We start from the raw sequence: 121,896 nt of genomic DNA, 5'->3' as shown, positions 1-121,896 counted from the left end.
TATTTAAGGGACAACTACTAGTTGTTAAGTCCTGTGTTCCTGATAAGGGAGGGAACATGAGGGTCAGGCCTGTGTTTCAGATTCCAACTCTTGTTAGGGAAGAAGAGGGGAAAAAAAGATAAGAGGAAGAAAAAGACAAGGCTCTTCAAATACAAAGGCGAATGGATTAGGAGCCTTACCGGAGATAATGTGCTCAGGGTTATGCTTTAGAGGAAGAACACAAAATCACCACGTCAAACAGAATTTCAGGGCAGAGGGAGGTGGAAGGACTTAAATACAGCAGACTAGCTAAGAAACTGGGGGTTGATTAATTATGAAAAAGAACATCTTTAAAATGATGGCTTAAAGGAGTAATAGAGGAAAAGAAAAAAGTTGGCTGCTATAAATGAGCTATCTTCTAAAATAGCTGCACTCGAAAAGAATATCCAAAACACAACAGAATTAAATCCACCACAGAACCACTAACTACAGCCAATGTAGCTTTCCAGAAAAGAATTGGAGTTTTCAAGAATATGGACATCATCCACGCTGATTTTCTTCTCACACAGTAGGACAGAGGCCAGAGGCCCAGGCTCAGCACCTGTGAAGTCACAACGAGTCCCTGGAGCACGGAGACGGTGAGGGCTGGCGGCTGAGGCCATTCCAGCTCTTCACCAGGGCACAGCAAAAGCCGCCCCCTGGCATGAAAAGAAAGGCTTCACCCACTTGAAATGCAGAAATATTTATTTTGGTTTCCTTCATTGTTTTTGGAAATTGTTTTGGTTTATAAAACATAGAAAGAGCCAACACTTAAAGCAAACACTCAAAACCCCATGTGACAAAATTATTGACTTTTTGTGCAATTAAGAACCAACATATGAAGTTCGGCTACCAGATAGTGTTATGACAGTGACAATTCCTTAGTGCAAACCCAGTTGTGCTTGTAGAATACAGGTACTCTCACACATCCAAAAACAACTGCTTTCAATGTAGAAATGACAACTTAATTCAGTCATGTGTGGCAAAGATTTGTAGTAAAGTGAAATGCTGCTAATTTCCCAAATTAACTTAAAAAAAAAAAAAATCCCTCGAGTTTATCCCAGATAATGAGTTCTCCAGATTTCTATCCTGTACCCTAGAATTTTGGCTTATCAAATACATTTCACAGAAATCCGGCAGCTTTATGGTAGGAGAGCTTATGTTTATTACTGTCCATTGCCGTTAAGTATCCAAGTATATCTACTCTCTCACTGTTTTTCAAAGACATGCCTTGCCTGAGAGTTTGTTCTGGGGGGAAAAGCCAGTTAATCACAACAGGATCTTTTGGTATGAAAACCACATTAAAAATCCATTGGCCGTTACCAACAGGGACGGGTGGCACAGCGAAGAGAAAGTGGAACACAACTTAGGCATCACCATTGAGCATGGTGGATCCAGGCAATTATTTCCCTCTTGAAATGCTTGTCTTCACTGTAGAGTCTAAGGCAGATTTTTAAACAACCCCCTAGGTAGGAATGGAGGGAGGGAATCTGGTCTGAGGAGGGTCCGAGGGCACTCTTGGTGTGAGCCAGGACGCATTCGCGTGGAGAACAGCCATTGGCCTGAGACTCCTCTGAGCCAGGTCTTTCTTCCTTCGCGTCACAGGGCGCCTTATGCGCCACAGCGAAGAACATGCGCTTCAGAACCCTTGACTGAAAGCACTGTGAGTGCGTGTGAGAAGGGGCAGGGGAGGTGGCAGGGATTAATAAAAAAACCTCTGGTCCTCTGGTGATATTCTCCAGCTGGGGCAGCTGTTCTTGCTTTTAGGGGACATTTTCCCTCCAGTGCATTGTACTCTTGAGAGCAGCAGACAACTGCAGACTTTGCAGCAAGTAGCAGACACATCAGAAATAGCTAAGTCCTAACCCTTTGGTTAGAAGGACAGGGAGACACAAGTTTCAACACCAGCCTTTTAAACTGAAGAAGTCTCAAATAACTTAGCACATTTATAGTTTCCCCTTGACAAATTTTAAGGCTCATTTTGGAAGTTGTCTATCACCAGGTACATGGTCTGCAGTGCGAGGTGACTGTAAGGCAGTGTTCCGTTTCCCTCTAATTCCTACGACAACAACCCCGAATGGACAAGTCAGACATGGGCGTTTCCTTCCCTACACTCGCTGTCGTCAAAGTTACCAACTTGAAGGCCATCAGCAGAAGACTGTGGAGGTGGGTGGTTTCTCCCGAGCTTTTGTTTTTTTTTCACATTAGACTTTGATGGTGGAATAGAGTTCATCTATCTGCGACCTGAAGTAATTCCGAAGCTCTGGCCTTCTGGCCTTCATTGTTGGCGTCAGGAGGCCATTTTCGATAGAAAATAATTCAGGGTGCAGGGCGATGCCTTTGACCTGCAAACACACAGGTGTTAAAAAAGGGAAAGAACAACCTGCGTCCAAATGGCACTGAGCTCCAGGGAAGACCCTTCAGGGGATCCTCCCTGTCCCCAACCCGGGTCTAGCTGCAGACGCTCAGTAGAGCTGGGGGCCTACTCTCAGGCTAGAATTCAGGATTGTACCCCGACCTCCAGGAAAAGGGAACTCAGGTCGTTGGTTTAAAAAAATCCCTTCCTGGGCCTCCCCAGTGGCGCAGCGGTTGAGTGCTGGGTTGCGAAGCTGCCCGTGGCCTCTGCGGCGCCAGTTCGATCCCCAGTTGCTCCCGGCCACCGGAGGAGGGTCCCACATGGCGCGCAGACCTCTCCTGCCGCCCACTGCTCCCCTCAGCAGTGTCCTTCGGTCCTTCTGCCTGCTCTGCCTCCCGCTCTGGCTCTGGTGAATTCTCTCACCCTCCCGCACTTCTGACTGTACCCAGTGCATGTATAAACAAAACAAAACAAACAAACAAACAAACAAATAAATAAATAAAAACATGCCTCTATAAAAAAAAAAAATTAAAAAAAAATAAATAAATAAAAAATCCCTTCTTCACGTATCTCATCATCTGGAAAACCCATTCATAAAAAAAATCTTCAAGTCTTTTATAGGAATTCACGTACTTTGATGAATCTTACCTGTTCAAATGATTTTAGGCCAGCTTCTTTTCCAAGTTTCACTAAGTCTTCTAAGATAGCTTTTACGACATCCTAATAAGGCAAGAAAAATGAGCTGTTTCCACTGTCGGAGGCAGCTGCAGGTACACCTAATGCACCTGATGTGAAGATACGGGACAGGCTGCAGATCTCCCCGCCTTACCTTGTTTCTGCACAGTTCTTCAAAGGCCCCATTAAATCCTTTCTTTTGTGCCCAAGTACGTAATGTCTCAACCTCTGGCACCACAATGGCTATAAGAAACGCCTTTAACACAGACAAGTGAGTTACGATATGGTTTGATCCAGATGCACTAAAATAGCGATTATGATTCTATACCATAGACCCCTGGGAGAATCTCATGAGAGTTTTAGACTCTCTTCAGAAAATGTTACCAGCTTTCAAAGGTGCCTGAGTTCAGGTTGAGAACTGGCTATAAAACAAACAGTATCCAGTATTTTGCAATAAATGTCTTTAGAGAACCACTGGAAGTCAACAAAATATAAACAAAACCCTGATTTTTATTTACTTTATGTATACTTTTATCTTATAAAACAGGGTTAAATAACCATATAAGGTGATAAGTATCAGATAAGTGCCTTAAAAAAAGAAAATTTACAGATTCATTAAAAAAAATCTCTAATACCTCATTCTACAAGTTAGTAACCATAAAACTGAATTCATTTTTCACATTTATTTATCAAGAGGAAAAAAAGTAAATAAAATTAAAGTGATGGCAAGATTCTAGATCAAGGAAAAACAGATGTACTCTTATGAAATAAAAAATAACCTTCTAAAATTATAATATTTGTCAATAACTTCTAGAAAACCAGACTCCTTCTCTGCATTGCTACCATCTGTCCCATATTTTGACAAATAGATGTTTCATTGCAGTTTTGACTTTGGTCTTCAACTTAAAGTACATTTGGCTCACAACCACCATTTGCTCAGAATGATTTAGGAGGCATAGCATATAAGTTGGATTTAATATGTTTGAAAACGTCAAACTCTTATAATCCAGACAGCAGTACTTCCCCTTATATTTAAATTAGCATATTTTACCCACTGCCCACTATTTTTATCCAATTTCCCTTTGTACCAGACTACTCAAGGTAAAATAAAAATATGGAAATTAAAGAAAAAAAACTTTCTGGCAAGAAGTGCCAAGGAGCAGAACCTAACAATGCTCCACTAATATCCCCGGTCACATCTGCAACTCACACAGCACGTACCTGCAAGCTGTCTCCATGGACAAACACCTGAGCAACAGGTTCACTTCGCTGGTAGATATTTTCAATCTTTTCAGGTGCTATGTATTCTCCTTGTGCCAGTTTAAATATGTGCTTTTTCCTGTCGATAATCTTCAAAGTGCCATTCTGTTGATCAGAGGGGTGGGGCTGTGGATTGGCCCATGGCTGTGCCACCCAGTACACTCACACAGATCCAGGGCAATTTCTCTGCACCATCATTTAAGCCTTGTACATGTCACAGGGGTTGGTTATTATATCCCACTTGACAGAGAGGGAAACAAAGACTTGGAGAGATTAAGTGACTTGTTGGAGTAGAGCGTGGGAAGAGACTCGAGAGCCATGGGAGTTCACTTTACTCTTTATCAATCAGCCAGCAGCACTGGGCTTGCTGCCTTCAGCTTAGCAAGCTTCAGGGAGTTTCCTATCTGAATGTCCTACAGACATTACTGTCTCCAAAGGATTCGAGTTCCTTGACAGCAGACACAGACTGATCCTCCCTCAGAGCTCTGCACAGAGCAAGGGCTCAGTGAATGTTCGCTACAGAAGGGCAGACTTCTAGCCTCCTAGACGTCTAGCTTGTTGAGAGGAGGGTGCTTTGGTCCTTTGCTCAGGATTGGCTGCCCACAAATGCCCCCCCCCCCACACACACACACACATAATAACTGAGGGATGCTGGCATTCCTGGATCAGACCAGCCAGATGCCAATAGTAACTAAAATCCCCACCCAGTTTTCTACCCATCCCCACACCCTGGGTCCCTCTTTAATTTTCAAAAGTCAGATGCTGGGAAGTTCCCAAGGCTCTTTCATTTCATGTCAGTTCACTTCCATTTTCAAGAGGCACAGATGGACATCCCGAGACTCTGAGATGTGTTTATCAGAATCAGAACTGAGAATCCCTCTTGAACCTGTTGGGGGGAGGGGGGTTTTATTATGAAATAGCTTGGGTATTCTGAAATCTGAATTAATTTGGAGAAGCACTTTTCAAATCAATAAAAATTTCACACTATCAAGCATCTTCAATCCACAAGAAACTGAAAATACACAACAATAAAAACCACCCGAGAAATTTTAGTGCTTGCAATGAAACACGGTAACGACTTAGGAAAAGTAGTGGTTGTTACCACAGCAGGCCAAGTGGTCAGACCTACTGGCAGGACAGCTGGGGCTTTTGGCATAAGCTTCTCACTCCTAAGACGACTCTGGAATTTCTCTACAGTCCAGGCTTCTGTGACTAAATTTAAAGAAGCTGGTTTTATCCATGGAACACTTACCTTATTCTTAATGAGATTATAAACCAAAGAAACAGATGTATTCACAAATTCGTGCCCATCCAATGTCTGGCCACTTTCCACACTGCCCCCACCCTTGCTGAACCTAAGGCCTCTCCATCAAGGCCTGCATCAAGATGAAAAAGCCAGTCTCCCAGCAATTCAAATAGGAAGAGCAACCAGAATTGATGTCAAGCATCAGAACACACCAGATTTACTGTAGTTTAAGTGACAATCAGCAACAAGTATGTGAGGAGTGTAAATCTGATCCCTGCAGAAAATGGAAGTGCCTGCATCTGCTACTCCACAAGGAGAAAGGGAAAGAGAGAAGTGAGGGTACCACCCCACAGGGCAGCAAACATCTTATTTTCTTCCCTGCAGTGGAGCAAGGGGTTTTTGCACAGAGGAGGTGACCACTCACTGGTAACCATTTTCCTATGTCCCCGGTGTGTAGCCAGCCATCTTTATCCAGAGCTTCTGCTGTCTTTGCTGGGTCCTTCAAGTAGCCTTGAAATACATTTGGCCCTTTCACACACACCTGAAGGAAGAAAGATGATCTCTTAACAGCACTACAGGGCTCTGCCAAAGAAAACATGCATATCCCAACCTTTTGCTAGAAGCCCCGGTTTCCATGATCCACAGGGCGCTGGTGGGGCTCAGTGGGATCCAGAAGGCACCTCCAATGCCCCACTTCCCATTATTAATGACCTCAGCTGCAGTTGAGTTGTACGACTAGTGCCTGCCCTGGGTTCTGGCCCCAGGCTGCAGAAAGCCCCAAAGGGACTGAAATCACTTTGAAGTCATTAGGCTTTCTTCCACTAGCCAGTAGCTCACTAATAGGCATCCAGGGCAATTAGCAGGCAGGAGTTGTGTCCCAGCACTGAGGCCACTGGAGCCTCTGCATGCTCTTGGGCCCCAGTCCCTGGAATGTCTGGCAGAAGCAGCCGGCATTTGCGCCCTCCTCTACATGACCCTGATTGCTAAACAGAAATGCACCTTCACAGAGAGCACAGCTGGGCTCTAGGATCACCAACAAAATCAAACTCAATGGCTTCCCATGGCGGGGCTGGAGAATAGCACTGAGCTAGCGGAAAGGCAGTGAGGGTGGACACTCATGGGGCTTTACTCACCTCCCCCTCCCCCTTGGCCGCCATGTAATTCATTTCTTCCACATCAACAAGTTTTATAAAATTGCAAGGCATAGGGCTGCCAACGTGACCTGTGAGTAAATAAAAGATGGAACATTTTTAAGGGGGTTACGAATATTCCTAGGCCAAATTATTTTTATTATAACATGCAAGCCTGTTCATCATAAGAACAGCCGGTGCCAACCTCTGGCTTCCATAATGATAGCCCATCTCCCCTGGTAAATTAATTTAGGGAGTTTATTCCTAGAATAGAGACAAACATATTCAACCATCTTTTAGGGATCTCCCCTAATTTGATGAGCCAAATGATTTTTCAGAGTATAAGTAATTTGGCGGCTGATCTTAAGGAACCAGGAAACAAGCCTTCTGGAGCTCTTACCAGGCTCCAAGAATCAACAGCCCCTGTCCAGGACTTGCCACCCTCCCTGCCACCCCAAGATTTTTAAATGTCCCTGTTCTCTATAAGAAGACAAAACTTCTATGACTTTTGTAAACTTTAATTATGCTCTCACACACCATCTGATTCTGATCAGTATTTAAGTTTATTAAGCTAGTACAGTGCTTCTTTCCAGTTAATCCTCCTGCCGAAGGGTGTGGTGTGAGGATTAGGTTCTTTTTCAAAAACAAAAATAACAGCAATTAGTTATGTCTTAAGAGCAATGCACATAATTCTTCCCATGTGTTCACAGCTTTAGCTTAACGAGATCACTATTCCAAATTCTCTAGATGGTGAGGATCCAAGGGCGAAAGATTAAACAAACACCATGAGGAAGGTTCATAGCCTGCTGGGGCCAATCCCAGCAGAGTGAGCTACTAGCTAGTGCCCCCATTTACAACACAGCAGGTGAGGCGGGGAGGTTTATTTAGCATAGTGTGGACGATCCCACTGGTGCAGGAGTGAGGAAAGCACAGAACTCCGCAGAGAGACGGGGCAGAACCCTGGCGACAAGCACAGTGCTGAGTAAACCCTTATACATTATTTACGTGCTATTTAACCAACAATTGATCGTTTCCTCCACAAGGCAACAGCTCGTCTCACAGGGACGTAGCGGGGATGAGATACGTTATCCACGTCTTAAGCACCTAATGTAGAATCTCATCCGTGACAGTCAATTATTTGTTTGTCCTCCCCCTTTTTTCTTTTGGGGAAAAAGGACTTGGGTTCATTTCTCTCTGTCGTCACACAGTGCGAGTTTAACCACAATTTGCCAGCAGAAAATCAGACCCCAGTGGATTACTGGAGAACTCTGTTGGGCCAAACATTCTGAGCCTGGTTTAAAGGGCATCCACTCTCAGATGTCACCTTCAGGATCTGGGTAAATCTCTGTGGCCACCCAGATCTACAGTCAGATCCTCAAAATTACATCCCTCTGCCAGAGGAGACGTGCTCCACGTGGCTCTTGGATTTACAGGGTCAGCGGCCTCCAGGCCTGATCACTGGAGACCCAACACTTGTTTCCATTGGTCAATGAACCAACCAACGATTAACCCAATTCCACTTCAAACCTGAAGACCGCGATGAGGAGTGAACACACGGCGTGTCGTACCTGCTGTCCAGTCTCCGGGCAAGGTCAGGGAGCAGCCCGCAGTGCACTCCGTCTGTCCATAGCCTTCATAAAACTGGGTCACCAAGAGAACAAACAACAACAAAGGGAGAAAGTCACACGTGCGCTGGAGCAGTTACGTTCCTCTGGCTCCTGCACCGTGGCTGGCTGTGAAACCTCTTTTCCAGCTTAATTCTACAACAAGCATCCTCACAGCACCCAAACACCTCCGCCCTCCTACTGAACACCAGCATGGTGTGTGTTCATTTTCTACTTCACTTCCTGGAGACAAGCAAGGGAGAACCCCGACGGGGCAGGATGGGCCTGGCTATAGGATGCACCCAGGCGGGGCTCTCGCTCTCAGCCCGCGTCCTCGATGTCCCCCTTGAAAACAGGTTCTCTCTCTCTCTGCCTGGTGTGCAGGTTGGCTTATCCCTGTGATCCATTCCCATACCCCCATGCCTCACCTGGAAGGCATGTTTTGTGTTAGAGCAGTGGTCACAAACACCTATTCTCCTGCTGAAGGGTAAAAGACATATAGACATGTCATTTTATATGAAACCCATTAAGCTGTATCTTTTATATGAAATATAAGCATACACACACACACACACACACACACACACACTTATACTTATTTCTCAAGTGATTTAGAAAACAGAGAATCCTGCAAGCAAAAATAAAATGCATACAAAGAGAATAAAAATGACTTTTGGAAAAAAGATTCCTGGGCATGACAAGGTCCAGAGAAGAGCCACAGCGAAGCCACCTCACCTGACAGCCAAGGGCAGTTCTCAGGAAGGTGAGCACGGTGGCGGACACGGGAGCAGCTCCTGTGATCATCAACCTGACTTTTCCTCCCATGCTCGACTGAGAGACAGAAGAGGAGAGACAGTGGGGTCAGACAACTGCAGGAGGTAGGCACCTCACAGATATCTGTGCCCGGAGCCACCAGCTAACCCTCAGCAGATGGCAAAGAACTCACTGACTCTGACTCAGGAAAGACTCCTGCCAGCGTGTTTCCACCTGAAACTACTCCACTCACTTTTTTTTTTAAATTTTCTAAAATTAGGGTAACATTGGTTTACAACACTGCATATGATCCGGAAATGCAGGTTCCTCCCTCTTCAGATGTATGCTACCATACCCACCCACCATCTGCTTTCAACAGGGAGGGAGATGCAAGCCAACACCCAGAACTCATCATATTTTAAGGAATTCGAACAAGATTTGCAACCACCACACTTCTGGCATTTTTTTGGACAAATTATCATTTATGCTTTACCACTCATGCCTAAAAACTTACTTCAAGAGTGACAACCTTGGGTCTCCCTGGTGGTGCAAGGGGTTAAGTCACAGAACTATGAAGCTATCCACAGCCATTGCAGCATGAGTTCGATCCCCCTCCAGGAAGGTGACCCACATGGCGCAGCAGGCCTCTCTTATCTCTCCCGCTGCTCCCCTCAGCAGTGTATTTCAGTCAATCTATTCTGTTCTGTTCCCCACTCTGTCTCTGGTGAATTCTTTCACCACCCTGTACCTTTGGGCCACACCCCAGTTCTTGTATGCATAAATAAATCTTTTTTAAAAAAAAAAAGAGTGACAAACTTGATCTAGAAAAGTGTAACAAAATGGAGAACCAGAAAGGCTGTAATACCCTGATTCCTCCCCAACCCCCTAAATAGTTAGCTATTGTTCAGATTTATCTTGAATACTAATAGTTTTGTCCTTGACTTCTAGAAGTGTGTCAGCATTAGTAAAAATGTACATTCTCTCCCTCACCTTCACATCTTTCTTATAAAAAAAAAAAAAAGCTTTCATAGGAACTCAAAGCCCATATTAGTTTACATGAGAAATAATAGTATGAGTCTATGGTTACCTGTATTTTGTGAAAGATGAGTTTATCCCATAGGCTGTTGTTTCTAATGATGCCACTGCGTAGCTCTGCTTCCTTTCTCTTGGAGGCAAAGTCCAAAAGCCATCGCTTCAGTTTGGTGTTTGCTTGTGAGAAAATCTAAAAAGTCAATAAATAAGAAGGCTTCAGACCCAGCAGGATGGCTAAAAGTCAGGTAATATAACAACTGGTAAAGGTGGCAGCCTCATATACTGCTGGGTGGGGGAAGTGGGGGGCGCGTAAAATGGTACAGATGGTTTAGAAAACAGGCCGGAAGCTCCTCCAGCAGCTAAAAGCAGTTACCACCTGACCCAACAATCCACTGCTGAGCGGGACCCAAGAGAAATGGACACACATGCTCACACAGAAACCTGTATGAGGATGTTCATAGTTGTCCCCAAAGTGGAAACAACTCAAATGTCCATCAATGGATAAATAAACAAATAAAACGGGTGACATCTATAGAGTGTAACTTTTTTTTTTGGAAGTTCAGATACATACTAGGACATGAATGTATCTTGAAAACACACTAAGTGAAAGAAATCAGTCACACAAGAACACATGCTGCATGATCCCATGTACGTGAAAGTCCAGAATCAGAAGATTTATAGATTCAGAAAGTAGGTTAGTTTTTGCTGAGTGGTGGATGGGGTGTGGCAGAGAGGGAGCGGAGAATGAGCGCTAAAGGGCAGATAAAGGGTTTCTTTTTGAGGTGATAAAGTGTCCCAAAATGAACTGTGGTGATGAGTGTAAAACTGTGAATCTACTAAGAACTTTGAATTGTATCATTTAAATGGGTGAAATGCCTAGTATGTGAACAAACCTGTTTTTAAAGTTTTTTTAAAGCGTCATTAAAAAAATAAAAAGACTCTCACAGATGACAGATGCCCTGCCTTAAAATAAGGAGCATTACAAGTGCCCAAACACATTTGGAGACCCCTCACACCCACCCCATCTGACCCTAGCTGTGGGGCACCATGGCGAGCAGGCATTCTCTACGTGGCTTAGTCGCTTCTAAGTGTGTAAGCAATATTTTATATGTGCAAGGAGCTTTACAATTAGTGAAACCATTTCAGAGTTACTCTTTTCATGTGATGCAATTTGCAACTTTAGGAGACAGAAAACAGGAGGAGGGGGCGATTGTCCACATAGAGATGAGAAAACAGAGGTTCAAAGAGGTTGTTGTAAAATAAAAATGAAATAAGCTTCCATTTTATACCCGTATTATACCTTATGGTTTACAAAGTGTGATCGTGTGTGTTTCATAATCTTCACCAACAGCTCTGTGAGGTGAACTTATCCTAACTTTACAGGTGAGTGAAGGGCAGTTCTGCAAGACTGAACTTGTACCCACGGTGCACAGAAGGCACGTGGCTGAGCCTTGTTCAAACCCACGTCTCGGACTCAAAGCTCAGTGGCCTTCGGGCCTGGAACTTACTCGGTCAAACATCCGGTTGAGCAGTCTCGGGACCACAGGAAAGACAGTGGGTTGAAGCACCTTGAGGTCATCCATTAGCAGCCTGATATCTCCTTGGAAAAATCCTATTTTAGCTCCATGACACAGCATTACACACTAGGGAGGGAAGTAACCAACATTTTTATCATCACAGCAGGGGTCACACAATATCCAAACACACACATGAGGCTTTAGGTTTAGCATTTCAGCCAGTTTCTAAAAACATTAAATTTCCTAAATATGGGTCATTTTTTTGAAAAACACTTTTGCATTCTTTGGTCATCATGCAACTTGGGAATGAGGATTTTTTTCTTGATCACCGGAAGATAAAGGGCTTAGAAATAAACTTGGGAATATTGTTTTTAATGATAATCTCAGAGGTTCTGCTATTTTAGTGTCAAGATAAATAACCATTGAATGAATGACATAGTATTATATAAACCAAATGTTTTTCGCCTATCAGAAACTTTAGATCTAATTTACACTGAAAACAAAAACTGAGCTACTTCCCTACAATCCTAGCTTATTTAAGTTTAATTTTTCCTTTATTTGAATCTAACTAAAGATTTCTGAAAACCCACTGAACAGGATGCAGTGGAGATACTGGGGGTCTAATACCAGAGCGGCCTGCCATCCAGCTATAATCTACAACATCGATTTTCCTGTCAAGTGCAAACTGCACTGGCAAACCACAGACAAGTGACAGTCTGCCTATTTTAAATTTTAAAGAGGAGAGATTCAAAGCACGATGAAAACAGAAGTATAGATGGTCCCAGGCTTGAAGGTATCCACTGCTCATTGTTTAAAAACAAAAACTTAGAAGGTTTTTGTTCAATGGCTTGCTTCCCAGGCACAATTTACAAACCACCATTTGGTACATGAGATCACTTTATAAACTCAAGAGATCTCCTGAGGTGTGCAAAAAGCACAGGTAATGGATAGAAAATGGAATCTAATGAGTCTTAATTCTTTAGGATAAGGAATCCCATAGGGCAGCAGCCAATCACAGGGAAGGCTCCCTATTAGTCACCTGTCCTTCTCACACCCAGCACAGTGCCTGTTACACAGCTGGTGTGCAGCAAACACCTGTTAACTGGCTGAATCGAGCCTGCTTTTTATCCTGTAAGTATACAGTCCCAACTTGCCCAAGAACGAAAAAAGAAAGTGCTCAGTCAGTTTTTAAATTAGTCACACAGTAATATACTGATCAGCTAAAGATCATTCTGCTCTTCTGAGAGCTCTTAGAATACCGGTGAAAAGATTAGTCTTGAGCCAACGAGTGCCTCAGGAGCAAGCACAAAGGAAAATACAAACTTCCCAGGGATAGCCAACTGTCGAGGTGTGAAGCTGTACACTGAAATTTAAGGAGTGTTGTAAATGACTGCTACCTCCATTAAAAAAGAAGAGAAACTTCTTAGAGCAGAAGTCTTATTAGGTTTTGTAGGATGGTAGTCATAAAAATTCTCCTTTTACATTTAATCTTTCTGGAATCATGTCCACATTAGTGGCCTTCAAAAATGTGGGCTTATAATTTTGAAGTTATTAAAATTCAAGTATCCAGACCCAGGAAAAAAACCCAAATAACTATATTCTTTTAAGTAATTAGTACCATTACTCTTTTAAGTAATTAATACCATTAGGAACAAGCAAAGAATCTTCCATGGGGATGACAGTCCGTGTGTGAAACGTACCTGCATGAGCTGCTCAAACATGTGTGCCAGTGGCAAAAATGAAATGTGTGTGTCACTGGCATTCAGGGCAAGTACTTTCTGTAAAACACAACAACTTAGCAGAACACAAACAAACAAGCAAGAAAAACAAAACTCAATGCCTACCTCTACAACTCTCTCAAACATATGGGCCAGAGGCAAGAAAGATATCAAAGTATCATCTGGGGAAGGACTGACTGCGTTCTGTAAGCAAAGACACCAGCAGAGCAGAAAGGCATTAAGATTTCCAGTCACTTTGCATTTTATCTGAGAGCACATAATACCTCAACATGAAGGTCAAACAGCTTTTGCTTATCATCTGCAATTATGTCTCACCAAAGAATGAAAGGCAATCCAGAAATATTGAAATATTTTAATACTTTAATTTTTGAAATAGAGGTCATTTCTAATGACAGAGTAACTCCATTGCAGGACTTCAGTCAAAATAAGGAAATTTTTCTCAAATTAGGATATTAAGGGATTATGTGCTCTAATAACTTTGTATTTCAAAGCTGTAGTACCCACTACCCAGCAAGCTCAGTTCCACCTTAAGGTAAGACATACAAATTTTTTTCCAACATAAGATAGCACATTATGTTGTAGCAATATAGGAGCCATTCCAACACAAGATAGCATATTATATTGTAAAAGGAAAAGAGGAAAAAAGGTAGATTTCCAAGTTTCTTTTATCTATAGCATAAATGCATCTTGTGTGTTTTAGTTTGATCAATATTTTTATCTTAAACCCCAACTTTACCTCAGTGGGTGAATAATTTAGCTCCATTTATTTAAAGTTAGCTCTGACCCAGCACAGGGGATTTGCACTCCTATAAAATGCTGATCACGATAGCTCTGCACCTAGTGTGAGTCTGACAGCTGGTTTCCATTTCATGGTTCAGAATGGGCTTCACTTAGGTCCAGGCACAGTGGGGGGCGGGTTTGCATGAAATGTTCACATTACTCACGTAAAGAATTTTTGCCTGTACCCCCTTCTGAAGCAAGTCCTTCCCCTCTCCATTATATCCCAATAATGTGATAATAGGTAAAAGCTCCAGTCCTGAGCAAACACAACAGCCCCAGAGCATGTCATCCTGGTGCAGCAGGCCATCGTCTTGGCAAATGTGACCTGCATTTACCAACTAGCATTTCTTAGTATATTTTTATGAGAAATCAAACTCAGTGATATCTACACTTTCAATTTTCTGATTCAGCCAAAAAAAAGGTCCATCAGCATGACAGATATTTTACATAGCTGAGAATGTCCCTGATTGGTAATTTAAAACACAGTTTTGTAACCATTAGCAAATCATTCTTAAGGTCTCATGAGCCACTAATGCATTTTCAGTTTTTATTAAAGGTCGATAAGGAAATTAAAATTTCACTTTAGTAGGTACTGAATGTTGAACACTGTTTAGAAAGCATACACCGAAAAAAGGTTTTTGGGACTAAGAAAGTAGGAATGTAAGTGAAAGGGAAATTAACCTTCTGTACCCACCAAAGATCCCCATTCCCCAAAACCATTAAGCACAGACTCCTGCCACAAAAATTAGGGCTCCAGAATATTCCCAAGAAACTGCAAAAGCAAATTATGGAAAATGTGGAAACAGTCTGAGGGAAAGACATTTTATTATTTAATAAGTACCTCTTTTCAAAAGCAGTTATTGAATATGATTGCTTAAGATTATAGGAAAGCAACTGAAGTTCAAAGTTTTAATCCTGCTTATAAAATGGAACTCAAACTGACCACCATGAAGAATAATAATAATTCAAAAGCCTTCAACAGCATTCAATATTTTGTTGTCAACTTAAAGAAATGATTCTAGGCTGAAACAGTAGACTAAGGCATTTCTTCTCTGTTCTCTCCTGGAAACATTTATAGGATAGTATCTAAATAAAGTTACCTGCAATAAAAGTTGCAATAAACTCAATTTACCCTGAAGGTCATAAACAGTAGTTGGAGACTAGGTCCACAATGTAAACTGCTTGAGAGAAGGTGATGTTAGCCCATTTTAAAGTTCAGATCTTATCCATATTTCAGATTGTGTTCCAATTACAGCACACACACACACACCCCCAGCAGGGCAGTGCTGCCTTTACTACTTTCATGCCTGAGGCCTAATGCCAACACAGGTATCTAAATAAAGATGACAATGTCCCAAAAGTTTACCTCTGTCACTTTCACAAAAGCTGAACAATCACTTATTACATTTCGATGAGTGATCAGTGCTCCTTTGGGGTTACCTGAAGAACACACAGGAACCAGGATAAGGTTAGAGGCCAGCTGCTCCTTGAGCAATGTTATTTTGTTCAAAGTGGTTTTGTTATAACACTGATGAGAAGAATCTTGGTCGACATGCATGAAACAACATTTTTGGAGGACCTGACTTTGGTGCATATTGTTTATGCTTAAAGTCAGAGCTTCCAAGAACCTAACGACAACATTAAATGAGGACTTACTTTACAGAAACTGAATCCAAGAATGAGAGACATTAAGGAAGCCCAGAAACCCTATAATTAGGGCCTCAAATACCTCTACAGTAAGGTACACCCATGCAAGTCAAATGTTGAGTAACATTAAGTTCCTGAGCAAACTGCAATTCTTTAAATGAAACTCATAATCTTAAACAATCTTCATTAATATGGGCAAGTTTCAGAGGGTGAGTGGAGCAAGAAGAGAAAAAAACAGGACGTTGATTTCTCAAAGCCACTGATATAGTTTATACATGGAAGATGGGTGATGTCACCTTCAATAAATGTTTGAGAAGCATGTGGTGCTCTCGAATTCTAAGATGGTCTTGTAGAGCAACAAGAGCACATGCCTTGAACTGCTTCCCTCTCTTCCACTTTCAGGCTGTCTTTAGTTTAAATCAGTCACCCAGAAAGAGAGCAGAGAGGACACACTTCCAGATACCACTTAGAAGCAATTACTTTTCAAAACATACCTGTAGTTCCACTTGTGAAACAAATTACTGCAAGATCCTCAGGTGCTGGAGGCTATAGCAATTAAAAAAAAAAAAAAAGGTGGGTGTTATAAATTAGAAAACTATGAGCCATAAGAGATCACCCAAGATTTCTACTAGTCTCCAAAATTACTTGATAGTAGAGACTGCATGGAGGGTTACGGTGAGGTCTGACATGGTGTCCTTACCTTAGGAGTCCGTCTGTTGACTCTTCCCAGGTCCTTAATTAAAAAAGAAAAGAAAAGTTTAAATGCAAACATTTTCTAAATGTAAAGAATAAGGTCATATTAAGTCATTCAAAGGTAACTTTACTGCAGGATTCACTGTCAGCTGGTTCAAAGGCAACTTAAACTTCAAATTAAACAAACTACGGCATTCTGAGTTATCCTGAATCAAGAAATTTATCCATTATTCTAAGAAGTCAGTTTCCAGTTGTCTTCTTTCTTATGTACACCTTTATAAATGGTATAGCAACTGCCCCTTGAGATCATATGGTGTTTGTCTCCTTCTGACTTATTTCATTTAGAATAATGCCCTTAAGGTCTATCCATGTTGCCACAACTGGCAAAATTTCATTATTCTTTATGGCTGAGTAATATTCTGTGTGTGTGTGTGTGTGTGTGTGTGTGTGCGCGCATACGCATTTCTTAACCTAGTCATCCATCAGTGGACACTTGGGCTGTTTCCCTTCCCTGACTATTGTAAATAATACGGCAAAGAACGTGGAGGTGCAGGTATCTTTTTAAGGTAATGTTTTCATTTTTGCTGGATCACATGGTAGTTCTATTTATTAACTTTAACATTTTTTTTTAATTTTTTAACTTTTTGAGGAGTCTCTGATCTGTTTTTCTTAGTGGCCACATTTACATTTAATTTGGGAGTAACGGGAATTTCATTCCCACCAAGAGCATACAAGGTCTCCCTTTTCTCCACATTCTCTCCAATACTAGTTATTTTATTTATTTATTTTTTGATACCAGCAATTCTAATCAGTGGGAGGTGGTATCTCACTGTGGTTTTGATTTGCATTTCTCTGATTAGTGATGCTCAACTTCTTTGTGTACCTGTGGCCTGTAGCCTTTGAAATAGGGTGTTTTTTTTTTTTTCTTGTATTTCTTGTCCCCATTTCTTTTCCTTTAACAAAGCCTCGTTCGTAATCATAACCAAAGAACTGTGGGTGCTCTTTACGCTTCCCAGACTCAGACACAGATCTGCTGTCAGGTCTCCCAATTCTGCATAACTGATGTCTTCAATTTGAGGAGAAAAATTAATCTCTGCCAGATTTAAATGCTAACTACATTTTGGAGAGCTCAACTACTTGTACTCCCCACATGGAGCAGGACTGGGGATTTTGGAACCTCCTACTGGCTACAACAGAAAAATCTAAGCCACTTTTTGAATGAATGTGAAGGTAAAGAATGACAGACTCATTTCTGCAAATATATTTAGAGCTTTGCTGCAGACTCTTGGCAGGTATAAAGCAGTCAATTGTACAAGTCTTTCAACAGATTTGCATTTTTGAAAATTTTCATAATGCTGGGAAAAATGCAAAAATTCCAGATACCAATGTTTCTACTTTCAAGCCTATAAAAATGTACAGTAATATAAACATGATCACATGATCAACTGGGAAGCTAATTTATTTCATTTATTTATTTATTTATTTATTTATTTTGTGAAGATTTATTTATTCATTCATACAAGCACTGGGCACAGTCAGAAGCGCGGGAGGGTGAGAGAATTCACCAGAGCCAAAGCAGGGAGCAGAACAGGCAGAAGGACCAATGTACACTGCTGAGGGGAGCAGCGGGCGGCAGGAGAGGTCTGCGCGCCATGTGGGACCCTCCTCCGGTGGCCGGGGAGCAGCCGGGGATCGAACCGATGCTGCAGAGGCTGCGGGCAGCTTCGCAACCCAGCGCTCAACCGCTGCGCCACCAGGGAGGCCCTGGGAAACTAATTTAGGTTCATTTCTTAAAAGTTTTATCTTCTGCTTATAAATTTTTTTAAAACCAAGTACGAATCATATTAAACAGGCAAGTTAAATATGAATTCACAATGCCATTCATACATAAAGACTTTAGTAAAAGCTTTAACACTCTTCAGTCATTTACTCATCCAAATAATTTTTAAATTATACTTGACCCTTGAACAATGTGGAGGTTAGGGGTACTAAACCTCTTCTCTCCACCTCAGCCAAAAAAAATCACACTTAAGTTTCGCCTTCCCCCAAACTTAACTACTAATAGCCTGCTGTTGATGGGAAGCCTTACCAATAATGTAAACAGTTGATCAACAAATATTTTGTGCATCATATATTCCTTAGTTATTTCATTCTTACAATAAAGCTAGAGAAAAGAAAATTGTCGAGGAGAAAATACATTTACAGCGCCGGCGAGGGTCCCACAATAAAAAAAAAAAAAAAAGAGATTAAAATTAAAAAAAAAGCTAGCTAAAAATGCAATTTAAGATTGGAGCACACTAATGAGCTCTTAAGGAATCCTATCCTATGCTCCATATACATGTGTGTGTACATGGGGGCACAGGCATGTGAACATGAGAGTGTGTACACAAGGCAGGTTTAACTATTAAAACAAAAGGTGTTTTTCCTCTGCCACCAAGTTTCCCAGGAAGAGTTTTATAGATCCTTACTTGGAGCCTCAAATTCTTTGTAGAAGGAGAACTATAAATAAATTTTAAAACTCTATTTATAATAGTTCCAGGAAAATATTTCTAACATTTTCAGAATGAGAATGACTTACGCTGCTCAGCCTATGACTTCTATGATGTGCACGTGATGGGCTCCTCCTCCTGCTAACTTCTGTTTACTGAGACTTTAGTCTGTGTCCAACTGGGACAGATCAGCTTCGTATGTGATCTGCTATCAAACCGCTGATGTGAGTAGGGACCACACTCATAGTTATCTTTATAGTTGCGGTTGATACAAATCTCAAGACATTTAATATGAAAATTAGCCAAATCAAACATCGATGCTAGAAATTCACTAGGATGCTATAGAAGTCATCTGGGAAAAGAACAATGAGGCAGATTTCTATATCTGGTTCCATTTTGGAAAAAAAGGAAGGAAGAGCTATTCACGTCTAAAGAGAACACACAGCTGGAATCACATGAATCTGAACATCACGTTCCTGGCCCTTGATGTCATGGCTTCTTGGTGCTCTAGAATAAACAGGTGAGCCTTGTAACTCCCTTTTTGAGAGCAGTTTCTGCAAGATGTGATAGTTAACACTGGGGCATGTGCATAGAATTTATTGTTCAGGTAGTGAGACAGGAATTTTTGCTCTATATCTTTCATGGGTCATTGACCTGGCCGGCCAGAGTTTGGAAGGTTGGTGGCTCAGGATACCACATCTGAGCTGAAGTGACCTAGGGAAAACCCTCCAGAGAAGTGACAGGGCAGAAGAACTCACCTCCATTGACTTGAAGCTGACGATTTCTACCCCACACTTCTTGCCTCGTTCAAACAAATCACTGCCGAAGGAGTCCATGATAACTATGATTTTAAGGCCTGGTGTTAACTTATTTTCTACCCCTTCTAGTAAGAGTATGGCCTTCCCTGGCTTATCGACAAAAACGAGAGAGAGTTCAGCTGCAAATGAGGAGAGACAATGAGAAATAAGTGTTGGGATATTAAACACTTGACCTTATCTGCCAGCAGGCTGTTTTAAGCACTACAATCCTTGAATAAAAGGTATACGCTTAAATATAAAATCCCAAACAAGTCAAATTTAAGCAAATGTAAATTTAGTCACCAAATCTAACTAAAAACGAGGCCAATATCCACCCAAACATCACAGACGTACCTTTGTTAACTACGTAGGTGATTGCTTCGGATCCAAGGGTATCATAGAGAGGAACGACCACCATTGAAAAGGCAAAACATCCCTGTTCAATGATCACCCACTAAACAAACAGGAGAGGTGGGGAGAGAAAACAGGATGTCATCATGGAATCACTCCAAGAAGACCAATAGTCCAGCCAGATTCAGAGTGGAAAGCTGGGATATAGGGAGATTAATATTTGTGTATCAACTACTATGTGCAGGCACTATGAGGGCTTTACAATGAGAACAAAACACTAGTCCTCTTCTTCAATGGAAGTACAATTGGCTGAAGAATTAATGCAAATATATGAAAAGATAATTACAAGATAAATACAAGGTAGTGACTGACTTGGGGACTGTATACAGAGTCCAAGTAGTGGCCAGCGGGGAGGTAAGTGAGCTAGCCCTTTTCAAGAGCAGCATGATTTGGAAGGACAGAGAGAAGGCTAGGTGGCTCCAACAGCGGGACTGCATGAGCAAGAGCAGGGAGGAGGCTGTGAGCAAGCTAGTGGACAGAAGTTCCAGCAGGGTGTGGGGAATGACATGGCGAGAGAGGAGCTAGAGTGAGCCTGTGGCCACCGAAGAGCCTGGTTCTGTGTCCCAGGCACAGGCGTAGCAGGTGGGGGGTGGGAAGAAGCTCCATCTGGCAGCAGTGTGCAGACAGATTTGGGAAGAGAGGAGGAGGAACAAGCTTGTAGGAAATTGTGCTGGCACAACCCCCCTGAAAAGTGATGGAGAGGCGTGATGTGGTAACGGATCATCTTGCCTCATCAGCCACATAGCAACTGATCTGCCTAAAAGGCAAATGTGGCAAGATCACTCTTCCACTCACCATCCTCCTTGGCACCCATTACCTCCAGCTGCAGTTTTCAGATCCTCTGCAGGAGTCTAACACATGGCACAGATAAAGGCGGAGCTGCCGTGGGACGGGAGCACAGCCCACTCACATCTCCGACTAGGAAGTACTTTTTCTCCCTTTGTCCCCCCCTTGGAGCCAATTTCAAGCTACTAACATGGGATTCAGATCGTAGACCCTTAGCAGGGTATAGGTGGCACAAATGGTTGTTTTTTCCCTGCACCACTCTAACCTCTACCATATTGAAATGGTTCATTCCCTAACAGATGTGCTGCTTGACACAAATAGGGTGGTTGTTCTTGACATTCCCTAGGCTATCCCAGACTCATTTCCTTCAAGAGTCCACTCAGGTGCCACATCCAAGAAGTCCTCCTTGATTGAGCTCCCATAATCCTTTTGCCCTGTGTTTACACTAATTATGTGACAGAGAAAGATTATAAGTCTGCCTTCCCTCATGAGGCACCTCATGAAGAGGACTCAAGTCTCTGCTGTGATTTTGCATCTCACAGTCTAGCACATAGTAGGTGCTCAATAAATACTTGTACTAACTCAAAAATATCCAAAGGAGCCTACCCCTTGAAGTGAGGAATATATGTCCTAGCTATAGATTCATTATGAAATTCCTTTAAAACAATAATGTTGGATGTGTTTCATCTGAGTGGATTTCACTTATATTATTTGATTATGTTAATGATAAGACACATGGTGAACATCTGGTCTTAAGCAGAAATATGTGTGAACTTCAATCAGCTCTTAATCTGAGGACTCTCAGAACTGTGCGCAGTCAGTGCTCAGTTAGTACCTCAGGTCTGTTTTGAGCAAAGATGCCGATGAACTGATCTGGGGCAGTCTTGAAGCCCTTCTGGATTAGCGCGGATCCTATACATTGGGACAATTCTTCCACCTGAGATGGGGAGGAAAAATCAGAAACAGCGTCAGGCCCCACCCAAGAAGCAGGCTTGCTGTGACAGCTGAGGCGGGCGATTCAGCCAGCAGGCAGCGCTGCACAGAGGTGAACGAGAATGAGTTGTTCACCCCTCTTAGACATTCTGGTGAAATACAGGGTTTTTGCACCAGAACTCACAATTAAGAGACGAGATCACAGGGTTCTGTCTGCAGGGCAAATGAGTCCCTCCAACTGCTGGGGGTACAGATGATTACATGTCAGGGGTTCCTTATATATTTCTACTTTACACTTCAGTTTTATAAAATTATGACAGTAATACAGGAACAGAGAGTTTTAAAAAATATTTTTAAAGAGCAGCAAAGCAGTCCAAACTTGTCATTTGGTATAAACAGAGAAAGTTTTGGAGAGAGTTTTAATAAAATAAGAAGCACTTATCGTTAGGATCTACAATTCCAATCATGAAGATATATTCTTAGGAAATAATTCAGTCTTAAAAGGAGGTTTTAAAAAACTTTATGTAGGCAGGGTATTTCGATAAATCCACCTTTTCTGTTCTCAAAAAAACAGGGAAAAAACTTTATGTAAAAAAAAGATTTATATTTCAAAATTATCTGAAGTCACAAAAAGGGGGGAAAACATCAGTGGCTGGTCGGTTAAGTAAATGATGGAAAATCTGAGAAAGTGCTACATAGCTAATAAATATACAATTATGAGAACCATCAAATTTAGCAGATATCTGCCACAAGGTTAAATAAAACAAACACAAAAATAAGTACAAAAACACACTATTACTGCAACTAAGGAAAAATACATAGGTTCATAAAAATTAGGCAGGACTTACACTGCCCCCACCCCACGCTCTCTCCATTCCTATCCCCTAATTATAGCTAAAAAGAAATTTTTTTATCTTAAAATGTGGAATACTTTGCTTTACTCTCAGTTGATGAACTCGCAAGAGCACCTTTAATTCACACCCAAGCCCAAAGGAAAGAGAACCACACCTACTGCTGCCTCAGAACCCTGTTGGCTCCGGCTCCTAGCACCATACCTTGGCTAGCCTATGGGGGTCAGAGCTGACACTGGTGAGGTGACAGCAAGGAGAGCATTAGCATGCTCGCCACTTGCGTACCCCACAGAAGGTTTCACAGCTTGCTCGCGCTCTCTCTCTCTCTCTCTCTCTCTCTCTCTCTCTCTCTCTCTCTCTCTCTCAAGGGAGGAGAACCTGTAAACAGTCTGCCAGGGTTTGCAGAGCTTCCTTTATACCTCTAGAAAGAGGAGCCGCACCTTTCTACAAAGCCACTCAAAGGGATTCCTAGCTCCCAAAAGGTCAGACTCACGGGCTAATGAATATTAAGATTTAAATGTACAAATCCAGAGTTGGCTTAAGTCCAGCTGTGTATGTCCCCCAGCCTCTGACTGAAATGTAGAGCTCACAGATCAATCACTTGAGTGGTTTTTAATCTGCTTTGAAAAATCCACTCAGGAATGGATGTCTTCTGTCTTCCAGCCAAAGGAGACACCTATTACAGGAATATGTGCTGATGTGTTACTGTAACAGCATGTGGCAGGAATGCATGAGAGCTAATCCAGACAGCACTTGGGGCCTAATCACCATCCTGCCAGGTTCTATGCCCAAGACACATGAAGTGCTTTTACACCACTTGTAACAATAAGGGGTCTTGGAAACTACTGTTTGGAAGGGAAACTAGCAGGCTCTGAGAAGGCAAAGTAAAAACAACGAAATCCCTCTGGTCACCTGCGTGACAGCTCATTGCTCCTACAAGCAAGGTATGAAAAGCTGTTGTGCATCTTTGTTCTTTCTCCAGATATACAGCCAAGCAAGGCCTTTTGCATTTTGTTGATCTGCAGGTGAGGGGAGAGAAGGACACATGTGTTCCTTATTCCTGAGGGTGACACTGTGCTTGCTAACGACAGGCCCCTTCACATGCACAGCCCTGAACACACCAACTACTAAAGGCGCCTTTCCTACAAAACATGGAAGAAGGAAGTTCGTTTGTAGTCATGAATGCACGGGTTACCTGGCCCGAGAGCAGCGAGCTATTTCCTGGACAGCTGCACTGGAAACAAAAGGCGGCAAAGCTCACACTTCCAGCTGTTCCTGCAAGTCCTCAGGGTGCTAGTTGGACCGAGGAGAAGCAGGGCCATCTACAATGTTTGCTTTTTCCTTCTTCCTCAGGTGTAGTCCCCATAGAATTTCCTTTACCAATTCACCTCGCACCATCACCACAGTCTCCTATGCTCCTCCCTCCCTCCTCCCGATCCCTCTCCCTTCCCCTCCCCTGCAGGATGTCTCTGGTTTATTGCAACACTATTTATAATAGGTAAAACCTGGAAACAACCCAAAGGCCCCAAAATAGATGGCTGGACCAGGAAGATGTGGCATATATATGCAACAGAATACTATTCAGCCATCAAAAAGATAAATGAATGCCACTCGCAGCAACATGGATGGAGCTAGAAGGAACTACGCTCAGTGAAATAAGTCAGAAGGAAAAAGAAAAATATCAGATGGTTTCACTTACAGGAGGGCCATCTAGACTTACGTGATGATAACACTGAAAAAGAAAAGCAACGTCTCTCTGCTCTGCTACCTGCCATTCACAAACTGCTCTCTAAACAAGTGGAGCCATGGATCAGCTGAGCTGGCACTACAGGGTGAGAGAGTGAAAAATACCCCTTCTCCCAGCTTCCTTTGCATTTATAAGTGACACAGGTATCTTCCAGGACTTCTGTGCTGCCCTGACGTTAAATGTCACACCAGTCCCAAGTTGGCCAGGATCTGTGTGATACCAGAGGGCACGGCCTCACCTCTGGTCCTGGTTCTGCTGCTAACCAGCTGTGACCCTGGGCAAGTCCCATCCCTTCCTGGGGCATGTTTTCCTCATCTATAAAATGAGAGGGTTACTCTGTATTGGGGTCTCTACATTTTTCTAGTACCCCTCGAGGCAGAGGGGTCTAGAAGGGTCTTCTGTTTCACACACATTTCTAGAATTTTTTCTTAAAAATTATACTGCTCAAAAAAGATTTTTTTAGGTAAGCATAATATGATAGCAACTATATGACACTGTGGAAAAGGCACAACTACAGAGACAATAAAACGATCAGTGGATGCCAGGGTTGGGAGGGGCGGGAGGAGGTGGGAGGGTAAGGTGGAGCACGTGGGACTGTCAGATACTGCAATGGAGAATAAGTAACACGGCATGTGCCAAAAGACACAGGACTGCACAACATGTTGTGAACCCTAATGTAAACCATGGACTTTAGTTAATCATAAGGTATCAATATTCATCCAAAAATTATACTCTACTCCACAATGTGTCCACATTCTAAAATAAAGTGCTTTGTGCCATCAGTTAAATTGTTTAACTTATTTTCCCCAAATCTGTATGTGAATCATCTCCATTTGGATGCAGCATGTTAATCCTAGAATTCTGAACTGGTCCAACATACACACTCTGTAGAAACCTTCCCACTGTAATACTCAATGGCTCCACACATGAAAACTTGTCTTGCACCACCTGCCTGCCTGAGTAGTGCCCAAGAGCAGAAAACCCACCTGCTTGTATGAAAGCCATTCGTAGGGTTTGTCTGGTTTCCGAGAGCCTAAACAAGGGCCGTTATCTAAAAAAGAAAAAAGAAAAAAGGAGGACTTAAACATGCATAAACATTCCTAGATTCTAATTTGTATCCCAATTCAATCCACAACGTGACAGGCAGGTTCTTGCTGGTTCTCAAATTAAAACACAATGGGTTCAGATAGGAAATGGTTCTCTGGGGGTTTTGATCTGAATCTTTATTTGCCTGTTTATTTCTGTTTTGCTTTTTTCAGTGAGGCAGCAGAAGAGGGTAAGGAGTACGGAAAAGACAAACACAATTCAGAGTTTATTGGGGATTCCTCTTCAACACACAAGGAGCCAGCGGCTGCGGACTTCAGCATTTCCAAAGAAATGGAGCACCTTCTAACTCAAAATAAGAAAAGGAAACTAGAAATTGTAAGTGCCCAAATTCTGATGACCCAAGGTATCAAGAATCCCCCAGAATTCTAATTTCACAGGTGAGTTCTTGATTGCAGAGAAACAAACACCAAGAAAAGTAGTAAGATGAGGGGAGGACAGAGGGCATTTATGAAAGCTAAATTCAAGAAACAGCAGGACGCCAGTTTAGGTCCCCAAAAAGCAGAAAGGCAGAAAACCCATTATTAATTATCTACACTAAAGATTAGCACAATAATAAATATAATGCCCAATCATTTATACTTAGAATTATACAAGTTTCTTGGTACAGATGAATCCCAAGCTGACCTTATGCTCAATCAGTATCTCTGAGCACCTATCGGGGCTGGGCTGGTGCAGGAGGGAAAAGCTATGATCAGCTCAAAAAGAAAAAATGAAAAAGCTGCCACAGTTGACCCCCTATACAAGAATGTGTCCAAACCATGAACTCCCTTGGCAGCTGTGTGACAGGCCTGCACAGCAGCTTCTGAGGACAACAGACCTTGGGTGTTTCATCAGCTCCCACCTGACTGGGGCATCTGCATTTCTGTTTTGAGACCCTAATACATCTGGGCTGACCATTCTTGATCTGAGTGTTAGAGGAGGTGTTCAGATTAGGTTTGGGAACCTGGAAGAAGTGGAGGGAAGGGAAAAAATGGCCGTATCTGGGCCCCCCAACTTCACAGAGTCACTCTCCAGACACAGGAAGTGTGATGGGTGTGTAGATTCAAGAGTCAGTCATGGGCGGAGGGGTGCACAAGCCGGACAAAGACCCTCCTTCCCACTGATTCTTGATGCCCTCTAAAGCAGTTCTGACAAAAACAGAAGGAAGCACCAGGAGGGTTGATTCTGACCCTCTTCATTCTCAGGGACTGAAGTAAAAGGATGGAACATGACAAATTCCTTTAAATGGAAAAAAATACATTAGCCATATGAAGTCACGCCATATATTTTATTCTTTAAGAACAGGAATTGGCAAAGTACAGCCAGGGGCCAAGTCAGCCCTGTCATCTGTTGTCATAAATGCAGTTTTATTGGAACACAGCCACATGGGCTCATTTACATATTATCTGAGACCACAGCCAAACAGTTGCAACAGAGACCATATGGCCCAAAAGTCTAAAATATTTACTATCTGGCCCTTTACAGAAAAGTACAGCCTCCAGCTCTCTAACGGTGGAAGTTAACTCCCAGGCTCACTGGGGAACTTAAAAAATTACATTATACCACGGCCCTGCTAACAAAAATTTTGGATACAATTGGACAGGCAAGGAGACTGGGCTTTAGTAATTTTTAAAAGCTCCCCAGGTGACACTAAAGGGCAGCTAGGAATGAGAACCATGTAAAAGATGGAACAATCTTTATAAATGACCGTTTTGTTTTTTAATAATAGGTTTGAAAACTGGCTGACTTTTCCCACTTCCAATAAACTCCTATTATACCTTTCCTGGATGCTGGTGTTTGCTCTCCTATAAAAGCCTAATCTAATGGCATACCAGAACTGGTAAATCTTAGGATAAGAAGCTCCTCCAGAAAGAAAGAAAAGAAAAAAGTGGCCAGCAAAGCAACTCCTGCCGGTCAATACATGCCAAGAAGACAGAATTCATTTTTCTTCACCTCTGAAACACTCAAATAAGAACTTCCTTTCGCAAGCAGAGTGATTCCTCCCAAAACTTACATGACTTAGCTCATCATCAGGAGAGAGTAAGAATTATAATGTGAGTCACCATTCTCCTAGATGAACCTCATCTTCTGCCAGCAACATAAAAAAATGTACATACATTTATACATATGCATGCTTGTGGCAGTGGTAAAGAAGATATCTATCCACATACACACATACGTTATATATAAATACAATATTTTCATGTGGCCATATGTTTAGTTCTACCTTATGGATATTTACCTTCACAGACCAACCCTGTCCCTGACACTGATTCTGAAGAAATTCATAAATTAAAACTTATATTAGTGAATTTGCTTTCCCTTTAAAGTAAGGCTTAATGACTCTATTACAGGAATATGGCGGCACACACACTGAGGTGAGCAATCTGATTGGCCCATCTCAAGTAAAAGCCAATGAGCACTTCCTGAGCACTCAGTAATGCAACATGTGGCTGGGACGGAGAGAGCACACAGCCCCTGCCCGTAAGGAGATTACAGTCTAGTGAGCCTGGGCACAAAGCTAGTCCAAAAGATTTAAATAAGACACCTACTGTGTCAGGGCAGAGAAGAGGGAGGACTGCCAGGTGCCCTGCTCCATGGGCCAGGCTAGTGAGGGGGAATGCCAGATAAATGCCTCTGTTCCCTGTGGGGCTCTGAGAGAATAGGTCCAAGGGGCTCAGGAAGGGGGCAGTGCCCCATACAGAGGTAGGGGATGAAAATGATGGGCCAGAAAGACTGGAAAAGGTGAAATGCAATGAGCTTTGTAAGATCAGTCATACCATACCAAGCACCTGGATGGGAAGGGGAGAAAAGAAGAGGATTTGAGCCTCCCTGGTGGCGTAGGCAGTTGAGCACAGCGCTGTGAAGCTGTCCGCACCCTCTGCAATGCCAATTCGATCCCCGCTGGCCATGGAGCAACCCACGTGGCGTGGCAGACCTCTCCTGTGGCGCCCACTGCTCCCCTCAGCAGTGTATTTCATCGGTCTGCTGTTCTGTTCCCCGCTTTGTCTCTGGTGAATCCTCTCACCCTCCCACACATCTGGCCTGTACCCCAGTTCTTGTATAAATAAAATAAAATTTAAAAAAAAGAAAAGAGGATTTATGATCAGGAAAAAAGTGCATGAAGATGTGGGGATATGAGTGCTGAGGGAGCTGTGGCTTGGCAAGAAGAGCAGTGGGGGGCCTCCCCGGTGGCACAGTGGTTGAGCGCTGGGTTGCGAAGCTGCCCGCAGCCTCTACAGTGCCGGTTCAATCCCCAGCCACCGGGCGAGGGTCCCACATGTCTCGCAGACCTCTCCTGCCGCCCGCTGCTCCCCTCAGCAGTGTATTTCATTATTCTGCCTGCTCTGCTCCCCGCTCTGGCTCTGGTGAATTCTCTCACCCTCCCGCGCTTCTGACTGTACCCAGTGCTTGTATAAATAAATAAATAAATAAAAAGACAATCATTCAGATATGGTCAAAAAAAAAAAAAAGAAGAAGAAGAAGAAGAGCAGTGGGACCTGAGGGGAGCTGGGTGGAGGCCTGGACAGGAGAGGCGGAAAAGAAGGCGGGTCTCACAAGCCACTGTTAGTAATTAAAGATAACCCCAAAAGCGCACATTGCCAAAGTGTCTCTGATGGCACACCGTCTCCTGGGAGTGTCAGTGCTGATTTCTCAAAATATGAGTGTCATGGTCAAGTGAGTTTGAAAAACGTTGGGCTCAATTAAAAGGTCCCTCAAATGCAGGAAATGACAGGCTCCAAAACGGCTCATGTAAATGCGACTCCATAAAACACAGGACATACTGGAGATTTGTTTGACCCCAGAAGCCCTTAGCCACATAACCATGAAGAGAGGCCAGTGGGCTTTGGACTCACTTGAGAGAAGTTACGGGAAGAGACAGGAGACTTGAACAATACTAAGTAGGTAAAAGATTGGAGCAAATAGGCCTTCCTAAAGACTGCTCTTTCTGAGTAAAAGTCATTAAGTATTAATCACACTAATTCAGTGAAATGCTTACTTGACACCAGTATACCCCTCTGGAAACCTTCATACAATGTTCGGACATCATCGTAGTAATACTCAAAGGTCTCGTCACTGGTGAGAATTGCTGACCTCCGCGCACCTCCACTACCCTGTGGAAAAAAGAGAGACGGACACATTAGACGAAAGTAATAAAACACAAGGCCTGTGGGGGCCCTGGGGAGCAGCTGCTCTGTGAGTGTTTGTTGAAGGAATTGCTGTACAGGGGTGGCTGGTGTGCAATTATGCATCACTCACTTGGGAACAAGGGCAGCTTCAGAGAAACAAGGCTACGACCAAAGGCAGCTGGAGGATCCCTGGGGAAAGGGAACACTTGAGGAGAAAAGAAATGAGGTTCACAGACCTATAAGCACAGGTCCTGCCAGACAGGCCAGATTGAGCAGGAGGGACAGGGCCCTGTCCTGTCCGCCACATACAGCCGCCACATACACATGGCGGCTCTCACATGGTGGCAGAGCAGCACAGGGGGAGCGTCTTGTGTCCACTCCTGTGCAAACAGCATGCCATTTGGTTTGACTTCCATGCTATTCTCTCTATTCTTTTTGAAATTATCTCCACTGCTTTATCTCTTTGCCAATTGCAGTGGAATCGAGCTGTTACGTCAGCTTCCCATACAGCATCTAATCCTTACAATTATTGGCTACAAAATGTGTGGATGTCATAGACACACCCTCACAAGTGCAGTTTGCAGCACTTAGAGGGATGTGGAATCACAAGGCACCCAGCAGCCTTCACCTGGGGCTCAGGGAGCACAGCTGCTATGTGAAGGTGCTTTCCTGTCAGGAAGATGACTCAGTGCCCAGCTTCCCGGGGCCACAGACGTCTCCTTAGAGGTTCTTGTCTCAACCTGTGAGCTTCCAGGGCTGCAGAGATACTGCAAGGGGTCCAGGGGATTCTTCACATTTGCAAAGGAAAGTGTTCCCCTTTCTTGGGGGAAATTAAACAATGATACAAGGGCTTTTGGTGCCACAAGAAAGGCCTGTCCACAGGTGGGAGACAGCATTTGTGGCTTGAAGTTTTGAGGGAGAAAACAGGAAAGCTTCTGTGGAGAAGGGGCGAAGGGCTGGGTCTGAGAGAGTGGAGGACAGCGTGGGCGGCAAAGCTGCTGGGGGAATGTGTTCCAGCGGATTCCTTTGGTAAGATGGGACTGCCAGGTAAGTTTCGATGGAGTCTTTTTCTTGTGTTTCAATGCTTAATTAGGATTCCTCGCTCCACCTGCCACAGGCTCTTTCCTTCCTCCCCCTACATTATCATTGCTTAGTTTAAAATGTTCAATAGTGCAGAAGTATTGTCAGGGAGTCGCAGGGGGACTGACAAGCCTTATGAACACTTTGGTGAGTTTCTAGACTTTCCCCCCCCCATGCTTACATATCTTTATACATGCTTTCAATAGCTACAATATGCTGGGGATATGTGTTTAACTCTTGATCTAAAACTGCTGATTGTTTCCTGGAGTATGCGTCACTCAGTCATCTATTCTAGTCACCACACAGTCTTCTCTGTCCTGGCAGAAGCTTTCTAATACCTGAAGTCATGATTCTAAACATAACTACCAGCTACAACAGCCTACAACTTTATAAGGCAGTTTTTTTGTGTACATTTAATGATGGGAAACCTTGTCACTTTAGACTCATGCATTGTTATTACTTGAAGTGCTGAGTCTTCTCTCTTTTCAGTAACATGGGGGAAGCCCGGGGTGTAGTTCCAAAGTAATTTTTGGAGAAACAAGAAATTTCCTGTAAAGTAAGGATGTGTAGACTCTAACTCAGGCACTCTGTAACATGTTCTAACTCTAACACCAGTCCTTCTCGGCCTATAATTTTACTCTAACAAATATTCAAAATGAAAATGCAAAAGCAGTTTTGTGGCTTTATAGTAAGCATCAGATTTCAAGCCAAGAAGTCACCAAAAAGACCCAGGTTCATCATGGCTCAGGGAAGAAGAGAAAGGCAAGGAGATAGAAGGAGTGAAAAAGCTGCGAAAGTAAGAGGTGTGTCTGGTGAAGAGGAGGCTCTGCTGCAGTTGCTGCCTGCAGTGGCCGGACCCACTTGCCTGTCAGCACGTCACAGGTGCAGGCAGCCTAGGGCATCCTTGCAACAGTCAGGTAGGGATAATGGTGCCTCTCCATCTCTCTTTGTACTCATTCACTCTTGGTAATACTCAGGCTACCCCTGCAAAGGTGATACCCCCTCCCCAGTTTCCACTGCTGTCAATGGGGCAGGTGTAAATCCAGTGAATCCCCTGTGGAGCTTGTTCTGAAGGGGCCTGAATGTTATCTTTCCATGACCCAAGGGACTCAGGGAGCACTCACTAAGCAGAAAAACCCAAAGGAAGTCACAGTAGACAGACAGGAAGTAGGCCTGGAATCTCAGAAGCAGGGTTCACCCTAGAACTAAGGGCTGAAAAAGGACTGTCTGGAGAGTAGCTGGCCCAAATAAGGAAAGCAAATTAGCCAGTACCATGCCAGACATGCTGAGTTGGAAACTCTGTGGACAGGGGCGGTCGGGGTGGGAGCAGCCAGCCATCTCGGTTTCTGCAAGCCCTTCAGGGATGCTAGTGCACAGGGAAGTGGCAAAGACTGGGATAAGTCTTTAGAAAGAAGTCTATGAGTGTGAGCCCCACACAGAATAGGATGGAGTGGGGATGGTGCTCCAGAGAAATCAACTACAGTAAGTCCTAGAATAACATCATTTTAGCCAATATCATTTATTATAATGTTGATAAATTAAAAAATCACCTCTCCGAGGGGGTGTATGGACACCCCATATCCTGTCCAGGGTTGGTTCCCCCTTTATACCCTGAGCTGCTGAGAACCCTGAACTGCATATGTGTGTTGGAAAATGAATGAATGGCTGAACACCAATGATTGCTAATATTTAATGTATGTGGGTCTTCATTTAGAAGGCTGGTGATTTGTGACCATGGGGACTTAACTCTTGTATTTATCAATTAGCCTGTGGTAACACTGGTTTTGTTTGATGTCATTTCACTTAAAACTGCAGTTTCCAAGAACCTAGTGATGACATTAAGTGAGGACATCCTGTGTGTGGGCCTGGATTAGGGCCTCGGCAAGTGGGAATGAGGAGACTGGCGATGACAGAAGCACTGCAGTGCTAATGAATGGAATTAGGCAACTCACGGGGTATAGAAGAAAAGAAGGGGCTGAGTCAGAGGGCTGACCAGACAGAGCTTCCGTTTTATCAAAAAGAGAAGAAAGAGGAGACTCGAGAAAGACATTAAGCCTCTCACTGGCTATGTGGTGACCATGTCCCTCCAAGAAAGGACGTCATCTTTCTCAATTTCTGTTGTGAGAATCACCACTCTAGAGTATAATGTTATAACAAGTTTTGGCAAGGTAATTCTTGGGTCAGATTAATTTTTGGTGCTATACAATCTTCAGGACTTTGAGAAGCATGGAGGTAAAACAACCAAGTGAAAGATGTTAATTATATCCCAAAGAAAGCCATCATCTTGACAAAGTGACCCGAGGACAAGATGTTTATTATTATTATAATTAGCAATTAGAATAATTAGCAAAAATTTGAAGATGAAATAGTGAATGAGTTCTATGCCAAAAAGGCACACTAATTTAAGGCATAGGTAAAACTGGGTAAAAGGTCACATTGCACTTATTTGGAAGTCACACTCCATAAATTTAAGGAATGAAGTTATGGGGGCAGGGCACTAAGCAACAAAATTTGTTCTTGGAAATCTGTTGCTTCATGAAATGATCACAAGTTCCCCTAAAGAACCATCATTTCTGATGTGCATACATGATATCATTATTCTGTCAATACTGGGTGTTAGCAACCTCAGATATCCCTCTGAAGCCTGGTAAGGATTTCGTGCTGAAGCCTGCTAAGGATTTCATGTAACCACTGGAGCTCAAGATGTCTACAGGTGATACAAAATCGAGCCATTTCACAAGGAGAGGATTTAGTAAGTGGGTTAGTCAAGTATATGTGGCTAATTCTAGCAACACCAATTTCAATGAAAAAGTACATAAATTTGGCCTGCTGACATAACCTACGATTGGGGGCGGAGGTGGGAGCTTCTGCTGTGCTCAAGAAACAGGTAGTGTGAAGCTGGCACCTCCCCATCACTGTGCAAGAAATCAGTCATTAAGGTTATGAGTCAGGAAGGGCGATGGGCATTTTTATCTCTTTGGTTAGAGACTTCTTTAATGTGGTTAGTTTTCTTGGTCTAAAAAAAATAAAGGATTGTGAGTCAAACACATTACAGTCAAATCAGTGGTCACAAATATATTCTGCAACATCTATAGAAGCCAAGGTTTCTCTTGAAGTCATTCTCCCTATGAGGGCTGAATTAGGAAATAAAAGTTCAAGCTCCCTTTGGGGGCAGTGAGGGCAGGACAAGGGTCAACATGTGCCTCATCAGTGATTCCCAAGACTAGACCTCTTGGCCGTATTTGCCAAAAAGGAACATGTGAAGGTGAGGAACAGTTTGTGCCACCCCTGTATTAACTTACATGCAAAAGCAAATGACGTCTTTGAGGATTTCTCTAGGGGATACAGAGGTCAAAGCTTTATCAATGGTGGATCATTCGGCCCAATGTATAAAATGGGTATCTCTGACCATAACAGTCAAACACCCACTGTGTTACTATCGCTTATTGCCTCCAAGGAGAAGAATGGGGGAGTGGAGGGGCGGCAGGAAGAGGGAGGGAGACAAGAGTGAAAGGAAGGAGAAGCAAGTAACTTCTAAAAAGACTGTTGCTGGATTTTGATGTTAAATCCATCTGTAGGGACGAAAACAGCACATGAAACCACAGTCCTGGGGGTTAAACATGACGTGACTTTTTGTTTATTCTAGTACCTTCCATGTAAAATATACTTCTTTGAGCATTTACATATTACATGCATCTTATCCTGCCCAGACCACCTGTAGGGTAAAGAAAATATCAGGCTTTTCTGCCCTTCCGCCATCAGGATAGATGATGGATCCTTGTCCTGAATGCATGCCTGATGGCGGGCACCTGGAGTAGGGTGTGGGCATAGGTAGATGGGATTCAGCTGAGCTAAGACTGTGCTTTTAAGGGCGGCGTCACGGGGGGGACGCCAGCAGCCCCAGCCAGCAGCAGCAGAACCTGAAGGAGAAGCCGAAGCAGAAGCAGAGAACGCCAGAGAGCCCAGATAGAGTGAAGACTTGCTGGGGGCTGGGAGGCCTGCCAGCCTCCCAGCCCCCCAGCCAGCACCCCTGCCTGCCATATGCCTGGTGAACCCCAAATAAAAAACCTGCAAAACTACTGAGGACTCTGACTCCTCCTTTACCCGGTCTGCATGGGATCAGAAAACCTGCCTTGTGCCCAGTCCTGCCCCTACAATTGGCGTAGTCGGCAGGATCCATGCAGACAGGTATTGGAGCCCTCCGAAGACCTGGAGGGACTAAGGAGTAAAAGACTGCCTGTGACGACGCTGGAGGCACCATGGCGGTATAGAAGATGGATACGTCCACGAGCTACAGGATGAGACCTGGCGTGAAGGAGACGCCCGAAAGGACCAGCCAACGACACCAGAAAGGACCTGCCAACGACACCGGAAAGGACCAGCCAATGACCCCTGAGGCAGCAGGCCGTTGCTGAAGCAGGGAGAGGCCAATGGACTTGAACTGATGGACTTGGACTGATAGACTGATGAACTGATAAACTTGGACTGACAATCCCGCCAGAAGGCGGAGGACCTTGGCAGGTTATGTTTTTTTTTTTTTTTTTTTTTGAGAATCTGGGGGTGGCCAGTGGGCCTTGATGGCCAAAAGCAGCCTGTTATGCCCAGCAGCCAGGTGGAGGAGAAAAGCCAACTAAGGCAGCAAAAGCTGGTACTGATGCTAAGTTGAGAAGCCCTAAGTGGCTGTTAAGCAGCCTGGGTATGCTGAAGCCCTGTGAGTCTCGTAAAATCACCTGTGGGTGATGCCCTGCTCATTCTTGAGTGAGGGTGAGGAGCTGAGGAACCCGTCCTTGGGGGATGGGTGGGGAACGTGGCTTGGGGTGGAGCCCAAGCCGAATGCAGAGTTTGTATCCCCGACCCATGTGCTTGTGCAGTGGGTTGGCTTGAGTGCAGGGGTCTGCGAGTCGCATGGGTGGCCATGAAGGCCGAGTGTTGGAGCGACTGCAGACAGAAACCCTGAGGATTGGCGATTACCCCCAACAGAATAAAATTGCCAATCCCAGAGCGAGTGCATCCTGGGGGTGGATGCTGTGTGTGCCTTGTAGCCGAGACTACAGCCAGAGAAGGCCAGGAAGCCTGACGGCTCCTGGTGTGTTATAGTAGATGCTGTGAGTGATTCCCCTCCCTCGTATGAGCAGTGCCTTCGGCAGCAGATTTGGTGGCTTATCTGCTGGTACCAATAATTGTCTTTTGCACTAGGTTGGTGCCCTGCCTGGACTTATTTGTGTTCTGTTGTATTTTGTTATATTGTATTTTGTTATATTTGATGTATTTGCTTTTGTGGGCCATGGCTGCATTGTTTGTTTGTTTAGAAAATTGTATATGTATGTATAGACTGTATGGCAGAAAACCCTGAGGGGGTGGACTGTAGGGTAAAGAAAATATCAGGCTTTTCTGCCCTTCCGCCATCAGGATAGATGATGGATCCTTGTCCTGAATGCATGCCTGATGGCGGGCACCTGGAGTAGGGTGTGGGCATAGGTAGATGGGATTCAGCTGAGCTAAGACTGTGCTTTTAAGGGCGGCGTCACGGGGGGGACGCCAGCAGCCCCAGCCAGCAGCAGCAGAACCTGAAGGAGAAGCCGAAGCAGAAGCAGAGAACGCCAGAGAGCCCAGATAGAGTGAAGACTTGCTGGGGGCTGGGAGGCCTGCCAGCCTCCCAGCCCCCCAGCCAGCACCCCTGCCTGCCATATGCCTGGTGAACCCCAAATAAAAAACCTGCAAAACTACTGAGGACTCTGACTCCTCCTTTACCCGGTCTGCATGGGATCAGAAAACCTGCCTTGTGCCCAGTCCTGCCCCTACACCACCTCATTTGCTTTTTTTAATAAACAGGCACAGAACTACTTCCCCATCCAGTGACCTCATGAGAGCCCCCTAAGGTCATCCATTCTCCTCTCAGCTACACTAGACCTTGGAGATGTCAAACGAGGACCTTTGAAAGTCAGCCAATAGGTGACCTTCCCAATTACAGTTGCTGAATGATAATGAACAGACCCTCCCATTAAGTTGAACTATAAATGTCACAGGGTGACTGTGAATGTGGGTTCACTGCTCATGCTCACAGTTTAACTAGCTGTCACTAGTTAACTTCCCAAAATCCTCTACACCCGAGTGAGCAAAGGAAGGGCAGAACCGTCAGAGTAAAAATGAGCGCTGGTTTTGTCAGCTGAGGTGAGTATTTGTGAGCACCTGCTGGCGGGTGAGAACACAGGTGGAGGGGGAGATTTGCACTTCTCGATCCCACATCTAACCAGTGGGGCTGAGCTTCAACCCCAGTTCAGAGGGACATCTGGGTATGTTTAGAGATTTGCTTTGGGGTCCATCAGCAGGTTCAGACTTGCCCCCACACTGGTCTTCCTCATCTTTAGGGCGACAGGGCCAGAGCAGGTGCCAGCTGGGTTTTTTGGTTCTTCAGCACTTTCCTCTCCCCTTGTTCATTCTCCAGAGTTCAACTTCCTGAACTGCCCACTACCCCCAAGGGGAGGATTTGCTGAAGGGCTGGGAGGAGGCCAACACATTTTCATCTCACCACTGGAAACCAGCAGCCAACCACAGACAGGGAAACAGCATCCTCCCACCTCAGTGAAAGAGAGGAAAGTTGAGTCACCACACCCAAATGCCCACAAACACACAGATCCAGCAAACCCGACTGCTACAGCATCTCTACACTTAGGAAATGTCAGGCATCTGCTTCACTTTGGACTAGTCTGAAGGGACCCAGTCTCTGCACCCTACCCTTTCGGGCATGAGTGTGGAGTGGGGCTTTATGTCGCTAGAGGAGAAAGGCCTCTGGGGGTCATTTTTCATTCGGTACAGGTTGACCCTGTTTGAGGGAGGCTATTTTTAAACTTAAATAAATAGTCCAGCACATATTTCTGTCATCTTTATGTACACATGTTCCCTGCCTAATGAAGCCTGTGAAAAGTGGCATCATTTCTACAAAATCAAACTGTGTATTCAGACCTGCTTTACTGCTTTCCTAAAGGGCAAACATGGGTGTTTACTTCCTGATTAAAGTGAAATTGAAAATAAAATGTTTTTTCTTTTTTAAAAAAATAGATTTTATTTATTTATTGTTGTATATAACTGGGGTGTGGACTAGAGGTGTGGGGGAGAGGGGGGGAGAGGATTCACCAGAGAAAGAGTGGGGAGCAGAACAGGATGATTTACTGAAATACACTGCTGAGGGGAGCAGTGGGTGAGACAGGAGAGGTCTGCTGGGCCATATGTGGGTTAGCTCCCTAGCCGGGGATCGAACTCAGGCTGTACTGGTGATAGCACTGAGACTTAACCCCTAGGCCACCAGGGAGGCCCTCTAAAATGTTTTTTTTTTTTTTTCCCCCTAAAGCAATCACTTTTCATTCTTGGAATTTCTCAAGGCAGTCACTTAATACTTCTGTGACTTGGTCATGGCACGAAGGTCAGAAACTCTGCTTTCGGTCCCAGGGAGAGCCAGCCCTCACCTGGCAAAGCATCTTACTCAGGGGTCACTGCTCCTGTCACCTGCGCTGACACTGCTACCACCTCATTCAAGTCACTAGTCACTTCAAGTCAGCAGACATGTGTAACCACAGAGAGAACTCAAGTAAGTTTAATATGATGTGAGTTTAGCAACAAAAATTAAGTTCACAAGGGTTTTCAAGGCTTGTTACCAGGAAGCCCTTTAAGTTTTAGGAAAGGTGCTGAAGCTACCTAAAGGAATGAAGATGCTCATTTTCACACACTGCTAGAATAACATTTCTAAACAAAAGCATCCTCTCCGTCTGCTCCTCCCACCCCGACCTCCCCAACTGCTAGGACTGCTTACTGAAAATGCCCTCAAATGCCATCACACTTTTCAGGAAAGCAAGTGACATGGCAGCAAAGTTGCTAGGGGCAGGGTTGCCAACCTTTGTCCACATCTTTATTTGACCATACACACAATTATTCTGCAATCAGAAACAAGAGTGGCCAGGCAGTGGGGAACAGTGGTCAAGGACCCACAAGTACACATGGTAAGTAAATGAAAGATAACGCCTAAAAACAGCCAAAATTCACACAAGGATTACAGACAGCAATGAGGTCCGAGTATCCAAGCAGGAGATTCTTCCATAGTCTCACATGGACTGTTCTGATGTTTCCCAGGGTTATATTCATATGTATGTTTATTGCTGTGTTTATAAATGCTGGCAGAAACAACCAGACTCCTAATATTTCTCCCCTCCCCTTAGTGTTCACCGGCTACCGCACCTGTTCAAATGCCCACTCTTACAGGTGGTCCTGCCATTCTCCCTACTGACCCAGCAGGCCCAAGTCGGTGCTGTGACCTGCTCTTCTTGGACAACTCCCACAGCTCTGCGCTAGCAGCTTCCTCGTCTTACCTTTCCTTTTTCCTCCTCCTATTCCATCACTACCTCCAAATACATTTGCTCACATGTCCATTCCAAAAAAGCTTGCTCCTGGGTTTAGAGGCCATAGCCACTAACTCTCCCAGTTTATCTAGAAGATACAATCTTTCCTTGTTATTCATGTCTGTGTTTATCACCCCTGCCAAAGAACCTGGCTTATATTACTACTTTCAACAACTGTAATGAAGATAGCATAGCAGAGTTCTAGATCTTCCATTCATCGTATGATATAACTTCACCTCTTTGGACTCAGTTTTCTTGTGTATAAAATGTGAAGGTTAAAAGAGAAGACCTTCCAGGGAGAAGAAAATGAACTTTTATGGAACACTCACTATGGCCAACCAGACACCCCGCATGCATATATCTACACAGTCCTCTTAACAACACAGAGGGAGGCCATACTGTCTCTTCTGTTTTCCAGGTCAGGAAGCTGAACGTCAGGAAAGTCTGCTGAACTTGCCCAAAGCTGCCTGGTCTAAGCAGAGAAGTCAGCCCAGCCTCTGGCATGTCTCTTGGCCTCTGTGGTCCCTCTCGGTGCCAGCATGCTCTACTTTTTCCCTTCACTGCACCTACCAAGGTCTGGGCCCCGCCCAAATCCAAAGGGTCTCAAGTCACACCAGTGAAGGTCACCTTCTCCAGGGGGACATGGGATCTTAACCTCAGAGGAAAGAAAAGGCAAGCTAAAATCAGACACCCTGCTACTCATTCATTGAAAGACATCACACACACACACACACACACACACACACACACACACTCACATGCGCCCCATCCACTTCTCAAAGTTATGGGGCAACAGCAGAAAGACCTGTTTCAGGCTGGGAGCAGGAACTGCAGACAAGGGAACATAGCTCTCTAAATAGGGTCTTGCTCAAACCAGGCTTTTTAAATGTAAGAAAGACCTTTCGGCTTCTATCCCCAACTTCAGCATCCCTGTCCCACCCCATCGCTTATGCCTTGATGGCCTTTTCAGCCATAGGTCTTTACCTTCCTGATTTTAGAAGCTGTAACTTATAAAGAACCTTGATGCTTCGGTTTTTGTTTTTGTTTTTGTTTTAAAGAGAGTAGCTGGGAAGTTGCTGTGTGGGTAGTGATGTAGCCGAACCCCAAGTGCAGACTACTCTCATTTTAACATCCACGTACAGCTGTGGGATGAAGGGGGTGAGCGTGTATATAAAATGGGAGGGAATATGGTGGGGGATGGACAAAGAGCGCTTGCTTGTTTTCAAAGTAGGGAAAAAGCAACATCATTTTATTCTGGTGACCAGACCCTACAACAGTGCAAGATATACAGGGTCTTGATTAAATCTTAATGAATTAAGTTCCTCTTTCTATACAAGCTCACATGATGATGCTAGCTGTATAAAAGCATCTATAAGTACTAAGCATCATAACTACAAAGTTAATCTTAAATTCAATAGTTTAGGTTCTTTTTTAGAATTGCAAAGCAAATTAAGTGTCTATTCCTCAGACTGACAAATTCTCAAAATCAGAGCTCTATCTATTTTGACAAGCAAAGAGAAAAATCAGCAAACTCATTCACCAGGCAGTGAAATTACAAATTTTAGTTTTCCTTTTGCTTATCTGTAATTTTAAATTGTTCTACAAAGAAATTTTATGATTTTTTTAATAAGGTTCAATGACTTTATGCTAAATTGGAACTTCAAAATCTCACTGTAAGTACGTCTACAATTTCTTATACAATGAGAATCAGGCTTTTTAAATGTACAGTCACTGCTAAGATATAAATATCTTAAATCTGCGCTTGCCAAGTCCCCTGTTCAGAGCAATGGAAACTGCTAACATGAGCTATCAGGCCCTCTGGCAGAAGAGAAGCAAAGCCCAACACCTCAAATGTATAAAAAATTAAACTACTCATTATTGGTATGTGATTAGCTGAGGGAAAATACTGTCATTACCTTCTAATATAAAGCCAACTTTCCTTAGCAGTAGTTCTATTTTCACATTTTGACATGAATTTGACTGACGTATCTTTTTATATTTTAAGAGTTTCACGTTAGTGGACCCAAGCACTACGACCCTCTACACAGCATGCAGAGACGGGCCCACTCTCCTCCCTGCGACCATCAGTCTGAGAAGGGAAAGGCCTTTAACCTCTGCATCTAAAAGCAGTAAATAAAGTGATTCTCTCACCACATTCTTCTTTTATATATGTTGAAATGCTGAAAATTAATTCTTGCTTTGTAGGGGCAAACAGAAGCTACAAAGCCTAGAGTAGGTGATGAGATCAAATACCAGGAGAATTGGGCTTCTTCATATTTCAACCTTGAAAAGGTTTTTCAGAGACCCTGACAAGAGATTCAGAAGGAAAAGGAGGCAGGGGCACTGAAAAGGCATCTCTTGAAAGGGGTCTTTGAATTTCCCAAGATGAAGCCCTACTTAGGGAATATACGCTGTGGCTTAATTTTCATGACAGCATGACCTTTAGTAAGCCCAAGTGATAGACAACAGTGGCGTGCAACAGCTTAGCCTCAGGTGCCTCTTGAATGTCGCTATTTCTTCGTGTCCTATGCTGAGATCTGCAGCCAAGTTCCTAGTCTAGCTTTATCCTATTTGAACTCCCAGAGTCCCCTTCAACAGCTAGGGGATGTCTTCTAATATCAGATGTACCACAAGTAGAAATCTTCTTTCTGTAACATTTGCTTGACACCCTCCTTTCTTCTGGAATATGAGCCCTGTGAGAGTAGAAACCAGTGCCTGTCCTTATTCCTTTGTGGAATCCTCTGGGCCTACTGCAGAGCCTAGCACAGGGCAAAAGCCCCATGTGGTTTCTGGAATAAGCCTGGGGTCCAGTAGATAGATAGCCAACCAACACCACTTCATTTGCATCTCTACTCTCTATTTTGGCCTCCACTTCCATTTATCACCATCCGACAACTGCTGTTGTTGACACTATTGTGTTCTGGGCCAATATCTCATTCAATGAGGTTTAACTCGTCAGGGGAAATGCAGGGAAAGCCCTTCCACTTACCGGCACTTCCACTGACTGCATAGAGAGGTCGCATGGTGGCTTCAAGGCTTTGGGCCTCGTGGCGTACCAGAAAGTGGTGAGTGCTGCAAACGCGCCGAATCCCATGAGTGTGTTGGTGGGGAGAGTGCGGACGTACTGTCGGAAGTCAATCAGCTCTGGCATTCGAAAATACCGAAACAATTCGTGGGCTTGCATTGTCCCCTGTTGTTGGTTCCTCAGGCTGAACTCTGTCAGAAGAGAACAATATGCTCATTTCATGAAGACAGGACTCTTCCAGAATTCCCAAAGGCCAACCCTCTGACTCAACAGCTGGCTGACCAATGAAGGCATTGAAAAATTTCACGACAGTGGAGTAGTCCAGGCTTTTTGCTGGCTATCCGGTTCTACTTGTCCAAAAACACTTTAAGAATTCATTTTACTTTTATCTCTCTGTCATCATGTATCAAGTTCTCATTAACCACATTAAAAAGATTTTACACACAGAGAATTTTCACCATAAAATGCCCAAATACATTTGGGACATTTGGGACCTCAGCTTCCTGAAGGGTCCCCAGCCTGCTGTCAGCAACCGGGACACCTCAGTCATGAGTGTCTGAAGAGACTGCCCCCAGGGTCATGCCCTCTGCACAGGACATTGGAAGAGGGACTGCCCAGACAGGGAGGGGGCCAGCCCAAACCATGGGCCAGATTGGAAGGCAGATGGCCATCACCTGGCTTGACTATGGTCATTGACTGTAAAGAGCCCATTATGGGAGAAGAAGAACTCCTCTTCTGCAGTGGGGTGAGATGGACTCCCCTATTTACTATCTCTATGGATGAGCCTCAGGTGACCCTAAAGTGGCAGACAAAGAGGTCACCTTCTTGGTGGTTTTGGGGGCGCTTACTCTACCTGGATCCAATTCTCTGGACCAACCTACCAGTTGATGATCCTCCTCACTGATATTGACGGCCAACCTAAGCCAGACACTTTACAGCACTGCCGCCCTGTTCACTACAAGCCCACATGTTTACACACTCATTTTTGGTCTTGCCTTCCTGTCCCTTTCCTCTGTTGGACTACAATGTCCCCTCAAGATGAAAGTCCAAAAGGAAGTACAACCTCTTAAACAAAATTCCTTCAGTAGGTTCTTTTTAAGACCCTGCATTTTTAATATTTTTGTTTAGTTTCATCTCATTTATAGACCATCAAACCACATTCTCCAGTCATGCAGTATCAGTTACAGAGTGCTGAGACCCAGAGGCACATGCGGCTACAGAAATCACGGAACTGGACTGTTGAGCAGCTCATTTTAGACAGCTGGCACCACCCGTGGTCTCTTGGAGCAACATGTAACAGCTAAAATTGACCCTGGCCTAAAAGTCCAAGGGTGACCATCTCATTCCCTTATGTGCCTGGTTCCCCAAGTTTCCAAGCTGACAATAATTTAGGTAGGACCTAAAATTTAAGTAGGACCTACACCCCAAAATTCAGCTCAAAGTAGCTATAGAAGCCAGACCTTTATCCCACATACAAAGATTTGCCATTGTCCTCTTGAGAGAGGGAGAAATACCAGGATATTATTACTGTGATCAAAGACTAAGCCCCCAGGCCTTGCCCAGCAAGCAAGTTTGGAGGGCTTGACGAGATAGGGGAATTGATAAGGTTGCCATGGGAACTGGGACATAAGGCTGATCACCTTGACCAGGACCTGCAGAGCCCCAGGAATGCAGAAGCAGAGTCAGGCACAGTCTATATCAAAGGTGAATGCCCAAGACAAGACATCTTAGCATATAACTGGCACAAAGTGGCACCCCAAGAAAGTATAAAAGAGAGCCTCAAGCCCTTATTTAGGTGCAGATGACATCTCGGTCTCATCCCCTGCTCCCTTGCAGGGTAGTAATTAAATCTGCCTTTTCTTTCCTCCAAAAAAATATAAATGAAAAATAAAAGGCCCAAGTAAGTTCTCGTTCACCTAATCAAATACACCAAACTTTTACTGTCACAGTTAATGGAGAGAAGAGTGAAGAGGCACGGACAAACTCAAGGCACTAAAGGCCTGTTTCCACTTCCTCAGAACAAGTTCCCTGACTGGTCAAAGCGACCAATCTAGATGTTGGGGCATCTCTTGCCTTCCCCATCCTCTTTGTACCATAAAAGCAGAGATATTAATATAGGGAAACCTAATGTTGGCTATTCTGACAAAATAATTTCTTTTATGTTCCTTAAGATACTACTGCTAAAAAACAAAGAATAAATTGGTGTACATCAGTTTTAAACCAATCATCAAATACTGAGATCAGTATTTCAGTTCAGTAGATCAAAGTTTAGAACAGTATAAAGGACTCCAGATTCCAGGCCAAAACCTGCCTCACCAGCTTATTGGCTGTATAATTTCAGATAAATTACTTCACTTTGCAATGCCTTAGTTTCCTTATCTACAAATAGATATTTTTTAAAGTACTTCACAGGTCTTTCATAAGACTAAATTATTCACATCAAGCTTAGAATTCATGAGGCAATAGACAGTGCTCAATAAATGCCAGCTATTATTACCTCTCCCAGTACTCTTATTGGTCCTATGCGCAGAACAGAAAGGTACAAAGGCAATAAAAAACAGCAATTGACCACAAGAAATTTACACATAAAATTAAGAAGCCAAAATATGCAGAGGAAAATTAGATGCCAACCTATAATAAAATCTCAAATTGAAAGTTACAATTTATATACCTGACCATATAAAAAAATAAGTATGCGGTACACATAATAACTAAGAATAATCCTAATTAGAAAATTATTGAATAATTGCCTTATAGTATGTTTGGCAGTAAAGAAAAGGAAATCACACTAAATGATCTGAAAGACCTTTACTCAAAAACTCTTGGCCATGCAACAAGTGCTTACATTTAACTACAAGTTCGGATGGTATTTGTGAGCTACTAGCTACATGGTCTTTCTAATCCCTGGGTCACAAAAGTGGAAATATTTTTCTTTCTCCCGATATAGAAATACCTTTTAAGTTTAAAAATACAGTGTCTAGTTTTTTTTAAAGTAGCAGAATATCAAGTGTTTTCACTCGCCATCAAACCTACAGGAGCCAATATAATGTATTTGTTCTGCTCATTTCATGCAATCTTGCACTCTATCAGCTCTGTGTTGGACGACACCACATACCACATAACACTAACACACACATACACACACACACACACACAGAGGAAATTTTGAGGTTTAACATGACAACAAAGAAGAAACAGATAAGTTCTTCAGGTCATAATTATGGAGCGAAAGCACCATACTTAAAACCACTCACCACTGGGGACACCAACAGCTGACTGCTAGGTGACACACCACTGCAGAAACAGAAAAGGCAGAGAGGCCGGGGGTGGGGCAGGGGCTGGGGAGAGCTCAGCCGGTGCTCACCCAGCTGGCCAGCCAGCCAAGGTCTCTAAGGGCATTAGTCACATGCCGAGTCCTGTGCTGCTGCCCACTGGGCTAAAGGTAACTAGCAGACAAAATCCATACTGGACTTCCCAGGAGAATGGAGGGTGGAGGATGGGCCAATGAGGAGCTGGGAGGAGAGTCACCCCACTACTCCACCCATGGGCAGAGACAGGCATCAGTTAGTGTCACTGCCAGTGCCAGAAATGAAAACACACACTGTTTTATTTTTGTTTGCTTTGCCAATAAAGAGACAATGGGCACAGTTTGAAATGAACGATCAGATGTGGGGTGGTCTGTCGAGCCAACATCAGACACACCAAGGAAGAAACAGATGGATGAGAGTCACTCGCAGCAGATGAACTCACAGGAATCAAGCTCCTCAGGCCAATTATCATATGTGAGGGCCCAGTGCATGTGAGGTGTTAGCTGGAAGCTGCTGAAATCCTGGTCCAGGCGCTCAGTGAGCTAATCCATAAAATGAAACAGGCACTATCTGCAAGGCAGGGTAAGGGCTACCCAAGACCCAGTGATCAGAGAAGGCCTCTCTGAGGAAAGGATGCTTTACACCAAGATTCTAAGGACAGGCCAACAAATCGAGTCCAACAGGCCCTGCGCGGGTCAGATTTCATGAGTAGGCCTACAACCCTACAAATGCAAAGCAAGCTGGGAATGCGATGTGCAGGCCTGCCTTCCCCACAAGTCGCTGTCTTCTAGCTGTCTTTGTTACTCCCACAGCACTCCGTGTCTGAACGGGAGCTGCCCACCCCTTTTACACATGCCCAACCCCTTCTCTCCCAACAGCCTCTGAAATAATTTCCATAAAACCTAGATTGTGGGAACGTTCAAAGGGTTAGTCAACAGAATCACAACTCTGTGTGAGAAGAGCATATAATTCCTCTATAAACAATGACAGTCATAAACAGGCAATTCATTTTTTCGATTTTAAGCATCAACAGCAGTCAAGCCACAGACAGGATTATGCTAAGAAAGAAAAAAAGCCTATTTCTAGGGGGAAAAAAAGTCTAGGAAAGAAATTCTTTTTTAAAACTTCAGAAAATGACAGATTTGGTAGTCTGAGCATTTTTATTAGATATTAATCTGTAATGCTAAGGGTTTAAGTCCTGCCAAATGCTTATCTTTAGTGGGTGATAATGACAAGTTGCAGCAGTTTAATCCTTGCCTCTTAGCCGGTAGCCAGGTAACAAGATGCAGAACAGCTTCACTGGATGAACTGGTTAATGCCACACACAGGAAAACTACATTCTGAGCAATAGATAATACAGACAAAACCTATTTTCTTAACTGCTATTAGAAAAAGGTATTTGGAGTATTTAGGAATAGAAGCAGGCCTACCTTCAAAGAAAATTAGCCACAATAAAAATAGCCTTTAAATGCTGTGGGTGAATGTGAACACCATGATTTACGACAACCCAGTGGTCTCTGACAAGTACCAAGACTCATATAATTTGCCTACAAATGGTTAAAATGTAGGCAGATTTTACTCTTGTACCAATGGCATTCTAGTTGGAATGTATTTTTAAAAATCTTTGAAAAGCAAAATTTCACATCATCTTATCAGAAAGCTCGTAGCCCAGGTATATAATCATGCTGCTATTTGCTAAGAATGTGATTCAATCAGCTTAAATGCTTAAGCAGTCAGTATTTCTGAGTCAGGAACACAGAAGACTATTGGCAGCTAAATTCTCCTTCCTGTACAGCTACTTCTGCACACACTGACATCCTCCACGTACCTTCAAAAGTAGGTTTGCTCAGTTGGGTCTTTTGAGTTTCTATAGCGCCAGAGTCTAAAACCACAGACAATGATCAGGGAAATCTGGTGCAAGCACAGTGGTAAGAATCAGAGCAGAGGGCACCTTTAAATAGACCTGGGTAGAAACAGCTGACCAGGGCAGGGTAACAGAAGTTCCCTGCAACTGGACTGCATGATTGTCAATAACCAGAAATCCTGGTACCTGTTCCCAAACTTTGAGAAGAACAACTTGCAACACAATTAGCATGAGCTGATGTTTTGGAAAGGCTTTTGCATCCTATGTCTTATCTGAACACAAAACACTGATGAAGAAACCGAGGCTGGAGATGTACAAGGTTTGCAAAGTGTCTTCCAAAGAGACCAAGCTGACTGTAAATGCATGTGTATTCCTCACACAAGCAATTGTTCGTTAATCTGGTGGGCAGCTAGTCCTCTCCATTAACAATGGCCAACATACTCTTTATACATGGGGCTCACAGTCCCCTTCAGCCCAATCCAGGGTAGGAACTGTGAGAGCAGGTGGGTTCTAGAGGTCCTTCCAGCATAACACCACTCTATGACATTATTTGATAGCTTGGTATCTGAAATCCATTTCAACTCTCCACGTTCTTATTCACATTTATCCCGTTACCCTGGCCTGTGGGTTCAAGGTCCACTGTATACAAAGGTTCACCTCTTACCATTTTGTCTGCACCAGGAAAAAAGTGTTTCAGAGCCAGAGGTGACTGACAAGGGCATCATTCAAAAGGACGCATGCGCGCACACACACGGACACAGTTCTTGCAATTCTGCAAACTTATACTTACATTAGCATTTTATGTTATCAGTTATTTCTAGATGACCAAATGAGTGATCTGGATAGTTTTCGCCTTCTAAAGTTCTTCAAGTTTTCGTCCAGCTGAATAATACCAGTTTGATGGAATAACTTACTAGGAATGCAGCCCTCAAACAAACCCACATAAATAACACCCTTGCCCCAGCAGCAGCAAATGAAGAAATCCTGACATCCTTCCTTAAAGCAGCAAGCCAAGCTGGCAAGATGCTGCCATTCCTTGCTCCACCTCCTGCCCTTGTACAATGGGCTATTTACAGAGGGCTGAAAGCTCCCCCTTTGTCCTGCACTGGCTGGGCACGGCTCAGGCCTTGGGGAAGAACAACGAGCAGCAGCCGGACCATTTGCAGTGCTTTCAGCCTGCCACTCCAAAACCGTTGGATGCGTGCTCCTTCACCCTGGCTGGCAAATTACCGAAAGCTAGATTTGCTTAAGCCATCCTGTCTTGAACCAAAAGAACAGTCAGCTCTCCCTAGAGACAGAATGTACAGAAGCTCCAAAGAGATGCAGAGGGGACCATGTAGAATGGAGAGTAGAGGTCACTGTCCAAAGCCTGTCCCACAGAGGAATTCCTGGCTGTGGTGGCTGTGCTTAGACCAGCTCCTCATTCTGAGCCTCAGGAGGAGAGAGATCTTCTGGGTAACTCTGGGATCCTACACACCTGGCAAGGAATTAATTATTTCTATTTGGTGTCTTGAAGCTTTTCTTCCCAACTAATTAAGTTTCTTTGCTTGAAAGTAAAATTCAGCTAGTTGACCTCTGTCATGGGCCAAGACTGGGATTGGCAGAGGTAGTTTCACAAGGTACCTTTGCTACCTGATGATGTTCAAAATAGAGTGACTGAAAGAGCACCCCACAAGATGATAAGACACTAGTATGAAGACTAAAAGAGAGTTTTTGGGGCCTCCCCTGGTGACACAGGTGGTTGAGCACGGTGCTGTGAAGCTGTCCACAGCGTCTGTGGCACCGGTTCGAACCCGGCCGGCCAGCGAGGGTCCCACATTGTGCAGCAGACCACTCCTGTCGTGCCTGCTGCTCCCCTCAGCAGTGTGTTTCAGTCAGTCTGCCTGTTCCGTTCCCCGTTCTGTCTCTGGTGAATCCTCTCACCCTCCCACGCATCTGGCCTGTACCCGCATCTGGCCTGTACCCTGGTTCTTGTATAAATAAATAAATAAAATAAAATAAAAGAGAGTTTTTGGGAATCCCTAACCTTCTATTGGGGCATCTATATTACTTAATACTCATAGCGGGTACAAGCTGAGAAACATTTCCAGACCCCATTCATAGGATTTGGATGTACAATAAATAACACACACACAAACTCATGTATTACAAGGTGGCAGTAAGTACAAAAGAAATCATGCCAGAGATCACACACTCAGGGGGAGTTGCATGCAGAAGTTACAAGTTGAGCTGGTCCCTACAAGATGAACGTTACTAATCTAAGAAAATGATCATTGGCTACAGGCTCAGAAACAAGACTGAAGGCAACTCCCCACCGCAGCTCTAGGGTTTTTGGCAAGTTAATTCAGAATAAATCACAAATCCTATAGGAGAGAAGGAAGACATTTAAGGAAGTCGGTTTGAGCTGATTTCTTTCAGGGTTGCTGTCTGATGGGCACTTCTGTGTCAGGCACTGTGCTAGAATGATCACGTGATGAAAGATAATCCTTCCAACATGGAGCATGTTATTCCCTTCAATGCAAAGATCGGGAAAGTGTGCCTAGGACTCATTAAATATCCTGCCCCAATTCCATACAAGAACAGAACTAGAACCCAGGTCAGAAATCAAAGCTGATGGCCCCATGGCAAGTGTGCAACTGAGGCGCGTGGCGATTCAAATCTAGACGAAGGAGGGAGGTGATGTGGAAGATGACAAAACAAGTGCACAAATATGGATGTGGTGGAACAGGAGGATATGGTACATATATGCACAGTGGAATACTACTCAGCTATCAAAAAAGAAACCGCCATTTGAGGCAATGTAGAAGGAGCTGAAAGGGATGATCTTAAGTGAAATAAGTCAGAAGTAAAACGGCAAATACTGAACGGTGTCACTTATATACGGAATTTAGGGAAACCAAAAAAAGGATCAGATAAAACCAAACCAACAGGAAACCCTAGAAATCTGCTTGTGGAACCGAGGCTATCAGAGGGAGAGGGGGAGAGCAGAGAACAAAGTGAGAAGGCAGCACATGGACTGCGGTGGAGGACTATGGGTCTCGGTGGGGGTGTGGTGGGTAACGTAGCTAACATACACCTGCGAGGTGCGACCCTATACCTCTAAATCATATACAATGTTGTAAGCCAATGTCACTGCAATAAAAAAATAAATAAATAAAACCTCTGATTACACCCTTGCAAACAGATAAATAAACAAAAAGGCAGGATTTCAATCCAAAGGTCCATCAAGAGGGCCTCCCCGGTAGCGCAGTGGTTGAGCGCTGGGTTGCGAAGCTGCCAGCAGCCTCTGCAGCACCAGTTCGATCCCCGGCCGCCGGGTGAGGGTCCCACATGGTGCGCAGACCTCTCCTGCCGCCCGGTGATCCCCTTAGCAGTGTATTTCATCAGTCTGCTCTCCGCTCTGGCTCTGGTGAATTCTCTCACCCTCCCAAGCTTCTGACTGTACCCAGTGCTTGTATAAATAAATAAATAAATCTTTAAAAAAAAAAACAAAAAAAAAAAAACAGAAAAAAACAAAGGTCCATCAAGAGATGAAGGGACACATGTGGCAGAAGCACACAGTGGAATAATATTCAGTCTTTTAAGGAGGAGGAAGTCTGATACAGATGACATCATGGACGAACCGTGAAAATGTTATGTAAGTGAATGCAGCCAGAGACAAAAGGACAAATACTGTATGCTTCCACTTACACTAGGGACTCAGGACAGGGGAATTCCTAGAGATGGATCCAGGCGAACAGGTATGGTGGGGTGTAGGCGTGAGTGGGGAAGGGGAGTTACTCTTCACAGGTACAAAGTTTCTGTTCGGGATGATGAAAAATTCTGGAACTGGAGAGTAGTCGTGGTTATGTAACATAACTTAATTGTGTGCTTAATGTCAATGAATTGTATTTGCAAATGGTTAACATGGTAAACTTTGCGATGCATATTTTAACACTATAAAAATCTTTTTAATCATTTAAAAAACCATCAGGATTTGGTAAGTAAGTGTATATAAATGGAAAAAAGAAGGAGCTGGAGGGCTGACTTTCTGAGCCTGGGAGCATGGAGCAGGAACAACAAAGAGCAGGGGTGGGGTGACAGAGGAAGGTGATTTGTGAGCTCGTGTTCTACTTTGCAGGGTCCTGAAACCCCTGCTTCCTGCCCTCGTGGAAGTGTGCTCCCCCCTCGCCCCACCACTCCTCTGGGCAAGCTACCCTGTTTGCTCCCTGTTTTGACATGTCAGTGTGGCATGCATGCCCCTCCAGTCCACGCTCAAGAGCCCACCACAAAGTCCTCCCTTGGCCCACATTGCTCTGCCCTGTCCTAGGCCATCTCCTTCACCTACAGCTCTTTCCAGCTGGTCTGAAGATGTCCAAATCCTATTCAAACAGGCCAGAAGCCACTTTCTCTACAAAATATTTCCATGACCGCTCAGTCAGAAGCAGCCACTCCCTCCTCTGAACTCCTGGAATACTCCACTGGTGGCTGTGGCGTGGTCCTCAGTACCTCCTATTTTACACTCAGGATTAGAAGCACCTCACTCCTCCTGGGCTGGGCCTCCACCCATCTGTCTTCACATGCCCTTGGCGCTTAACATGCTGCCTTGCCCAGAACAGGTGCTTCATAAACATTTACTGAGTCATGAATGGGCCTCTGTGGTCTTTCCAATTCTCTAGCACAAGCCCCCTGCCCACCCAGAAGACGTATTTATAGAGCAGTGATTCTCCCAGGAGAAAGGGAGTATTCAAAGCATTTCCAAAACTTCAGCATTGTCCTTCTACCCCCCACGGAGTTGCTGTGAGTCAGAGTAACATCTCCCAGGTGATTCAGAAAAGGAAAAAACACCTTGCAAGCCACTGATTTAAAGGCTACCTCAAAATACTCTCCTGCTCCTATTCCCATAATGTTTTACATTTCTCAAACTGTTTCACTTACCTATAATGGCACCCCAAGGTCAACTCAGGGCAAGGGTTCTCTCTGCTCTTTAGAACCTAGTGACACATACATTTAGACATGTGACTGTTGATCTGTTTAAAACAAATCAAGGTTGCCCATGGGCAAGAGGAGAGATCAAACACATACCGTTCCTAAGTAGAACAGCAAATGTCAAAAGAAAGGCTTGAGTTCAGAGCCTGACAACAGGGCTGGCCACTAACTTCTAAAGTGAATTTTCAATGACAGAAAAGAGAATCCTTCAAACCAGAGAAACAGCACAGAAGCTGGGAAGCAATGGCAGGACTCCTGTGAAGAGAACCTCTGAGAAACACCTAGAGAGCCAGTGGGCGGCTATCTGAGGTGTGAGGAATGCTGGAAGCAGGACCTGCCCCACATTTCCCGAGGGGGAAAACAACGAACCACCACCATACAGCTCTCCTCCCTCCTCCTTCACACACAGCCAGCAAGGCCCGACATGCACATCTACCTGGGAAAACATCCCTTGTCAGGATACACCTGATGGAGAAACCTGGGCCATGGGAAAGCCCCTGTGTGGGCCAGCAAGGTGACATCTCAGGGGTATGTCTTCCAAAGGAAGTTTCCATTCAAAAAAGTTCCTAAGAGGAACAAGACTTTTCCACTGTCGTCAACCACGGACTGAATGGTGATAAGTGGTATCTCCACAGATGGCAGGAAGAGTCTGCTGATAAGAGCTCTAGGCGGGGACAGGCATGGACACAGCACAGGGCCTTGGTCAACCGGCTTTGCTTCAGCGGATGAACGAATGTGACCTACTCGTTTGACTGACCCAACCCTTCTGCGAAAACCAAGACAAAGGAGGCTTCTGTAGGTTAAGCTTCCCACTTGTCGGCTGAGCCAACAAGGCAAGTTATTTCAGTTGACACTCGGCACAGGAAGAGCCCTAGTTATGTCTCTAGTCTGTACGTTACAGAACATGACACCATGATCTAGGGGGATTAGGCAACACAAGTAGAGCCTGTTATGATAATAGCTTGAGAAGGAAACAAAATTCCTTTTGTCACTAAAATAATCCAGAACAGTCTCCACCTTACTGGCCTGGGACGCAGCACAAAGCAAACCCTGAAGCAAGAGGCTCCACCGAGAGCAGGGGAGAAGAACTTAATAGGGAAGAGGACGAAAGTCCTTTCTCAACGGCCAGAGTGGGACCCGGCTGGACTGCAGCTCTTCTCTACAGAGGGTCTCCAGCTGCTTGAGAAACTGCACACTTTGAAGGTACCTCAGTCCTGGGGTCCCTTCGGGTGCTGTGTCCAAAGCTAGCAACTTCCAGGTGTGACTATGGAAGAGACAGAAGAGAAACAAGGAAAGAATATTAGCTTCAGGTGCCAAACACTGCACACTTGTGCCAGGTCCTGGCTGGGTCCCGATGAATCTGCAACCTCTTGAGCCAGCTCTGCGCTGCCGGTGCAGGACTCCGAGCAGGTAAAGGGAGGAACAGGACAAAGTGACACCCTCTTCCATCACCAACACCACAGGCATCTCCTAAGGATGGCCACACGACCTGGCACTGAGGCCCAAACAGCAGAGATGACTTCCACCCAGAAACTCCAGGGAACAGCAGCACATACAAAGAAAATAATCAGAGCTCAAAAATATCAATTCTATCTGGTGGGCAGATAGATATTTATTATTTCATTCCTCTTTGCACTTTGTATTTTTATAAATGTACTAAGATACAGAAGATCAACTAGGTCAGCTCAGTTCATTTCCTCTTGTATTTAATGGGTTTCCCACCTGCTCCAGAGAGAGCCTAAGGAGGCAGCCTGTCCTTCCAGCAGAATGACAGATGGGGTGAAGCCCCTCCCAGACAATCCATATCTGAGCTCTCACCAGCAGCCTGTGCTGGGCCCTGACGCAGCCACTGAGCAGTTATGTGGGCAGCTTCCACTTAAGGGCCCTTTGAGACAGGGTCCCCTGCGAACAAACAAACAGTACTCTGAAAATGACAAGGGAAAAAACTCCCTAGTCCCTTGCAAACAGAAGGCCTTCCCTGTGAGGACACAGCACCTGCAATGTGTGTGTGTGTGTGTGTGTGTGTTTTCTTTTTCCTGTCTTCAGTGAGTTTAAGATATCAACGCAGAGCACGATACCTGCAGGAGTTAACCAAATTATACAGACAAACATGGTGACCTGGGAGGAAGTCAGAGGAGGGCATGGGGCTCCTGGCATCTAGAGGAGGGAGAAAGCGCTATGTATGGGCTGGAGGAGGGAGGGAGCACGCACTGTCCAGAGCGCGTAGCCAGCTTGGAAGCAGGCCAGATGGAAACAAGCACAGGCAGGTGGGGGTGGAGCACGCCCAGAGAACCAGCAGCGCTGGGAGCAAGGAAGAGATGCCAGGGATTGCAGGCAGCTTAGGAACAATAGTGTCACAAGCCAGAGGTTGTGGTTGCTCTGCCCCCCCCCGCCCCCCCTCCCGCATCACAGGAGAACAATTCTGTCAACAGGCTAAGAAACAGCTGGCTTCGGGAGCCCGCCGTGGGGGGGCAGGGATCAGGACCCAGACCTTGTCCTCAAGGGGCCCCCACCACCAGCAGCTCACAGAGGTCACAGCGATCACATATCAGCAACCTGGATAAGAAGGCTGAAGGGACACACGATTGGATAGAGTTACTTACACCTCTTAAAATAGATCAAGGTTTCAGAGGGACTGATCAACTAGAGATAGGGCCTAGCAGGGCAGGGGCAGATGGAAAATCAAATACGAAGTCAGACCTCGACTTGGAGAGGGGAAGGCTAGCAACTCACTCGAGCAATCCACATTTGAGTGTTTACAGATTTTAGCAGTGAACTGCTGTGACTGAAAAGCAGAGGCAAAGGGAGGCTACAGAACATTCTTAGCTGTGCGGGCCTCAAGAGGGAGAGTGGGACCCCATTCTGACTCTCAAATTCATCAGTTGGGTAAAGAGCTCCCTGGTGCTGGAGGAAGCAACACGTGAAATAGAGGAAAGGTTAACCAGGATTTAGTTCCTTGGAGGAGGAGGGGTAAGGGAGGTTTGGGTGACAACCACGGGACAGGAGCTAGAGTTACAGCAAGAGTTCAGGTAACTATAGGCAGAGGTGACCGGCCCCAAGGAAGCTGAAGACAAACCAAACCCAAAAAGTTGCAGAGGATTAAGAGAATGACCCACTGTTTAAAATCAGGAAAGAAAAAGAGATTGTCCAATCCGGCTATTACCCACTTAGGACAGGAGACACAAGTGTGGGGGTCTCTATTTTCCTTTTATATTTTGATTATGAAAATTTCCAGACCTATTCAAAAACAGAATAGTATCATGAACCTTCAGGTACCTATTACCCCCGGCTTCAGCTTCAATAATGTTGGCCGTGTGCTACTATTATTTCATCTTATATCCACTTCTTTAAAACTATTTTAAAGCAAATCCCAAATAACCTATTATACAGAGGACACTTCTGAGGCCTGTTCAACTCTGATCCTACAGCTTTGGGAACTCATCTGCGGGAAGTAACATGGCCTGGTTACACTCCACGCTGCAACTGCCCACAGGTTTAAACAATGAAAACCATTTTAAATATTGACTGTAAGTGGTCAACTCAGCACGAAATTTAAATGTTATGAAAAAGGTCTGTATGTTCAATTTGCAATTGTGTATTGAGTGCCCATCTCTATGTCAAGTGCTGCCGCAGCCTTAGGGACACAGAATGACTAAAACGGGAAAAATACAGCCCTGTTCTAATTTGTGTAAAACACACAAATAGGAATTGTCAAAGCTTAAAAATAAATATTTGTAGACATTTTAATGACTTTTATTTTGTACCTTACTGAATGATCTGCCCCCGCCCACTGTGGGGTCCACATGTACCCCACTTTGTGGCCACCTTCCACCTCCTTGAACAATACCTGCATCCTGGCCAGAGTCTCAGTCAGTTCCCCAAACTGCTCTGAACTGCTAAATAAAACTGCTAGACCCTGAAAAGCTGGTCACATCTGGAGATAGAATAACACTGCCTGCCAGAGCCTGCAAACAGACTGAATTCAGGAGAGAGACAAGGATAGTCAGTGTCACCCCATGATGGTAAGAAGCATGCAGGGGTGGGCAGGACACTGCTGGTGACTATCACCTGGTCAGGTGTTGGAGGCCAAATGGATGGGGTGGGCGGCGCTGGAGAAGAGTGGCAGCCATGGGGCCTGTTGGTTACGGGCTGGCCTTATCTGAGATGTTCTTTGAGGATTCCACGGCTTCGGCCTTTGCCTCCAGGGTGAAGGATCTTCAGCTTGCTCGAACTCCTGGCATCATGGAGTTGATCTCTGACTCATGCCAGGAGTGAGAAAACCAGACTGGTACCGGCTTCAGAGTCCAGTCTGTCTCTGGGCTGCTCAGCCACACCCCGTTGGATCCAAGTTCCATCCTCTATGATGTAGCTGGTTGGACAGTTTGTCAGGCAAGGCCCCAGCCAGCCGGACATTCTGGGGGATCTCAGAGGTTTGCCTGAAGCACAATGTGGGTGACTGATTTACAGAAGGAGCAAGCAGCTATTTGACCATTCACCAGTGACACAGAAGCAGGGTTTGATTTTAAATGGGAATACCAGGTAAACACAGACCACAGTACAGTTATGTCAAACTCCCTCACATCTTCTGCACAGCCCACAACTACCTGCTGCTCAAACATAACTGAAACCCCAGGGAGAGATGGCCTGGCTGGACTCCTAAATGTAAGCTGGAACTCATAAAATCATAGGTTTTGATCTACAGATTTTCAATACCTTGATCTTAGCTCAAAGATCTAAGCTTTGCCAGTATCAGAATATACAAACCTGGAACATTTCAGTGTGTATCTTGTCCATGGGACAGAGGGCCAGCTATGTGTCTCCTAGTCTCAGCCAGTCATCAGGTAATATTAGCTGCTTATTAGCAGTAAAGTCCTACATTGAATGCTGCTGAAAACTCAGAAATCACGATGACTTGGTATCCTAAATGTCCAGAGGTTGGAGTGTGACTAGAGTGCCCATCTGGGGTATCAAGATATGCACCAAATGAAAAAAACAAATGAAAGACAGAGGCAGGGATTCCATTCAAAACCGAATAGCCAGTACAGCTGGACACCAACCAATCCGAAAAGGGGCAGGCCACGCACTGCCCCAGAATAGGGCTCAGGAGATGCTCCGCTGACATGGGCATTAATTCTACCGTGTTGGAATAGGGGCTGGGGGCATTGGGGACAGCAGCTATTCTATAATCAATATGGAAGTATCTTGGCATTTTAACCACCAGTGCGGTTGCTGGTACATTCCACCTGGATGTCAGTCTGGGGTTTTGGTAAGCGGTTTGGAGTCTGAGGATGGCAAAAGAGACATTAACAAAAGTGGCTCCAAAGGTCAGCCTTGAGGAACCAGGGCGGGATGAGGAATGGTAGTGCAGACAGCCTGAGGTGGGCATGCAGGACCTAGGAGACCCTTCCAGGACTGGGGAGTTTGGTCAGATGAGAGTATACATACAGGGTCTTGGGGTGTAGAGACATGGAGTGAACCCTGTGTCACCAGTTTATTTTGCAAAAGACCCCATAGGAGGTGGCTGGGGAAAGGCATGGGAAATAGTTGGATGGGATCAGACCGTGGAAGCCCCCAACAGCCAAGCTAATTAAAGCCCTCTTGAGGCCTTCCAGAAGGGAGTTCCTCAAAGGCTTCTGGGCAGAGAAAGGATTAGATCAGAGCCCTGCTTTAGCAAAAGACATCATCCTCTTCCTTTTCTGTTTTAACTTTGGACTTTTGCTGTCTAAACTAGAGATGATGGACTCTGAAGTAGGGGGTGACACTGAGAACAAAAGGAAGCAATGGAAGTATATTGGGCAACATTGTCCAGGGAGTAAGTTAAAATAAGCAGAATCTGCTGATGGGCTGGATTTCAGGACACAAATCAGGGATAACACCAAAGTTTGTTCCTCAGGGCCCAGGAACAAACTCCACGATGTGTCATGGGCAGAGGGGAACACAGGCTATGTAACCTTGGCTAAGGCATGTATTGCCTGCACCACTTACTGCGTCAGTCGGTGTTAGGACATTTCCGTGAACTGGGAAGCCGGGTTCTTCTAAAGAAGCTCAGAGGTACAGGGAGAATGAAGAAGTAGCTGAGTCTGGTGTGGAATCAGGAGTTTCTAGCCCGTAACCCTCTTCAACCACAACAGCCCTGCTTTTATTTATTTCACATAGTGGGCCTCTGTCCTAAATTTTTATGGGTAAAAGGGCCTCATAACCAGTAGACAATCCACAGTGCCTTCAAACCTTTTCTCTCGAGTTTTCAGCATGATAAAACATGCCGAGAAGACCCATTTCTGGTAAAAGTACCCCAAACATTGCAGCAGAAAGCAAACTGATGCACCACAGAGAGGCCAGTCCCCAACTTCAGTTAGCCACGTGCTACCATCTCTGCTAAGCATGGGTTGCTTCTGCCAACCTGTCCATCTCTTCCTTCTGCACACTTGCTGCAACACTCTTGTCTCTTGATTGTTCTCCATTCTTACAAGACCAACTTCCAAGACAGGTGAAGTTTTCTGCTTCTGAATTATCTAAAAAATCCAAACTGGTAGGATGTGATCTTAATTCTCACTGAACCAAGCTGAACTAAAACATGTTGTGTCTTTCAGGTCTTTGGTGGCACAAGACCAGGTGCAAATGAGACAGGGAATAGCCAAGGAGGACAATGCCACCAGCTGGATAATGTGGAACCTTCCAGGCTCTCAAAACTAGGGATGCTTGTAGGCGCAGAGGGGCAGAAGGGATGAGTAGTTAGTTCGGAGCCAGGCCCTGACATCAGACTGCCAAGGTTCAAGCCCTGGCTTGGGTAATGTAATCTCTGTACCTATTCTTTCTGGTATTGTAGAACATGGATCACTGTAGTCCTCACCTGACAGGGCACTGGGAGGGTTAGCTGAGTTAATGTGTCTGAAGCACTAAGAAGAGTGATGTTCGCTGTGACCAGGCCCTCTATTCCCTAATCCTGCCTTAGGTGACTGGGGCACCACTGTCAGGAGCCCCGCCCTGCACTGTGTTTGACAGTTAAGTCTAGAGGGAGAGAAAAATGAGTCCCTCTAGCAATTTTCTATTAACTCTGGTTTATATAAGAATAAATGGTATTCAGTGTATCTTAGCCTTATATATACGAACATTTCTTCCACAACAAGCCTGAGGGGACCAGACCGATTACTGTAGCAGCCAAAACTGTGCAAATGAACAGATAAGACATTTCAGAAGTCCTTCCCAGAATCAAGAAATTATGTAAGTGGCAATGTACATATCCTCCTTTGACGTTCCAACTCTGGCCAAACTATGAAATCCTTGTCTCCACAGCTTGGAACACAGGAACCCAAAAGTTATTAAAATTCATTCATTAATAAAAAGACTTTTCAAATCATTGTCAATTTCAACAATTCTAAAGCAGTCATGGCCTATTCCTTAAAAAAAGATATACTAAAATTATAGGGAACTTGGTGAACTATTCTGAAACAGACTGTTGTTCCTCTGTACCCAACGACAGGGGAATATGGGCTATTGTCACTGTGGTGTGGGCAATTGCTTCAAACTATGTGTCACCTCAGACTTACATAAACTGGCATTTCTCATGAGTTAGTAATCAGCATTTTCCATAAGGAACTGGAGAAAAAATGAGAATCTGACAGTGATGCCACGAATACTGGTAAAACACCTCTACTTTCAAGTTCAGAAAGTCTAGCCTTAAAGGATGTTACTATATACGTTGTAATCCAGGAGTCTAATCCAGTATGTCATCCAAACAAAACTGTTTACAAAACATGACTAAGGAATCAAACCTGGCAGAATCGGGTTATAAGAGACAGTAAACTCTAAAGAATAATGAGCATATGTTTTAAGTGACAAACCTGCTCAACATATCAGCAACTGGTCTTAAAATTTCCATCTTCCTCTAAGGTTATGGAACATTTAAATGTAGAAATTTACTAGTATGTCTATAGTTTTGCTTTTTTCAGAAAGTGAAATTCGAGGGGAGAGAGGAGAAATTCCCAACTGTAATGACAAGTGAACCTGACTTTTCCTTAGCCCCTCCCCTAACAGCACAACTTTTCCTACAAGACCGCTACATCAAAACAGAAGACGCAGCAAGACCTGGACATTAAGCAAGACACTGCAGAATGTTGGTACACTTGCACTTATTCCAAACTTCATCAAAAAGTGAAAGTAGCTGTATGATCTAAATAGATACCTGTCCCTACCTGCATTTGTCACCACAGCTAGCTCTTAAATCCTCCAAATTAAAAAAGCCCAGATATTTTTTGGTCAGGCTGTCTGCAATAATCATAAAAATACTGCCAAAATATGCATAACAGAGACAGGAAGGAAATATGTCAAAAAGCTTATAATTGTGGGGGAAGGGTGATTATTTAAAAAGCGTTCTCTATTTAATGCAGAAAACAAAGGTTTATCATATAGGTCTAATTTGTCTGCGTTACGTTAAGTGAGGGAGGGAGGCATAAGGTGTGCTACTTTAAGGATTTTCTTATGCCACTTACACCATTTTAGCCCGTAAGACTTCAGTCTTTTGCAATCTTTTCACAAGTAAGGAATCAAGTTTCAGACTGGGAAGGGATTCTAATCAGCAGTAGAAGGAATGTCTGCCACTGCTGCTCCAAGCTAAAGTCGGTGCCTTTAAAAGTTCCACCTTCTCAAGTCCACCCAACACAGATCGTCAGCTCAAACCTTAAGTTTTAACCCAACCTAACTGCCACCTCCACTTGAAAAATGCAGAATCAGACTATCAGCTTCTGATCGACTTTTTGGTGGTTTGTGTCAGCAAACAATGCTTACATTTGGGGAAATCACACGTGAAATGTGTGCTGGAATCTGTGACATTTAACCAGTTTTCTCTCGTGCTAAGCAAAGATCAATAAATAAAGTCCTTTAAGTCTTAACTTCAAAAGCCAACGGGAATTATTACAACGGTCTTAATTGAGCTCCCAGCCTGGAAGGCGGGGTGGGTGGGGCGGGGGTCTGCAGTCCTAACGCGCACACTCTGCACCGTCCCGGGCGGCCGGCCTCCGGGCTTCGGTCCAAGTGTCCGTTCAAGTCATCGCCCGACTCTCCGTCGACGCGAGCGGACAGATGTCATCTTTGCTTCCTAATTTCAAAAAATGCCAGGGTCCTGCATCCACGACTCCCTCGCGGCTGTGGTACTCCTCTGGAGAGGAAACACCGCGAGAAGGTCTACATATGGCAACCGGCTTCGAAGGCTGCATCCGACTCTCCGGCGAGCGGGCGGCGGGGCCACCCTCGCCGGGAAGCCAGCGCGCCGGGCGGCCCGATGCGTCCCCGCGCGGCCGGAGCGCGCGTCCACCCCGGGCCGCGGGGCAGGGCGCACGCCAGGGGCCGGGAGCCGCCGACCCCGCCCGTGGGCGCCTCTCCTCGCCCGCGGCTCCGGGGCCGGCTCCCCGCCGGGCCGGTCCCCCCGCCGCACCCACGAGGGGCCGGGCCGCGGCGCGCGCCCCCCGCCCCGCGCGCACCAGCCCCGCGCCCGCGCCCGCGCCGCAGCCCGCGGGAGGCCCCGGCCCCGGCGCAGGAAGCGCGGCGCCCGCGCGGCCGGGAGGCCTCCGCCGCGGCGGGAGGGGAGTCGAAGGGCAGAGGCCGGAAAAGCGGAAGGTGCCCAGGGGCAGGGGCGGCCCGCGAGCCTCCCCGCGGCGGGGGCGCCGGTCCCGCACCTCCGCCCGCTCGCGCGCCGCCGCGGGGCCGGGCCGGACGCCGCTCCCCTCCGCGGGCGCACTCACCTCCTCCGCGCCCGGCCGCCGCGCCGCCGGCTGTCACCCCAGCCCACTGCCTGCCCCGCGCCGGCTCCGGCTGCTATTTAAGGGCGCCGCCGCGCCGCCGTCCGCTGGCTGCGCCCCAACCTCGGCCGCGGCCGAGCCAGGTTGCTGCGGGTGCGCGTGCCGCGCCCGCCCGCCCCGCCCGGCCCCGCCCCCCGCAGGCCCCGCCCGCAGGCCCCCGCCCCCCGCCGCGCGCCCGCCCGCCCGCCCCGGCGCGCGCGTGTCGGCCCCGGCCCGCAGCGGGTCCGGGGAGGCAGCGAGCGGGCGCCGCGCGACTTCACCGGGCCGCCCTGGGGTTGCATAACCAAGCTGAGGCGGGGCAGAGGGTGCACTGCTCCTTGACCTCACGCCCGCGAATCCTGGGGTCTGCAGGGAGGCGGGGCCCCGGAGACGCCCTGGAGCTTCGGGCACCCTCCGCCGCGTGCCCTGCGGACTTGTCCACACGCAGGGGGTTCTGCAAGGAGGGGCCCGGGTGGCCAGAAGGCTTAGCTTGCTGATTTTCTTTAGCACCGACATGTTCGCTCCCTTTTAACATGATTTCATCAGGTCCCCAGTAGGGGTTACGCCACAGGCCCTGGATGGGAAGACTCTTCTGGACTTCTGCAACGCGCTGGCCATTAAGCAACCCTGGAGACATGGGCCGCGGAGTAGAGCAGAGCACAGACCAGACGTTGCTCAAGGACGGTATTCACCGGCCGTGCGGTTTTGGAGGGGTCTGCATCCTGCAACTTTTTTTCAGCTAGCGTCCCAAATGTAATTTTCTGTAAGCACCCAAGATCTGCCAGTCTCTGCCATCTCACATATAGTGGTGCTTGCGGCCCACACTGGGTGAAGGGCTGTTATCTACTGCTCTTAGGAATTTGAGGCACAAGAAGAATTATGGTTAATAAACAAACACCTTTGATCATGCAGACACTGTTGATTAAAATCACCGCACACACATTATCTTATGAATCTTCATCATAACTCTATGAGGCGGGTGATGTCATTTGTCGCCTTTTACAGATGAGGAGACTGAGGTTCAGAGAGGTTGACTCTAGTGAGGGCACAGCTGCAGTTGGGACTCAGCCTTGGAAGCCTGCAGGTAGTAACCACGGGACTATGCTTGCACATTTACATTCCAGTGAGATATTGCTGACTGCCGGCCTGGGACATCCTCACGTTGATCTGGCAAATACCCTAAGGTCTTTCTCTGGGCTTCTCTGGGTTTTCCAGAACATCCGACCTTGCTGCAGTAATTCTTTGCTCCCCCTGCGTCTGGCATGGTGGTTATCGTGCTGCTGAGGACAATTCACAACCAACAGCCTCTGTACCAGCTCAGCTCTCCTGGATCACATTCTAGATGTTTGTTCCATTTAAATGGAAAAATAAAAGACTCCATTTTCATTTTTATTGGTTTCCACTTGGCTAGTCCTTGGTTTCTCTGTTCAGGGCTCCTTCTACCCACCCATGATCTCATCATTTTTTAGCCTCTCCTTTTTCCCTCTTACTTTTCCAACCAGTCCTTCAGCCTGTGTCTCCAAGTACTTCTCAAGTTCTGTGATGAATTAGCCTGTTAGGACTCCATGAGACAGTACCACAGCCAGGTGGCTTCAACAACAGAAATGTATCGCAATTCTGGAGGCCAGAAATCTGAATCAAGGTGTGGGTAGGATTTGTTCCTTCTAAAGGCTGCATGTTCCTTCTAAAGGCTCCAGGCCTCTCTGGCTCATAGCTAGCTGTCCTCTCCTCATGCCTCCTGACATAGTTTTCCATTTATATATGTCTGTTATTTCTCCTGCCTCTACGGACACTGGTCATATTGGGTCAGGGTCCACCGTAATGACCTCATTTTGACTTGGTTCCCTTGGTAAAAAGCCTGTCTCCAAAGTCACATTCTGATATAGTGGGGGGTTAAGAGTTCAACATACATTTGTGGGTAAGGGCACAAAATTCAACCCATACTCCTGACAGTTTTCCCTGACTTACCTTCTCCCTTCTCTCTTGAAGATACTCTTCTCTCTATTGGCTTGCCTCTCCCTAGCTCTTGCTTTCATTGCAGGTGATTTATTACTCTGCAGTGGGAGAGACATAGAAGCAACGGATTACATCTAGTCCTACTCACTCAGGCAGAAGCTGCTGTGTGACATTGGGATACAACTTCATTTCCCAGAAGTTCACATTTCTCCTCTGGAAAGAAGGGAGCCAGACTACATCACTTCTTCCGTCCCTTTTAGCATGAACACTTACAAAAAAAAAGATTCCTTTTTGTTAATCATTTGACAATGTTTCACAATTTGTGGGGTTGTCCTACGATTACCAGATAGTAATGGGAAGCAGTATTATCAGTGGTTACGAGCAAAAACTTTGGATTTGTGCAATCTGCTGCAAGCCCCATTTCATTCTCTACAAGACAGAAATAATAGTACTTCTAGAAGGGTATGGGAAGGATTAATAGCTTATGGCCTCAGTTTTCTCATTAAATAAAGGTTCTAAACTCTACATGTGGGGTTCCATTTTGTGACTTGGAGAGAGAAAAGAATCCAGTCTTTTCTTATTATTGAGATATAATTGACATACAACATTATATTAGTTTCAGGTATGATGATATGATTCCTGTAATCTCAAAGGACATTGCTATAAATTGTAAAATATTCACCACAACAAGTTTGGTTAACATCCATGACCATACGTAGGTAGGAATTTTTTTTCTTATCAGAAAACTTTTAAAATCTAACCTCTTAGCAATTTTCAAATATACAAAATGGTATTTTATACTATTGATACCTACACTAGTCACAGAGTGCTGTCACGGTGCTGTGCAGTATATCCCGAGAGGAATCCAGTCTTAAAACCTGTTTTCTACTTTCTCTCGTCCAAGCATCTTTCTAGTAAAGTGAGCTTTACTCCATCCACTGGATGTTGGATGGAGCAAATTTCCAAATGGCAGTTTGGATCTTTTTTTAGTTGTTCTTGTCCCCATTACATTTTGGCTTGATTAAAATTTTGTGGCTAGGTCCAAATCTTTGTCTACAACTGATTGATCAATCTTCTAGTAAAGCTAAAGAGAGTCAGAGTCCTTTTGGGAATGAACTGAGAGGCAGGTTGACAACAGTCTTCTCTCAAAAGCTCTGTGATTGCCAACTGCACGGTAGTGATTAGTATTGATCTCCTACATCTCTTGATTTTGAGCAATATTGTTCCTAAGTATAGCTGCATCAATTAATAATGGCTAATGTGGTTTTAATTCCAGACTTTTATAAGTGGATGTTAAAGAAAAGGTTGGCAGCAATCTGTTTTGAGGCTACATCTACATTAGGCATAAATCCATCTCCCACATGAAACTAAGATCCTGGAAGGCAGACACTGTCTCTCGCTAGTCTTACACCATCTCACGCCTCCTCACTCCTCTGTAAGTCCTAGCATAGTATTTACACACAGTAGGTTCAATTGCTGAACTGGATACATTTTTTGTAACTATTCACATGTGATTAATAGTAACCCAGGGTGGGTCCAGGTTTGGGCAGCCTGAAGTTTATATAATTAGGGGACTTCTTTGGAAAATTACAAAAACAAAATTGAATACCAACATGACTGTGCCTTTAGAATGAAAACAGAAATCACACTACAATGCAAGCTTAAAAAGTTGTTGCATCATATGTGTCAAGATATCCAGAAAAATAACTTAAAGTTTGCATTAATTCTAGTTTCCTTCCTCTTACTTTTTTTTTTAATAGGAAAAAACTTACCCCCTCTCCATTTTTGGTTGCATACTCATCAATTGCTTCTTTATAAGACTCTTGAAATAAACCTATTTCTTAGAACAATTTTAAGTGTATAGAAAAAACTGCAGTGTTCTCTGAATTTCCACTATTATTAACACTTAGCACTAATATGGTACATTTGGTACAACTAATGAGCCAGTACTGACACATTAGTATAACTAAAGTTTATACTTTGTTCACATTTCCTTAGTTTTTACTATTTCCCCTTTTTTGGTTCCAGGATCTGAATCAGGACACTATATTGCATTATACTTGTTATATCATCTCAGGCTCCTCTTGACAGTTACAGTTGTTCAGACTATATTTGTTTTTGAGGTCCTTGACAGTTTTGAGGAACACTGGTCATTTTATTTTATTTTTATAGTTATATAAAAACTATTGATATTTTGGATGTTTTCTCACACTTAGGCTGGGATGTGGTTTTGGAGGGAAGATCACATATGACATTTTTATGATATGGTTTTCTAGAGAGAGAATAGAAGGGAAAGTCATTCTGTCCTTCAACAGGGTTGATGGGTGCATTTTATTTTTTAATTTTTTAAAAGATTTATTTGTTTATGCATACAAGAACTAGGGTGTAAGCCAGAGGTGCAGGGAGTGAGATTTCTCACCAGAGAGAGTGAGGAGTAGAACATGAAGATCTACTGAAATACACTGCTGAGGGGAGCAGTGGGTGAGGCAGGAGAGGTCTGCTGCGCCATGTGGGTGGCTCCCTGGCCAGCCAGGATGGAACTTGTGCTGCGGTGGCTGGTGATAGCTTGAGAGCACTGTTTAACCCCTGCGCCACCAGGGAGGCCCCTGGGTGCATTTTATATTGATAGTTTTTATTAGATTGTAAGGAGAACCAAATCCATTGCCAACAGGGGAATTTTGAGTAATATAGCTCTGGCCATGTACCTTTCACATGGTATTTCTCTACCACTGCGCTAATACTTTCAGCTGCATTAGAGCAAGTTGATAGAGTGATCTGACCTCTGGCCCTAGACCTTCTTCTCAGGATGATGGGTGCATGAGCGGGAGAGTGGAGGTATTCCTGAAGGCATTTCTACACTGAGAAGTTTAAAAATATACACTGTTCTCCAAATCCAAGGAAATGCATGACTACCTCCAGTCCCACTTAGCTGTGTCCCCAAAATGGCCTGATTGCTCCAGCAACGTCAAGATGATGGAGGAGACTTGGAGAAGAGTGATAAGTATATTCACTTGATTGCAGCTAACCTGTTTTACTTTCACAAATTTTGCAAAAATATTTAACTATGTGAACAGATTTTGTAAGCAAACTTTCAGGTCTTACAAGGGGGCCCTGAAAAGTAAGCTGTGTTAGCATCGCAGTTGGCAGGGCCTTCCGCAGTACCACTGCACTATTCAGATTCACTGAGCAGTTTATTAGCTTCCAGTAGCAGGGAAGGAGGGGACTGCCACCAATCTGACACCGCTATAATGACTGATGATTATCTTTTTTTTTTTTTTAAAGATTTATTTACTTATTTGTTTGTTTATACAAGCACTGGGTACAGTCAGAAGCACAGGAGGGTGAGAGAATTCACCAGAGCCAGAGCGGGGAGCAGAGCAGGCAGAAGGACTGAAGTACACTGCTGAGGGGAGCAGCGGGCGGCAGGAGAGGTCTGCGCGCCACGTGGGACCCTCCTCCGGTGGCCGGGGAGCAGCCGGGGATCGAACCGGCGCTGCAGAGGCTGTAGGCAGGTTCGCAACCCAGCGTTCAACCACTGCGCCACCGGGGAGGCCCTGATTATCTTTTTTTAAAGATTTATTTATCTATGCATACAAGAACTGGGGCACAAGCCAGAGGTGTGGGGGGAGGGGTGAGAGGATTCATCAGAGACAGTGGGAAACAGAACAGGCAGACTGACTGAAATACACTGCTGAAGGGAGCAGCAGGCAAGACAGGAGAGGTCTGCTATGCCATGTGGGTAGCTCCCTGGCTGGCCAGGGATTAAACTCATGCTGCAGAGGCTGCAGATAGCTTCACAGTGCTGTGCTTAACCCCTTGCGCCACCAGGGAGGCTGATGATTATCTTCAGAGACCCTACTTAAGTTAAAGGCCTCCCTTCTCTCACCCCTTTTTATTTTTTTAAGTGCTCTTGCTCCACTGGCTTCATTAACTCTACGAGGGAGAGCTAGTCCACAGCTGCCTAGGCAGTAACTTCCACGGGTGTTCCCCTTTTCCATCTGCGCATATCCACGGCTCTTTTAGACCCACTGTTCAGGGCACCCTCCTGGCATTGCAGAGCTGCTTCTACAGGGTGTTGTCAGATGAGGACTGCACTGCCAGGCTCCACCCAGCACCCACATAACACTCAATGTTTTGTTTCTTGAGATGATATGAAAATTTCACTTGGTCAATATCAGATAGGAATGGAGAGAACTCCAATCTTCCAACTCAACGGGCTTCTCATTGACAACCAGTAAGCTTCAAATTCTTTACAAGAGCTTCTAAAATGCACTTCATAACCTGTCCCTGTTTTTCTCACAATTAGTTCTTCAGTCATTCCCTTTACCAGTTGGATGAAATCCTTGCAGATTAAGAGCAAAGACTGGGGAGTTAGTCTGCTTGGATTCAGATGTCACAATTTACTAGGGTAAGCAACCCTCTAACTGAATCTTACCTGCCAAGAGAATTTACTGCTGTGCTGCATCCAATATAAATCACAATCAATTGTGAGATGCACCATTATTTTATGTATCTCTGAAAAAGATTTTAAAAATGCTTCATTATACCTGCTGTCATAATTGTGAGATATCATCAATTAGAAGATGCATCCTATATCAATTAGCTTTGACTACATGACAGATTACCTGAAAACTTGGTAGCTTAAAACAACAACCATTTATCAGTTCATGATTCAGTGGGTTGGCACCAGGCTGGGTTCAAGCTGGTGGTGCCTCTGCTGGTATCTCCTGGGCTCTCTCATGTAGCTGGTCAGCTGGTGGATAAGCTTGAGCCAGATGGAGGAGATGGCCTCTCTCACATGCTTGATGGTTGCCAGACTACTTGCTGGAGGTCCCTCAGTTCTCTTCCACACGGCCACTCCAGTAAGCTAGTTCAAACGTTCAGCTGGTGGTGTCAGGGCTCGAAGCTCAGCAAAAAGGGGAGACAATTCAAAGTGTAATTGCTTTTCAAACCTCTGCTTATGGCATGTTTGCTGCCATTCCATGGGCCAAAGCAAGCCTTGTGACTCTGTCAAGCATCCTCGTGGGAAAGGACTGCCCAAGGACATGGATACCAGGAGGGCAGCCCTGGCTATTTTGCAAACAGTTGGCCACCTGTTCTGATTCCAAAGCTGTTCAAATCTGGGAGACTATGCATCTAAGAATACCCAAAATACTGTTGTGTGCTCAGCTCAAAGACTTGCCGTATGGGAGAATGTCTGCAAAGCAGTTAGGACAGTGTTTGGCATCAAGTTGAGTGAATGCTCTATAAATACTATTATCTTTGCTTCTCTTTGGAAAGCCTATGGATCTACGCTCCTTTCTATCTGTTAACTTCATATTTATCCTCCAAAACCTAACTCAGCATCACTTCCTTCAGTGCATGTATGTGGATGGACACACACACACACACACAAACACACACACATACACACACACACACTTTCTTGTCTTTAGAGCTGTAGGTTAGACATGGTGACTTCATTGTAACAGGTGGTTATTTCTGTGTTTCTAGATCTCTGGGCCTGGCTGGCAGCTCCATGACAGTAGCTATTTTGCACTTAGACATCCTTTACCCTGCACACCAATGCCGTGCTTGGCACCTGATACAAGTTTATTTAATTGTGCTGACATGTCACCTCCAGTACAACTGCTGTTCATTGCCCTAGGTATAATATTTCTTTCCTCTGGAGGTGCTCCCAAAGCTCTTTATGATATTTCTAGTATAAGACTTGTCACATTCAATTGTGATTACTCGTTTGTGTAACACACACACACATACAGAACGTGCCTCACTCACCTTTATGTTACACAGAGTCTCCTAGCAACAGGCTGAGTGGATGCAGTGAATACTCTCCAAATACCTGTTAAGTGGGGGAAAAAAAACCATTTCAAATCTCTATTCCTCCTACAACTAGGAAGGCTTATGGCTTAGAAGTACAGAATAAAATAAGATTTAATATTTGATTCATAAATAGTTGTTTCAAATCCACTCCTAGAGAGTGGGGCTTTGCGGATCTTTCCCTCCTTTGCAGACCACATCACAGTGTCGTCACCACGTGCTTGGGAGAGTAATTAATTGCAGGCTTAGTTGCCATCCCTGTGGCCTCTCTGTGCACCCCACCCCCCACTCAAGACTTATTAAGTGGCAGGCCCACAACATCCACCAGTATTTTAAGTTTCTCTTGGTGGGCCCAATATGTCTGTAACTATCATGGGGAGTGCATGGAACTTGGGCCAGATTGCTGTCAGCTCATCTCCATGCTGGCAGGATGCTGGCAAAAATCCCCTGAAGTACATCAGTTCAGGGTGATGTTGAAATTGGGTGAGGGGAACAACATGCAGGCTTCCGCCCCTTCTCTCTTCTCTTTCTCTCCCCTTCTCTCCATTGCAAACAGCTTGTGGCCACAAGCCCACGTCTCAGCCTTCTACCTTGAAGATATGAAAGTTATAGACCACACCTCACAAACATTTCCCATCTGCTTTCTGTGGGCTCCCTAGGTTAAGAACTAGGTTAACCTGGTTCTTAGGTTAAGGTCTCTAGGTTAAGAAGCTCTAGTAGACCAAAATGAATATTAGATTTGGAATTATAAATATCTAGTTTCAAGGCTTGATTCTGTCCCTTACCAGTGTTAAAAAACTGAGGAAAGAAATCACATTAAGTAGCAAAAACAAATTTTATCTAACACTTCATGAAGCTGACAGTCTCCATTCAGAGACCTGCAAAATAGGGCAAAAGGCTGGAAGTTTTTGTGGGATAAAGAATAAAGTGAAAGAAGAAAAAAATAGAAAATATATGATTGCTTAGGACCACAGAGTCATCCTTGTTTGGAGTGAGACAGGACAGAGTTGGCCTGTGTTTGGGGATAGGTTGATTGGATAAACTACATTTCTGCTCTTGAGGAGCAAAAATACCATCTTACACCAATGAGAACAGCACATATTAAAAAAAACTAGCAACAACAAATGTTGGCAAGGATGTAGAGAAAAAGGAACTCTCCTGCACTGCTGGTGGGAGTGCAAACTGGTCCAGCCACTATGGAGACCTGTGTGGAGATTCCTCAACCTGCTAAAGATGGAGCTTCCATATGACCCAGCAATTCCACTCCTAGGTATTTACCCAAAGGACACAGAAACATTAATTCAAAAGGGCACCTGCACCCCTATGTTTATAGCAGCACTCTTTACAATAGCTAAGCTATGGAAACAACCCAAATGCCCAAAAATAGATGACTGGATCAAGAAGATGTGGTACATATACACCATGGAATATTACTCAGCAATCAAAAAAGATAAACTCATGCAATTTGCAGCAACATGGATGGAGCTGCAAGGGATCATGCTCAGCAAAATAAGCCAGAAAGAAAAAGAAAAATACCAGATAGTCTCACTCATAGCAGGAGTTTAGAAAATCTAAATAAGTAACCAGGAAAAAGACCTATTATAATAAAGTAAAAATCAAAATCAACAAGCAACTATAAACCAGAGACACATTATGGGGGTGGGGCAGGAGGGAGTAGGATCAGAACAAGGGGGGTGGGAATTGTATGGGGACTATAACCAAGATGACAATGCATACATTGTGCAAAAATGAAAAATGATGTAAAAATATATAAAATGAAAAAAACAAAACAAAACAGGCACTGCACTGCACAGGGTTGCTGGTGTTGGAAAACACTCCAGGAATGTAGAGTTTATTTATATTGCAAGCCTACACTCAATTTGATGTTAAAAACCAAACATTTTCTTTTTAATATCAGGAATAAGATGAGGATGTTCACTGTTATCACTTCCTTTTAATTTAGTATTAGATGTTGTAACTGGAACAGTCAGACAACAACAGGAAATAAAAGGAACCCAGGTTAGAAAGGAAGAAGTGAAACTATCATTAATCAGAGATGATATGATACTATATCTAGAAAACCCCGAAGGCTCCACCAAAAAGCTATTAGAAACAATAAATGAATACAGCAAAGTGGCAGCTAAAAATCAACATATAGAAATATATGCATTTTTATATAAAAACAATGAATGAAAAGAAAAATATTAAGAATATAATTCCATTCAGAATCACTCCAATAAGAAACAAACGTCTTGCAATTAACCTAGTCAAGGAAGTAAAAGACTTATACAATGAAAACTATAAGACATAGGAGGAGCTGTAGAGACACTTCATGTTTATCGATGGGGAGAATCAATATAGTTAAAGTGACTATTCTACCCAAGTGATATGTGAATTTAACACAATCCCCATTAAATTACCAACTATTTTCAAAGAAATTTAAAAAATTAAAATTTATATGGAATCATAAAAGGCCTCAAAAAAGGTAACTCTTGAGGGAAAAAGGAGAGAAATGGAAGCAATGCTGACTTTATAAAGCAACAGTAATTAAAACAATATGGGATTGGAAAAAAACAGACATTTAAATCAATGGAACAGAACTGAAAGCACAGAAATAAATCCACATATAAAATCAGATAGCAGAGTGGGTAACCTGAGCACCCACCACTTGCAATTGATGTCTGAAGAGCAGGGCAGTTCAGGGATGGAGCCCTGAACCTGTGGGTAACCTGCGCTTACTCTGGGTGGTTAGTGTCAACATTGAGTGAATCGATTGGCACCCCCTGACACCAGCAGAAAATGGTTGCTGGTTTTGGAATGTAGGATATATTTACTGAAGGATGAATAATAGTACAAAACAGCACATGAAAAATGTCCGTAAGTGGTGCCTTTGTTGGCTTGTGCTAGGTTTGGCTACCTAACATCAACTCTAAAATTTCAGTGGTTTATAACAACAAAGGTTTATTTTTCATTCTCCTGACAGTTAAGCTACAGGTCTGTGTGGTCTGTGCAAATGCTCGTTTCAGCCTCTCTCGAAGGAGATGTCACAAGATCGTCTGCTTGGACGTGGTGTTTGTCACTTCTGCTCACATCTTCTTGGCCTCATCAGGTCAAGTCTGATGTTAATGAAGGGTGAAGTATAATCCTTCATGGGGATGGGCTGTGAATAATAGGGACCAACAAATAACCCAATGGACCACAGGCTAAATACAGAGAAAGAGCTTCCAGAATAAAGAGATTGGAAGCTCACTGGGAAAGGTAGTCCTGGAGGCCCTCAGGGGGCATGAGCAGTGGTTATGATGTAGAGTGGGTGCCGGGCCCTTTAGATAAGGGGGCAAAAATGCCTAAGACATATTTTTCAAGTGATAAAACAGACAAATTAGGAAGACTTAGTGGTTTGGGGGAGGCAGATTTAGGGGAAAGACTGAACTATTGTCTGTGGATACATACAGCAATTGCTAGTATTTATTGAACTTTGTACCAGGAGTTTATGTAAATATATCCTTATTTAATTCTATGATGAGACTCCTCCTCACCCCCACTTTTTTTTTTGCAGTATTTTATTTTATTTTATTTTTTAAATAAATTTTATTTTTATATTCCCCATACAATTACAACCCCCTTATTTTGACCCCAATCCCTCCTTTCCCTGCCCCCAAACCCCATAGAGTGTCTCTGGTTCATAGTTGTTTGTTGACTTTGATTTTCGCTTTCTTATAGTTATTCATTTTCCTGGTCCCTTATTTAAGTTTTCTAGATTCCTGCTATGAGTGAGACAATCCGGTATTTTTCTTTTTCTTTCTGGCTTATTTCGCTGAGCATGATCCCTTCCAGTGCCATCCATGTTGCTGCAAATTGCATGTGTTTATCTTTTTTGAATGCTGAGTAATATTTCATGGTATATATGTACCACATCTTCTTGATCCAGTCATCTATTTTGGGGCATTTGGGTTGTTTCCAAAGCTTAGCTATTGTAAATAGTGCTGCTATAAACATAGGATCACCCCCACTTTTCATAGGAATTTCAGGTTGAAAGTCAAACAGCCAGGAGGCAAGCTTTGCTGGCCTGCTACAGAAGTCCCTGACCTGCAGCACTCCTGGGCGAGCCAAAGAAGGAGCACACTTCCCAGGGTCAAACAGCTGTCTTCTTGGTTGTAAGCCACAGATGTAGGCCTCCAACTATGACTATTTTGAGTAGATCCAAAATTCACTGAAGGAAACCAGAGATTCTTAAGACCTGGTGCCGAGACAGAGAGACAGGTAGAAGCATAGCCATCTTTTTACAAGAATAGTCGAATGCTGCCACCACAGCTATAATAACTGCCTCAGTGGATGCCACTGGACAGTGCAGGTATGTGCAAACCGCAGCTTTCCCTTTGTCTCTGTTCCTCTCGCTGAAGACTCAAGATTCCGGCAGGCTTCTGGTTGCCCACCTCTGACACCCGGCCTGTGCCCTGGCTGCCAGGGGTACAGAAATCCTTGAGGATCTCTATGCTTGATTGCTTATAGTGGCAGATGAGATAGTGTGAGCCCCCACAAAAGAAAGGGGATTGAATACTGCACAGGAAAAAATACCAAATGTCCATTGCATTCTGTGACTCTGAAGGGGGGCAAATCAGTTATAACATATTCAATGTAGAGGCAAGAATTAAGATTAGAATTAATTTAGAGGAGCAGACTTATTTCTTACAGACATGCAGTAGGGGGGTAACAGTAGGTCGTACAGTGGAGTAGACCCTTAAGGTTTTGAAGGATAAATGGGTGAGGGTCACCATGTAGGTGATAAGAAGCCCGAAAGGATAGCACACAGTAAGGCCTAGATACAAGAGACAGCTCAGAGTGTAAAGTCAAAGGGGGAAGGAGATCGCACGGAAATGGCAGATTTCCTCAGCCAGCGGGGTGATTGCCCTGGGTGACCGAGAGGCACCAAATAATTTTAAATAGAGGTAGGTCACGTCTGCATTTTACAAAGTTCCCTCTGACCCCTGTGTGGAGGGTAGATGCAGGATCTGAAGTGAGTTGGAGTAAGCCAGGGCAGGCCAGAGGAGACCAAATTTCTAATTCTGGCTTTTTCACTAATTGTGTGACTCGGCTTCCAACTTGAGCTTTACTTGTCTCAGTCTTATTATTTTAATACTCTGGATGAATGAGGTCATTCTGATGTGATCCCTTCAACCTTTAAAGTCACAGGGTGTCATTAGTGTGAATATAAAGGTGTGAATATAAAATTATATAATATATAATTCCAAAGTAAGGTCTTTGAACAACTTATTTATGCAGTAAATACTGATTGAAAGTTTTCTATGTGGCAAGCACTGCTCTAGGCTTCAGGGAGATAGCAGTGAACAAAAATCCCCTCTGTGAGGTGTTGGGACAGACAGCTTACATTACAGTGGGGGAGGGGAAATATAAAGAAACAACTCGAATAATCCAAGCTGGATATATGTGCTATCGAGAAAAACAGAGCAGACTAGGAAACTGAGAGAGGCCGAAGGAGAGAGACAATCTCCATCGGTGGGCAGGGAAGACTTCTTCAAGAAGAGAGAGAGCCTTAAGAAGGGAGGATCAAGTCCCGGGAAGATACTTGGGAAGAAATTTTCAAGTGGATGGATCAGATAAATGAAAAGTACAAAGGTCTCGAGATGGTATGTTGCAGGAAGAGCCGGAAAGTCAGTGAGAGTGGAGCAGAACTAGAGAAGGTGAAGGAAAAAGGACGAGCAAAGCAAAGGCTCTGAGTCAAGTTTAAGAAAGGACCAAGATATCAATATGGTTTAGTAAAGGGTGAACCAAGAAGAAAGGATGATAGCAGATGATTTCCGAGAGGTGGCCAAGGATCAGCTACCTGATGTGATATATGATATGATGTCATATGATATGGTATGATATGACATGATATCATGTGATATGGTATGATATGTATGATATGGTACCATATGATATGGCATGATATGGTACCTTATATTATATGTCATGTGATATGGCATATGATGTCATACAATATGGTATGATATGGTACCTTATATTATAATAGTGTGTTTACCATTCCATTCTTTCAGTGTGGCAGGCAGTGTGCTAAGCTCTGGAAACAAACATGAACTGGCTTGCCTGGAAGAAGCTTAAAAGCCCTTCTAATGAACTCATAAGTGTGTCAAATAAATGATTAGTCATCAGCCTTATGTTCTTTCTTTATATATATCCACATATATATATATTTTAATGAAGTAACATTTGCTTACACCCTGTTAATTTTTTTGACAGTATAGGATTCTCCCCTCAGGTGTGGTCATGTAAATCTCCCACCACCAAAGCACCCAATACCCTCCACTCTCCACTGTAGGTCATTGTGCCGCATCCCCAATTTTCACCCTTCCCCCTATTCCTCTCCCTCCCTTCCCCTCTGATATCTCAGATCTGTGGTCAGCTTTCAAGGGTTTGTTTTAAGGTTTGTCTTTGTCTGACCCTTTGTTTGGTTTTTCTATACTCCACACGTAAGTGAAACCATCCAGTATTTACCTTTCTCCTTTTGGCTCACTTCACTTGGATAATCTTTTCCAGTTCCATCCATGTTGCCACAAATAGCATGAGTTAACTATTTTGCTCACCATCTGCTTTATTTTCCATCACTTCCTACTCTGACAACTTCAGTTGAACTCCTCTGGCCTATCAAGCTTTTGCCCAAGATAGCTGCTTCGCCTGGGTTTGCCCTTGTTACCATGCACACATCTAAATTTTTATCTGTTAAGGTATGACTGCAAACACTAATTCCTTCAAGAAATTTCTAATAACCCAGATCGGAAGAAATTTCTACTCTCATACGTCACTCATCCAACCATTTGTCCATCTACTCACTTACCTATGCTTCCTTCCATTCATCACCTTCATTCTTTTCCCTTCTAATAGGCAGCAGGTCTGTGTTGGGCACTGCTGATGCAGCAATGGTCAAAACCTAATCCTACTTTGACTACATCAGAATGTAATGGCAAACTTCAAGGAGAAAAAAACCAACTCTCGAAATGCAGGGAAATAATACAATTAATTGGTTTTCAACCATATGCTCACTATTGGCTCAAAGTCATCATAAGCACAATGTGTAACAACAAAGCGAATTATCAAATCTTGATTTTAAGCATGTCTCCTGTTTTATAAATTGTTAACAATTTTTCAATGTAGTAACTGGAGAGTAAGTATCTGCTTATTATTTCATATAACATTCAAATAATAGAAATACATTGGATAATTCAGTATGATCACTGAATTCAGTATGATCACAAAAATAGTTTAATTTCCTCATATGTGACTTTTTCTATGATGGAGTAAATCCCTCAAATAGTAAATTTCTATATAGATCAATCAGCTATTCAAAAAATGTTACAAAGCACCCTATCAATTGGATACTGTGGGAAAACTCCCTGCAAGTTGTTTATATTTTTACTTAACTGTGGGGTAAGGAGCACTCATATAAAAATGTAACTGTATTAAAAAAAAATAAACCAACAAGATGGTGAAGGACAGAAATCAAATGAGTGGTGGTAGAGGGTAAATAACATAAACCCAGAGAAATGAAGAAGGTGGCTTTGAAGAATCCTTTCATGATGAACAAAATTCACTGGATGAAAGTGAAGGAGTAGCTCTAAGTTGGGGAAATAATGATGACAGCAAAGGCCTGCTGGAGAGATGGTGACATACTAAAAATCATGCAGAAGACCATGAAGTTCATTCAGATTTACAGTTAGCACTCTATTGCTTTGCTTGTTGGCATTGCCAATACCTACCACATGGCCTGACATATTTGTTATGAATGGATTTTTTTTTAATGAAGAAGTCATAAGGAGCTACTGCAGATTCGTATTTGGGGAATAACTCAGAGAAAATGATATGAGCATGATGAGTAGGACTGAATAGGAAAGACAGTAAAGACGGGATCACCTCCGGGGAGACTTTGTCTAGGAGTCCCACATGTCAACAGGTGCAAGAAACATACAAAGGAAGACAAAAAAGTTAGAGATGGAAGAAAGAGTCAAGGATGATGCCAGGGGCTAGAAGGGTGGATGGTAGTTTATTTGTAAATGAGGATATTTAAGGAAGATCATCTGAGGAGGTTAGTTTAGGGTCAAGGGAGGGCAGGCGTGAAGACGTAGAGACCACTGTCTAATTATACAGATAAGCATAGTAGATCCTAATAAATAGAGTGGCTTTCTGCTTGGATTGGCTTATGTGAAGACTTGACTGAAGGCAGATGTACGTTTAGATGCAGTATATTTAGATGTATGCTCATTTGAAGCCCACTTGTAAAATCATCCTACTGTAAAGTTTGTTAATCATCCTTTTTTTTTTTTTTGGTCAGGATAAAAACGGTTCATAGAATTTCTTAGAATGATAGAAGTAATGTCCCAACTAGTTAGGAAAAGCAGTGCTGGTGGAGATGAAGGTGGCTTGTACCAGATAGTAGAAGTGATGGGGGAAAATGGGCATATCTGGAATATATTTTGCAGTAGAACTTTTTTCTTGATTGTAGGATGGTTTCCTGATTGGATGAAGCTGCATGGTGTCAATAATGGGGATAGAGGAAGAAAACTGAGGACTCAAAAAGGGCTTCTACGATTTTGCCCTGAAAAGTTGGGTAGATGGTGCTGCCATTTATTGGTGAATGGGACAGAAACCATTTTGTGGAGGGAAATAAAGAATTCTGCTTTGGAGAGTTTAAATTATGAGATGTCTTTTATTCATTTAAGTGAGTTTCTGAGCAGGCAATCAGATCAGACACTCAGGGTATTGTGGTATCAGAGACTCAATTCTGAGAGAGAATATTCACAAATTTCCACCCCCCTCACATATTAAGTTAAGAGAGGGTAGAAATACATCTGGACTTCAGAGAAAGGAATAACTGATGTTTATTTGTTTGTTTATACTTTCACTCATTCCTCAAATAGTTATTGAGTGCTTTTTAGTGCTTGGTACCGTGCTGACTCTTAGGGGTACAGTGATGAGTCAGTGAGCAAAAACAGATACAATCACTACCCTCACGGAATCAGACATCTAGAACAGCATTGTGCAGTAGAATCTGAGTTATGAAATAGGTGAGTTTAAATTTTCTACAGCCACGCTAAAAACGTAAAAAGCACCAAATGAAATTAATTTTAATAATGTTATTTAACCCAGTATGTCCTGAAATAATGTCACTTCAACCTGTGATCAGTATTGAAACTATGAAAGAGATATTTTACATTTAGATTTTAGAATCCATTATGTATTTTAAATATACAGTACATCTCAACTCAGACTAACCATATTTTAAGAACTTAATGACCAACCCAGATCTGGGGGGGTTTACAACTTTGCTCCTTGATATGCAAACCCCTCTTTTCTGTCCACTGGTCATCTCAGGACACTATTTAGTGCTCCAAGGGGCTGTAAAATAGGGAAATGGAGACTCTCAGGTTACAGCCTTGAGCAGAACCATTAGTTCATGCTGCCTAAAAGGCCAGCAATTGCAACCAATGATAGAGGTGATGGCATTGCACAGGTCAGTACCCAGCTGGCCTTGGCCACACTGGTCTACTAGTGACCCACTACAGGACAGATGCTGTGAGCTTTTAAAATGGAACCATTGCCACCCTGATAAATATGTTTACAGTAAACCCACACAGAATGTCCTGCTTAGATTCTTGGAAACTGCTCCTTTAAGTCAAATCATGTATAATGAAATTGGGTTTTATCAAATTGATATAAACAAGAGTTAAATTTTTTTAAGATTTATTTTTATTTATTTATGCATACAAGAACTGGGGTGTAGGCCAGATATGTGGGGGGAGGGCTGTGTGTGAAAGGATTCACCAGAGACAGAGTGGGGAGCAGAACAGGTGGATTGACTGAAATACACTGCCGAGGGGAGCAGCGGGGGAGACAGCAGAAAGGAGATGTCTGCTGTACCCTGTAGGTCAGCTCCCTGGTGGGAGATATAACTCATCCCACAGTGGCTTCCTATCAGCTTAACCTCTGCACGACCAGGTAGACCCAAGAGTTAAATTCTTACATCATGTTTGTAGTCACAAAAACATCACCTTCTAAATAAAAACCCAAAACACTTCTATTATTAAATAATAATGCGTATTAATGCATTCATTTATTTTCCAATATACTTATTCCGGCTCAGGGTCAAGGGTGGCCAGAGTCTGTCCTGGCAGCTCAGGGTGTAGGTTGGGACATGCTTCCCTTACAGGGTGCGCTCACACCCACACTCTCACCCCAACTGGGACTACATAGACATTCCAATGTACAAGGAAAATCTGGAGCTCCCAGAGCAAACCCAGGCAGACTGGGAGACATGAAAGCTCCACCCAGATGGTGACTCCAGCGGGGAATTGATTTTTTTTTCTTATCAGCAAATAACTAAGCAGTGTTGTTTGAGGACCTGCCGATCTGTCTCAGACCCGCAGGTGTTTACCGCGTGACCACCAGACGAGTATACTTATTCCACTGGGGAAGGAGAGTGAGTGGGATTCTTTTTGAAATCGGTTCCTGCTTCCAATGACAGACACAGATAAAGACAAATGCCTCCTCTGCTAGCTTCCTATCAAGTGCACTCACACGGGTGTCGCTCCCTTTCCCAAGCAGACCCCACTGCTGGGCCACACACAGTTCAAAGATCAAAAAGAGTGTTGAGTAAACTTTTGAAATCTAAAAGCAGTGCAGAAGCAACAACAAATGTTGGCGAGGGTGTGGAGAAAAAGGAACTCTCCTGCACTGTTGGTGGGAATGCAAACTGGTCCAACCACTATGGAGAGCTGTGTGGAGATTTCTGGACCTACTAAACATAGAGCTTCCATATGATCCAGCAATTCCAGTCCTAGGTATTTACCCAAAGGACACAGAAACATCAATTCCAAAGAACACCTGCACCCCTATGTTTATTGCAGCACTGTTTACAATAGCTAAGCTTTGGAAACAGCCCAAATGCCCAAAAATAGATGACTGGATCAAGAAGATGTGGTACATATATACCATGGAATATTACTCAGCATTCAAAAAAGATAAACACATGCAATTTGCAGCAACATGGATGGCGCTGGAAGGGATCATGCTCAGCGAAATAAGCCAAAAAGAAAAAGAAAAATACCGGATGGTCTCACTCATAGCAGGAATCTAGAAAACTTAAATAAGGGACCAGGAAAATGAATAACTATAAGAAAGTGAAAATCAAAATCAACAAAAAACTATGAACCAGAGACACTTTTTGGGGGGCGGGGGTGGGAGGGGAGGGATTGGGGTCAAAATGGGGGGGCTGCAATTGTATGGGGAATATAAAAATAAAATTTATTATTTAAAAAAAATAAATAAATGAATAAAAGTAAAAAAAAAAAATAAAAAAAAATAAAAGCAGTGCAGAAGCTCCAACGGGGACAACATGCCTTTCACAGTGACAGGAGCATCTCTGCTTAGGGCCAACCACTAATTTCCAGCCATTTCTTGAAAGCTGTCCATGCAGACAGGCTCAGGGTTAGTTTCCCTGCCTGGCTTTCCCCCTGAAGATTCCTCCCTGTCTACGGGCAGATTCTGGCCGATGCTGACACACCTGTTGAAATCTGCCTGATCTTTGTCTTTTGCTTTCTTGGCTCTTGGGCTACTTTACTAGAGATCCTGACCACTAGCAGTTTGGGTTCCTGAGGCTGGAGATGGGCCTTGCAGGGGCATCAGTAGTAAAGGACTGAGACAACAAGCTGTGAGAAACTGAGGATGCTGAGAAGCAGCAGCCAAGAATTTTATGAGGGAGCTGGAGAAAAGCGGGGTGGCTGACCTTGAGTGAAAGAAGAGGAAGGACGGTGGACTAGAAGCTTCCTTAGCTCCCGTGCGGTCTAAGGAAATCCAGCAAACCCAAAGGGGAGTCCTGAGACAAAGCTGCCAGCCAGAGGAGGCCCACATCTCCCAGGAAGGGGCCTGATCCAGCACCCCTGCTACATCCCATCATTGGCAGGGAGCAGCCTGTGGGAAGGGTGACCTTGGCAAAGGCTGAGATGGAGTTCTGAAGAGAGCATAGCAGCCTGGCCTGGTTACGCTCCCTGTACTTGGAGGTCTGTGAGGTGCATTCTCATGGCCCATGTCCAAGCTTCTCATGAGCAAGCTGTGTGGACCCTGCTTGGCTCATACAGAGAGCAGTATGACATCCTGGCATGTGTCCTAGATTTGGCATTGAGGTCCTGGGTCAAGTCCCTGATCGTCACTTATTAGTTCTATGACCTTAGGTGACCCCCAAATCTCTCAGAGCCTTGGTTTCTTGATCTTAAAACAGTATGTACCTCTTGGGGTTGGTGCAGTGAAATGAATTCATGTGGTAAAGAGAACTTTGTACCACGTCCATAGGAATGTTCGTGCTGTAACAAAATCAACAAAGTGTGATTATTCAAGACCAATGACAAGAATTCTGGAACTCTGCCGTAAGGAAAGTCTGGCAGTGATGGGTATTTTTCCATCTTTATGCTTACATTTGTATAACATCACATACTCTTCTAGTATTCAAACTCTACAGGATTTCTATCACATAGGTAGGAGTTTTCTAGACTATGTTCTGGAGAGATATTTATTTAAAAAATAGAAATGCACAAGGATTGGGGCATATAAAGATTATTTTCAGAAAGGTTGAAAAATTTATGAAAAATGGCTACTCTGCAGTTCTTGAATAATTCACCATGGATAAGAATTCTTGGTGAGTCAGTGGAAAGGATTCACTGCTATCTGCTTCCCTTGTCCGCCTTCTAAACTGAGAAACACGGTGATGATGGAGAAGGCCAAGCTATTTTAGTTTAAGGAAGTCCCTCAGGTTTAGTCTAGGGAGATGCTGAGATCTGAAATGCTGAGGACCCACCTCTTAGAGATTATTAGGTGAGACCACAGGCATGAGCAGTGGCTCTGGGACTTCATCCAGAGATTCAAATTTTAGGGTACATGCACTCATTTTGTGAAGGATTCTAGAACCGGGGGAGAGTGAAGCTGAAGAACATATTTGGAAAGACATGGTGGATTTAGCTCTAAATAGCTGAAGGATTCACAACTGTGTAGATGTGATTATGAAAAAGAGGAGTCAAAGTAGATAATGTCATGTTAGAATCTCAGTTCAGCTCTGGGTTGTGAGTAGATTAAATCAGACATTGTTCTGGGAGGGACTGGCAAGTCAGGGTGGAGGCTGAAGTATAGCAAGTGACTCACGCTATTAACAACTTATTGGACTATGAAGAAACAGATCACGCCACCCAAGGACACCCACAGACAAAAGACTCCCCAACCAGGCTACCTGTCTCCCTGCTGATCTCAGTAAAGTGTTTCGTTTCATTTTGCTGCCGCCCAAAGATGAAAGGCACGATTTCTCTTTCAAAGACAGCTGTAAGTTGTGATGTCCCCCATCTTCTCTGCTTCTGACTGCACTCACCTCTTCCTCTCCATGTGGAAGGAACCAGTTCAAAAGGCACACAACCGGGCCATGAGGGAACAGACTAGACCCTTCAAGGAGGTCTCACTAGATCAAGTTTCTGAAAGTGTGACCCGTAGATCACTTGTATCATTCAAAAAAAAAAAAAAAATCATCAGCCCGCACCTCTGGCCTGCACCCCAGCTCTTGTATGTCTAAATAAAATGAAATAAATCTTTTCTGAAAATTCATGAGCCTGACCCAGTGCTACGTATTCAGAAAGTTTGAAAGCAGAATCCAGAATCTTCATTCTCTCCCCTCAGCTTCCCAGTCTCCCCTCAAGTAATTCCTTTGCACTTGAAGGTTTGAGAACTAATTAGATGATCTCTAAACTCTCAGGTCAAAAATCCTGTGACTTTGTGATCCCCTTAGGTATTCTCTCTGGCCCTCCTCTATTATTAGTCAGAGGTCTATTTTTTAAGTCTGAACAATTATTTACAAAATAATGTATATGCTACCTACAAGACTCTCTATGTTTTACACTTAGAAAAGCAGATGAGGTATCCTGCCCCACAAGTGAATGCAAGATCAAAGAGGAGCAGATACCATGTGGAATCAACTTTGTGGCAAAGCAGAGGGCAGTAATTCAGGAGGTCTCCCTTTTGAGTGGTTAGTCGTTAGCCTTGTCCGTTGAGAAATATACTGAATATCAGTGCTAGCAAAAAGTACTACCTAAGTACTCCTAAACAAAGTTCGCTAAGACATTGGAGGTAGAAGATATCACAGCAAACTGGAGCTGCATAAAAAAAGGCATTTGAGGGAGCTTCTTAAGGACAGGACATTCTGTATGAGAAAAGGCAAACAGGCAGGGAATTGTAAGGTTAATGGCAGAATGAGGGTAAGTTCAGTTTGGAGTGAATGGAGGGGGAGTTAATTGGAAAGATGGATGATGTATCAGCTATCTCTTCCCACCTACCAACCTACTTCAAAACCTAAAAGCTTCAAATGACAACAATCATTTATTGTGCTCATGAATCTACAGTTTGTCTTTTTCCACTCCATGTCTGCTTAATAGGGGCAGGGTATTCACTCTCAAGATGGCTCCCTCACGTGACTGAAAGGTTGGAAGTGGCTACTGATCTTCTTTATGTGGGTTTCTCACAGCTTGGGCTATCACAGCTGTTGGGGGCAAGAGTAAGCACCCCAGGAAAGTTAGGTAGAAGATATATCATCACTTATGACTGCTTTTGGGGGCTGTAGCCCCACTTCTGTGGTAGTTACAAGCCCACCCCAACTCAAAGAGAGGGAACCAAGACTCCACCTCTCACTGGAAGGATTGTCAATGTTATATTGTAAGAGGAGACTATGGGAACGTAGATATTCTTGTAGCCCATTTTGGAAAATATATGTGAGAACAAACTCTAAGGATGCATTAAGTAATCATATAAAATATTTTCCAAAAAACGCAGAGGATTTCATCATTCATAGCAACCTTTCAAATAGGCAAAGCAAATATTCTTATTTTTCAGAGCAAGAAATAAAACTCAGAGAAGTGAGTGAAAATGTGGATTTGCAATGGATTTAATAAAGCTTTAGCTTCAGAGACTTTCACTATTACTGGCACCTTTTTTCAAGGCCCTTCTAGTTACCCAGAACTGGGTTCATATCATGTTTTGTAAAATTTCAGAGATGTCTTTCCTATAATTAAATATACTGTACCTTCACAATGTAACCCTCCCTCCATCACATTTCTCCCTGTATCAGGTGTCACTGGAGTGGCTATGGATTTTTAAGAGATCTAGTTAAGGGTAAATTGAGTTATGAATACATTTAGTGTTCGTGGACTGCATGCACTGATGTAGTTTTAAATAACATCAATATCTATCTATTCCTGGACATCCAAAAGTAGAAATGTCTTCAAGGAATGCTCCTATGGCCTACTGGCTGACTCACCATCTGGTATTTGTCTGGATGCTTTAGAAAAACAAATCTGGCTGCATTTTGGCATAATTGGAATGGGAAAAAGTGTCAAGAAGAGTAAGTGGGTCAAAGTCTATGTCACAAAATGTTTCTGGAAGAACTTACAAGAAAATGGTAACTATGGTTGTATCTGGGATGAAAGATTGTAGATTTGGATGTAACACTGGGGAGACAGGGATCTGACATGGGGATAGAATGTACTGGCTAGCTTTTTGTTTGCATGCTCATAATTATATACATATATGTGTTTATGTTGATATAAACATTTAGTATATATACACAAAATAGTATGTATTGTATAGAAGTATATTATATTCACACCCATGTAATACATACATATTTACTTCTATAATGTATATGTATTCTTAAAGAAGAAGAATCTCAGCAGCGCAACCATGATGTACAGACTTTCCAAGTTTCACCCCTTTCTCGCCTTTGTTGAGATTATGTGACCCCCTACCTACAGCTCATCAACTCCAATCTATCGGACAAAGGTTCTTAGCTGGGTGTCCACAAATCTTTAGGAAAGCCATAGATGAATTTCAGAAAGTGAAATTTGTTCACTCCCTGAAATTACAAACAAGGTTTTGTGGTTTGTGCCTAGATGACTTTTATAGAGAAGTTCCATATAGCCTTCCACATATTCTTCAAAGGGCATGAACCATCGCTCTGGGTCCAGAACCATCTTAGACAGTGGGAAGGGGCTTGAAAGTTTAACTTCAGATTTCAGAACACAACAGCAAATCACCCTTGATGCTACTCTCATCTGGCCTTGTTACTCAGATCTTGCAACTGAACTGTTGCAAGATCAGTTCTTGAGACATATTTCCCATCTGGGTGCCAGGAAAGTCACATCCAACGGACCACAAGTTGTATGATTCATATAGTTTTGTTATTTGAAGCACAAAATCAGGCAAAGCTCATCTGTGCTGTTGGAAGTGGTGAGGTGGGTCAAGAACTTAATGAAAGCACAGATGGCCTCGGAGGTGCTATACATAGGAAAATTCATCAGGCTATTCACTTAGACATGCGTAATTTTCTGTATGTTATACTTTAATTTTTTAATAAATGGTCCAAAACTGTGGTGAACACAGGCGAAGACTTCTTCCAGCCTGAGCCCTGATGATCTGAACTTTACAATGTGTTTAACTGTATGTCACTGAGGTTGCTTTATGTTGTGGATTGTAGTTTTCTTCATTTAGAAAATAAGATTAATAAATATCCACCTTTCATAGCTGCTATGGGAGTTTGAGATAATACAAGTAAAATGCCTGGTACTATCAGTTTCTTAAACCCAGTCTCCTCTATTTTTGCCCGAGTCCAGTTTAAGTATTAGAAAATGAATGGCTGACTTTCCGGGCTCCCCATGCAGCTAAGAATGGCCATGTGACACAGCTCTAGATTAAGGAATCCGCTGAGGGTGCTGGGAGCACTGTGGCTTTCCTAATGAAAAGAATCTACTTGGCTGGTGCCTCAGTTGCCTTCTTCCTGTCTTGAATTTGTACATAGTTGCTGGAACAGCAGTAGCCATCTTGTGACTGAGAGCTGGAAACCGTAAGCTAAAAGAGCTATTACCGAGCTGTTGAATCCAAGCTAAGTCAGCTGTCTCCATGCTTCTTGCTATTTGTTTAAGCTGGTGCGAGTTACTTTTCTGATCAGATGCAGCTGGATGCATTTCCAACAGAAATAGCCCTGACGACGTTACTATTATTGATCATAATTCCCTCTAGCGTTTCCATGACCACAGCCCACAGCTATCTCATACTGACTTCATCCTGACCAGTGACCAGCTAAACATGACAAGAGCCACTGTTGCCTTTTTCTTCGTAAGTGTATTTATGAAATTTGCTTAAACCTAAGTTCAGGACTTACCCTGTTAAATTCTATCCTATCCACTTTTCTCTTCCTCTTTTCAGAGATTTACAATTCTAATTAGGATTTTCAGACTAATCACTATCCAACCACAGAAACATCACGAATCGTCGCCCATTTGGAAGCCTTACGATTCTCCAGTTTCATAGTCTAACTCTCCTTCTCCTATTCTTTTCCTCTCATTTACATCAAAGACTCCTTGCTTTCAGAAAGACTTTGTCTTATTTGAGATGATACTGGAGTCCTTCATTCCTTTTGGGGGTACTGGAGATCTTTGGGGGGGAATAGAGAGAAGAGTGTGCACACAAAATATGGTCACCAAGACCCCCTGTGGATCTGTCCGAGCATCATGTGGTGGCCAATACAGGCCCTTGTACAAACCTCTGCTTGATGGCAGAAATGCTCCCAGTGAGAACAGAGAGTGCTTTGACATCAGTATGAAGCAGCAGAAAAGCAGGCAGTGATTGTTGTACCTGCCCAGGAGCAGCTGTGAAGAGAATGCACGGACAGCAGGAAAACAGGATATAAGATAAAGAAAGAGGGTCTTTCCTGAAACTCTCTGAAAGAAAGGCTGGAGCTTGGAGTCATTGGCAACCAAGAAAGTTGATGATGAGAAAGAGGCTTTGCAGGAGGTGAAAGGAAAGTAAGGTTATCTATCATAGTTTTCACCATAAAGAGAACTTACAGCAAATAGCAATTGGGTTATAATCATTAACAACTCGTCTTGAAAAAGCTCTTCTAAAGGATCCTTCTTCATACAACACTGGGAAGGGACATTAAAGGGCAGAGTGTGATTTCTACTTAGACACACTGACCACGTTAGGTGTGGTTTCTGCTCTGCAGTCTAAGGTGATGTAAAATGAAGATAACTCAGGAAAATAAAGCATCGCTTATGTCATGCAGTAACTATCTACATTGTTCATGGGCACAAGTATTTGTCACTAGAGATGATATGCAGACAGCATGTTTGGGGAAGAGAGGGATAGATGAGAAATAATCATGGAAATCCTGTGCTTACCTAAAGTAAAACTAGAGAAGTCTCACTGGAGAGGTTTTGTGGGGGAAATAAGATGCAAAGAATCACTTAAAAAATGGGCCGTGCAGGGAGGTTATTCCCAGTGCCTTCTCCAAATACCAGTTGGGCACAGCCTGTGATGGACTTAATGGTGAAGAGGTGAAGGAACTCTCAGTGTGTTTGAGAGGAATGATTTGAAATCTACAATGATAATAATTGTTATCATTTTTAGATACTTGAATCCAAACAGAAGAATATAAATTCTGTAAAATAACCTTCATGCTGCTGCTGCCCTTGACAGAGAAACAGGCAATCTTAGATGTGTTTGTTAAAGGTCATAGGATGCACGACATCGTCAGAAATGGTGGGGATAGAGTGAAATGGACCAGGTTGATGAGTATGGTATAAGTGAGACCGCAAAGGGAAGGCAAGTGTTAATAGAGTCCAAACTAAGACCATGGCAGTGAAAGGGGAGGTTCCAGGTTCCCTGCCCACCCCCACCCTGGGGAGGTTCCAGGTTCCCTGCACCCCACCCCCCTAGGGGAGGATGGAGCTGAGCAGGGAGGAGAAGCTGGAGAAGACTGGAAGAAGGAAGGATGGAGATCAGGAAGGAGACCTGGAGGAGGCACGTGGAGCAGAGAGACATGTGAAGAAGCTGGGCCTGCTTCTCAGGCTTGGACTTGTACCAGGGACTTGTGGACAGAGAAGGAGACACTGGAAAGAGATAGAGACTTGGGTGAGAGATCCATGGGAGGCTGACAATGGCAGCTCTTGACTTGGGTTTTTGATTTTGTTCTTTTCCTCCCAGACTTGCCAGGCCCTTTCTGCCCCTTTCTTGGATTCCTATTGTAACAGGGTGGTCCCCAGGAAAGGGGGAAGTTCCAGGTTCCCTGCCCCACCCAAGGGAGGGTGGAGCTGAGCAGGAAGAGAAGAAGCTGCAGGAAGAGACGGAGGAAGGAAGCAGGATGGAGCAAGGAGACCTGGAGGAGGCGCATGGAGCCTAGAGACACGTAAAGAAACTGCGCTTGTCTTTTGGTCGTGGACTGGGTGACACAGATGTGGGTGAGACCCGTGGGGAGGTGACAATGGCAGCTTTTATTTTGATGTTGATTTTGCTCTTTTCCTTCCGGGCTTGTCCAGTTGTTTGTGACCCTTTTCTGTGGGTCTCCACTGGAAGATGTTTTAGACTTGTAGCAGGCTTTGGGGCCTTGTTCTGGGCCAATCCCATTTGGATGGACTTTTACCCACGAGGGGACGGGTAACTCTGGATGCTTCATTTAGAAACTAGACTAGAAACTAGAAACTAGACTCTTTGCCTTATTTGTATTGTTTCCTAGTTGTATTAAAGTTCCTTCCCATTAAAGTCTCCTATGTTTTGTGTTGATGCGGCGAATGGCAGAACCCATTTAGAATGGGCAGGTTTGCGGGGTTTGGGCTGCCCCTCTCCCTTCCCTATAACACTATCAGAAGGTTCCTTAGGCTTGTGGCAAACTTTTGGGCCTCCATGGTCCTGCTTTGGGCCAGCCTTGTTTGACTGGGCATTTACTTATAAAGGGATGGGCAACTTTGAGTGTTTCATGTGGAAACTATTTTATCTATCCTTTCCCTTTTCTTCTCATTATTAAACACTAACTGTATTATAGTTATTTTCTATTGAAGGTCTAACACACTAGGGTATGTTTTGTCTTGATGCAGTGGATGGCAGAACCCATTTAGAGCAGGCTGGTTTGGGGCTTCCAGGGTACCCCTCCTTCTGCCCTGTAATGAATCTTTTCTCCCTTTAGCCATCCTGGGCAGAGCAGACCTCTTGCTCCTTTGGAAACTCCCTCCCCTGTTTCCTGACTTCCATGATTGACATTATTGCTCCTTCCTTGTCTATCAATGACTCCTTTCCTATTTAATGCTCCTCAACTGTGGGCACCCCCTGGGTGTTAATCCTACCTCCCTCTTTATTCTACATTCTAGCTCCTCTTTATTTTTCAAATAAATATACTCATTATAATAATCCTCAAATCTACATTTCTAGACTCAAACTCTCTGTCAAGGCTTCTAATGCATATAATTTGATGTATGATCATCATTTCAAACTCAAAATATCCAAAACATAGCTCATCATTTATTCCCCCAAAATAACTCACTTCCTATTTTCTGGTCATGTTATCAGACTTCTAAATTTATATCTAGGAGCTTTCTTTTTCCTTTGCCCATTACATCAGTCACCAAGTCTTGTGGACTCATTTCTTGCCATCTTTGCAAACACATTCCTACCTATCTCTCCTTATCCCAAGAATTCCAAGCCCTCTCATTACAAATCCGCAAGGAATAGCTGTTTTCCTCTAGATTTGAATATCTAAATATTGTTTCAGTTACAATGGCAGTAATAGTACCATATATTAAATACTATGTGTCAGGAACTTCAGTAGAAGCTCTACTGAGGTAAACACTATCTCATTTCAATCTTTCAACCTTATAAATGGATTCTACCATTAAACACATTTTAAAAGTGAAAAACGAAACAAAACAGACAAGCAAGTTTAATTATGCTTCCCAGAGTCAGGCAGCAAACATGGATTATGACCCTGAACTCATATCCTGTGTAACTCCAAAGCTTCTCATGCTATGTACGTGCTTTAAAAATCTATAACTGTCTCATATTCCTTATCTGGTCAAATCTAGCATCCTTGCTTAATATCCAGTGTCTCCATAACCTCGCTTTACCAATCCGTCTAATTTCCAGCCTTTACTCTCTAGAGTGGTACCCTTCTTGACTGTTCCAATTTCCTATGTAAAGGGAGGAGCAGAGATGTTGAATAATTATTCTGTCATTTGGTACTTCTTAAATCTAAGTTCTTTTATTTCTAAAATACCCATCCACAATCTCAGGATGGCTGTGAGAAGCAGGTGTAGAGAATGTAGAGAGCCTGGCCTGATCCCAGGCATATAACAGGTATGTAATACTAAGACCCACTGTGACTGCTATATTATTTCTTCCTCTCTGTCTGTGCTCATGGCATTCCCCACATATGAAATGCTTGTCCCTCTGATTGTTCTAGCCCGACAATTCTAAGGCTAAATCCCATCTTTATTAAGCCTTCCCTTTCCTTTAGCACACACTGATCTCTCTCATGTATAATTCTGAGTGTACTTTTTATATACACTAGATGACCAGTATTATATACTATCTTATCCTTACATGGTCCCAAGAAAGTGGGTCTTACACATTAATTGTTGAGCTTGCTTGTATTTCTGTTCTCATCCCAAAGTTCCTGGCAAGTGCACCAAAGAGATTTATTAATTGATTGAGAGAGAAACGTTTAACGTTAGAAGTGGGTGAGAAAAAAGAACACCTTGGATATTGTTTCATTTGATTTAGCAATTGATGGTCTGAGCTTAGTTTTGCCTCTAAGAGGCCTGTACCAGGACGGGAGTGCCTTAATCTCAGAAACCAAAACAACATAGCCATATCCAGCCCTTGTCACTGCTTTCAGATTATTCAATAAACATAATCTGGTTTCTTTCTAAATAATAAGGTTATCTAATTTCCTTCATTAGTGGTTAGGTAAGCAATGCCTCTGGGTTTCCATGACCTCACGGAAGGTTTTTCCTCTTATTTTTGTATCAGCCGCTATCTCGCTTCTTAACGAAACCTATGGCTTTTCTTTTTAAATGTGCTTCCTGTTTTTTTGTGTGTGTTATTTACAAACATGAATGCCTTGGGTCTTCCTCTATTATTTCTAGTTCACTGCATCTTCCTACTCATCCTGTCTCTTTATCTTGGATAGTTTCTTTCACTACTGTTCCCTGAACATGTATCTCAAATCATTTCCTCTTCTTTAAGAGGAAGAAGTTTAAAGTAAGAACTCACTAAAACAGAGATCTATTGTTTCTCCAACCACAGTTGACACCCAGCTGTTTTCCTGAGCTCTCTCCCCTCCTGGTTCAAGACTCTTGGAGGAGAATCTAAACCCTAACCAAATCAAACAAGATAATATCCGGTCTTGCTCTTTTTTCTTGCCACTTCTCCTAATGTTGAAATTTCTCCATCAATTACCATAACTCTTTGGTACACTTGCTAGTCACACCATACATTTTGCTGTCTTCATGAAGTGTCAAAATAGGGAGAGATCTCGATCAGTTTATGAACTGGCCACCACGGACAAGCAGCAAGGGTAAATTGTGGGATTCCCAGCCTTCCTTGTTCTCGAGGACATTGTCTTGGTGCCCAGAGTTCCTGCTGGTCAGCAAGGTGTAGGGCCATGCAGGGAGCCTCTCACCAAGTGCAAAAGCCCTGGTATGAGGAAGCAGATATTAGAATAGAGATAATATGCTTTGACCAGCAGGAACAATGGAACCCCCTAGGCAATAGTCCCTGGTCACTCCACCCTAGCTCACATCCCCAATAACTGCTTCCCCCACGTATGTACACTCCCTACGTACTTGTCCCACCTTTGTACCTGATTCCAATAAATATGAGACTGCCTTTGGATGGGGCTGCACATTACATTTTTGGGTAGCCCCTCTAGCTTCTCATTGCTCCACATGGACTTTGAGTAATCTTTCCCTCATCTCATGCTGTGTCCAATGCTGCCGTCCCACAAGGTGACAGTAAATTTCGAGGAGCATATATATTCAGGCCTTTGAGGCCCCTTCTTACTCTCCTGAGGATATATGTAAAATTATATACTTAAAATAAAGGCAGAGCTCATCATCCGTGTTGCACATCACCTGTAAAGCACCACCTCTGACCATGACCTGTAGCAAGGCTACTTAACCTAATGACCCTGTGGCCTCTAGATTATTCAGTTGAAAGGATAAGAGGAATGTACTTGTCAAGTCCGCTATTTGCTGTATTAAACAATCTTAGAACTCTAATGATTCACTTTCCAGTCCGATCAGGTGTTCGTGACTCTCATGCAGTTCTGACATCTTCAGTTCAAGGTTTCAAGATCATCCTGAGATCATTCAGCTAGCAAACAGGGACAGTGGGAAGAGAACTTTTTAGCCCCTACGTAACAGTATCACTTCCACGACAGTCCTTTGGTGAGAATTAGTGGTATGACTTCACCTACAAGTAACCACAACTTATTTGATTATGTTCCAAGTAGAACAAAATAGACTCAATGAGTCAATCTCTGTAAAGGAAAATATAATATTGGTTGGATTTAAAAAAAAAAAATCCAGATGATTCCTATTTTTCTACAAACCAATATACATATAAAATGGAATGATTTAATTTTCCATTTCAAACAGATGTTATGGGTTGTGAAGACCCAAAGAGGATGTGGGTTTCATATGCTTTTGGTAAAGAATTTGAGTAAATGAAGATTAAAAAGATATTTGTTGAGTGCGTGTGCTATTAAATGAATAAAGTTTCAGTAATGATATGGTGGGAACTAATTCTTATTCCCCAAGAAACAAAGAAAAACACCCTGAAAAGCAGAAATGAGCATGAAATATTCACAATCCAGTGAGTTCAAGTTCCTTAACAACATCAGGGGACATTTCATTTTAAAGGTTCTTTTCATTGCTTTAAGTCTCCAAACCATTTTCAGATTGAACGAAAGGGTCGAGTTTTTCATGTAAGTAGCTTAATGTACAGAGTTGAGGGTATTTTTCCATTATATTGAAGGTAGATTTGAAAGTGAAAAAGAAAAATAAAAGCCCAGTATGTTGTACTTTCTGAAATAGAAAAGGTCATTCTCAAGCAATAGTGTGAAGGATATGAATGGGATATAAAGACATGAGCTCTTTATGGTGGAAAAGATTTTCAAAATCTGCTCCTGCAAGACAAGCAGATCTTGAGTAAATGAGGATTAAAAAGTTTAGTTATTGAGTGTGTGCTATTAAATGAACAAAGCAGAATCTGCTCCTGCAAGACTCACAGACAGTAGCGCAATCACCACGTTTCCCTGTAGAGAGAGAGAAGAGATCTCTAGGCCAAAGGTTACACAACAATTGTGTGAAGTCTTCAGCAAAGACTCGAAGATGTCATCTGTGGTTCTCTCCTATCTCCCACAGAAGGAGGCACAGAGGTTTTCCCAGTGTCTGTGTAGAGCAGGTGGGGAGGGGGGTCTCTTTGTACCATGATCCAGAAAGTCCAATTCCACTCACAGAGGTCCACTTTTCACCCCGATCCCAGCCAAGATCAGAAAAGAATGAACAAAAACTAGGATCAATTATTTGGGGGTGGAGTGGAGCTGTAGCAATGAGGCCACTGGGGACATTGCAAAGCCCTGAAATTATTCTCAGTTTTGCTATGTAGTAAGAGGAGTCCAAAATTAGCAACCATTTCTTGGTGAAGATTTGCTGAGCTCGTGTATCTACTAACCTCTGCCTGATATTCTCAGATATGTTCCGTGAGTCTCTTGAAGTTAAATGGCCCATTGTCAGCAGTGGGAGGGCCAAAACAATCATTCAAAAGTTATTGCAGGACTATTTTTAAAGGCATAAAATCCTGATGCCAGAAAAGCCAAACACTTCATCTTTTGAACACTGCGAGGTAAACCACCATTGGAATGGCAGGGCGAGCAGGAGTAACAGACTAACTGCAGGCTAGAGATTCTGGGAGCCAAAATGCTGAAACTATAATAGGAGGAAAAGCAGCATGATTGGGTACTGCAGGTCTCTGTTGGCCCTTGAATTCTCCTCACCTTACTCTCTCCCCAACCATCATCAGACCTGGTCTGACAGCAAAGGCGTGCAAGTTTACAGCAAGGAAGAAAGTCCATCTCAGGACAATACTGCCTCATAATACAGCTTCTCCCTTTCCACTTAGGTTTTATACCAAATATGAAAATAGCATACATATTGAAAAAGATTTTGAAAATGCAGAAAGCTTCAAAAAAAGAAATAATTTCTTAGAATCTCAATATCTGTTACTCACTGCTCTAAAGTGAAGGGCTACTTATAAGTTTACCAAGCTCTGTCCTCAGGATCTGAGAGTAACTGCATATGGTATTGTAGAGGTTCAATACAACACCTTTCACGTATGAATCAATCCACTTTTTGAAGGATGCACTAAAGATCCAAAGATTACATCTTACTATCTAATTGTACATTATCCTATATTCCAAAGCATGCATTTTTTGGGTCAACTTGGGCATGCAATTTTTTTCTATGCATTTTTTTTTACTGTGGTAACATACATCAAACATAAAATTGATCATGTAACCATGGTTAAGTGTACAATTCAATAGCCTTAAGTACGCTCAGCATGTTATGCCACTGTCTACTATTCATCTCCAGAACTTAACTGCCTGCTGTTTGCTAGTCACTTGACTTTGACCAGTTCACTTAATTTTTCTGACCCTTATAGTAACATCCCAGTTCAGAGTTGTGAAGATTAAATGTGATGATACATGTAACTGAATCTAGCAGGGCATCTGGCTTGCATTAGGTGGCCAATAAAAATTTTAAAGGTTATGGTGAGATGACAGTTGGGAAAAAGGAACAAATTGGGGGTGATCTGGGAGAAAGGAAATCAGTGCATTTATTCTACTCTTATTGATACAGGAAAGGAAGATTAATTTTCTTTAATCTTTTACTCAAGAGCAACACAAACACATAAAAATAAGCAAATCGCTGATGTAAAAACAGCTCGAAGAGTTATCACACTTCATGCAATCACCTCCCAGAATAAGAAATGGAACATGAGCAGCAACGCAGCAGCCCTCTCTGTTTTCCTTCCTAATCACTTTCCCCTCAGCTCTTTCCCAAAAGTAACGCATTTCTTGATATTTCATACTAATGGGTAAGTCTTGCCCATTTCAGAGAAATGAAACTTGACCCCTACCTCATTCCACACACACAGCATAAAACATCAGAAAGAATGTGGCTGACTGTCATAATCATGATTTTAAATCAAGAAAAAAATCCATTAGAAGAAAAACGTCATGTACATAAAATTGAATCTTGTTTTCTATTTCTCTAATGGTAAGGGATACTGAACATCATTTTACGAGCCTGTTGTCCAGCTGTATGTCTTTTATATAACCACAATAAATATCACCTCACATCTATGAGAATGGATTAAAAAAACCAAATAAACAAGAAACAACATATGTTGGTGAGGATGTGGAGCAAAGGGAATGCTCAGCCACTGTTGTAGGAACATAAACTAGTCCAAGCCCTAGGGAAAAACTATATGCAGATTCCTCAAAAAATTAAGAACAGAAATACCATAATGATCCAGCTCTCCCACTGCTGCATATTTATCCAAAAAATACATAAACAAGTTTGAAAAGATCTCTGTGCCCCTGTGTTCACTGCAACATTCACAATAGCCAAGAGCTGGCTAAGTGCCCTTCCACAGTGTCCCCTGTTGGGAATCCTTTTTATTTGATTTTATTGAGATACTACTGTTTTGTAGCACTGCACATGATTCAGAGATGTAGGATTACACCTCTTTAGATGTGTGCCACCAGTCACCCCCACCACCAAGGCACCCACAGTCCTCTGCCATAGTGGAATCCTTTTATTTTCCTTGTTAACATTATCACAACACTGGCTGAAATGGTATTATTCAAGGACCTGCTAAATATGCCAGTTCAGTAACTCAATTATTTTGTTATTTATCATTCTATGCTCTATTCCATTATTCTATGAGACCTTCAGGGATTGTTGAGATGCTTAGATTTACTTTACGCAAACACTAAGTGATACTCAATTGCTTGCTGAAAAAGTGGAAAGCAATCAGAGATTGAAGGGTTATTACTTCCTTTTGTTATGATAGTTTCTCACTTCCTTCGGTGTCTTGCTATTAAAATTGGTGGTCTTATATTTCAAACTCCTCTAGACCAAAAAAATGCATGCTATTATGACCAAAAATATGTTGTAGGAACTTAATTTTTGCATATGTCAATTAGCCTGCAGTAAAATGAGTTTCACTTAATAACAGTTTTCAAGAACCTGTTGATGATGGTAAGGACTCACTGTATGAAGTATAACCCTGAATTTTAAGTATAATACTGAATTTTAAGTATAATACTGAAGCGAGAAGAAAAACTGAGTGCACATTTCTACCTCCCACACAAAACATGCCGAAAAACATCTTTAAACATTAAAAGAATGGTTTTAAAACAGATATAAAATAAGAAGCACAACCAGAAAACTGAAAACTCTGAGAAAGTTCATAATAAAAAGCAAGTGGATCCTATTATTTCAGAAGATCCTAATCGGAAACACATGCAGAGGGCCGCTCTGGAGTCAGGAATGCTTTTAGAAGAATTTCAAGCTCAGGTTCAATGGGCGTAAAGGGACAGGCGTCACTCCTAAGCAACTTGGCAACTGCACACCTGAGAGGTGGGTCACTCCTTCCCATTTTATGCAGAGCAATCACAGCAGCAGAGTTTTAACACTGGCTCAGGCAGGACTGGCCAGACAGAGCAGATCCTGGGCTGCCCCTATCTGCAAAGATCTAAGGTGTTTATTAGATGTCCAAGTAGGGATGTCAAATATAGACAACGCCTTGGCAATATTACAGTTTGGTTTCAGGCCACTGCAGGAAAAAAATATTGCGGTAAAGGGTATCACAATTTTTTGGTTTCCTGTGCATACAAAATTATGTTTATACTGAAATGTAGTCTATTAAGTGTGCAACAGTATTGTCTGAAAGCAAAGCCAATGTACATACCTTAATTGAATGTGACACAGAGACATGCAAATGCTACAGACCTAGTTACTGCGAGTAGGTACTGCGTTTTATTAATAGAACAACCTCTCAGCATTCTTAATCTTTATGCATCTGACTAAAGAAGCATTGCTGGTTAGCAACCAGATTATTACAAGATTTAATAGGAAAACTATTATTAAGTGGAAAAGTAGGGCAAATACTGAAAGCTCTTAGTACTGAAAGCATTTGATTCAAAAGTAGGTTTTTTTGTTTGTTTTTAAACCAATCACTTGTTGGAGCAAAACATTAATATGTTAGCTTTTCTTTTGCAGGTCTAGGGAGCCTGGTCAGGTTCTGGGGAAGAGATAAGCTGGGATGGTGGCCTTCTTGGTCAGCTTCTAATTGTGAATCAAGTCATGTAGTCTATGAGACACTTGCGAGCAAGGCTGCAGCAAAACAGGACCCCGCATACCTTGTTTTAGGGTTGCAGAATGTCACAACCCTTTTGGAAGGAAATTTAATAATATCTATCAAAATTACAGATGCATTTGTCATCGCAACCAGCCATCCTCCTTCTGAGTATTTTCCTATAGGCAGCTCCGCACATGTGAACGACACAGACTTGCCACACTGATATAAGAGTGAACAGTTGGAAATCACTCAACTGATCAGCAGGACGACTTAATAACCTTCCATACTACAGGTGCATGCAGCTGTCCCTCCCCCCACCAAAAACAGAAGCAAGTGAGAAAGACAAAAATCATATCTATGTTCTGTTATGGAAAGGGCTCTATGTCGTTAAAGAATACATAAAAGGAAGGTGTTTAAAATAATACATAAAATAGAGGGGGAAATAGGAATATATATTCTTATTTGCTTGATTCTGCATAAAGTTTGAAGCAAGTAGTAAAAGTGATTAACTACAGATAGGGTAACTGTATTATTTTTTGCCTGAATGAGATGTTTTGAGAGTGAAAGGGGGCACTATTAATACTTATTCCAAAACAACAGGTACAGCCTGGGACTGTCCTAAGCAAACCAGTCCCTGTGGTTGCCCTATGTAGAGAGGAAAGTGGGGGGACTTGGGAAATAGAGGGGCTGGAGCAGATGGGAGTGAGACTTCCCCTTTGGGAATCATGCACATATATGACCTGAAAACAATGAGAGATATAGTTTAGAAAATATCTGTGAGTACAAAGGTCACTGTCAAATTTGTGTTTGCTAGTCTTTAATGGTGGCTAAGTGTTGGATGATATATCAAGTCCCAACTTGTGTTTGAAGATGAGACTGGAGCATGCAGGAATACAGAATGTCACAACCCTTTTGGAAGGAAATTTAATAATTTCCTTCTCGCACGCAAGGATATTCGACCTTTATTTACTCAGTCATTCCTTCAGCTTTCAGCATATATTAATTGAACATCTTCTATGTGCTGGGCTAAGTCAGCACTGGGGGGTCTCTAGGAGAGATCCTGCCCTCCTCATGGAGTTCAGGTCCAGAGGGAGCTATGAACAAGATGACAGGACGTAAGGACAGTGTGGTGAAGTACAGCTACCCAAAAGGAGGCAATAGTCATCCCCGAGGGAATCATGGGTCACTTGAATAGTGAGTGAAAGATTCAATTGAGTGAGTGAGTGATGCAATAACATAAAATGACACCCTATTTCCCTTCCAAATCTGTAACTTACTTGTTTGATACACAGTGAATGCTACCAGGAGTTTGGAAAAACCCCAATGGAGTAAACTCATATTGCTTTGCTAAGTTCGAGGGTTTGGTAGTATAATAGTCCAGAGTTCTAGATTCTAGCTCCCGTCTTCAACTGACTGGCTGTGAGACTTTAAGGACAGTAACGTGACCCTAACTTTGGAAAAACTAAAATAATGGTGTTTGGCAAATTGTTTTCTAGGGTCCTTCTAGAGCCATAATTCTCTGTCCAATCTGCAGATTTTTTCTCTATCTTTTCCTTGATTTCAATTAAAGGCATTAATTGTCCCATCTCAGGACTTTTGCCCATGCTAAGTGCACATTCTTGGAATGGTCTTTCTTTGACTTTTCACCTGGCCAGCTCCTCCTCATCTATTAAAACTTTACTAAGATCTCTAATGAACCATCAAAGTTAAGTGCCCTTATTTTGTTTCCTTCACAGTTTCAGTCATAATTTCCAGGTGTTTTATCTGACACTGTAAGCTTTGTAAGGAAGGACCAGTGGCGGTCTTTTATCTCTAGGGTTCAGGATCAGGAAGGTGGTAGGTTCTCATAAGTTTATGTTGAATGAATGGTCATATTCTAATTTCTTGAGTTGAGTGGGAGGTTGAGCAGATAACCTCTGAAGTCCCTTTTCCAGTTTAAATAACAGCTGTGCTGTGTCCAGGCTAATTTGGTACCATCTCCTTGGATACCCCACCCATTTCGGTGGAGGGGTTGTGGCAACCCTGGAGTGATTGCAGACCGCACTGGCAGGTTTTGGACACAGTTAATCCTGTTTCCAAATCTGGATATTTCAGACCAAGCTCCCTCAGGACACTAGCTTTTCTGTCTGAATATAATTTTTGCAAAACTGATAATTATTTATAGCAGTTCATACAACTACAACTAACATATAATTCCGCCAGGACTAAAGTAGCAGACTTGACAAGCTTGCCAATTATGGATTATTTTAGGCCCCTCTGCACAAATCTATTGTCTTAGCAACCAAAAATTGTCTTCCTTTGGGTCTCCTTCTCTCCACAATTGTTTCTTTTTCTTTTTTTAAGATTTATTTATTTATACAAGAACTGGGGTATAGGTCAGAGGCGCAGGAGGGTAAGAGAATTCACCAGAGATAGAGCAGGGAGCAGAACAGGCAGACTGACCGAAGACACCACTGAGAGGAGCAGTGGGAGAGGCAAGAGAGGTCTGCCGTGCCATGTGGGTATCTCCCTGGCTGGCCAGGGAGTCGAACCAGTGCTACAGAGGCTGCGGACAGGCTCACAGCGCAGTGCTCAACCCGCTGCACAACCGGGGAGGCCCACAATTGTTTCTTTTTCCCATTTCTGCTTTTAAATTGAACTGAAGAAGCTAAGCTAGCTTCATTTATGACTATCTCTGACGTCCTATGGCCCCGCTCCAGTCCTGACCCATGTCTGTTCATGTTATCAGTGATATCAGCCCAGTTCTCAGTGCGCATATCTACAATGTAGTGGCATATTTTTGCTTTAACAATGCTTTTTTAAAAAAGCCTCAGTACTGTCCCATTCATTTTGCAGTCTTCTCTGAAACAAGCGCTGAGGAAAAACCAGCTAAGGGGGACTGTAACTTTTTAAAATTAGGTTTTGAAAATTAATAATTATTTTGAAAATGTCTTCCCCATTTAATCAAATGTTCTCCCTCCTTCCTTCTGCTGATGATTATATCTCCGAGGATGCTGTCAAATCATGGAGCGTGGAGTGCCAGCTGGCTGGAGCTGCAGACAGGATTCACTCCAAAATTCACTTTGCAAGTGACAAGGTAAAGGCCTGAATGGCAGAGTGGATAGCCCATGGGCATGGGGAGGCTGTAAGGGCAGAGGGGAGGACATAGGACCTCAGGCTTTTTTGGACTTAGTGAGGACTCTGGCCTCTCACTCAGAGGAATGGTAGCCAGGGGCAGGTTTTAAGGATTGGGTGATGTGACCTCAATTTTAGAAGAATGTCTTGAGCTGTCGTACTGAGAATAGATTCTAGGCGGCAAGGATGGAAACAAGGAAATGGAGCAGGAGGCCACTTTGGTGATCTAGGCAAGAAGAGATGGGCCTGGACGAGGGAGGTGAGTGATGGTGGGGAAAGGGTTGCATGCAAGAACCTAGAGATTGTGACAATTGGACCAATTTTCTCTCCAAATGGACTGGACATTGTTTGTGAAGGGTCAGGGCCAAGAATGATGCAAGATTTGGGCCCTGAGCAGGTAAAGGACAGATTTGCCATCATCTAAGACATGGAAAACTGGCATTTTAGGGGAAATTGAAACAAGTTAAGTTTGAGAAGCCAGTGTGCCTGCAGGTGTTGTGTGCCCTAGGACAGCACAGGCACCTCTTAGACTTTGAAGGCCCTGCACTTGCAGTCCTGCCCATCTACCCAAGGTGACCCGCCACTCCTTCACAACATGGACCCTGATGTCTTTCCTCTCTCTTCCCATTTAGACCTGGTGTTTAGATATCCTTGGTTTTCCTCTTTCTTGGACTGTCATTTCAACTCATTTCTGCCTATCTGAATTCAAATTATCTGTTTTCATTTATTCATTCAACAAACATTTACTCTGAGCAGACATAGTACCCACTGAAGTTGGTTCTTTCTCTCTATCCTCACTCTGTCTGCTACTCTTCCAGATTAGCTGGCTACCTGAGGTCCTTCTCTGGCCTCTAGTCCTGTGTAGCCCTGATTATCATTTCACAATTGGGGTAAATAACCCTCATGAAGATGCAAGCTATCTGTATTGAGCACTTGGTACACATTCAGTGACTCCTGGTGGGATTGAGTTCCCAGATCTGATTCATTTGTTTAGTCTACAGAACGACATTCTCTAGCTGCACCTCCAGACCCAACCCCAGCTTCCTCCCTACTTTGACCACCCCCCCAACCATTCTCAGAATGGTAAAGGGACAGGAAGTAGGAGGGGCAAGAGGAGGGATGGGGGTGGGGTCTAAGTAGTGGGTGTTGGACTCATGGCCTTGCTCTAATGGGCGTAGGCCTTGGACTCTTCTGCCTCCCTCCTAAGTAGGCCTACCCTTCTGCGCCCAATTAATTGACCCTTCTCCCAGAGGGAGGCTGCATCTTGTCAGATCAGCAGCAGGAGCTTTATTCTCAAGCGGGCTTGGGCATGAATTCTGGCTCCACAACTTGGTGCCTGGCAATATTATAAGCAAGCCACTTAACTTCTATCAAATTCATTTTACCTCTAACATGACATAATCTGCAGATTTTAGTGAGAATGAAGCGATCTATCTATCTATCTATCAATCATCCATCCATCCATCCACCCATCCATCTACCCATCCATTGCAGGTCTAGACACAGATAGAGACAGCACAGTCCAGACTTAGAAAACCTACCCAGAAAATGCCATCTTCCCTGAAAGGATCCACCAAAACCTTCACAGTCTGGAACATACTAATTCCGGTATGGTCAGTTCCTGGTCTACATTCTTTGGCAGTTCCAGAGGCCAAATGTCTGATGACTCTCAGAAGAAAGTTTAGCTTAAGTGACCTGCCCTACAGGGGTGGGAAATCAATGTGTCCCCCGGAGAACAAGGGATGAGAGAGTTCACATGAGACTACAAAGAGCTATGGGCATTTCTTACCAATCTCGTTTGTCTTCTTCTGGGTCTTAACAACTCCTCTCACTTCTAGTTCCATATGACTTGAGCCCAATAATCTTAGGTGATTGAGTACTGAGAGGTGTTTAGCCTCTCTCTACTATTCTAAGGCAGTGAATGTGATGAGGCAGAAATTGTACTATTACTAGAAAGATCAGCTACCAGCTCCTGAGGAGTTAGTCACGAAGCTTGGTCCACACATGCCAGATCAAGTGCGGAGCTTGCTCCTCTGTGGCCAAGAACTGAGTAGCTGAGAATAAGGAAGGGATTGTAGACTTAATGGTTCCAATTAATATGGTTCCATTTAATCCTTAAGCCTTTGGGGGTGTCTGATCCGGAGGTCATAGATAATTGCCCAGAGTTGAATCAAGCTCAACACCCGGGTTTTCCCCCTGGAAGGCCAGTTTTCTCTCTGGCCTAATCCTGCCTCAGATATGGGTGTCAGTGCCCCCTCTTTCTGCACATGACAATCATCTCTCTGACTGAATACCACATTTTACTCCCTACTTGAATTTTTCAAAGGGTGGTTTGTGTTCTGCTTAGTCAAGTGCCCATTTTTCTCCATTTATGAACAACGAGCTTGGACACAGAAGAATATACCTAAAGCTTCCGACCTCCTTTGCTAGAGTTGTCCAATACACCATTGCCCAATCTGGGTAAATACAACTGCTCTCCCTAAACTAATAGGAGCCAATAAGAACTTCCTATTTCTACCTGTTCTTTCATTTTTGTTGTTCAGGCACAAGGGTGAAAAGTCTCCAGTTTTATAGACCTTCCAACAGATAAATATTTAATAGAAAAGAGCACTGGGCTAAAAGTCAGTGCAAAGTTCTACTTGGTCAACAGCCTTCACCTCTGTCCTGCAATATTCCCTTTAAACAACCCAAATCTGTGACTCAATCTCAGTCTGGCCTCTGGGACAGATACTGTCTACAGCCTAGTGAATTTAACCCAACTCTCACACACTGATCTGGAGTTGGCCTTGTATGCTGCTGTTTTAGTCCCCAAAGTGAACCCCATCTTTGACGTGATCACCAGGTTCTCGCCCTATTTCTTAAATTTGACTATCCACTTTTTTTAAAGATTTATTTATGCATATGCGAGCTGGGGTACAGGCCAGAGGTGCGGGGGTGAGAGGATAAACCAGAGACAGAGTGGGGAGCAGAAAAGGCAGACTGACTGAAATAAACTGCTGAGGGGAACAGCAGGCGAGACAGGAGAGGTCTGCTGCACCATGTGGGTTGCTCCCTGGCCGGGAATCAAACTCATGCTGCAGTGGCTGCGGACAGCTTCATAGGTTGCATCTTAACCCTTGAGCCACCAGGAAGGCCCTGACTATCCACTTTTGTCACTCGCCAGCCACTTCAGTCCCATGATGCTAAGCTTCTGACCATTTAGTGCCAGACATTCTCCCTGTTTTCCCTGTTCCTGGAAATAGGTGTAGAGCTCGGGACCTGATCTCTGCCACCATGAAACCAAGCTCCGCCTTCATGAACGATCTCCAGTATCACCCACTCCCAGCCCGTGCTCGGGTTGCAATAGCACATCAGTATAATTGGGCAAATTTATACCAATTCTTTTGGCCCAAATCTCAGAGACCTCATTCTGTTTCCCAGACTACCTGAAACCAGGTGGCCATGGTGGCCCTTTGCTGTTTCTGTGTCTCCTGCAAGAACGGGGTGGGCGGGGGGGCGAGTGTTCAAGAGTAAAACTAAGGGACAAAATAAGCATATCCATTTTAAATGAGGAAAAACCAGATTTTTCATAAGCTGACAAATGCATTTCAGCTATAGGCCCAGAAGAGCATTCACTGTCTTCAACATGACCTTTTACTGCCTGGAAGGAAAAATACATATGTGAAACAGAACTAAGATGCTTGGCTCAAGGTTAAAGAGGCAACGCTGAGATATGAAGGCTGCTCAGTTTTGATGCAAAATCAAGTTGCACCATGATTCAGCAGAATGCAGCCCATCAGACTCTTATGAGTCACACTTTCTTTGCTCCCCCATAATTAATGCCCAAAGCCCCATCCACAGGGAGACTGACTTGAGCCTGGCCTCCAGTGTCTTGCCAGGTCACCTTGTATTAAACTTGCTTTTCTCAAAAGATGGTGGCACAGTGGTTGGTCTCTGCACCATCAGGCAGTGTGCCAACGCCAACAATATGCCTCATCTCAGCAAGGGTCTGTCAGTGTCTTCACAAGTGCCCATCCCAGATCTGCTCTGCATGGTCTGTCCCATCTGGTCCTGTGAGCAGCATGCCATGACTGGTGGGACAGAGGAAAAAAATCCCAGTCCTGGTCTCTCTTATTGGAAGAATAGCCCCAGGCAGTCATGTGAATTTCCTGAGGCTCCCACCTCAACCTCTGGGTGAGTATTTAGAGGGTGGGGTAAGGGGCAGCATGTCAATAGCTCTACTAGATCACATGCAATTTTAGGATCTGTGAACTCCATACTCACACAGGCGAGTTATATAATGATAAAATGGAAGGAAAGCCCTATTCTTGCTATACAAACTAACACACTGGCTATGGTGAATTTTATGTGTCAAGTTGACTGAGCTTAGGGAGGCCCACAGAGCTAATAAACCAGTGTGTGCGTCTGTGTCTCCAGAGGAGACCAGCACTGGAATAAGCAGACTAAGTAGAGACTGTCACCCCTCCCAACGTGAGTAAAGATCTACCCCCAGCCCCCAAGAGAATTAAAAGGTAGAGGAAGGGTCAGTTTGCTCTCTGACTGAGCCGAGACGTGCATCTTCTCCTGTACTCAGACACAGCTACTCCAGGTTCTTGGGCCTCAGCCTTCACACTGGGGACATACCATTGGCCCCTAATTTTAGGGGCTGAATCTGGATTGAATTATCCCACGGGCTGTCCTGGATCTCAAGGCTGCAAAAGGCAGACTGGGAATTCACAGCCTCCATGGTCATGTGAGCCAATTCCTATTACGAGTCTCTCTCTCTTTACACACATACACACTCACACACACACACACACACACAGGATGAATAGGTATATACTTTTTTTTTTTTCTGGAGAACACACTAATACACACCCTTGCCTATGCACAAATCTAGTGTGTTTAAAACAAAACAAAGTAGCTTGATTGTCATAGGCTGCCAGCCAAGACTGTCCCAAGGGAGCCATGGCCCAAGAGAAGGGTGCAGCTCTGTGGAATGGGTGCTCATTACCCTGCCCTGAGCCAGGTCTTTCCTGACACTCATTTTCTTGGCTCGCCAGACAGCTGGAATTAAGTGACCACGAGATACAACTACTGCTCTCCTTCCCTGGAGCAAGCCCGTCTGTGCTCAAGCATCACCCACGGAGACATTAACTTGGGTGAAATCTCTTGCACAATGGACACAGCTTGGGAGCAGGGGTCTGGGCCAGAAGACAAGGTGCTGCCTGGTGGGGACCTGGGGAGAGGAGAGGGATGCTGTGGCCTTCTATCCGGGCCCCACCCTAGGGCTGTGTGCCTGTAGGAGCTTCGAGGCTTTTTAGACCATTGAATTGACAAGGCCTTCCCTCCTCCTGTGTCACATGCACACCCTGTTTCCTGGTTAACAGGGCACATCTCCTTCCAGCCCTTCATTTAGCAAAGCTCTATTCTTGGCACATTTCGGGAAAGGAGAAGAGATTTTTTACAAATGCCCCTAAATTACCTATTCTGGGCATTTCCAAGATAAATTTTGAATTGATTTCATTCCTTTTTTTTTTTTTTAAGAATTATTTATTCATGCATATAAGAACCAGGGTATGGGCCAGAAGTCCGGGGAGTGAGAGGACTCATCAGAGACAGAGAAGGGAACAGAACAGGCAGACTGATGAAATACACTGCTGAGGGGAGCAGTGGGCGAGACAGGAGAGGTCTGCCGCGCCATGTGGTCATCTCCCCTGCCAGCCGGGATCGAACCTGTGCTGCAGAGGCTACAGACAGCTTCACAGTACTGCGCTCAACTGCCTGTGCCACAGGGAGGCCCTGATTTCATTTCTTATACCTGGATAACTTTATAGATTTTTGTTTATAAGCCAGAAGAGGACATAATGCCTTCTACCCGTAAAAACAAATTAAGTAGGTCTGCTTATAAATAGGTATTTCAGTTGCTTTGATCAGCTATCGTATTTGATATTTTTCTCTGAATCCAAAAACCTGAGCTTAGTTTTCAAAAGCCTCAGCAACAAAGTCCTGCATGCCCATGGGGAGCATGCACGGGCCGGATGGGCTGCAGGCGCTGGCTGCGGGGTGGGGAGGCTTCCCTCCTGCCTGTAGCTCAGCTAGGGCCCTGCGGCTGCCTGGCCCTAGGTGGTGGGCATTAGAAAGAAAACACACCCAGAGTTCACAACAGTCTTGTGAGGGAGTTTGGACACGCGTGTGGAAGGCGCAGGGAGGTGAAAGGGCTCGTTCCAGGCACCACGATTAGTGATGGTTGGAAACAGCACCAGTCCCCTGACTTCACCTCTGCTCCCGCGGGGACCGTCGCTATGACAGCTCTGCTCTGACATGGCCTGTGCCCCTTCTCGCCTCGCCATCTCTAGAGACACATTTCCATGCACTGAGCATCAGTGCACACTAGAGAGCCTTCTTGAACCCCAGCCAGCCCTAAACAAGACTGTTGCCTTAACTAAGTGAATCTCCAGGGAAATGTGGGGAGAGACCACGGTCACAGGTAATGCAGGAGGGATGTAAGGAGACAGGTTTCATCCTCTGTGTCACCAGAACCTGCCTCTACGTAAAGGAAGGAGTCAGACCTGGACTTCAGAGTGAGGCAAGTATTAGCCGTCCATTCAGAAGCCCAGACGTTCCCCTTTCAGCGATCAATCTGACAGTTTTCTTACCTACCACTCCTGGCTGAGTAACATGGTCAGGACAGCAAAGGTCTCTATACCTCTGGGCCCTGGTCTGTGAAATGGGGACAATGAGGAAACTCACCTTGGAGGGTCATCATGAGGGTGTGCTGAAACAATTCCCTCTGTAGACAGTGAACTTCTACAATAATGCCACTATTATTATTAGGCATCGGAATGTGGAATATAAATATAACTGACGGTTTCTGCTTCCTTTCAGAGATCAATCTATATATACTATATTCACATGAAAATGCCTTAAAGACAACTCCATTCTTGGGGCCTCCCCTGGTGACGCAGCGGTTGAGCACTGGGCTGCGAAGCTGCCTGCAGCCTCTGCAGCGCTGGTTTGATCCCCTGCCTCCAGCAAGGGTCCCACATGGTGCGCAGACCTCTCCTGCCATGCCTGCTGCTCCCCTCAGCAATGTGTTTTGTCAGTCTGCCTGTTCTGCATCCTGCTCTGACTCTAGTGAGTTCTCTCACCCTCCTGTGCTTCTGACTGTACCCAGTGCTTGTATAAATAAATATTTTTTTAAAAAAAAAAGAATAAATAAATAAAATAAATCTCACCAGGTCATACGTATGTAAGACATCTGAATATCTTCTTTAGAAAAGTATTTAGACTTTTTACCCATTTTTTTGATTGGGCTTTCTATTTTTTGTTGTTGTTGTTGGATAATATACGAACTTTGACTATTTTGGAAAATATAAACAAAAACTAAAGAGGTATCTCCTCAACCCTGTGAGAAGGGCCCACATCTAAAAGAATGGGATCAACAAATGTTGGCGAGAATGTGATGAAAAAGGAACTTTAATCCACTGTTGGTGAGAATCCAAGTTGGTTAGCATTTTTGGAAAATGGTAATGAGATTTCTTAAGAAAATAAAAATGGGGCCTTCCTGGTGGCGCAGGCAGTTGAGCACTGCCCTGTGAAGCTGTCCACAGCCTCTGCAGCATGGGTTCCATTCTAGCCGGCCGGCGAGAATCCCGCATGGCGAGGCAGGCCTCTCCTGTCTGGCCCTCTGTTTCCCTCAGCAGTGTATTTCATCGGTCTGCCCTTTCTGTTCCCCACTCTGTCTCCGGTGAATCCTCTCACCCTCCTGCGCATCTGGCCTCTACCCCAGTTCTTGTATAAAAATAAACAAATTTTTTTAAATTCATTAACTTATTTTTTATTTAATTTTTATTTTTATATTCCCCTTACAATTACAACCCCTTATTTTCACCCCAAGCCCTCCTTTCCCCGCCCCCTACCCCCCATAGAGTGTCTCTGGTTCATAGTTGTTTGTTGATTTTGATATTTTCTTTCTTATAGGTATTCTTTTTCCTGGTACCTTATTTAAGTTTTCTAGATTCCTGCTATGAGTGAGACCATCTGGTATTTTTCTTTTTCTTTCTGGCTTATTTCGCTGGGCATGATCCCTTCCAGCGCCATCCATGTTGCTGCAAATTGCATGTGTTTATCTTTTTTGATTGCTGAATAATATTCCATGGTGTATATGTACCACATCTTCTTGATCCAGTCATCTGTTTTTGGGCATTTGGGTTGTTTCCAAAACTTAGCTATTGTAAATAGTGCTGCTATAAATATAGGGGTGCAGGTGCCCTTTTGAATTAATGTTTCTGTGTCCTTTGGGTAAATACCTAGGAGTGGAATTGCTGGATCATATGGAAGCTCTATGTTTAGTAGGCCCAGAAATCTCGACACAGCTCTCCATAGTGGTTGGACCAGTTTGCACTCCCACCAACAGTGCAGGAGAGTTCCTTTTTCTCCACACCCTCGCCAACATTTGTTGTTGCTAGTTTTTTTTTAATATGTGCTGTTCTCCATATTAAAAAAACTAGCAAAATACAACAAGAATTAATCTTGGGTTCAGTAAAAGAATTTAATGGTTTCCAGAAGGAACCGGTGGGGGAGGGGGTGAAGGTGGGATGGGAGGCAGAGGAGGATCAGTTTGGATGGTTTGGTGGAGGGTGAGTGGAACTGTGCACATACAGAAGAGCAAAAATGTAACCCCAAAATTACAATTACAAGTACTCTTGCTTTTTATACCATTCCGGACAAATCAGACAGATTTGGAGGAATCTACACTATTTCAAATGTTGCCCAATCAGTAATAATATATAGACTATTTTACATATACTTATTTAAATTTTGCACTATTTAAATATATATGAAATATGAATGCATTGTTCCAAAGATAGCAACTTAACAGATGGCCTCCAGGCCCTCTAAATAGAGTTGGGAACAACTGACTGGGGGGAGTTGGGAACAACTGACTGGGGTGCTGATTAATTGGGGAATACTTTTTGAAGAATGAACATTTCGAATACATTGAATAAAAATACATCTTGACTATGTCTGAATAGAAATAAATTTGGAATGTGTTGAATAGAAGACAAGTTCTAATTACTATAATACGCCAATTCTTTGGTACCACTGGAAATTGCACAATTTGGGAATCAATAGTTCTTCTGATTGCTGCACTTTTGAAAGGACCTTGGATCTTTCCTACTTTGAAAAGCGCTGCCATCATCCTTTGGGCTTCATTCTGTGGCTCAGTAAACACCCAAGGACTTGGAATAAAGTACCTCCAAAGTGTAAGGAATCCTGCTTGAAATTCCTAGAGGTCCTAGAGTTTAAACTTACTTTGTCAAGCACAGGGCATGGATCATGTACTATTTCTCAGTAACTAAAATTAACCATTAATATCTGCCTGAAAGTAGCTTCAGTGGAAGTTCTAGCTTTGGTTGCCAAAGGATACATTAAAACCTTTTCGGTGTTTGTTTAAATAATGGGATAGATATGGTTGCTTAGGGTAGAACAAAGCATATTTTTTATCTTCGATTGGCAATCAGAAGTTCTGATTTTAAAAGCTACAAAATTCCTTCCCTGCCTGAATTAGCACATCAGTTCGTTAATCAACAAATATTTATTAAGCTTCTGGAATGGAAACTTTGACATCCCTGTATATTTTGACTCTTGACAAATTTTCTAATATCCTGTCAATGGAAATATTTCCTTTACCAAACCATCTAACACATGTTTATTTTTCCATTTCATCTTTGGGCTAGTTAGAGGTAGTTTTTGCATCTGTTCTTTTTAATTTTTCCCCAAAGAGCTGGGTTAGTCGATCCTATGTCCCTTTCCAATTATAAGTTCTACAACTTTAGATCAGAAAAGTAAATGTTTCCATGTTATAAAGAGGTACACACGTTGGTTAAAGGACTTAATCCAGTAGTTCCCAAATCTATCCTACAGAAAAATCATATGGGGATACATAAACATACACATAGATTAACTGATTGGTGGTCAACTGATCACTAGTTCATGGAATTCATTTGGTGACCCCTGACTTCATCTTATAAACAAAGAAACTGAAAGTCACATGATTTGTATGGGCCAAGGGACTGTGTGATTCCTCCCAACTTATGTTCCTGGTTCAGTTCCACTGAAGTTTCCATGATGGTCAATAGCTTCCCAGATTAAATATATAAATATCTTTCAGCTACATTTTAAATGGATTTTTGAACTTATCTAATTTATTTCTTTTCCCTAGATCATCCCTCTTTATGAGTATGGTCAAAATGGGGGGGGGTTGCAATTGTATGGGGAATATAAAAATAAAATTTATTATTTAAAAAAATAAATAAATAAAATCTAATAGCAACACCCTTTACTAAAAGTGACAAATAGCGCATAATCCTATACTCAGGACTATTGGAACAAATCACAAGAATTCAGTTTCATCCCATTAGGAGCTTACTGAATAGGTTGTTCAGCATTTAATGAAGGCACCTGGCTTTGGTATGTATGTGGCTCTATGCTAGGTTCTCTGGGGACAGAAGCAAAAAAGAGAAGTATTTCAAAGAAACTTAAAATTTAATGGCAAAGAGGGAACCCAAATACACAAAGGTAACAAAATTGATTTATGCAGTAAGTTCTCCTCTGGGGTGTATAGTTGGGGTAGTAATGCACAAACTCCCAAATGTTTAATATGAATTTCTGGTAGGTGGGCAACTTTCCTCCAGATGGTGATTCTGGCTCCCAGCCTCTTTTCCATCATTTAATTGGTCCAGCTTCAATATTCAGTTTCCAAGATAGTATTCTAAAATGATCTGAACCAAATTGGAAGGGATATATGCACTCCTATATTCACTGCAGCACTATTTGCAATAGCCAACTTAGAGAAACAACCTAAATGCCCAAGGAGGGATGAGTGGATAAAAGAAGATGTTGTATAAATCCACAATATGGAATACTGCTCTGCTATAAATAAAAAGATTAAATCTTGCCATTTGCAATGCCATGGATGGAATTGGAGGGGATAATGCCAAGCAAAATAAGTCAGAAGGAAAAAGACATATATCAGATGATATTCTGTCATATGTGGAATATAAAGAAATAAAACAAAGGAACAGACTAAACTCCGCCAAGACAAACCCTACAAATCTGACTGTAGAATTGGGGTAATGAAAGGGAGAGGGTGGGAATCAAAATGGGGAGGGAGCCCAGTGGACTATGGGTAGCCTGGGTGGGCAAGGTGTCAGAACATACATCTGAAGAGGTGTGAACTATAATCCGAAATCATACAGTGTCATAAATTGATATTACCTCAATAAACATGACACGATTAAATAAATTAACATCTTTTAAAAAGACTTTACAATCAATCTACAGTGTTAGAAGCAGTGTGTAGGTGTATAAAACTCATCTACTATTCCCTAAGGACAGGATGAGGGAGCTACCTTAGAATATTTTCATTCCGGTATTTAATTTCTATTTATTCATTAGTAAAATAAAAGCAGATTTGAGATATAGATGAATCACGTTTTCTACACCATTCCCTGAATCAATAAAGATAGCCCTGTAAACTTCAAAAATCAAACCCTCAGCTAAACAAGCCTAAAAAGACTTCAGGTGAGGGAGAGGGAGGCAGAGATATGCAGATAGATAAATAGGAAGCAACAAAAGAAAAATTGCTTTCAAAGAGAAAACAATAAGATGAGGGACTGAGTTCTCAATAGAAACATGGAAGCCAGTATACAGCAGCATATCATGAATTTAACTTTAAAATGGCAACTTAAAAATGTATCGCCAACAAAATAGTCTTCAAAAACAAAAGTGAAAATATACATGTTTTCATATACATAAAAATAAATAATTAAAGTGAAATGATTAGAACCATAAAGCAAGGCTGCATCATGGTTGGCTCCTTGCTGAATCAAGGACAAGATGACTCTTCAGCTGGGCATTCTCTTTAACCACTGAGGGGGCCTATTGCCCATGAAACCTCTGTCTCTCCCCAGTTCTGTACATGAACCTCCCCCTTGGTTTCTCCTCTACTTATATTTTCCTTTTCTCTGATTTCTTTCTTGGCTAAAGAAAAGTCTTATTATAAAAACATAAATTTTAGTAAGCTAAAAATTGTAACCTTAGTGGTATAGATACTCAATGGAATACTACTTGGCAATGAAAAAAGACAAGACTCTTGCCTTTGCAACAAGAAGAAAGGACCTGGAGGGGTACATGCTAAATGAGTAAGTCAGAAAGTGAAACCTAAGTACCAGATGGTCTCAACACTGAGTCTTAGAGACTATAAATGGTCTATTTTTTTTTTTAAATCTTTTTTTTTTTTAAAGATTTATTTATTTATTTACACAAGCACTGGGTACAGTCAGAAGCGCGGGAGGGTGAGAGAATTCACCAGAGCCAGAGCGGGGAGCTGAGCAGGCAGAAGGACCGAAGCACACTGCTGAGGGGAGCAGCGGGCGGCAGGAGAGGTCTGCGCGCCATGTGGGACCCTCCTCCAGTGGCCGGGGAGCAGCCGGGGATTGAACAGGCGCTGCAGAGGCTGCGGGCAGCTCCGCAGCCCAGCGCTCAACCGCTGCGCTACCGGGGAGGCCCTATAAATGGTCTATTAATCCTCAGTTTCATAAATCCCAATTTCTGAACCGATTTCAACAATTACAAACACTGGAGGGCTCTTTGCAGACAACATGTCCAACAACTGGGGGAGCAAGTCCTTCCTTCTGGAATGGACATCCGGGCAACGCAACAGAGCATCCAACACAGTGAGACAATTCATGGCATGCACCAAGGTTAATTTAATACATACATGGCAAACATAATAAAAGGGACTGACTTGTGATAACTTTCAAATATCTAGGTCACTTTCTTAATCTCAAAGCACTAACAAAAATAAAGACATAAGCAGAGAATAGCAATTATGAATGCTGGGAAAGAATTTTTAGGTTCATCTCCCCTGTTTTATTTACAGATGAAGAAAACAAGGTCGAATGACTGCCTTATGTCATGACAGAGACTAGATGTAAATTCAGGACTTTGAATTTCAAGTTCAGTGACCCTTTCACTCTATCACAAGGAAGCATGCTGTAGTAGAAATGGCAGATACATCCCATCTTCTATGCCAGCTCTAGAGAATTGGTTGCCTAGATGAGCATGCTGAGAAGGAGATTCAAAGTGTCGCTTTCATAGAAAAACCTTACTAGAGTGCCGTTCTGGGTTTATAACTTCCTTGACCTAGAGATGAAGACAAAAATGACAAGCAAGCTATAAATAGAATTTCTAGGGCAAAGTACACTATTATCTTAGAAGAGAAATGACAGACTTGGTTTATTTATAGCTGGATTTCTTCTTTTTCTGCAGAAGACATCGTCTCTTAAATTGTATTTTCTCTTTCCTCATCTGTAAAGTGTGTTAGAACACTTAATCATAGAGGCTCCTTTCAGGTATCCCTTGAGGACATCCAGAAATTTCTATTGATGAGACATATGATGGGGGTTGTCTCTTGGGATTTCTCAGAAGCCTGCAGACATTTCCAGAGTCCTCAGTGACTACATGAAGATGAGCTAGGACGTGCACTGTATTACTCATAGCAGTGAGAGGCTAGAGCTCCGGAGCCAAAGCTTATGGGAATAATACTTTAAAACATTTTTTTATTGTGGTAAAATATACGTAACACAAAAGCTAGCATTTCAATCATTTTGAAATGTACCATTTGGAAGCATTTGCCAAGGACATTCACAACATTGCTCAACCATCACTATTTATCTCCAGAACTGTTTCATCAGGCCAGACTAAAATTCTGCACCCATTAACTCCCAACACCTCCTCTCCCCCAGCCCCTGGTAACCTCTACTTTACTTTCTGTCTGTATGAACTTGCCTATTTCTAGGAAATGTTCCCATTTAAGTGGAATCATATATTTGTTCTTTTGTGTTTGGCTTATTTTACTTAGGATAATGTTTCCAGGTTCATCCATGTAGTAATATGTCAGAATTTCACTCTTTTTTCAGGCTCAGTAATATTCCACTATATGTACATGCAAATCCTGGGTCTTACTTTGTTTGACTATCAGGAATAAAGGTGCTATGAACATTGGTGTGGGAATAATTCTTTTTGCACCTAGCATACCTGCCACTGTACAATCATGAAATCATTGGCGATCACCTATTGCTTATATGTAAGGAAGCAAAGACCCAGAAACCCCCATCCTCACTGGTGGCAGCCTTCACAAAAGGCACCAATTAGTGAGATCTAAAATGTGGATTCACCATTTGCTAGAACCATGGTAAAGCAAGTGTGCCAATTTTTACAATCATTGTTCCATTTATCTGTGGTGGATGAGGGTATGATTTTAAAATATGACTTATTTTAATCGATATTCAGTCCTTTACAAACCAAATGTTCCAGATATATATTGTTTATAACAACGTATCCTAAATATAGCAGCACACTATTTTACTAAGCTTACAAATTCTTTGGGTCTGAAACTTAGATAAAATGCAATGGGGATTGCTCTCTGTTCTCCACAGTGACTCGGGCCTCAGCTAAGGAGACTCAGATATGCAGGAATAACTTAAACTGCTGAGCACTGGAATCTTCTGGAGATGACATTACGTATGTCTTTACTGGTATGTGAGATGCCTGAGCTCAAGTGCCTCAAAGGCTGGCTCCACTGGACTGTAAGTTGTACATTCTCCCCTGTGCTCTCTGCTCACACTGGGCTGCTCAAAGCACAGTGGACGCAGGGTAACCGGACTTCTGACACAGCAGCGCAAGGCTCAAAAAATGAGTATCCAACAAGACAGAGGCAACATGACATGTCAAGTCCTAGCCTTGGTTATCACATAGAATCATTTCACTGTACTCTGTTGGTCAAAGGAGTCACAAGCCTGCTCACTGTCAAGGCAGGGGACACAAATCTCTACACCTAGTGAAGACTGTCCCTTCAGAGCAGATGCAAATTGAATACTGTCCTCTTCAAAGTAGTCCCATCGAGGGGGATACCATGTAACTTCCCAGGACTGTCACCCTTGTTTACAGCTTTCTGGGGCACCTTTTGGAAACCCATCCAAACGCCACCTAATATACTTTCAACTGGGGGTCATGTGTCTTCACTTTTAAAGGTGGGTTTGACTTGGGGGTCACCAGTAGTGGGAGATAGGCGGATAACTGAACATCCATCAGACCTATCCGTGGGCTACTGGTACGTATTGGGCACTAGGCAGAAGTTCAACTTTAATTAAAAACAAAGTGTGAGCAAAGAAAAAAAAAAACAAAAGCCATGATCAGCCTGACTGTCCAGATGTGCAGTGGGGCCCATGCAGGTACTTTCCAAAATGGAACACGTTTATACTTGGAGTGGTAGTTGTTCCCCTACACCACTTCTTTAAAGCCATCAGATGGATAGATAGAGTCTGGTGTGTTAAAAATAGCAACTCCCACGATGTTTTATAATCCTAACTTAGGGGGTAGCCAGTTAACTGGATAAGAACTATGCCTCTACGTGCCTTTTTCTTCAGATTCATCCAAACGCTGGAGTTACAACAGAAAGCGAGGACAGCTTCTGCTCGGCAAATTAGACCACATCAGTTTTCATTTCATGTTGTGTGTTCCACAGTCTTCCTAAACATGGCCTCAGGGCTTTTGTGCTTTAGATAGGAGGGGCAGAGCCGGCTTTCAGATATTAGTGAGGAAGGTGGAACACAGAGAACAGTATTTCTCCGAACCTGATGTCCTAACCTCCTGTCTATTAGGAGTTTTGTCCTGAGGACCAGGGCCTGTTTGGTTGCCAAGGCAACGAGCAGTCTTCTGAGAAATGTTCTCAGGCCTTCCCACGAAGTCACAGATAATCTGTGTCTATAGCTTATGATCAGACATTATAGAAGCCCACAGTAGGATTTTGGCTAGGGTCAGGTCAAACAGGTTGATTCCCACCTCACAAACCAAGTGATAGCCCAGAGGCCAGGCAGGAGAAGAGCAAATCTGGCATGTGAGAGGCGCTCCTAAGAGGGACGGCACCCCACACTCTCCCAGCCTAACAGTGATGGCCATCTCCATGCTTTTCAACAGAGCCCAACTCTCTCACATTTTTGTATCTCACTTGCCCAAAGGCCCACCTCTGTGAGGGAACCATTGAATTGGGTATCTCTTCAACAACATCCACGGGGGCCCCGTATCTTTTCCTCTCTTCAAAGCCACAGAGTGTCTGTCCAACAAATGCTCTGGGTATTAGTTAAGTGAGATGGGGGTGCAGGAAACCAATGACTCAGGAGGTAAGGATCTGTGCTCTTCTCCCATGGTGATGTGGCCAGCATTTGAGAATAAGCCCAGACTTGTCAAGCTGCCTCAAGGACAAGGTGCACCGGGGGAGATGAGCACTGGACTAGGAACCAGGGCCACACCTGCCCTGACTACCTAAGTCTCGGCTGAACCCCAGACACTCATCATTAATACAATCAAAACACCAGCTCCACAGGGTCGCTTTAAGAATACTTCAGGCTGTATTTGATGCAATCTATCTTTTTTAAAAAAAATCATTAAGATTGTTCATTTTAAGGGCATTGTTAACTGAATTTTTCAAGTAAAAAAAAAGATGACTGCCCCCCAAAGTGATTTGTTTTTACGACTTAAGCTTTTAAAAGAACAAGATGGTTGTGATTCTCACAGGTCTGGGATAATCTACCATCCCTGAACACCAGAATCAGAAACTGAATCTCAGACACTGATACTGGGGACAGACAGGATCTGAGACTTACTTAAGAGGTGGGGCAACCCAGGAGTCAACTCAGAGTTTATCCTGCAATAAGTAAACCAGGTTACATACACCTTTAGACATTGAACACAGAGCACAAACAAAGGCCAGGCATATGTCCAAACTTCGCTGGTTCAACAATTTGAGAAGTCAGTTTAGTTTTATCGGGTGAATCTACAACATGGCTGGGAAGCTCTCAAGTCAGCTATTTTCTTTTAGAAAAAGACAAACAGTTGAATAAGACAAAACCAGCCTACTTGAACCCACGTGAGAAATGCAAAAGCCTCTTTAAGTCAAAAGCACCACATCAATTCCTTGAATACAGAATTAACATTTAAATGCATTTTTTTCAAATTAAATTCACTTATTAAGCTCCTTTTTAAAAAAGGTTTATTTATTTATGCATACAAGAACTGGGATACAGGCCAGAGATGTGGGGGGCGAGAGGATTCACCAGAGATAGACTGGGGAACAGAACAGGTGGATTGACAGCAACACACTATTGAGGGGAGCAGCGGGCAAGACAGGAGAGGTCTGCTGCGCCATGTGGGTCACCTCCCTGGCCGGGGATCGAACTCATGCTGCAGAGGTTGCAGATAGCTTCATAGGTTGTGTCTTAACCCCTTGTGCCACCAGGGAGGCCCTCACTTATTAAGCTCTTTTTCCTGGAACTGAGGTGAGGTGAAAGAGCATTTGCACTTAGACAACCTGAGTTCCACTTTGGGCTCCAGCAGTGTACATTTGTGTGTACTTTGACAAATGACTTCACTTTTCTGAGCTTTGGATCCTCTTTTATCTGTAAAATGGCAGCCAACAAAACAAACAAAAGTCCTTTCCCTGATGGCATCTTAGTGGACCTAGGTAAATGACAAACCATTAAGTAAAGCTAGATGGAGTGTCAAAAAGAAAATATGAAAAGCAGATGGGATGATCATAATGTAAAGCCTAAAATTAAGACCCTCATATTATGTGCTACCTTAATCTCTAGTGAATCCAGGAAGGTTTCAAATGACTTAGTTCCTGCTTCTCCTCCATACTTTGGTCCCCACCAAATAGCCACCTTTCAAGGGGACCAGGTGCTGTGTGGGGATAAGTTCCTGCTGATCCCTCAGTAACAGATTTCTGTTTCCCGCTTCCCCGAGAGTTATTCAAATAAGCCAATGCAATCCCGCATGGGAGCCCACCCTCCATATACCATAACGCCTGCCAACCACAGCCATTGTTCAATCTGTTTCCAAGGACCTGGTCCATGGGAGGTACTTAACAAATATTTGTTGAATTGACAGTCAATAATATTGATTTCATATGATCAATTTCTCCCTAGAGATATAAATAATTTACTTTTAAAATGTATACTCATTCTTGGGAATGATCCCAAATCACATTCTTGCAAATGATAAAATATTGCTTCTAAAATTGGGGCTTCTAAATATGGGGCCTCTCTGGTGGTGCAGCGGGTTGAGCGCTGCGCTGTGAAGCTGTCCATATCCTCTGCAGCGCGGGTTCAAATCCCGGCCGGCCAGGGAGAGACCCACATGGCGCAGCAGACCTCTCCTGTCCCGCCCGCTGTTCCCCTCAGCAGTGTCTTCGGTTCGTCTGCCTGTTCTGCTCCCCACTCTGTCTCTGGTGAATCCTCTCACCCTCCTACACCTCTGACCTGTACCCCAGTTCTTGTATAAATAAATAAAATCTTTTAAAAAAAATTTTTAATGAATAAATAAAATTAAATATGGGTATAATATTTTGTTTTAGACCTTGAGATGCTGACAGGCTATAAAAGACAGAAAGACCTTCCACTGCCTGGGCTCCAACTTCCTTCTTTGTCTAGACAGGAAACCCAAGCACAGGTAACCAGATCCCTGCCAATATCTTGCTTTTAGCAGAGCAAGGCCAGAGCTTCGAGACCTCCGTGTCTGTGATGGTCAATTCATGTTCTTTCCTTCCTTTACACTAATGACACTGAAAGGGAAGAGGGTGAAAAGAATTTTAAAGCTCTTACTAAATTTTTTGAAAATTATGGTGGTTTTAGTTCAGCTGGAAGTTAAAGATGATACTTTTATAGCTTCTCTTAGTCAGGGGCCTCAAATGGGGCATGTGTGTGTGTGTATGTGTGTGTGTGTTTTCAAATGATTCCTCAGGAGACAGGTGAGATGTGCTGTTTGAAGTTGACCAGCACAGTTACTAAACTCGCCGGATGAGTTACACATTGACTGAGAAATCAAGCTGTACCTGTCACACCTATATCCAAATGACCTCACCGACTCTCAAGCCTGCAGATGTCAAAATATTTACTCCAGGAGGAAGACTAAAATATTTGAACTGAGGAGTTTCAAAAAAACATTTTTTTTCACAGTTTTTGGAATTTGTCTTTATTTTTGAGGTTTGGACTCTACAGGTTAGTATTTATACTGTGATTTTGTTTTTAAAATCTATCAAGAATAGAGTAGTTCCCCCTCATCCATGTGGGATATAGTCCAAGATTCTCAGCAATGTCTGAAATCAAGGATAGTACCAAATCAAGTACCAATAGTACCAAGGATAGTACCAAATCAAGGATAGTACCAATCAAGGATAGTACTGTGCCTTTCCCAATCCCTACTATCAATGATAGAGCTTAAATTAGGTATAGCAAGAGAGTAACAGCTAATAATAAAATAGAATTACAACAATGTACTATAATAAAAATTATGTGAATGTTCTATCTCAAAATATTTTATTGTTCATAATATTTTGGAACTACAGTTGACCTTGGCTAACTGAAAGCACAGAAAATGAAACTGTGGATAAAGGGGACCAGCTCTAACTTCTGAAAAAGTAATTATGAAATGGGGAAGGATGAATTGCCAACAGCCTAAGTGCAAGTGATTTCATGTCTCTTCAGAGATGCTGTGAGGAGCTAGTCAGGGATTGACAGCTGACGTCGGGACTCCAGACCTCAGTTAAGCACCAACAAATCTCATGACCTTAGGCTATTGGTAAGTTTTTGGTTCTTCAGTTTCTTAATCTGTAAAAGGGAACAGCAACAACTATTGCACAAAGATATTATTAAATATAATTAAGTAGCAGACTCATGAGATGAGCTTCAGGTGTATTGAAGTTCAAGGGAACCTTAAGGCCTCCAGGCTAGCAGACAGCATGACATGTACTGGTCCACAGTCCCAGGGCCTCGTTCACAACTCCCCCTTTCTCAGCTGAGCCTCATTCTCAGCTGCTGACCTTGCTTCTTATTTCACTGAGAATATAGAGGCTGTCAGAACAGATTTCTGCAGAGTCCCACCCGCCACGACCACCTCTAGCACTTGAACTGACACACTTGGTTGACTTGCTCTTACCTAGAACCAGCCTCTGGTCTCATTTTTCCCAATTGTTGGTCCATTTTCCATTTTTATTTCTGTTCTAATCTGTAGTATTTCTTCTTTCTACCTTGTTTGGGTATATTTGCATTTCTTTGTTTAGCTCCTTAAGGTAGAAATTTAAATTATTTTCATTACTTTCTTCTTTCCAAAATATAAGCATTCAAGCTAGGCATTTCTAAATACCACCTAGATCCAAATTTAAATATGTGGTGCTTTTATCATCGTCCAGTTCAAAATATTTTTAAATTTTCCTTGTGATTTGGCACTTGGATTATTTAGGAATGAGTTGATTTCTAAATATTTTGAGATGTCCCACTTGTATTTTAATTAAAAGCCAAAGATTTGGTCAGAGAATACAATCTGTATAACTTCAATTTGTTTAGACCTATTAAGACTTGTTGTCAGACAACAAAGAAAATAACCCAGTCAAAAAATGGGCAGAAGAGCTAAAAAGAAACTTCTCTGAAGAGGAAATGCAAATGGCCAACAGGCATATGAAAAAATGTTCAACATCACTTGTCATCAGGGAAATGCAAATCAAAACTACCATGAGATACCATCTTACAC

The 121,896-nt window shown here is 43.4% G+C and overlaps 1 protein-coding gene and 1 long non-coding RNA gene across 3 annotated transcripts; one reads left to right on the top strand and one right to left on the bottom strand.

Annotated features, from left to right (window-relative positions):
- Nucleotides 1-2,117: 2,117 nt before the first annotated feature.
- On the bottom strand, nucleotides 2,118-62,098 carry ACSL1 (acyl-CoA synthetase long chain family member 1). Of its 2 annotated transcripts, none has more exons than XM_037526389.2 (21): nucleotides 62,053-62,098; nucleotides 42,140-42,366; nucleotides 29,551-29,665; nucleotides 25,451-25,515; nucleotides 21,769-21,870; nucleotides 20,091-20,190; nucleotides 19,698-19,876; nucleotides 16,458-16,490; nucleotides 16,252-16,303; nucleotides 15,477-15,550; nucleotides 13,436-13,513; nucleotides 11,583-11,717; nucleotides 10,130-10,264; nucleotides 9,025-9,120; nucleotides 8,254-8,326; nucleotides 6,689-6,777; nucleotides 5,980-6,096; nucleotides 4,271-4,414; nucleotides 3,204-3,305; nucleotides 3,023-3,094; nucleotides 2,118-2,363 (listed from the first exon to the last, which is right to left on the bottom strand). In XM_037526389.2, the coding sequence occupies exons 2-21, from the start codon at nucleotides 42,332-42,334 to the stop codon at nucleotides 2,223-2,225; spliced, it is 2,097 nt and encodes a 698-aa protein (XP_037382286.1). In that variant the 5' UTR covers nucleotides 42,335-42,366; nucleotides 62,053-62,098; the 3' UTR covers nucleotides 2,118-2,222. The 2 variants fall into 2 exon arrangements, with proteins under 2 accessions (XP_037382286.1, XP_037382285.1); XM_037526388.2 differs by lacking the exon at nucleotides 62,053-62,098 and adding an exon at nucleotides 56,384-56,664.
- Nucleotides 56,838-59,652, top strand: LOC119257944 (uncharacterized). Its single transcript, XR_005128141.1, has 3 exons — nucleotides 56,838-56,854; nucleotides 58,906-59,102; nucleotides 59,443-59,652. It is a non-coding gene; the product is annotated as an uncharacterized LOC119257944 (long non-coding RNA).
- Nucleotides 62,099-121,896: the final 59,798 nt, after the last annotated feature.

This window comes from Talpa occidentalis, unplaced genomic scaffold, assembly GCF_014898055.3.
Source record: "Talpa occidentalis isolate TD23 unplaced genomic scaffold, MPIMG_talOcc4v2.1 talOcc4.4, whole genome shotgun sequence".
NCBI lineage: Eukaryota > Metazoa > Chordata > Mammalia > Eulipotyphla > Talpidae > Talpa > Talpa occidentalis.
This window is presented reverse-complemented; position numbering and strand designations above follow the sequence as displayed.

What these genes read in the sequence shown, in the direction of transcription:
- ACSL1 (XM_037526389.2), bottom strand. Translation starts at nt 42,334, where the DNA reads ATGCAAGCCCACGAATTGTTTCGGTATTTTCGAATGCCAGAGCTGATT. An exon ending in GAGGGGTATACTGGTGTCAA is followed by an intron (nt 25,516 to 29,550) that starts GTAAGCATTTCA and finishes TTTCTTTTTTAG; the next exon opens with ATAACGGCCCTTGTTTAGGC. An exon ending in TCATCTTTCACAAAATACAG is followed by an intron (nt 9,121 to 10,129) that starts GTAACCATAGAC and finishes TCTGTCTCTCAG; the next exon opens with TCGAGCATGGGAGGAAAAGT.